The following is a 133326-nucleotide window of genomic DNA, read 5'->3' as shown; positions in this document are numbered from 1 at the left end:
GAACTTTTTCAGCCTCTTTCACCTTCTTTTGATAAAAAAGCGATAAAACTTCAAGTATAAATAAACATTAGATTTTAGGTACCAAAACAAATTTTCGGTATCACGTTAAAAAAAAAGTGTTCCACTTTGCCCGGCTCTCCTCTACGGAAGACCTTTGGAAAGTTGTAGACATGTGTATAGCTGAATACTTCCTTAGGAGGTGATTGAGATATGTATATATGGGTATGACTGTTGGCAGATAGAAGGAAATCATGGAAAGATGCGGATAAGTTTACGAATTTGTGTGTTCAGTAAAATTATAAATCAAAAACCCCGCCTTCCCTTAAAGCTGCTGCCGTGAACTAGGCCACAAAAGGACGGGGAAACGAGGTAGCGTGGAGCGGAGATGATCAGAGAGCCGGTGCTGTGGTCCTGCCCGGACTTGGGTGAGCTTTCGCCTGACGCCAGTAGCCCCCATCAGTGCTTCTAGAAGAGGCAGGAGGGATGCTTCGCGGCTGATCGGCCTGGGGCTGCGAAGGTCCAGGTTGAGCGGATTGAAGCCTCGGATCTCGAGAGACCCGAGCAGTCCCCGGGGATGGCGGGCTAGCAGAAGTGAGCTCCTGTCTCCGAAACGCGGGACCGGGGGGGGGGGGGGGGGCGAAAACAAACAAACAGCGGCACCGGGGGCAAACAACACTTTCAGGACCTGCGTCCATGATAAAAACGGAAGTCTGAAGTAGAGTTACTAGCAGGCCCGGATTTACCTTTTCAGCGCTCCTAGGCAAATCTGACAATCGCGCCCCTCTCAGAACGGACGACCGTACCGGGGGGGGGGGGGGGGGGTCCGGGGGTCCTCCCCCGGAAAATTTTTAAAATCGGACATTTGATTAACGCAATATAAGGCTACTTTATTTAGGTTATTTCAGAAAAAAAATTGGTGGTTCAAAAGCCTATTGTGCTACCATATTTTTCAAAGGTATAGGGAATTTAAAAAAAGCAAAATTAAACTAAGCAAGGCGAGAAAAAGTTGAAAAAAGTAAAAGGAAAATTTTACTCACTATTTTATAATGCTTTTCTCCTGCGGGGCGATTATTGAAATGATATCGACTGTATGTCAGCGCTTTGTCGTGTCGCGCCATCGACTAAGCCATTGCTTAGTCGATGGCGCGACACGACAAAGCGCTGACATACAGTCGATATCATTTCAATAATCGCCCCGCTGGCTTTATTTCTGGCAAAACTGTCAATCAGATCATCGTAGTCAATCAGTTCGGTGATCCGCCGCTCGATAGTCAATATTGCTAACGCTGTTAATCTTTCATTTCCCATTGTTGCCCGGAGGTAATTCTTAACACGCCGCAAGGTGGAAAATGAGCGTTCTCCGGAACAGTTGGTCACAGGGGTGGAAAGCATTATACAAAGAGCTATATTTACATTTGGGTGAATTTCTGTAACATCCCTCTCACGAAGAAATTTACAAAGTCCAACAAAACTGGACGATTTCCTAATTTTTTTATCACCCTTTTGCTCCCACAGGAATTCCTCACATTGACCCAGATAAGCTTTGAGGTGCAAGCACTCATCAACCAATGACAATTCAAGATCATTTGGGTATTGCATCACAAGTTCAGTCGCTTTTTTTGAAATTTCCATACTGTCTTTCATGTCAATGTCCTCAAAAAATCCAAAAATTGAATGAAGATGGTCATACTTTTCAGCGCGTTTGCTAAACTCAGTTCTTGGGGAGTCTAAAATGATTTTGAATGTATTAATTCGAAAATCATCTCGCCCTTTAAAGGAAGTTTCAGACTCCCGAGAGCGTCTTTTTTCGTCACTTTTGTAAGTGGAAACGCCGGATTTTTCTTTTGCCAAGCCTTCTAGGCGGTCAAATTCACTGTCTTGGCGCAAATGACACGAAATTAGTAAGAGATTGGTATTGACGTTTAATTTCACCAATACCTATCGATGTTCTCACTTTGGAGTCTTTTGCTAGTTTTATGAAAAGTTTTCAAAGTACCTCCCCAAAAATTTACCATGAAAGCTATTTCTAGGGAATTCATTCTTTTTATCAATGACAGAGAATGTATTGATACAGAGTTCAGGAGAGAACATATACATGAAGATACATTTCATATTACAATAGCGATACATGAAGATAATAATAGAGAAGCTACATTCTGGAGCTGCTGTCCTGGTGTTCCCTTGCCCTGCTACGGGAGCGGGCGATCAGGTGCTTCAGTTGGCGCCTTACCCAGGCGGGGAGGAGAGACCAAAAAAAGTCCTGAAAAGATTCCTGGTATCATTTGTTTGCAGTTAGTCGTCAGCAATTTCCTTCAGAGATTTATAGACTCCAGCCCAGTCTTTCTCCAAAGTTACACATGCGTCATGACGAGCTTCCCATCGAGTTTTTGAGAGACTGTGGAGGACTCTAGAACAGTTCTTTACAGGTATTTGCCAACGGGCGGGAGAACAAGAAAAAAAGTTGTAGAGTAATTGTAAAAAGGCGAAAAACACCGTTGCTATGGTACACGAATTACTAGCACAAGAGCCTACAAGATTAAGAGAGTGGCCTGCGCAGGGCACGTATTCTGCATGGGGACTTAAACTCTTAATACGCGCTTGAACTCCTGAGTTAACTCCAGACAATTTGATGCATTATCGTATGATTGCCCTCTACAATTTGAGACGTCCAAGTCTAAGTCTTCAAAAATATTTATCGTGGCATCTATGATTTCTTCGGCTTTGTGACCGATATTCGGTACAAAACGCAGAAATCTTTCTACGGGCTCTCCATTTTTGGTGACGTACCGAAGGATAAACGTGAGCTGATCTGCTGAACAGCCCCAAACGAAAACAAACGCGCACACACACATACAACACAACAACAACAAGAGGATACATTTTTTCTTCTTCGAAAACGAAAACAAAAGAAGCAAGAATAAAAAGAAATGGAAAACAGATTTTCTCTTCGTACACGACGCTTCGTCTCTTGAACTCGCAATGCACTATTACCCTTACGCATACCCGCAAATTTCTAAGACACCAAATCGATATATCGACTGAATCGGTACATCGATATATCGAATAGGTACATCAATAGGTACATAGGGACAGAAAAAAAAATGCTTACGTGTTTCTCACTACCAAGTGAAGCGCCAACAGCGCCAGTGAGCGCTCTATGCAAGCGCCAACAGAAAAAAAGAAAAAAAAAAAAAACTATTGAAATAAGCTTAGGTTTAATATTTTAGTTTCGTATTAAGTACGACGAGTGCATTTATTACATCCAAGGGACCAAAAATTCAACATTAAAGGCCCCAAATTAAGACATAATTGAACTCATTCTTATGCCATATGAAAAATATGGAAAAACTACGTCAATATTACAATACAGAAGATCTCTCAGAATCAGGTGCCTTCCCGCAAACTCCCGCCAAACTCGCCGCACGGGATTGGTTTCCATCCCCATTAGATCCGGACAATTTTTGTAGGTCTCCCACGTTTTTGCTTAGATGATTTATCCAATGAGGGGTGTAGGGATCCGAGAGAACAGAAGAGGTCGAACACAATCGTGTAACTTCGGAAGTTAATATTATTGAAACTAGATACACTGCATTCATACATTACTCCCTGCAGTCGTTGTCTGATACCGATCACGGCAAAATTAAAATACTTTCATCCATAGAAAGTAGATATTAATTCCCACTGAATGTTCATCTGTTTCTTCTGATATGCCATCGTCAAATAGATCTCTTCCAAATTATTTTTTGATCATCTGCCTAGACCTCAAGGAAATATGAAGGTTTTCACTTAGACCTCCCACTCCTTTTCTTCGGGCAGTCTAAGCCAAAAAATTAACCCTGTTAGTATCACACCCTATCCTATCAGTCTTAGCTGGCTAGCAATCGACAACCTCATTTCTCAGTTACTTTTTCCCACCTGAGGACGAGAGTTGCTGTTTCAAAACGTCTTCGGTTCCTTATTAATTTATTTTTTTCTGCCTTTGCAGCCTTTCCCTAGGTTAGGTTGTTATCTTATAACATGGTTTGCTGAATGGTTGTTGATTATACTTCTGCATTACAAGGTCTTTTTCTTGACCAGGAGTGGCTACCCCCACTCTTGATTACAAACCGTAGAGAAGCAGGAACACATCTTACCTGCTACTGCCAGTACATGTGCAACAGATATTTTTTTCTGCGTTTCGCTTGATAAGATGCCCATTACTCTGAATGCAAAATTGATTGCATTTGATGCTTTGGTATGGCCCTGAAACACATAGAAGAAAAACAAAACGTTTCAGTCAAAATACATATGAAGTTAAGATCCTTACTGCAAAATTAATTCAACTCATGGAACAGATAGGATGTTGAGTTCCACACAGAATATGTCATCATACACAGACTGCAATAGGAGATCTGTCGATTTCATCAATACAAACCATTACGTAGCCTAAATGGAAATGACGGATCTTCATACACACTGGAACGGTTGCTGATGGATTTTAGCTGAAACTGTACAGACCGGAGAGAGGAGTAGTAGTAGCGTGTGAAATCTGTCGCTAGCGCGTGGTGAAATCTAGTCGCTTATCTATCCTTCAGGAGACAATATCGATTTGGCAATGGTCCAAGTTCCATCGGTAAGGTGAATTTATCCTATACAACTCTTGGAAGACCTGCCTTCATAAGAGTCAGAGCCGAATTCAGGACTTCCCCCGAGCCCTGATTTACAATTGAATCTGCAAATCCAAGCAACGAAGATAAAACGATAGGCAGCATATGTATTTCTTCAAATCGAACTGAAGGTATCACACGCATGTGCCAGATATATGAGCATGTGAATGAGATGTCAGCACATGGCACTTGACTAGCCTTTCAACAGCAGTGGCATTGTGTTTCGCTTGTCGTCTGCACCTGAAACACTTCTGCCAAGAGCTCCGAAAAGAACATGAATGGCAGCAGCATGCGTGTAGTAAAACTCATGGGTTCGGACTTAGGTGAGGTGCACGCGCAGCCAATGTGAACAAGAATTTCAGCGCAAGACTGGCGGCAGATACATTCTGCTGAACCGAATGAAAATCTAACTTTTTGATGAGGCAGAGACTTCTCCATGTCCGCCCTAACAAAGACATCCCAGAAACAGAAACGAATCATCATAAAATTGAAAGCCATGTGTGGTTATGGCCTCCTCAGCTACCCATGAAGGAAGACGAAATATGCCCAACCAAGAAGTGCCAAACATGATTATAGCAGTAGTTTAATCTCGCTTACCTTTTCAACGGTCAACAGATGGAAGTTCCTCAATGGGACAAACTTTTTTCTTATCGGAGCCATAATTATCAATTGAATTTAAGGTGAGGAGGCGATGGCCAGGCGATGGCGACGTGTAAACCTATGTCTTTGGCCTCTTAGGGCGGCCTCTTAGGGAGGAACTTGGCTCAGCTACCCATGAAGGAAGACGATAGATGCCCAACCAATAAGTGCCAAACATGATTACAGCAGTAGTTTAATCTCGCTTACCTTTTCTATAGTTTTTTGATGCAAACTCCGAATCGCCATGAATTTCTTCGTTTTGGGGTTTGGATGGTTTGGAGCCATAATTAATTACACGATAGTTTTCCGTTCTCCTACGAAACGAGCGGGAATGATCAAAGCTGGAGAGGTAGTGCTGTGCCAGTGGCAACAATATGGTGGATGGTGGTCCTCCATGGTGATCTACAGCCATTGGTCCGTACTGATCACGCGGTTTGGAATGCTGCCACTCGATTGGTTGACTCTGGTGAGTCTGAGTATCGAAGCAATGTTCACCGATCATCATATTGAGGTTATGTTATGTTGTAAGCAGGTTCAGTCTTGAAATTCCGCCTCACGCTCGAACGTTCTCTCGCCGAGTGCTTAGAATTTCAAGATTCCATACCCTGCCTCCTTCTTTTAATTTTTTTCTTTTTAATGCTCCATATGCTTACCTCTTTGTTCCTTTCTAATTAAATCTGTCCTCCTTCTTTTTGTATTTCCTCTCCTTTTTTTCTGCAGCATCCTTTCCTTTCATCTTGCGATCATCACTCTAATCTGCACCCTCGCTCTTTCTTCTCTCATCTTTATCTTCTGGCAGTGCGCATTGTACTGCTGTTAAAGTTTCGACCGTTATACACGGGTACAGGGGCGTAGCTAGGAAATTTTTCTGGGGGGGGGGGGGGCATGGGACCACCTCTCGTGGTGAAGAGAGCGGGGGGTGGGTGAGGAATGGAGGATCCCGTTTTTCTGGGGGGGGGGGGGGGCCCTCCCAGGACCCCCCTAGCTACGCCTATGCACGGGTAGCAAACCAGGAATAGCTGAGAAGCTATAAATCGGAGACTGAAGGTCAATTCAGTATACGACTTGTGTGTCGTTATGTGTAAAAGGACCTGTCAGTTAGATAACTGCAGTGTGTCTTGTCATACAGGAGCAAGCATCGACTCCTGATTTTTCAGATTGGTATGGAAGTGTGCGGAATGCTGCGGCTTCATGATAACTCCATCTTTGTATTTCGTGCATGATATGTTGGCCACCAATCCTTCCTGGCAGCAGAAAATCACATGATGGTTTCCGCCTGATCACTTCGGGGTGTCAGCAACCTTCTAGTCCGAGCTTCATAGTCGTGTACATATCGCTTCCTTCGAAGGTTAATATGGCACCCACCTAGCAGGCATGCTGTTAGAATAAAAATAATGAGAGCTGATAGCCCGAATATTAGAGGCCAAGACATGTATGTGCCCATAATAGGTACCACATTGGTGAGACGTTGCTTGCTGATCGCTTCCAGCTGAGAGATCTCATACTGGAGGCCATCTGCTAATATCCCGGTGTAGTTTGTTACATTCACCACACCGATAGGATAGGAGACTGTTAGTGTCCGCAGCTCGAAATGAGATGTGCGGCTATTGATCTCATGGTCACCCAGGTGGATATAGCTGAAATTGCTGTATGGAATATATCCAGATCTCTGCGTTGTAGTCACCCTTTTTGCCGCAAGCTGCCCGAATCTACGATAAACACGAATATCATCGCATCCATTATAGATTACTCCCGACCGAATCATCTGGAATTTGCAGTCATGGGTCTGGTGCTGAACAGTAGTGATACAGGAGGGTGAGTGAGTGCCTCTTAAAATCTCATTGAGGCAGAGAGCTGGTGCATCAATAGCAGAGTCACGTATACTACAAATGTACACCCCTCATTTGTGGCGACACTTCTCTATCGCTGGTGTAGCTACATGTTGGTCGTTATTGTTTTTAGCGAAATAGAATAATTCTGGTAGTAGATACTTGAAATAATGATCCGAATCCCAATAACCCATATTAGTGACTCTATACATCGGAGACACATCATCTGCCTTGATGACAGGGATTGCTACCAGGAACATTAATGTTCTAGTGTTCTTAATTGCCCTAGTCAAAAATGTCGGGGATGCCCTGTATATCATTCCAATATCCTTATGGTATACAGAGTCCTTAAACATCGGTAACTTAAGAATTTCTGATCTGATGTACTCAGGAGTCAATATGAAACTGGTAAGCTCACCATCCATTCCTTTTGTTATTGAGTCTTGAGCCACTTCGTTGTAATGCATGAGATGGAGTTTTGTATTCAACTCAGTAGCTGATGAGACTCCGCTACACCCTAATTTTTGAAGTGCTAACTCGACATTCTCAGATCCATGCCAGATTTTTTGGATAATATTGCTGGACAGCTTCTTGTATTGGCTATCCGATTCATCTAGTGCCATAAGCGACTGGTCTAACTTAGATAAGTGAGTATCAACTTCTTGTAGATGTTCCTTGATCTCAGACATCGTCAGGTAATGGTATAGTTACTTATTCTTGGCAGGTACAGCCTGCTGTGCAAGCTACGGTACAGAACCGTTTGCCCCTGATTTCACGATCAGGAAATCTCTTTGGCATTACCTAGTGTACTGCTGGTAAAGTTACCACTTGCACACACGGGTAGCAAACCAGAAATAGCTAAGAAGCTAGTAGGTAGTAGTAAATCCACTTGTTCGTTAGTTTTTCACACTCAGAGTCCAAAGCGTCGTCTATCGTTTCTTTCTTTTTCCAAACGTTAGAAACAACACATGTATTTATGTGCAATTGACTAGTTTCTTGCCCTATAATTTTTTTTAGAGAAACCCTGCCAATCACGGACACCGTTTATCCACGCAGAATTAAAATGTTGTGATTCTCGATCTGCGAACAGCCAACAAGTTTCGCAGCAAGCAAAGTCTCTGCTAGGGGGAGTAGCAAAGCCGTTCTCTTTTCATTTTAAGTTCGGCTTTTATTGCTTTTCTATAAAACTTTTCGGAAAAGGAACGATTATTCTGCATTGGGTCTTTCGGAAAAGGCCCTTTAGGCTTACAAGAACCATTATTTAAAATGAGTTTTTTTTTAAAGTATTGCATAGTCTAATGTTTTATTTAAACATTTACCACGATCTGTTTGATAATTAATGTCACTAGTACCAACGCCAATCAATTCAGAGTCATATTCGACGCTTGAGCGTGAGGGAGATGGAGGAGGGGTCGCAGGTGAAGGAGACACATTGCTCTGCCTTAGGTTTACTTCCCTTTCCTCTTTAGTGCCTTCTAACTTTTCCAAAAAAAATTAATGGATGTATACCTACTTCCTTTGTTCGTTCCAGTTGAAATTTCCCTCCAGGCGCCTCCCGCTTCAAATTGTTCTTGTATTCTGAATCCTCGGGGGATTGGGTACTTTTGTACCTCTGTCACTAATTTCTCATCTTCAATAGGCGTGAACGTTTCACCTTCCATAATAATATCCCAACACGAGACAATAAAAAAAGTAGCAATCCGCACCGGATGAGGTCTTGACAGGGACTGACGGAAATCGACTTTGCTTCTGCCGCGCGACTTTATAGCGTGACTGCAGATTCCGAGGTGTTGCGGATTTTATCGCCTGGCGGCTGGCGCCAGTCGCCCGACGAAAATATCCGGCACCCGAACCGAGCTACGTTCGGAACGCTTGTCGGCGGTCCCGCGACACTTGCCGCGCGATATCATCGCACGCGAAAAAGACGCGGCTCGACAGCCACCGGAACCGAAGCCTATAGACTGCCAGGTGCTCGGTGAATTGGTGGCCCTATAAAGGGTAGTTTTCAAAGAGCGGCGAGCGTCCGATGGTGAGACAGATTCTTCAGGCGGGCAGAGCCGGCGACCTGGCGGAGTCTCTTCAGGCAAGCAGAGCGGGCGACCAGTGCAGGGTGTGATCAGTTGGACGATCAGGCGTAGATTGATTCTAGCGGTGCGCGCCTGCTGATCTATACCTGTCGCCAGGTGAGTCGCCGCCCAATTAGCGCGCGGGCAGGTGTTAGTCCGCGCTGGTAGCCGCAAGTGGCGGAGGAGACGCCACAGGATTCCCTCGCTTCCAGACGGAGTCGGTAGAGGGGGTCTTATCTGAAATAGAATTTCAAAGTGAGAGGAAATGTTCAAACAATGTAGGGGGCGTTTCTTTGACGAAATTGAGGTAATCCTCTTTCCGACCTTAGAGCACTTGTATTCTAAGACATCAATGATGTTCATGAGGCCAACCACTTCGGGCGTCTTCATTTTCTTTGGGTTCTTCTTTGGTGATACAGGCGCTCTTTTCGGATACCTCGAGCACCCTTTCAGAGAACCGAGCAATCCATTGCCCCGCTCTGTGCACGAGGAAAAGAATTCTGAAAATTTAAGGAGGCAACTTTACTTAAATTAGGGTACAACAGGTGAAAATTGAAAATATGATAAGCGCCGTTCCAATCCTCTTTCCGACCTTGTGAATAGCACTTGTACTCTAAGACATCAATGATGTTCATGAGGCCAACCACTTCGAGCGTCTTCATTTTCTTTGGGTACCTCTCTGGTAACACAGGCGCTTTTTTCTGCCACCTCCAGCACTCTTTCAGAAAACCTAGCGATCCATTGCCCGGCTCTGTGCACGAGGAAAAGAATTTGAAAAATTAAGAAGACAACTTTACTTAAATTAAAAGAAAGTTTAGACATTGACAATGACAGATAAATAAAGAAGGATAATCCTTATCCTTCTTTATACTTACGTATATAATTTACTTACTTCGATCGAGTGTGGACACTACATCCAAAATCGCCGATTTTAACTTGGCCACTTTCCCCAATTAACAGATTCTCGAGCTTCAGATCCCGATGAATGACATTCAGGTCATGACAATATTGAAGCGCAGCTGTTATGTCTGCCATGTATTTGGCGGATCCTCTTTCCGACCTTGTGAATAGCACTTGTACTCTAAGACATCAATGATGTTCATGAGGCCAACCACTTCGAGCGTCTTCATTTTCTTTGGGTACCTCTCTGGTAACACAGGCGCTTTTTTCTGCCACCTCCAGCACTCTTTCAGAAAACCTAGCGATCCATTGCCCGGCTCTGTGCACGAGGAAAAGAATTTGAAAAATTAAGAAGACAACTTTACTTAAATTAAAAGAAAGTTTAGACATTGACAATGACAGATAAATAAAGAAGGATAATCCTTATCCTTCTTTATACTTACGTATATAATTTACTTACTTCGATCGAGTGTGGACACTACATCCAAAATCGCCGATTTTAACTTGGCCACTTTCCCCAATTAACAGATTCTCGAGCTTCAGATCCCGATGAATGACATTCAGGTCATGACAATATTGAAGCGCAGCTGTTATGTCTGCCATGTATTTGGCGGATCCTCTTTCCGACCTTGTGAATAGCACTTGTACTCTAAGACATCAATGATGTTCATGAGGCCAACCACTTCGAGCGTCTTCATTTTCTTTGGGTACCTCTCTGGTAACACAGGCGCTTTTTTCTGCCACCTCCAGCACTCTTTCAGAAAACCTAGCGATCCATTGCCCGGCTCTGTGCACGAGGAAAAGAATTTGAAAAATTAAGAAGACAACTTTACTTAAATTAGGGTATACAACAGGTGAAAATTGAACATATGATAAGCGCCGCGCCGTTTCAATCCTCTGTCCGACCTTGTGAATAGCACTTGTACTCTAAGACATCAATGATGTTCATGAGGCCAACCACTTCGGGCGTCTTCATTTTCTTTGGGTACTTACGGTAACACAAGCGCTCTTCTCGTCTACCTCCAAAACACGCTCGGAGAACCGAGCAATCCATTGCCCGGCTCTGTGCACGAGGAAAAGAATTCTGAAAAATTAAGAAGACAACTTTACTTAAATTAGGGTACAACAGGTGAAAATTGAATATATGAGAAGCGCCGTTCCAATCCTCTTTCCGACCTTGTGAACAGCACTTGTACACCGAAAAAAATAAAATGCTGTTTTAGCATCTAGGATGTCAAAAATGTGTCTGGTGATCCCAAGATGCTGCCTTTACTGCCCCCGCAGTTAATTTTACATCCTGTGAATGCAAATTCAACTGCGGGGGCAGTAAAAGCAGCATCTTGGGATCACCAGACACATTTTTGACATCCTAGATGCTAAAACAGCATATTATTTTTTTCGGTGTACTCTAAGACATCAATGATGTTCATGAGGCCAACCACTTCGGGCGTCTTCATTTTCTTTGGGTACTTACGGTAACACAAGCGCTCTTCTCGGCTACCTCCAAAACACGCTCAGAAAACCTAGCGATCCATTGCCCGGCTCTGTGCACGAGGAAAAGAATTTGAAAAATTAAGAAGACAACTTTACTTAAATTAGGGTACAACAGGTGAAAATTGAAAATATGATAAGCGCCGTTCCAATCCCCTTTCCGACCTTGTGAATAGCACTTGTACTCTAAGACATCAATGATGTTCATGAGGCCAACCACTTCGGGCGTCTTCATTTTCTTTGGGTACTTACGGTAACACAAGCGCTCTTCTCGGCTACCTCCAAAACACGCTCAGAAAACCTAGCGATCCATTGCCCGGCTCTGTGCACGAGGAAAAGAATTTGAAAAATTAAGAAGACAACTTTACTTAAATTAGGGTACAACAGGTGAAAATTGAATATATGATAAGCGCCGTTCCAATCCTCTTTCCGACCTTGTGAACAGCACTTGTACTCTAAGACATCAATGATGTTCATGAGGCCAACCACTTCGGGCGTCTTCATTTTCTTTGGGTACTTACGGTAACACAAGCGCTCTTCTCGGCTACCTCCAAAACACGCTCAGAAAACCTAGCGATCCATTGCCCGGCTCTGTGCACGAGGAAAAGAATTTGAAAAATTAAGAAGACAACTTTACTTAAATTAGGGTACAACAGGTGAAAATTGAAAATATGATAAGCGCCGTTCCAATCCCTTTCCGACCTTGTGAACAGCACTTGTACTCTAAGACATCAATGATGTTCATGAGGCCAACCACTTCGGGCGTCTTCATTTTCTTTGGGTACTTACGGTAACACAAGCGCTCTTCTCGGCTACCTCCAAAACACGCTCAGAAAACCTAGCGATCCATTGCCCGGCTCTGTGCACGAGGAAAAGAATTTGAAAAATTAAGAAGACAACTTTACTTAAATTAGGGTACAACAGGTGAAAATTGAATATATGATAAGCGCCGTTCCAATCCTCTTTCCGACCTTGTGAACAGCACTTGTACTCTAAGACATCAATGATGTTCATGAGGCCAACCACTTCGGGCGTCTTCATTTTCTTTGGGTACTTACGGTAACACAAGCGCTCTTCTCGGCTACCTCCAAAACACGCTCAGAAAACCTAGCGATCCATTGCCCGGCTCTGTGCACGAGGAAAAGAATTTGAAAAATTAAGAAGGCAACTTTACTTAAATTAGGGTACAACAGGTGAAAATTGAAAATATGATAAGCGCCATTCCAATCCCCTTTCCGACCTTGTGAATAGCACTTGTACTCTAAGACATCAATGATGTTCATGAGGCCAACCACTTCGGGCGTCTTCATTTTCTTTGGGTACAGCTTTGGTGATACAGGCGCTCTTTTCGGCTACCTCGAGCACCCTTTCAGAGAACCGAGCAATCCATTGCCCGGCTCTGTGCACGAGGAAAAGAATTTGGAAAAATTAAGAAGGCAACTGTACTTAAAGTAGGGTACAACAGGTGAAAATTGAAAATATGGAACTCGCATGCACCGATTCGAAAGCTCTGCGCATTTTTTACTTCGGAAGAAAACCCAACTGACATTGTTAGTTACATAATTTCCTATTTCTTCGACATTCCATGACAATGTCAAGCCATAATATACACCTACAGAAACTTTAGGACAGTACAACCAAGTTTTTTGCTTTAATATTTCAGGCATGGCAATGCACTTTGCCTACAGGCAAAGAAACATGACAGAATAGGTAACTTTGATACTTACACTCATTGGGAAATGTAGCTTGACGTCTTGAAGTAAAGTAGAACCGTCTTGGTGGAAACGAAAATTCAATTAAAATGTAAAAACTGGTAACTGGCAAAACCGCAGAATAAAAAAGTAAAAAGCGGCTAGAGAAAATTGGAAAAAAAGCGTGATGTAGCCTGTAGCGTGGTCATGAATAACGAATTGCATCTTTTACCAACGGTTGGAACTCATCAAGCGCAACGCTCAACTAACCGTCGGCTGCCGAAATAAACAAACTAACCCAAAACTGACCGAAATTACTTTTTGAAAACAGCTAGAAGAATAAAATAAAAATTAAAGTTATTTACAATGATTGTTATTGTTATATTTTCGTGAAATACGTCGTTGATGCGTGAATTGTAATTGAAACCAATGCTTCTAAGATGAAAAGTTGAGTGAATTCCGAGGAATAGACACCCACTGTTCATTCCTCCCTGCGAAAGTGGTTTGCTTTTTATTTATGTGAAGTATATCATCTCCACAAAATGGAACGTGCTCTACAAATTAATAGCCGAATGCTTGTTTTCCTCCCACGGATAATCCATTCTTAACAATCTGAAGTTATAAATTGATTCACACAAACACAACAAAAGACAAAACGACTTGGTAAGATATCAGAAAATGGCAGAAAATGCTCGCTCATGTCGTAAACAAGACTGCCAACATAAACTAACAGTAGGAACAAAGATAAACTACCCGTAAAGTATGGAACAAAAATATTTCTGAACAACACTTGCTAAAATGGATGAAAAATTAAGCTTCTCAATGCTGTAGATTCGCAAATTTTTAACCAACTCTCCATATTCTAACACAAAAATGGTAATATCATTAGAAAATGATTCAAAGGCGGCAGAGGCAAAACATTTCTAGTAATTTTGGAAACATAATTAGCCATAAAATGTTGCCCAAAAGTTTATGATGAAACAAACAAAAAATTGCCTAAACTTGATAGAAATAAAATTACACTTAAAGAAATGCGACAAAAAAAAATTTTCAGGAAACAAGTTTCAGGCACCGAAGTGCAGAAAAATAATAATAACTAAACAAAAAGCACTGGTTATTTAATGTTATGATGAAACAAGAGAAGGGAAATAATGGGCAATGAACCGAGTTCTTCAAGTTCACAGACGTTCTGGGCTGCTTATGTTGTTATTGTTGTTCTTGACCACTTGTTCTAGCAGCTGCAATTTACGTTGGCGATATTCCTCTCTTCTCCGGTCTCGTTCTTCTTCCCGGGCCTTTTTCTCTGCAGCTTTTTGCTTCTCAAGAGCCAATTTCTCTTTATAAAATATCTTTGATGTCATTGGTTTGGTGGAGTCATTCTTACCTTTACCCTTCTTCCTTTTCTCTTGCGGCTCTTCCGGTGATGGGTAAATGTCCTGCTTCCGTGTATAACTCTCGCGTCGAGAGTTCACCTCGTGGGCGGGCGGGTTGAAGTGTTCTAAGTAGTGTTCGGTTACACCTTTTACAATATCTTTATTACTATTGCATTCTAGGAGTAATTTTGCTAGCATCTGGTCATAATGTAAAATTAACCGCTCATAGAATTGCATCGGTGTTTCGTTAGGTTTCTGGGACATCACGCCTAACTCCTCAGCCAGAGTGGCTGAATCTCGTTTGTCGTCATAGGCAAGAATCAATTTCTCCCTCAAGGCGGGCCAGGTTTGATAATTGCCTAGTCCTATCTGGTGGGCAACCGCTCCTTTTAACTTCGCTTCTACATGGAGAAGGAACGGTACTAAGTGGTTGGTGTATATAGTTACTTCGTATTCCGCGGCTAAGTAGTCTAATGCTCTCAAGAATCGCGGTAATTGTTCGATTTTTCCTTCAAAAGGGGGAACTACTTCGAAATCCTTATTGTTGAACTTTTCTATCTTTAATGTAGTCATCTTTCCGTTAATTCTCTCTATCAGCTCTTTGATTAAATTATTATTTTTTCGCACTAGGGCAGTAGTTGCTTGGTATTCTTCGATTAAATCGCGTTCTGGTTGATCGTCAACGTTCATACACTTATAATTAAAGGATATTAAAGCAGAATGGCGACATACTTAAACATCTAACCCTAGCGAGTGGATAAGGAGCTTAAATCTAAGGAGAGGGTAGAGACACAAAAATATATCCAAAAATGAAGAAGAGAAAAGGGGAATAGAAGTCTCAATATTAAAGCCTTACAAGCATACGGATATGATGATCCAGGTACGAAGCATTTTCGCGGAGGTGGTCGGTTCGGTAATTTAACTAAGGTGTTAAAACACGAGATATACACAATGTATATCTGTTAAAAATCCGGGAGACTGCGCCAATTTTGGTCTGTGCTTACACAGATAACTTTTTTTAAAAAAAAAAGTTATTTTTATTCACAAAGAGAAATATATTTGATATAAATTTCAATACAATAAACTTAAATGAAATAAAGCGAACAACACGAGGACTAATCGACTGCCAGTCCACAGTGGAAGACAGATCAAGAGTGAGGCAAGTGAGAGTTGCAAAATATGGTGATACATATTTTGCAGAAAGTGCTGATAAACAAAACGTGACTGTTGATGAGCACGTTGCGGTGATAAAATAAAAATATGAGGGTCTAAGTAGGTTATCACATATAACTCGCTCTTGATCGGGTTTTCTCTTTTGGAGTCCGGGGTTCGACCCCGGACTACTCGAGTGTTGCGGTTTCGTCCAGTGAATTCGACTCTGTCAACCCCGTTATTTTATGTCTATCGCCGTGTTTTACTGTATTCGATGTGTCTTATTCTGTTGTTATATGTCAATAATCATACAATAGTAGTAGCAAAAGGTGCTTTAGCTGCCAAATTATAGTCTGTCCCAGATACGAAGAGCCCTGGAAAATCAGAATAATTTGCACTATGTAGAAGCAAGGTATCGTTCGTTCTATTGTGCCCGACTAATCACCGAGCAAACCCCGCACCGTACAGAGGGTTGGTTATGAGCTCCGCGGCGCGTCGGCGTCTTACGCCGGGAATCCGCTCCTGGGCCTCGGGGAAAACCACCGCGGAAAGATGCAAAGGGAGTATGCGTTATGCCTCAAGGTGGCTTGCGACCCTCTGTGCGACGCATGTGAGAGGCGATGAGATGACAGGTGACGAGGGTCGAGGCACCCCAACCCGCCAAATAGTGCTAATTACTCTGATTTTCCAGGGCTCTTCGTATCTGGGACAGACTATACATTGTTCTTATGGGAGTTCAAACCTAAGTCACAGAGACGTTGATGAGGTATCAAACCTAAGTCAAACCTAAGTCAGAGACGTGTGTGAGGTATCAAACCTAAGTGTAACCTAAGTCAGAGGCGTTGATCAAACCTAAGTGAAAGCTAAGTAAGAAACGTGGGTGAGGTATCAAACCTAAGTTAAAGACGTGTGCATCACTTAAAAGTGAGCCGTGTTCATTGAAAAGGAACCAACTTTTTTCGGAGAGTAGAGGTCTGCCGGTTACAGCTGCTTGCCCGAACGCGGCAGAGCCGCATAAGAATCAATAGCACTTGGTTCCTTTTCAAGAAATTCATTACTCCGTTTGTGAATCTGGAAGGAACCAAGTTTGTACATGGTTCCTTTTCAAGAATTGATATGACTCATTCTCATTCAAGCGAGAAAAACACACTTGATTTAACACGCAGGGCAGAACCAAGTAAATTACCCGAGACGCCTCGCCAACTTGCTAGAAAATCTCGTTTTTCTCCCGTCTAAATTTCAAACTTTTTTTCTCTAGTTTCCAGCCGCCAAGTCATTCAAAATAAGTCTATATAATTGTATATATTCAGAAACTAGACGTTATGCAGCCATTAAGAGCCGGCTCGCGAGCGCGCTCTTCCAAAAGAGCGACTCGCTCGGGAGCTCGAGGCTCGGCTCTCGGAAGAGCGCTCTCGGCAAAATATCGCACTCCCAGCTCACAGCTCCGAGAGCTTTTGCGAGCTTTTAAAAGCTCTCGAGAGCGCTCTTTCGAGAGCTCACTTTCTCGGCTCGCAGCAGAGCGCTCTTCTCGAAAAACTGTGCTCCCAGCTCACAGCTCCGAGAGTTTTCGCGAGCTTTTAAAAGCTCTCGAGAGCGCTCATTCGGGAGCTTGCAGTCTCGGCTCGCGATAGAGCCCTCCGGCCGAAAAACATCGCTCCTTGCTCCCAGCTCGAAGAGCTTTAGAGAGCCAACAGAAGCTCTCGAGCGCGCTCCTTCAGGAGCTTCTTATCATGGCTCTCCAAGAGAACGCTTTCAAAAAGATATTTTGTCCAAGCTTCCAGCCCCGTTCTAGGAATTTTCTGAAAGTTCCCGAAGTGGCTCTCCTGAGATCCCATGTACTCGCTTATTGAAACAGCGATTCGCCTAATCTACATCTACATATTTTTTTATCTACATCTACGTATATTAAAACAGTTCCCGATTCCGATTTGTGCTCCGGTTTTACGTTGCGTCTGGCGAAACGCGCTGGTTTGACATCACGCGTGACGAAACTACCGGACCGATTTTCATCGGGTTTGTTTTATTCAAAAGTTAAAGATCTGTAGATGTGCAGGCTTTTTTTGTTTTTTCAATTCCTTCAATTTTTCTAACTTTAATCGACCGTCAAAGTTGACTCCTCCAGAAAAGTAATGAAAACCTAGCGCTTTGGTTTGACATCACGCGTGACAAAACTACCGGACCGATTTTCATCGGGTTTGTTTCATTCGAAAGAAGAAGATTTGTAGATGTGCAGGCTTTTTTTAATTTTCCGTTTTCTTCAATTTTTCTAATTTTAATTGATCGTCAAAGTTGACTCCTCAAGAAAAGTCATGAAAATCAGCGCATTGTTATGACAGAACGTGTGACAAAACTGCTCGACCGATTTTCTTCGGGTTTGTTTTATTTAAAAAAAGAAGATCTGTAGATGTGCTGGTTATGTTTGATTTTTGGCTTTTTTCAACTTTAACTTTTACAATCTAAAGTTAAGTCGACTACTCCCGAAAAGTTGGAAAACTGAAGCGCATTGGTTTGACGGAACGTGTGACAAAACTACTGGACCGATTTTTTTCGGATTTGTTTCATTAGAGAGAGGAAGATCTCCAGATGATCCCATTGATTTTTGTTTTTTGTTTTTTCCCAAATCTTTCGTTTCCCCACGAGTTAAAAAGTCATCACCGCTTCGTTCATTCGTTTCATGCAGCAGTGGCGTACGAGCGAGCGGTGTCGTTATGAGCTACATTTCTGTATAAAAAAATTGGAAATTGGTAGTCATGGAAGGTTTTACGAAACGAAAACAAATGGCATCCTCGGTCGGTCAACGAAAAAAAAAATATTCGGTAATAAAATATACTTTTGTATGTACAAGGCAGCCCTTTAAAGATAGGTTCATACAACCCTGTATAGACGGAATCTAGACTTTATGAGCTACAACAATATGTAAATTATTTGATGATCGATGGAGATTGACGATCACAAGAAGAGTGAGAACACCGTGACCTATTTTAATCGGCGAATTTTTTTTCATTTTGAAAATGTACTTTTTTTTCTGGTGAGTTTTGCAGAAAAAGTTTTGAAAATAAGTTTATATAAGTATATATATTCTAAAAGTCAGTGGTGTCAGTCCCCCCCTAGCCACCGTACGAGATACCCCCCCAAATCGGAACTTTCAGCCCTCCTCCCAAATCGGAACTTTCACCCCCTCCCCCCCAAATCGGAACTTTCACCCCCTCCCCCCCCCAAATCGGAACTTTCACCCCCCCAACTTGGAGGGTCCGAGGGTCCAAATTAAGCGGGGGGTTCGGGGGTCCTCCCCCGGAAAATTTTGAAAATTTAACCCTTTAAAATGCAATTTTAAGCTATTTCTTGCACGGAAAAATGAATAATTACAAACAAAAAATTTCACATTTTTTAATGTATATTTCATCAAATTTCGCGTAAATGAAACCATCAAAAAGGCCACGTAACGATTTTTTTAAAAGTTTCAGCAAATTACAAAAGTTTTGATCAATATATCTTATATAACAGCATTACAAAAATATTGTCACCCCCCCTAAACTGCTCCATTCACCCCCCTAAACGGCTCCATTCACCCCCCCCCCCTAAACGGCTCCATTCACCCCCCTAAACCGCTCCATTCACCCCCCCCTAAACGGCTCCATTCACCCCCCCTAAACGGCTCGATCCACCCCCAAACATTCTAACCCCCTAATAGGCTCTTTTTAACCCCTAAAAACTGGTCATTCTAGCCCCCTAACAGACTCAGTTTACCCAGAATAGCTCATTCTTAGATGGCCAAATGAGAAATTCGCCATTTTGAAGTGGAATGCATAAGCCCAAGACATCCTCCAGGACTTATTTTGGATCGGAAAACACAATTTGACTAATTTTTGGGGTTCATCAGGTCACATAAGGCGCCTAAAACTTAGTTGGAATTTTACGATTTTTACATGAGTTGAATAGGATTTTTAGATGGCCGCCATTTTGAAAATGTTGATGACTAAGTTTTGAAATTTTAGGTGAACCCTCTTCAAGCTTACACTAATGCCTGTGCGAAATTTGGTGGTTATCCGATCAAATGAGACGTGAAGAGGTTTTGAGCAGCTAGATTGGGGTTTTGCATAGAGTACATAGAGTCGTAATGTAATTGGGAGAGCTGGCGCCACTTTTAAGCATTTTCCATGTCCCGAATTCCGAGACTCCTGTGTGACGCCGGGTCACTTTTTCGATACATAATCGATTGTTTGCGATACACGGGTACCGGCCATCCGATGACAACAACAACAACAACAGAGGAGATAGGAATTACCACGTATTCCACACCGCCATTTTGGATCGAAAATGTATCGAAAAAGCGACCCGAACTCGGCGCACACCGGGCTCGGAATTCGTCGAGCAGAACATGGCGCCAGCTCTCCCATTTACATTACGACTCTATGTACTCTATGGGGTTTTGACACACTGTGCGACGGGCCTGTAGAGATTGCTCTTTTATGAAATTTCATGACGCACAATTCTAAATCCAGTGCCTTCAACCAGTCCTGAAAAAAGGGCCGGATGCCACAACGACGAATTGTTTGCAAGATAATAGAACGTTGTTGGCGTTTCCATATTCCTTTTCGCCCAATCGATTAACCGGGAAATTCGTCTTGATACTTATGACTGCAATAATTTACATGCCGCTGGAAATGATCGGAAAATTGTTTATCGTACTTGGCAAAAATCTCGCTGAGTTCTAGAAAGTTACCTATATTGCTTGCCTCCTGATTCTCACGGTGACCTCAGAAAGCTATTCCTTGACGAGCTAAGCATAGTGCAATATCGACCAACATTTCCAAGTACCGCCTATTTTGTTAAATTTCCTCCACATTTCGGTTTCTGACCTGCTCTACAACGTTAACGAATCGAGCAGTTAACTTATATGTGACGTATTTTTCACAACATAATACACACTAACACAATAACACTAAACACTAACATAACAACACTAAATACTCTGCCGTGTTAAGGGAAACGCCGTTTGAACCTTCAGGCGTTGCCAAATTTCTTCTAGGAAATCACGATTTTTCGGGAAAATTTGTAAATATTTTTCCTCCAATTTTTCAGATAATATGGTTTGCAATTTCTCCTGAAGTTTCCAAAAATTTAAAGGAAAACTATTTATAGCTTTCCTTAAAAATGAACATTTCATCGAAGGCGATTTGGCAACTCTCGAATGTTCATACGGCGTTTTTCCTTAGCACGGTAGTACTGAATGCGCACACCGAACAATCGGCACACATAGTGTGGAGGCGGAGGGGGTGAGGGTGAAATAGCGAGGGTTTGCAGATTTTCACTTCCATTAATTAGAGTTATATTTTAAGACAAAATAATTACAGTCCAAACGATGTTTCGCACTGACCACAACACAACCATCCAGCCATTTAAATGTAGTTAGTATAGGTTTTACTTCTCTTGATGCGAATGTAGTCTAGGCCCCTCACAGTGTGGATTGTCGCTATTTTGTTGCCGAATTATTTAAGAGACCCCAACGGGACGGCTTTAGGTGAAAAAAAACCAACCTGCAAGTGAAGCTCCAGGGGTAGTAGGAGAGGAGACGGTATTGTATTCGGGTGCAATAAGCGACTGATTTTTCGATCAGTTACTTTGTTTTAGTACTTAATTTGTTATTTCGAAGTTTTTTAATGAATTTGAACATTATCTCGGAAGGAAAACATTAATGCATGATGCGTAAATGTATGTATAAGATCTATTAATATTTCACCTTTTAAGTAATTTTTTTCTTATTAAATTGATCTGAAGACCCTTGCAAAAATAAGAGAAAATAAATATATTATGACAACTTTTTTACTTGAAAATTTCACAGTAAATTTTTAAACCCCAGTCAATGAAACCTATCCGTCACAAGGAGAAAATTTGTATTTTTGTATTTGGAAATTACCTCAGTTAATCCGTCCTTAAATATCTGGGTTCCTTTTGAGGACTCGTTTTGCAGAAATGTTAGAAAATTTCTCATTTGCCTTTCACTTTTGAATCTCAACTCGTTTTTCTATGTAGTTTTTCCTTATCCAATTTTAACCAAATGAAAATTTTTCCACCATAAAAATACAAAATGAATTTGTAAAAGATTCATTTTATCTTCTCCTAGAACTCAGAATACAGATGACCGGTTTCATTTCAAACTTGATTGTATCTAATGTCCTTACACAAATTATTTGTCAAGTATCAATTCCAATAAAGGCAATGATGATATGACTCAATGTGCATTTTCGATTTTATACTTTGAAGTATGATCCTTGTCATCACTTAAGAATTTTTCACTCTTTCCTAAAATTGTAAAATACTTGGAACTAACTACCTACATAATGTGTATGAGTAACTATAATGAATCTTGAAACAATGAACCATGGTAGAAAAAAAAACTTAATCGCTCATTAAAACTTAGACAGCCACTATTCAGAGGCTCGAGCAATTCAAATGGAAGTTTCTCAGAATTTTGGTAAAATTAGGATTGCATGAACGTGTTCAGATTTCATTGCAAATAATGAGCTCTGGTAATGCCTATCAGGAAGTGGAAGTTTCCTTGTTCACTCATTTCCTCAAATTTTTCTATCATCGTTCAAAATAAATGGGAATGGTCCTCCTTATTTTAGATTGTCACGAGCTTGTTGATCGTTCTCTGATATTGAAACTTCCAATGAAAAACTTTTCGTGCCTTCTTTTTTTTCTTTTCTTTACTTTACTTTGTTTTTTACTTGTTACTTTGGTTAATTTTAATGTGTACATTTAACGTTTTGATACTCATTGTTTTGATTTTTATAAGTGAATACATTTTTATTGTTTTACTCGTGTGTTTTCTTTTACCATGAAATGATCCATATTTTTTGTAGAAAAAATATATAAATAATGAAACCACTCCAACTTCACCGGTCCACCCAGTCAGTGTTCCAACTGCGTAGGGCGCCACGCTTAGTAACTATAAATTACACTCAAATCTGAGGCTCCAGGATTTAAAAAGTACTGATTGTGAGTTTCAAGATTCCTTCAATACAATTCCAGGAAAAGAGCTATTCAAGGAATTTTTAAACTAATTTCAACACCAGAAAATGCAAAGTTCAATACAAATTCTGATTTATACTGTTTTCTACCGCTAAAAGCCATACCCTCGCAAGTGTCTAGAATACATTTGTATCTCCTACACTGGAAAAAAAAACCACATTGGATTTAGAGTCCAGACTCTTAAAAACATCGACAAGAAAAAATACTCTTGATTCAATCAGATATAAGCTTCAATCAAGAACCAAGCCTCTTAATTTGAGCGGATTTCCTTTTGATTTAAGCTTAAATCTGATTGAATCAAGAGGTCCTTTTTCTTGTCAATGTTTTCAAGAGTCTGGACTCTAGATCCAATGTGTTTTTTTTTCCCCCTCCCTCTAAACGCATTAACCGATACGTTACAGATGTTTCAAGCATATCACCCTTATTTTTGAAGAAACGAATTAACGTGTTGAATGTAGATATGTACCTTCCAAACGGAATAGATAGTTCTTTGATTTTCCTTCATTTTCTTAACAGAATGATCATACTTACCTGGCCCAAAAATTCTCGCGTCATTATCCCTGCCAAGCTCAAAGAAAAAGGCCATTACATTGTGGCACTTACGATGGAGAAGAAATATGTGCAACTGTAATTTTTCTGCTCAGAGAAAGAGCCATGAAAGTGTGGCGGTAGCCAACCACATTCCAGAGGGAAAGCAGTGCGTCTTGCGCTGATCCCTCATTGGCTGATGGTCGGCCACCGCGCGCCACAGCAGCCAATGAGGAATGAGCGCCAGACGCATTACTACTCCTACTGGATGGTGATAGAACCAATCACCATCCAGTAGGAATAATGGTGAGTCTTGCGCTCATCCCTTATTGGTCATGGTGGATTAGGTTCAGTTACACGATCAAATTGAGCCATTCAACTGCCAGTTTGAAACTGGAGCTCTGATTGGTGGAAAAAGACCTGAGGTGAAGATGCGACCAATGAGAGGCCCAATTTGATGGCTCAATTTGATCGTGTAACTGGACCTTTAGGAAAGTACGTCGATAGAGATAAAATTACTGGGTTTTCGGTTATACATACTCACTGAAAAAAATGAGTTAGCGTCAGATGACTAAAAATGGTTTCTATACACTAACTCAAATTGTGTGATTTGGACACACATGATTTTTGGTTTCTGTACACTAACCACTATTAGTGCTGGAAACTAATTCCGCTACTCTAATTCGCATTCGGTAGGGTTGGGTCAACCTAACCTCAAAACTGAGAGAGGAGAAAACGGCTTAGCGAATGATAACTGGACAATACTTTCAGGAAAAGAAGATTTCTTAAAAGATGAGAGGTAAAAATCAACTGACCGGTTCCAAATGAACGACAGAGGAAAGGAATATCCCATAGGTATGTGCAAGTAGACAGAATTATCCTTTAGAGAGACACACACTCACACATGAAACGGTAGCGAATGTTCACACTGAATAAACATATCTCGTCCGAACACTTGAGATATTCTTTTGAAATTACGGGAGAACACGAACTATAGAAGTAAGCAGTAAGTTCACAGATTTTCGTAAAATATAAACTGAACGCGGAACGCTTTAATCGCAATTTAATACAGAAGATTGACGACTCCAACGAATATCATGCTTGTTTACGTTTTGAATCGAACAGACGATTTCTAACCTTAACAGGTTTATTTATGTTGCTTTCGAACGTTTTCAAGAAAGAGAGGACACTATAAATCATACCGGGAGTATTTACATTGTCAAACGAGCCCGAAATTTCACATTTTAATTGATTTTCACGAGCTGACGCGATTGAGGCTGTTGTACCGACGCCACTTTTTCGAAACTAAATAAATGTAACGGACAATGTGGCAGTTAGTGTTGAGGGCGAATTAGTTTGACCCGAAGGTGAATTTGTCTTACCACAGCGCTAATTTTACAGCTAGTGCTGTTTTCCAATTCTGGTTCGCGCTCTAGTAAAGTCAAGTCAGCGTATGAAGCGAATTGATTGGTGCTTCAGTACAATAAATTAGTTCTGAAGCCTAATTTTGATTCTACTTGGCGAGAACTTACCAAATTAGTTCTCAACGCTAACTACTTTTTTTTCAGTGTGAAAGATGAACAAATATTGAGCTCTCGTCCGATTTTCTCTTCAATAATACAAAAACTCAGGCCATTCTTTAAAAAAAAAGCTGTGTGCAAGAGCGAATGTTTATTGTTTTGTGTTCTTTTTGCACTCATGGAGGTCATTGTCATGGCCAAAATTGCTATTATGACCATGGTAAGGTAACCTATCATATATTAAATTATTATAATAATTATTATATTCCCCCTCTCAGTTTTGTACTATGGTATACTCATTAGAGTTAAAAAAAAAAAATTATGTTTGACCCTAATTATAAATATTGGAACTCCTTCGCTTTGTTTTCCCCGCGAAATAATGGTGTGGACCCAGCACCATTTCTCCACCTTGTTACGATACAGTTCGGGCCACTTCTTAGTGTTTTTCCCCCCTCATTTGTAATTATTAATTAAACATAGTCTCTCACCCCGTTTTTTTAAAGCACGCACTGAGCTTACGTATTATTAAAGAGAAATTCGGCTAAAAGCTCAATATTTGTTTCTTTGATAGGCAGGGATAGTATCGTCATAAAAGGGCCGCTTTTGATTAACTCCTCTACCTTGAGTTTGCTTGCCCGCGAAAATTTGACAGTGAATTTGGTCAAAGTTTTTAACTTACTGCCAACTTCCGTTACACAATAACGAAATTTCCACCTGGCAACAGTGCGCGCCTACAACATCTGGTTTTCATGCTGTCAGCAATGACGACTTGATCCAAAATTCTCTTGGGAAAGTGGATTGATGCATTCATTGGACTACATTTTGCAATTAGGAACTATAAATTCTAGCCCGGCTTAAAATCAACGTGTGTGCCATTAGATTGCCTATGCACACAAGTTTTTTTTCGTATGAACCAGAATTTATAGTTCCAAATTGCAAAATTCAGTCCAATTGAGCAATTGAAATTAAAGTTTGACTTCAGCAGAGCGTTTTTCACCTTTGGTTTGCAACCCTGCCGATCCGATTGAAATAGTCGACCAAACCCACTCGTAGAAAACCGCCTACCCAGTAGCAGTGATCGCGATAAATAGCGATTTTATCGGTTGATTATCGCGATTATATCGGTGGCAATTCATCGCAATATTATCGAATAAAAAATTGCGATTTATGGCGATTAAATCGCTATGCATCGCAATTTTTTGTTCAATAAATTCGCGATCAATTTTCGTCGATAAAATTGAGATTAAATCGCCGTATATCGCGATTTTTGTTGCCATAATATCGCAATAAATTGCCGGGCGATAAAATTGCAATTTTATTGCAATAAGATCGAGGATAATCTCTCAGATGTTGATGATCTTAGCGATTCCATCGCCGACAAAATCGCAACAAATCGCGATTTTTCCGTGGAAAAATGCTTCTTGGGAAGGAGCTCTTAGGATCCAAAAATGGCGGACTTGGTAAGTAAATTCGACTTCATTTGCTGTTTGAATCGCTGATTTCGAATTTGATGTCAAATTATAAAAATTTGAACACTCTGATCAATCAAATGTGGTTTTTCTCAAATTCTTAAGGAAATCAATACATCAGGCAAGTTAATAGGTGGATAAAAATTGTTGAAAAAGCGGTAGTACTCAAATTAGTACCTGTGTTATACACTCAAATCTGTCAAAGAATAAAATAGTGATGATACTGCTTTCCTTGGAGCGTGCGGTCGGCGTGAAACGCGTATTGGCGCCTACAAGACTGCAGGAATACTTCACGCATTGCGCCAAAAAGTATAGTTCTCCTGAAACCGCATGTTTGCGCCTACGAGACCGTAGGAATACTTCACGCATTGCGCGTAAACTACGGAGCGGCGGGCGCGCGTTGTCACAGTAAGGTTATTTTGAAGGTGAGAGCCAGATGCACATAGTTTGACTGCACCGTTCTAACGATTCATTTGACAATTTATTAAATTACTCAAAAACCGGTCGCAAATTTTATTTTTTGATTACAGTATAGCAATTGTGAAACTGCAGAAATGCGCACCCCTGTTTGCGGTGTTGCAAACTTCCTGTCTTACTTTGTTTTCTAAGTGAAAAACTACTAAACGTCATGTTTTAAACATTTTTTTGATTTTTCCTCTCTTTATAAACAATAGGTATTCTGAAAAAGCTTTAAGCCATGATGTTGGACCGGTCTCGGTCTCCTTTTAAATAATAATATGGGATCAGAGATTTCGAAAAACCTCAACCAAGGTCTTTATTCTTGCGGTTTCACCGTCACATACAAGAAGGCCTGAGAAATGCAGGTCTGAACGGTTTGCTCAACAACAAGCATCAAAAGTGCGACAAGTTCAAGGTATGTATATACAATATAGGTCTAGAAAACCGGGAACATTCAGGAAATTTTACCAGACCAAGGAAATCAGGGTATATCACCAAAAATACGGACCTTCTTTTGCGCGAGTACTTTAAGATTGTTTTCCTTAATAATCTCGTGTAATACGATTAATGAATTCTTGAATTTCCTGTTGCGTGATACCTCACGCGTTCCGGAGAGTACGTATAGTTGTATCATTGCGCCTTAGCAATGCGATGGAAGATTGATATTAAATCAGCCTCCACGCTGCGGCCCTGTCAGTGTTCCTTTACCGCTGTTGCAGTTTTGACCGCGAGGACTAAAGTGTGCTTAATGTAGGCTTATATTACGCGAATTCGATCAATTTTTAGAAGGATTAAAAATAAACAAGCGCAGGAAGAAATATAACTAAATAATATGAACTCAATTTAACAATCAACTTAAAGGGCATCGAAAAAGTACTGCATTCTTTCTGCTTTTGAGGAACTGAATGTTTAGTTCATGTACTGAGGAAGGGCTGCAAAAGTGCTTAATACTTGCTGGCCAGTTTTGGTTGACGCCTATCAATGCGACGCAAGGTTGCTGATTTGGAAAGTTGGCAGTTTCGAAAACGCCTTCAAATGTTGCGTGATACCTCACGCGTTCCGGAGAGTACGTATAGTTGTATCATTGCGCCTTAGCAATGCGATGGAAGATTGATATTAAATCAGCCTCCACGCTGCGGCCCTGTCAGTATTCCTTTACCGCTGTTGCAGTTTTGACCGCAATGCTTAAGTGTGCTCAAGGTAGGCTTGTATTTAGTGAAAAGATATTATTTTAGAAGGATTTAAAATAAACAAGCGCAGGAAGAAATATAACTAAATAATATGAACTCAATTTAACAATCAACTTAAAGGGCATCGAAAAAGTACTGCATTCTTTCTGCTTTTGAGGAACTGAATGTTTAGTTCATGTACTGAGGAAGGGCTGCAAAAGTGCTTATACTTGCTGGCCTGTTTTGTTGACGCCTATCAATGCGACGCAAGGTTGCTGATTTGGAAAGTTGGCAGTTTCGAAAACGCCTTCAAATGTTGCGTGATACCTCACGCGTTCCGGAGAGTGCGTTAGTTGTATCATTGCGCCTTAGCAATGCGATGGAAGATTGATATTGAATCAGCCTCCGAGCTGCGGCCCTGTCAGTATTCCTTTACCGCTGTTGCAGTTTTGACCGCGAGGACTTAAAGTGTTCAATCTAGGCTTATATTACGCAATTCGATCAATTTTTTGAAGGATGAAAAATAAACAAGCGCAGGAAGAGATATACCTTCCTCAGTACACGAACTAAACATTCAGTTCCTCAAAAGCAGAAAGAATACAGTACTTTTTCGATGCCCTTTAAGTTGATTCTGAAATTGAGTTCATATTATTTAGTTATATATTTCTTCCTGCGCTTGTTTATTTTTAATCCTTCTAAATATTGATCGAATTGCGTAATATAAGCCTACATTAAACACTTTTAGTCCTCGCTGTCAAAACTGCAAAAGTGGTAAAGGAATACAGACAGGGCCGCAGCGTTGAGGCTGATTTAATATCAATCTTCCATCGCATAGCTAAGGCGCAGTGATACAACTATACGTACTCTCCGGAACGCGTGAGGTATCACGCAACATTTGAAGGCGTTTTCGAAACTGCCAACTTTCCAAATCAGCAACCTTGCGTCGCATTGATAGGCGTCAACCAAAACTGGCCAGCAAGTATTAAGCACTTTTGCAGCCCTTCCTCAGTACATGAACTAAACATTCAGTTCCTCAAAAGCAGAAAGAATGCAGTACTTTTTCGATGCCCTTTAAGTTGATTGGTAAATTGAGTTCATATTATTTAGTTATATTTCTTCCTGCGCTTGTTTACTTTAAATCCTTCTAAAATAATATCTTTTCACTATATACAAGTCTACCTTAAGCACACTTAAGCATTGCGGTCAAAACTGCAACAGCGGTAAAGGAATACTGACAGGGCCGCAGCGTGGAGGCTGATTTAATATCAATCTTCCATCGCATTGCTAAGGCGCAATGATACAACTATACGTACTCTCCGGAACGCGTGAGGTATCACGCAACATTTGAGGGCGTTTTCGAAACTGGCAACTTTTCAAATCAGCAACCTTGCGTCGCATTGATAGGCGTCAACCAAAACTGGCCAGCAAGTATTAAGCACTTTTGCAGCCCTTCCTCAGTACATGAACTAAAAATTCAGTTCCTCAAAAGCAGAAAGAATGCAGTACTTTTTCGATGCCTTTGAAGTTGATTGTTAAATTGAGGAATATTTAAACACCATGGCTATCAAACCCTCCCGGACTGAAAGTCGAAGTTTTCATCTTATGGAATGGTATACTTTTCTACCGCTGCGTTCAAGTCTCCAAGGTTTCTTGTGTGTGTTATGGCTTATTTATTAAAGTTTATACATGGAAAGTTTCTCACTAAGGCTATCGAAACCTCCTAGACTGAACGGAGAAGGAGTTGTCACCTCATGGAATGTATACTTTTCTCAAGCTACGTTAAAGTCTCCAAGCTTTCTCGAGTGTCTCCCGACTTATTAATTGAGGGTGGATAAGGACAATGTTTTACCATGATATGAAAGTCTCATGGACTGGACGAACAGGGAGTTTTCACGTCATGAAATGGTTTACTTTTCTACCGCTGCGTTCAAGTCTCCAAGCTTTCTTCGTGAAGTTCCCTGCATTTTCGTATTCTTTTCTCGTCCGCTTTTCCATTTCTTTTCTCACTCCATACCTCATTCTCCGACCTTTCTCCCGATTCTTATGTCCATTTTATCTGCATAATCTTTATTACCATTTATAATGACGACACAGCCTATCTGACGACTAGCGACGTCTAGACAGCCTAGAAATATGAGCTAATCGGGAATGGGCTTTCTATGGCCCAACTCTTCCAGCGGTGAAAGTCTGTACTACGTATATCGGTTTTCGACGTTCAAGACTTCCTGTTATACTTAGTTTTTTAAATGGAATACTTCTCAACGCGGCAATTCTTAAAAACCACCTCAAATTTTCTTCTCTGTGTGAAGAAAATTCTACGAAAATTTCAAGGAATGATGTCGATTTGTTTTCCTTTAAAAAAGGAAATAGGTGGGGTGGTTTTCAAAAACTGCAAACGAGATACGTGGTTTTAGGCTTTCGCCATCGATATGCTCGGATACCATTTGAGGGTGATTCCTCCCGGATCTTGGGCGGTGTTGAATTGGCGTAAGATATATCGCACCGATTTAGTAAAAAAATTAATGACTTTTAATCGATAACGACGATAGCCCCTCACTGAGAAAAAACTATGGCTTATAAACCTATTAGAGGTAAATATGGAACACCACTAATAGTAGTACCTCTACATATAATAATAGCACATATACCTTAGTTATGGTCTCTGTACCTTAATTAGGTACAGAGACCTTAGTATGGTTCACAGACCGAGAATCATTAGTTTATTTACGACTATTATAGGTGTTCCATATTTACCACTAATAGGTTTATAAACCATAGCTTTTTCTCAGTGCTGCGCATGCGTTTAGAAAACCATTCATGAAGAAAAAAATTACGGAACTCGAGGAGATGAGAACAGGATTTGGGCACAAAATAAGTATTACATTCTACCGCAATCGATTTCTGCATTGATTGTTTTGATTTGTCTCTGGCAAAATCCTATTAGAGGCGTCGTCAGCTAAGTTGACGGTTGTTTACTTTCGGTTTGCAGGCGTATTCGCGTCACTACTATCCACATGAAAACATCTGGCTCTGTCAGGAGCATGAAAACAAGCCTAGATAAGTTTCATAATACTTTCAAACCTTGTAACTTAATTTTTAGCCACACAGAAATCACAAACACAAAAATGTCGCAATAAGTAGTTTTTTTACGATACGATCATGAGACTAATGTTTTCAATGTGGATAGTAGCGAACGCCGCTTTGTTCAGAGGCCCAAATTCGTCGTTGGCGCTTGCAAACCGAAAGTAAACAACCGTCAACTTAGCTGACGACACCTCTACTGTCATCATTTCTCAGAATTTTGCGTTTTTTTTCTTGTCGCGAATGATTCCTTAGACCATTCCGCATTGGCCACCGCAATTTTTAGCTGAAAATTTAAAAAGTCTGCAGCTAAGATTTTTTTGTTATTTATTCGACGCGATACGTTGCACGCCACACAGTGGATCGAATCAACTAGAGAGGTCGGACATAAAAGTTTTAACTATAACTGCAAATTTTGATGTTTATTTCGTCACAATTTAAATTTTAAGGGATGCCTCTAGGAGCAAATTTCACGAGGAAACCAATGGATTCACTATTAAAACCTCAAATTTTTGTATTAATGGAGTTATGATCTCTTAACCTTTCCAGATTTTGTCCGACCTCTCCTTTTGACTCCATCCACTTTGCGCCAGTTCGACTTCTCGCTCGGAACCTGGGTCGAGTTACCTTATACATACTGCCATGAGTGAAGAGGAGTTAATAATTGAGGAAACTATTTCAAATAATTTGAGAATTCCTTCTTCAGCTGTTTAAATCATCAGAATTTTTAGAAAGGAGCGAGAAATTCCGAAGGGAACTGCCTATTCCTCGTAGAATCATACTGAAAACCTCGAGTTTTAATTTACGCTGTCGTGAGTGGCCGCTTATATGCTGGAAAAACTGAAGCGCCTTCAATATTTTGATATGCAACTTAACTATCCTTAAAGTAGGAATAGTGGCCTTGGTACAGGCGTTGCTATTGATATCGTGTCTGAATTTACTGACGATGAGATACGCTTGCGTTGTACTCACTGATTCTGCGGTCCATTCCTTTAGTTCAATTCAAAGCACCATCAACATGTGCAAATAGACAACTGAGCTGTTAAGGTGATTCGATGGGCGCCATATTTTGCGTCAGAACGACTTGCGATATATCGCTTCGATTGGCTCCATTTTTTTAGCTACTCGTCATTTTTCTCGAATTTTGAGATCGCAATTCTGTTGTCAGGAGACTAAAGAATTCACTTACCAATTTTGACAAACAAATTAAACGTAATAAACGCGTGGTTTTTGTAGAGGAAAAATATCGCATTCGAGTGCAGTTTCGATATCAGTATCGAATGCGATATTTTTCCTCTTAAAAATAACGCGTTTATGTCGTTTAATTTGTTTGTCAAAATTGGTAAGTGAATTCTTTAGTCTCCTGACAACAGAATTGCGATCTCAAAATTCGATAAAAATGACGAGTGGCTGAAAAAATGGAACCAACCGATGCGATATATCGCATGTCGTTCTGACTTAAAATATAGCGTCCATCGAATCACCTTAACTTGTATTGCCCTAGTTTCCATTTTTTTCCTCATCTTCATCGTTTTGTCGACTTCAAAAAATCCGTAGGCCTCTTAGAATATGTTGATTTTACCCAGGGATCATCAATGAAGTGCGCATTGAATAAAAAAACATCAAGTACAATTAGAAAAAAAAATTATATTCGATATTTTAATTTACATCTTAAGATAATTTCTTTAAAAATTATAATACATAAATTAATTATCTGGACATGTAGTTGGGCTTAGTACGGTTTTTAAAGCTGGCGAATGGATCTTACTAACATGGTAATTTTTTAATATCAGCAGAGCCAGCATATTTTCTTTCTCATTATTATTATTTCGTTTTGAACCTAAATTTCATAGAACAATTACCGTATACATAATTCTTGCTGGTACACAACAATAAACTAACAAGAAGTCAAAAACCCACTCGCATGCGTCGTATAATGGGAAAATACGATACCTTTTTAGCCGACACATTTGAACTTCTAATGGGAATTGTTTTAATCGGCGCACCAATGCAACCTCCCGGCCTAATATATTGAGCACCACAAATTAACTAAAATATACATTGTTCTAATATTAGCGAATGTACAATTCATACAATAACCTAAATAAATAAATAATTTGAGTTCCTTACAGGCCAATAGGACCAGGTACATCACTGAGTCGAGAACATCGAGTAAAATTAACATATTTCATTTTATTTTTTTATATATTTTTGCGCAAAGTGGGCTTTCGTATTATTTTTAAGATCTACCGATCAAATATTTTACCAAAGGTTTTAATTCGAAAAAATCGCATGGAGCATGAGCATGAACATACACCTCACAAAATTGAGTGTTCATGATTTAATTTAGATGTACCTCCTCAGCTTGACAATGATTATTTAATGCAACGTCCATTCAGACCGTAAACGTCATTGAATTTTCTCTCAACAAAATCGTAATGCACTTAGCCCTTTTGACGTGTAAGGTGTCCTCATTCACACTCACAATCTAATAACTTATCAAAATTTAGAAAAAAGAGAGACACGTCTCATCTGAAGAAAAGTAACAAAATCTTGAGTTCGGAGGTTCTTATTTCATCGAAACTCGTACGATTAGATGCTTCGGTAACCTGTGGCGTGGCGTGAATTGCGATTTATCGATTGTTATGCCGTTTAAACCTATGGTAAAGAATCGATTATTAAGGTGTTCGGTGCGAACACCCTGTTTATCGATCCTGCTCTATGGGTTTAAATGGAATGACAATCGATATATCGCAATTCACGCCACGCCACTGTCGGTAACCCGCGAGGGCGCCAAGTTTCATCAATTTGTTAATAATTAATCGTATCTTTAAATAAGTATGGCATCAGGTATAACTCATTCACTTTCTAGTCGGGCCAATGAGTTTAACTTTCGGCTGGTTTTCCCTCTTATGATTCACCTCGATCATCGGATGCCGTGATAGCGTGCTTTGCAATATATCGATTGATCTGCCATCTGAACTCATGGAAAAGAATCGATGAACAGGTTGGTCTCAACGAACACCAGACCAGAATAATCGATTCTTTACTATGTCTTCAAATGGAGGAAATATCGATAAGCGATCATTCTCGCCTCGCCACTGTGTCACAGCTTGGCAGTGACACGCTGACACACCTCTTCATACTTTAAAATCACGCTCACTGGTGGACAAGAAAATACAGTCAAAATCAAGGTTTTACTTTGGGCGTTTTTTGTCGATGTGCTTAGCCATGAAATTTTGAAATTTTCGTCATCCTCAGCCTCAAATCTAACATCATGATAAAGAAGGGAAGTAAAAACAGGGACATCGATAAGGGCTGTTTCTAGACCCACGCTGAATCCCCTTAACTCTACAATTTTATATATATATATGAGTCGCTTTTATAGCGCTCTTTGGCGCTGTGCGACGCCTAATCGCCACAAAGCTCGGTCTTCCCACAGGTCATCACGGAGTTGACAATCTCTTATCTCATTTAACACCCCCTGTCGCCAACCTCTCACTGGGCGTCCCCTACGTCTTATTTAATTTCTTTACTATACGGAATTCATCACAATTCGGTCGCTTTTTACATCTGTTGCTGGCCTAAAAATGGGTCTGAAAGGTCGATTTTGATAAAATGCCGGTTTGCGTTGGAATGCCGGAAAATCAGCATTTTTCGCCGGTGCTGGCCTCAGACTCTCGGCGAGTATTAACTTGTAAAGAGAACGAATATAACCAATCATGATGTATTCCATAAAATGAAGACCTTTCAATAAGAAAAAAATCGTATAGTTCAGGAAATGTTTCCAGGGCGGGTCCTATATCTATACCCTTCCTTTCCAAAAATGACTCAATTGGGCCTTTAAATATAAAGTCTCCTCATTGTCTAAGATTTGAGGGCCAAAAATACCGGGCCCGGTATGACCATAATATAAGTTTTTCTCTTGTTGGAATACATTTTCAAATGGTATCTGAATTCTTATAGATCCTGAATCGAGACTTCTTGAATGAGAGTGCAGTGAACGTTATCTCGCAGAGAGCATCAGTGGCGTGGCGTCCTTTGCGATGTATCGATTGTTATGCCATTTAAACATATGGAAAAGGATCGATAAACAGGGTGTTCGCAGCGAACACCTTGATAATCGATTCTTTATCACAGGTTTAAATGGCAGAACAATCGATACATCGCAATCCACGCCAAACCACTGGAGAGCATGGAACGTTCACGTTCAAGAATGGTGTCGGGAACCTAGTGGGGCGATGTAGGTCATTTGTTGACTAGCAGTTGGTCTTCGGTGTGCTTTGACCTCGAGCAATTCAATTTTCAGCTGTTATCCGTTGTTACGGCATCGTTGCCTATGCCGCCGTGCTAAGGAAAAACGCCGTATGAACACTCGAGAGTTGCCAAATTTCCCTCGATAAAACATGGATTTTTGACCACATTCGTGCATATTATTCCTTGAAATTTCCAGATATTTTAGATAAAATTGCGTACAAAATTGTCTGAAAATTTCGAAAAATAATATGCGCAATTTTCCCAGTAAATTCGGTTTTTATCGGAGGAAACTTGGCAACATCGGAAGGCTCATACGGCGTTCTTCCTTAGCACGGCAGTATGGTTCGAAGCTGAATCGCAGAAGCCGCAAATCTGTTTTTACTTGTAGAGTACCTACCATTATTGGAGGTGGTCATGGTACCATGATGGTACCAGTACCATGGTCACTGAGTCTCATGGAGACCCTGAGGCAAAAAAAAATTCAAATTTCAAAAACCTATCGAGTTGACGAAATGATAACTTCAACTCTGCATTTAATACGCCTCACTCCCTTACTTTTTGAGATGATTCACTTTGATACGGATGAGAAATGTTGATAATAGAAAACCTGATATTTGTATGTAAGTCTTTCCAAAGTGAAGTCTCCAAGTGATAATTTCGTTGTTACCTGAATTATTTTTCTCTTACCTTTTCAACTTTTCAACTTTTCTTTATGGCCCCTTATTCATCAAATGGCATTGTTATTTATCTAAGTTGATTGCAGATTTTTAAAAGTGAAGATATAGAAATCCTCAAAACAGTACATTGAATTACTTAATTAAATACTTAAAATCAAAGTAACATTAACATACGTACTACATATTTACATACTTAATTTGAAACATATTTGACTTGACGATCAGTTCTTAAACAAATATTTAATCACACGGTAGGTCTTATCATGATGTGAGTGGAATCAAAGACTTGAGTGTAAGTTAAAAACAATAAAAACCTGACTCACCATATTTTAGTTCACGACAAAAATAAGGTGATCTGACGGCTTTGGTTTCTTGGAGTATAATGTTACCCAACTGGAATATAAATTATTCGGTATAAGTACGAAATAAGATTCTTCCTCATACGCGAAATATTTGAAATAATTTGTGATCTCCTAAATTTTCAATTTGGACAGCAAAACAAACCTATGTGACGCATACAGTGCCATAGTACCATGCCTTTTTTATTTAGTGAGAACATTTAAAGAATGGAAATTAAAAATTTCGTGCGTGCTATGAGAAGATTGTGCAATTATTATCTCTCTTTTTATGAGGACTCCAGTTGACCGCGGGACAAAAATTATTGTCTTGAAATCAAAATTCAAATTTAGAAATCCTTAGATGGGAAGTTCATGAGACGTTCTGGTACTTCCTCGGTGAGAAACAGCGTGCACAATCTCAGCAACACTTGCTACCGCTGAGGATATTTTGAGTTCCCAATCTTTATTTGCTCCCAGGTGTATTCTGATGGGATTCAAAGGTGCAGAGAAAGATCTACAGACTTAAGTCAATCCACTACTATCAGAGGGTAGTTGAGTAAATGATTTTGTTACAGGAAAATATAGGGGTATTAAAATCTCATGTCACTGCACCACATCAATGCATTCTGTGAATAAAATTCTGACCTCAAAGTTTTACCAACGAAAAATCAACTGAAAAGAACTCATTGATAACATGATTTTTTTCTTTCCTTCTTTTTGATCTTAACATTTTTTAAACTTTGAAAGTTCAAAAGAATGTATTATCCTAAAATGTATTCAGCGACATCAAGCCTGCATAGAAGCTACCATAACTGTCCAATGGTACCCGTTTTTTCACCTGTAAGTTTCTTAATTATATGGAAAAAGTATTTATTCCTTGACACAGAATGGTATGAAACAGTGCGATTAAAGAACCCAATTGTTAGGGCTCATTTTCGTCCCGTATTTCGCCATAGAATTATACTTAATTCTTTTTTTTTTTTTCCTAGACTCTTAGACTTCTTTTCTTTAGTTTTCTTTTCGTCGGTCTCTTTTTTTCTTTAGTTCCTCGACTCTTCTTTTCTTTAACAAAAAGTAAGAGGCGGTCATTGAGCAAGGGATACCCGAATAGCTCATTCTCTCATCTCACTAAAAGCGACGATTTTTCCCGCGGTACGATATGAAATGAGAATATTGAGTATTCTATCAGTGTCAGCGAAACAAGTGTTTTGTACTTAAATAGGTTCTTAAAATCAGTGGCTGATTATTTCATTCTAGTGCTGCTCAAATTTTCCAGATTCCTAATTTCACAAAGAAGTTGGTCGACATAAGTTTTCAACTGATATAGCATTCCAAAAGAATAATGCGCAGTGATTTTCCCTCCGAAGAAATTAATGATCTGCAGAATTTATGCAACTTTTTAAGGAATCACCTAAACACACCCCCCTCGTTTTTCAGCTGATCCCTTCGTAACAATTATCCTTCCATAACGCAGCGGTACATCTCGCCTACATGGCGGGAGTCACAAGATGAGAAGACCGAGAAAAAGAGAGAACGAGATGGAGAGAGACCTTTCAGACCCGAAACTTAATATTTTGCAAATGGGCTCCTCTACAGATTTACATTCTATTCCGAAGGCAGGAGGTCAGTTGCTTTAGTCTTTTTACTCTTAACGCACCTTCCCTTGTAGCAGATCTCTGTCTCCAGGGAGATCTCAGTCGTGGTCGCCGTGGGGACGGCCCTCCTCGTGATGGGTTCGGTGGGCCGGCTCCTCTCGGCTTCCGGCTCGATGGTCGTGGCGTACGTCGTCACTTCCTCCTCCGGATGCCGCGTAGTCTCTGCCTCCAGTTCCGTCGTCGTCGTCGCCACCGAGACGTTCTTCGGCGCGACCGGGGTCGTCGTGGCGACAAGCATCTCGCTGACCTGTCGATCGTCGGCCACCTCCGTCGACTCTTGGTCCCTGTGGCTCTCGGCCTCGTCGACCTCGCTCTCCCCGTTGATGATCTGCCGGATCATGTCCCCGATGTCCTTCTGGAAGACCTGAGGGCTGATGTCTTCGGGAGTGACTTCCGGGGTGTCTTCCGGGGCCGAATCTTGCGCGGTTACTTCCGGTGTCTCCGGCTGCGGTGATGATTCTTCGGGTTTCTGTTCCTCCGGGATCGGGTTGGTTTGAGCGGGGTCTGCGACTAGAGATACTTGGTCCACGGAGACTTGTTTGACGTACTGTTCCTTCCCGGCTTCCGGCTGGGGCTTTTCGATGTTCTTCAGCGCGTTTCCGGAGAGTTTAGCGAAGCTCTGAGACTCGGCGGTTTCGAACACGTCTTGCGGCTTCTTTACGCGGACTCGCACCCAGGCGCCTCGCCTGCGTCCAACTACAGCCTGAAACACATAGAGAAAAAATTGATTTTAGTTTACCAGTTACCATCTTCTTGTTTTTGGTTCTTCCGAAAAATCATCTTTGATATTATCTCTCAACCCAACTTTTTGGTGCTTTTATAAAAGCCTGTACAAAATTTTTATGGACATCATAGAAATAAATGTAAAAGATAATAAATCTAAATTCGTCAAAGCATTTATATTATGATGACTTCAGCTTGGATCATAAGACCCATCCGAGCATGCAGTCTCTGTGTCAAATAGCAAGAACCGTGTCGCTCTGCAAAAGACACTGTGTATGACGTCATCCATGTTACTTTCAGAGGTTGAAGTCTCCGTTAATATTGGACAGAAGTCGAACATACACTTAAATTCCATTTATCACCACTATTCTGTGAGCGTAAATCACCAAAACTAAATTTTATGACTACCTAAACCGATCGATTTTGCATGTGATTCTTACTGTTTAACATAGGAGTGGAAATATGTTTCATTACCTTTTTACCAGCGGCTGATTCAGTATTCCTCTGTTGCTCGGCGTCTGAGTCCCTGTTCGTTTCAAAGTTCTGCTGATTGTCAAAACCGTCACCTCTCTGCCTTCCTTCACTCTGCGAGCTTGTTTCCCTGTTCTGTTGACCATCCTCCTCTCCTCTTTGACGTCCCTCGCTTTGCAAGCTGTTTCCATCATAGCTAGTTGCATCCCGGTCTCGGGCTTCAGCCAACTTCTTAGCCGCAATCCTCTCCTTGTGCGCATTAGCCCTCCTCAACTGATTCTGTTGAGCTGCAACATTTACTTCGTCATTCTGAACAGCACCTTGCCTGAGCCTCTGTCTGTAGAGCGCCTTCCTGTCCAGCCCTCTGGTTGTCGCGCTGCTCTCCGTGTCGGCTCTCGTGTAAGACCGCGACGCAGCAGTGGACTCGGTGGGCGCGAATGTCTCTGGGTTCACCTCGACTCCTTCGCTTTGTTGAATCGTAACGCCGTTGTTCCAGTAACCATCATTCTTCACCTTGTTGTAGCTGGGGTTCCTCCTGTGGGATTCGATGTTGTGGAAGGTTATGGATTTGTCATCATACGGACTCGCAATCTCGTTGGCTCCTGCTGAGGGGGCAAAACTATTGACGTACGTGCCCCAGTCTAGACTTTCCGTCGAAGCAGTTTCGGTAGTTGAGGTGGTTGATGGAGCCTCGGTGGTCAATGTGCCGGGCCTTCTCGATCTGGTTCGGCCACTCAAAGCTCTTGAGGCTGTTGGTGGTGCTCTGGTTGCTTTCACTCGAGTCCTGGTTGCAGCGGTTGAAACCTCCTCAGAGCTTGAAGTGGTGGTTGAAGTAGATGCTGGTCGTAGGGGTCTCCTTCGATTGAATCTGTTGTACTTGTCCACCCTTGATGGGGTACTCTCCGAGGAGGCGGTTTCTTCGGTAACTGCAGCTTCTGTGGGTCTGTAAACAGGGTAGTTTTGGCTAGTTCGATCGGCTTGTTCTTGCGTGCGGAAGTTCTTGGGGTAATTTTGTTCTTCAGGAGTCTCGGTTGTCGACGTTCTACCCTGGTACCTCTGTCGAGCACGCACTTTTCCTCTAAGTTTCTTCGTTGTTGTCTCCTCGGTCGTCACGGTTGTTTGTGGGGAAGTGCTACTGTCAGCTTGTTCTTGTGCGAGGAATGCGTTCATTCTCTGATGTGCTTGAAGAATGCTTGTCTGGTCCGGAATGGTGTACTCCTTGCGCTCTTGCGTCTTTTCGAAGAACTTGTTCTTGGTTTTCGTAAACTTTTCAGGTTTCTCTGTCTCCGGCTCATTTATCTCTACGTAAGATGCAACTGTCGTGTCTGGCTGAGGTTGCTCGTAACGAGTCTCGGTCGGTCTGTAGCTGTTCTGATCAATTTGGTTTTGACTTACATATTGCTGTTCGTTGACCGTGTTAATCTGGTCGTTTTGCTGGTAGGTTGGCTCACCATTGACGGACTGTTGGACCGGTGCTTGCTCCGGAACTCTCTCTGATTTTACGTATTGATCTTTTCCGGATACTTCCGAGTGGTACTGGGATGGTGACAGGATGTTCTGGTAATTTTGGCTGCTGATTTCTACTGCGGGGGTGGCTTCATTCTGACCTTCAGATTTTTGGGGCTGGAATGTGTACTGGTCTTCCGCCGGCTTTTGCTCTTGATTATACGTTGGTTGATCCTGGCCGAACTGCTGAGAGCCCTGACTGAAGTACTGTTGATCTTGAGGACTTTGCTGGCCGTTGGATTGCTCTGCGTAGACTTGGCCACCTTCTGCCGTGGGTTGGTTAGGAACATCAAACTGTTGGGATGGTTGTTGACGTTGTTGTTGTTGGAAATATTGGTCGAGAGTTATTTGCGAGTTCTGTTCACTGGGTGGCTGTTTCTCCGCGTTTCCTTGTTCACCCGCAGGGACTATAGTCTGTTCAATGAACTGATCTTGCGTTCCGAAGTGGGTTTTCGGCTGTGTGACCTCTGGTTGTGGAACGTATTGAGCCTCTGTTGAAATTTCCTGAGGGATCTCAGTCGTTGTTGTAGTTGTTGACTGTGACTTGGGGAATCCTCTATGTAATGGCTTCCTTTGACGAGTGCCTGAAGATGGGCGTCTTTGGGGTTGATAGTTGGAGGACGGTGGGGTCGTGGTTCGATAACGAGTTCGCCTCTGAGTAGTTGTTTCTGTGACTTGTTGCTGTTCCTCTGTGTAGAATTGGGGTGTAGTCTGCAGAGAATTCACTTGAGACGGACTGATTGAATTTATTTCAGAAGGCAGAGTGTAGAGCGGCTGAGAGGGTGTGGACTGCTCAAATATGCCTTGTTGTTCGAATGGTTTCTCGTGCAGAGCCGCTCTCAAGATAGTCGCGTTTGACACGACAACTGACCCAATGTGTGGTGCAGGGAATGGGATCTTGGAGTAACCGCTAGGTGGTTGGAAATTCAATGGAGCCACGAAGAAGGGGAGTTTGTCGACCTTCCTTTCGATGCGGTTGGTGTCCAAGGAAGATAAGTACGGAAGCTCAAACTTGACGTAACCTGCAGGTGGCTCTAGACTGGATGGCCCAACAAATATTTGAGGAGTATCCTTGCCGACATTGTCCAAAACCGGAATAGTCTTAGAGTTCTTCAACAAGTTCAAAACCTCCCCAACCTTTGACTTAGCAACGTTTTCCATGTAGACTGAAAGGGGTGGCTGGTGAGGTGGTGGTAAAGTAGCAGGCACTCGCCCACTTGTGAATTGAGGTTGGGAGTTGAATGGCTGATTCTGGAAATCCTCTTGTGGCAAAGGTGGGGATGGTCGGAAAATGTCTTGTTGTGGTGGCTGGAAGAAAGTGGTTGATGGAGGCCGGCTCTCAAATTGGGGCTGTGATTGAGGGATCTGGGGTTGCGGTGCTGGGTCGAAACTTGGCTGAGCAAAAGCGGGTTGCTCTGGGAATTGAGGGAAGAACTGTTCGTTTGCTGCGAACTGGGCCAATGTCATTCCTGGCAATTGTTGTGCGTTGGCTGGTGCTTCGTTCGTGGCCGGTTGTTGACTCGGAGATGTCTCAGGGAATGAGGATTTTGTGGGTGTTACCTCGTTTATCGATTGTGAGACCTCTTGTTGCCTAAAGTTCGTCTCAGCGCTTTTAGGAGTGGTGGTGCTGGGTTGGTTGAACTTTTGTTGAGGCTCTGGGAAGGACTGAGACTGAACGAAACCCTGCTGGGGTTGCGCGGGGAAACTCTGTGGAGGCTCAGCGAAGAACCCTGGCTGTGGTGCAGTTGGGAAGTTTGGTTGTGAGTTTTGAGGTCCAAATTCGAACTGGAAATTGGATTGAGCTTTTTCTGGGAGAGCAAACTGTTGTGTTAAAGCGGCAAAATCTACGGTAGACTTGGGTGGTTGTTTTTGGGAGTCTTGTTGGACATTTTGCTGGTCTTTAGGCGCCTCTTGCGGGAATTTGGGCTGTGCAAAGGTTTGAGGTATGAACTGATTTTGGAATACCGGTGGTTTTTCTGTTGGTTTCTCTTGCGGTTTGTTGAACCTATGTTTAACACTGAAGTCATCAATGAATTGTGGTACGGGTGGGAATTCTTGCTGGTTAAATTGAGGGAATGGCGGGAAGCCAGAGAATTGTGGAGGAATCTGCGGTTGTGGGAAGAAGTTTGGCTGACTTGGGGGAGGTCCATCTCTAAATTTGCTACCATCGTTAGGTTTCAGTTTGTTCGGGGTTCGTCCTCTTTGGGCAAGAGTTTCTACCGGCACGTACAGAAGTTGAATCTCCTCTTTCCCATCTTCTCCGGAATTAGATTCAGGGAAGCGGACCTTGGAGGTTCTTGTAGGTTCACTTGGCTTAGGTGGTTGTTGCACTGATGGTGCGCGTCCGGGTAAGCTTTGGTCTCCGAAAGCTTGATTTTGGAAAAATGATGGGGAAGGAAAATGTGTCTGTGGGAACAAAACTTGCTGAGGAGGTCCGAATTGATTAGGCACGGACGTCAAAGAGAACCCGTTAGGATCCTGGCTCAAAAACGAGTTGAACTGATTATTCACGGCTTCGTTTTTGAAAGTTTGCTGCGATGGCTGCGGCCTCGGTGGGAACGACTGGGGGGTTGAGAATTGGAAGAAATTTTGATTTGGCGACTTTGATGGCGATGGAGGAGGCGCCTTGAATTGCGGGTTGAAGAATCCATTCCCGGTCAGTTGTGGGGATGGGTTACGCAAAACTCGCGATTGTTGAGACACTTGCTGAGGGGGCACCGGTGGGGTCAATAAACTTCCAATCTGATCGATTGACGTCGATGCTGATGTCTTCAGATCTCTGCCGTGCTCAGCCTGTCTTACTTGTGGGTTCTTTGGGATTGGGATCCAGTCGTCCGATTTTCTTTCCGCCAGTGGGCGGCTCCATTGTTCCGCTGACAGAATGGCAGGTGAGCCCAATACTGTCAAAAGAAGAACCTGCCCCGCGAGTGACGGCAGTTTCTGCCTCATCTGAAACAAAGGAAAAAACGACAACATTAATACGGTTTGCTAATGATCATCACTTACGATTTATCAAGATCAAAATAAACAATCTTAAATTCGATTTATCCCGAACACCTCTCATCGTTGACGATAAAATTCCAATTTGATGTCAGTTGCTAGATATGATGTTTAAGGAACATTTTTGTGGGAGCTTGCGAGTATTCTGCTACGCAATATTTCAATAATATCGAAAATCCTCTTTCCGTTTGTTTTTTTTTTTTTTTTTTTTTTTTTTTTTTTTTTTTTTTTATTGAAGCAGCGAAACGCGCTTATTAGTGTGCAATTTTTTAATTTTTAAGATGCAACTCAAAATTGCCTATAAGAAATAATATTGGAGACTTTGCCAGAAAATTGACGAAATATTCAAGGAAAATTACATCGGTAAAAATTCGATATAAAAAATCGATTAAAATAGGATCTTTGTTTATGTACACTGTGCAATTAGGAACTCTGAGTTTGTGTACCAAAATATTCTCAATATGTGTATCACAAGCATTTTACTCTACGACTTAATAGTTTTCGGACTATTTTAAGGGAGATTTGGCATCTGCAATACCAGTATTCACGTGGTTTGCGGTTACGGTTTTATTTATGGTCGGTGGTAGAAGTAAATTAATGCTCTGTGGTGAACAACATTCAAATAAAGTTCCCATCCTGACCGTCACGCTGCGTGGAGTGGACGAAGACGAAATCAATTGTTAGCTTTCGTTTTTCGCACAATTTCACCGGTCAGTTTAGGCGTTCTCGAATTATTCCGGTCACAAGCTGAGAATGAGCCCTCGTATCCACCTCTTCAACCCGCGCTCTTCCTCGCAATAATTAACATGAACATACACCGGAAATTAATCAGTATTGGAAACTTAAACAAAATAATGAAATGTTTAATTATGTCTATAGCGGTCTCCCATAACCACTGGATGTTAACAGAAAAGATCGCGAAGGAAAATTTTCAGAATAGTGCTTGCACATTAATATTTGAAATAATTTGAAACCTACGCACCGTCGATAGTTACTTTGCATTTAATGTTTAAGTGAAAAGATTAGCACTTGAACATAAGTGACGTGAACATGAAAGAGAATCTTCGTCTACTCGAATGGAAAGTTCAGTTATCGATATCAGAGCACAACAGAGTTTTTACAAACATTTTGGGTCATAAATGCTGAACCAAACCGGAGTTATGAAGTTTTGAAGTTTGCAGTCCAACTTAACAGTTTAACGCATCAGATGGACTCGAACATAGTGGACTACATTTTGCAGTTAGGAACTACAATTTCTGCCTCTTCCGTAAAAACACTGAGGTGGCATAAGGAAACTAATAGTACATACGTTGTTTCTGAACTGAGCTAGAAATAATTGTAGTTCCCAATTGTAAAATATCTCTCCATCGATCATGATGGCGCGTGCCCTCGCTTTTCGTGGTTTGGATAAATATTGCAAATAAGTAAAATGATATTTAAGAAATAAGTGTAGTTCTAATCATACCCTCACGCCTCCACCTATTCCATTTGCAACAATTAGGTACATACAGCATACATGATTTTTCGCTCAATTTAACACGTGGTTCGGGGCATGAATTTAACACGGTTAAACAATCCGAAACCCCCAGAACAATGTCCCTTACCCACGCTCTATATTTGAGGAGGAGTTGTCACTTTGCCCGGAGACCCCAAGTAATTTCATTCTGTAAACCAAAGCAAAAAGGGAAAGCTTTTTTTCCAGACTGGCAGCCGCGGTCGAGGAGTATCAGTTTGATTGTTAGGTCGCAAAGCTCGGAGGTGTCAAGTCTGAACGGTAGTTACTGAAGATTCTCACTGTTTCAGAGCAAGACCACACACAAGAAGATGCCGAATATTTTCGATCGTCAATTAAGTTCGTGGGTAGATTGCTTCTTCAAGAGAGTTGCTCAATCTAGAGCACCTATATAGGGAGAGTATGGACAACTCGAAATATGCAGCTCTTAGGGCCCAAAAGGGTAGGTAACCTTTGAAAACGAAAAATGTCACTGTCAATCTTTAGACTCCAATATCAAACGAAAATAGACAAGACAATTCATAGGTAAGCATTCCTCCGCAAAAATGAGTAACTTCATGCAAAAACCAAGTCAAATACGTGCTTTACCAACGACAGTTCCCAACAATTGTGATTATAAATCACTCTGGATAATTTGAATTCATGGATTGCCTACCCTTTTGGGGTCTAAGAGCTCCATCACCTAACCTCATAATTTTCGACATGTCCACAGTCTCCCTATACAGGTACTCTACTCAATCCTACAAGCAACATGAACGGCTGGCTTTGTAATTTTGTGTACAATTTATTGGGGATTATATCCATGTTAATACCTACATGTGCTTTGAGTAGTAGCTATAGTAAACAAGCGGGAGGGGGGCTGGGCTTGCCATTTGTAACCAGACTGCATGAATGAGGAAATTGAGAAATGAAATTGTGAGAGGTAAAACCCAATACTTAGCGCATGACTTAGTTCATGGTCAGTAACACGTAAAAAAATGCTGAAACGTTTTCCTGGGCCTTTCTTCCCACCGAGCGTTACGTGTTTTACAAACAGCCCCGAAAAAAATAAGCGAATAGGAATCAGATGTAGAGTTTCCTTCTGAGGATACAGGACTCCGATTTTATGTTGCAGTGCTATCTGCCGGTACCACTTTACTGAGAATCTACATCTAATATGTTTTGTCTTCATTTGATAGCTTTCAGATTCGTGATGATGAAGTGGCAACCTTGGCCAAGTTTATCTATCCAGGCGAGAGTTAGGGCGTGTTCCATTGTCATTGTTATTGGTATTGTCAGTGCAGACGGATGGCCACTTACTCTGCAGACAGGAGGAGGGTCCCAGACTGAATGAATGATCGACTAGGGTTTCTTGTTATTCGTAACACTTAGTCATAAAAAAAAATGCACGATTCATATGTAACTAAATCCGAAAAATTTTCCGTGGTTTCGAATTGGGAGTTGGGGACAAGTAGTCGGGCTCAAATACTTGTACTGCATTACACCAAAAGGAACACACTTTTTTTGATCGATAAAGAAACAACATAATATGTGACATCAAATTCCCCGTGCATATAATTACTTCTATGCATGAGTCAAAAATAGTATAGTTTCTGACTGCGAAATTAAGTTAAGATGTACGTGAGATTGAATTTGAATATCCATGTCGATGATCGTACGTTATTTTGTGAATTTAGGAGGTTAAATTTGGTACATAATGTTTAACAAACTAGTAAGTAATATTTAAGCAATTTTTGGATTGAACATAGTTGATTTTTTTTCTCGACCCTATGTAATAATAGTGCTAAATATTAGGTAAGATTTATGATCAACAAGATAAGACAGATTGTAACATTTTTATGATTTCATGAAACCAAGAGTTTTTTGAACTTTTACAAAAACTAAGTATCTATCAGGCTTAAAAATTCATTTTTGCGCTCAGGGACTCTGTTGCTGTGTTCAGTCTTGCAACAACCTCCAGGTTAAGACAAATCCATTGTATTTTCCAATAATTTGGACGAGAATTCGATGAGTTTTACCACGCACGATGTGAATGGACTCAATGTAGGCTCCGCTTGATTTTGGTCAAGGTTTTGACGACTGCCATACTACTGGTGATCGGTTCAATTCAGCCCCGATATGGACCATCGAAAACTCAAACGCACGACTTTTATACTAATTAGTTCACTATCGTCTTCGAAGATGGCATGCAAGGTTCTTTTTTATCCTCCGGTCCCCATTTCGACCCCAGAGATCTCCATATGCAGCATTCCTTCAAACTTAGTGTAAATGAATTTGAAAGCTTTTTCGTAAATATCGGTGCAAGGTCTCTCGTGAGTTGATTTATTAAGATACTCGAATCCGAGAAGAAGAAAAAAATGAGAAAATACGTGATTGATAAGCGCTCAGTGTCGGGGGTTTGAAGGCCAACTAATACCTACATGTGCTTTCCAGCGTCGCAACGCTGAGATCTTACAACTTTCTTACAATTAGTGGAAATAACTTGACACATCATAAAAGGAAATTTGTTCGACAAATGGACCTACTTTAAAAATATGAAAACAAGAATAGGGTTTATTCCTTCATTCGACTTAATATCAGAGGTAAAGTTCATTACCTGTTTTTGCATTTCAAAGATTTTTCCTAGGCTCTAAATTTTTGACAGAAGTAGGTAAGTGTGAGCTAAGCTTGAAACTCTTCCGTCTTATGTCTTTTTCAAATGTGACTGTTCTTGTTTGCTGCTTAATTTAGTTGAGACGTTTATACCGGGTGATCTCTCTAACTGCTGAACGCAGCCGGGTCAATTCTGTCGTTAGTAACAGGATGGTAAAACAGCGTTGCAGGGTCCACACTATTCTGCAGGGAAATTTGGGACTAAAATTCCAGAAATCAGCATTTAAGTGGAAAAAAATTAGCTATAATGGTGATTAGTGCAAGATTGAGGGGAAAAAAGTTCGGTTCAGACAGATGCATTAGAGTACTAAACTGGAGTCATGCCGCACAAGGAATCGAGTCGATCAGAGAGGTCGGTCGTGATAAATTTTTGACTAAAACTGAAAATTTTCATTTTTAATTTGTCACATTTTAAACTTTATGGGGTGCTACTCGAAGAAAATTTCACGAGAAAACCAATGAAACCACTTTCAGAACTTCAAAGTCGTATACAAACGGATTTATAAGCGTTTAATGTTTCCAAATTTTGTCCGACGCTCCTATTGACTCGATCCACCGTGCGCCGAGAGATCCACTCTACATCGTTTCGAGTCTCTTTAGACCTCATCAGTAAATCAAAGTCGTCAATGTAAATTGTGTGAGCCCAGTACTATTCTATCATCCTATTACTTACAGTGTTGGGCCAAATTTAAAGAGTTTTCTCCCCTTTTTTTGTTACTTAGTTGGTATGTGAGAAACAAAGACAACAAGAGCAAAACAAAACGGGGAAACAAAAAAAAATCCCAACGGTCTGAATCGATTGATTCGTCCTGAGGCTCACAATTTTATAATTCTGAATGTTGTTTGAACAGATCAATTCACTTAGTCTTCTGATTTTAATGTGCAATTTAACAATTTTGCAAACGCAAGATAGAGTCCATCTATTCCCGAGTGCGAAGTAATAATTGCGGTTTCTTCAAATTACAACTCGCCTTGAAGTCCACGTTACCGAAAAAGCATTACTGAGATGGATTATTGCCTGTCGTTCATTCTTTACCCTTAAGGTTGCCCCATCAATTATTCCGTTCGAATCGGCTCACCACGTTTCTGAACTCGAGTCGCTGAAACCATACTTAACATTTCGTAAGAAGTTTTCTTACCACGCTGGCGAGTCCTTGGATTGTATGGATCGTATTTTTGCAAGGTTAATTAAAAAACGGTGTAACAATCAGAAACAAGTAAACGGAGGGGTCAAGAGTCAAACCCCGGAATGTTGCTACTGTGGTCAATCCATCATTGGTGTGGGCAAGAGTAGCGTGCGCAACCCGAGCCCGAATGTTTATTGACCACTTCATCTGTTCACCCGTTCTTTCGTGGTCATCCGTTTTAGACTATTTTTACCTTAATATTGAGGTAAGTATCAACGCCTGCTGGAGTGCTGGGTGCCAAAATAATGATACGGTGATGTGCCCATAAATTATAAGATCGATTTAACCGCAAACCGCCTGTCTCCTTCAAAAATATAACCGCGGTGGTCGTGGTTTATTTGATCGCAGAGCATGAACTTAACATGACTTAACATTTGAATCCTAGAATCTAAAGTTAAAATAAGATTATTTTGGTCCAGCTTCTTTGCATGAAAATGTCGCGCCACCAAAAAAAAAAAGTGCTCGCAATAAGAGAAACGCTTATCATTCAATTTTGTGAGAGGTTGGTGAACTCAATAATAGAATTTACTCCAACATCTCTTTCTCGCTTCGTTGTAATTAACATTTAATATAGCAGCAAGAAACTCCTCCACAGTCAGAGTAAAATTTAAGGTTTTTATTATTTTTTTCTTTATCTTGTCAAAATGTTGTCGGCAATCAATAACGCAATTTTACCCCGCTACCCGGAAAGTATTGACGCGGGTCGAATATTGCGACACATTGTAACAATTATAAAATACGGTAGCCTCTTAGCACAACAAAACTTAGCAGGATGTTTCTAAAATGTCTCTGAAAACAATTAAATGTTCCACAGACGTTCCTTTAAAACGAAAAACAGCTGAATCGTTTTAAAATCGAATTTTAAAACGTTCAAGGAGAAAAGTTATTCATGCGACCTACTCAGTCTTAATATAACTGTTACGGTGCGCTCACTTTTCTACCGTTGCGTTCAAGTCTCTCCGGCTATATGTCCAATTATTGTCCAGCCCTCAACCAAAACTGATAGCGTTTTGATAATTACTTAAAATTAAATGAAAATCGACGATTTTAAAGACACTCTTCATTATGTTTCTGAAATTTTTGGAAACATTTTATTTTGAATTCCACGCAGAGACAGTATATTTTAAAGACCACACACCAACAATATAAACAATGTAATCCGGCGAGGCAAAAGTTAAGTTAGGAGGTCCACGCTACCTTTCGTCGGTTGATGATTGATGCATAACGTGTTGAGCATAAAATTCATCAAACGATGACAGATGAATGTGGCGGTAAGGTAAGCACATTGATTGCCAGGTGAGTTTTTGTAAATTAGGTCAGAATTGTTAAACCAATTAATTGCTCGACTGTTTGACTTCCGAAAGTAACTCTTTCCCTAAGGGGTGGCGGCCAATACTGCTGTGCTAAGGAAGAACGCCGTATGAAGGAGTTGCCAAATTCCCTTCGATAAAATGTTCATTTTTGAGGAAATGGACGAATATTCTCCTTTGAAATTTTCAAGACTTTTCAGAGGAATTGCGAGAAAAATAATCTGAAAAATTGGAGGAAAAATATTCATAAGTTTACCAGGAAATTCGTGTTTAATCAAAGGAAATTTGGCAACACTCAAATGTTCCTGCGGCGTTTTTCCTTAGCACGGTAGGGAAGCGCAGGGTCTTTAAAATATATTGTCTCTATAATCTCACTTTTTTAAATTTCAGAAACTTTAAAAAAAACAGGCAGCAGGTAATTTTCCCACGTTCTGTTGCATCAAAATTTTCTCCTCGGTTATTTCTCGAGCGATTTTAAGAGTCAAAGGTTCGGCAACCGCGTGGAAAATCGCCGTTCGAATTCGGTCAGGTGCAGCGATGATTAGTCGTGGTTTAATTCGCATAGCTGGCATGGACAGGATGAGCCGCTTCGGCGCTTGGCAGCTACGTGGTCTGCGTGCTGAGCTCAGATGCACAGTCAGGACCAGGGGACGGAGTAGAAAGAGATGAATGGGTGCGCTACGACTACCAGCCAACTCAGCCATCGCAAATGATGTGCGTCAACTGTGCTGCCAAACCCAGCATCCATTCCTTGACTCTCGGGTCCTGCAGGCTATTGGGACTGCAGGTCGACTGTTAAATCTTTATCGATAGATTCCCTATCGGAGCAATGCTTTGTATCGATTAAGGTCATTCGATAACAATTCAACAATCGACAATTGTTAAATCGTCATCTATGTCTATAACTGTGTCTACAATGATATATATTTATGGCTATGTCTTTGGTTACCTCTTTTGCTACGGCTACGTCTATGACTGTGTCTACAGCTATATTCATCATTTATGGCCCTATCTCTGAAATCCTCCTTCGCCGCACGGCTATGTCAATGACTGCATCTTCAATGTTTATGGCTACACAGTAATGTTCATCGTTTATGACCCTCTCTTTGGTTAAGGCTATGTCTATGGCTATGCCTAAGACTATATATATAGCTGTGTCTGTAGCTACGCCTGAAAAGCGCATCTATTATTCTAGACACAACTATATCCATGTCTATTATTTATGACTATGTCTACGGCAACCCCCGTGGTTGTCCATAGCCGTGCCCATAATTCCGTTTATTGTTCATGGCTGTGTCTCTGGCTACTTCCTTGACTTCCACTATATCCATGACTACTTCTTTAACTGTACCTATGTCTGTAACTGTCTATATCGTGGCTATCTATTATTCTGGCTTTAAGGCTTCCTCTCTGACGACAGCCACGTCTATTCTAACCTCTAATCATCCCCCGCACCTATTACCACACTGAAAAAAAAAAAAAAACAAGCAGTGAACTCCAACACAATGTGTTGATAAGGCGCGTCATTAACTCGCACATATCAACCCCTTTAGTTTTCATTTACAGAGATTTCAAAAAAGGCAAGCAGCACAACAAGAGAATTCACGATCCAACACTGCAAGGTCAACGACGCACCTTCACGAGACCGTGTATTGTGAATCTAGAAAGCTATTCGAACAAATTTAAGTTTTTTGATCTGCCTCAAGCAAAATCTTATCAGATTCTTGAAGAAAAGTGCTACGGAAAAATTTAAGCGAAGAAAGGAAAAATTCTGTCGAACTCCTAGAAGATAAAGTCGATTTAAAGGTATTTTGGGGCTAAAATACCCAAATTACCGGTATTATAAATACCGTTATATTATTGAAAAGAAATTGACTCGATATAAATGCAATTGTATTAAATATGTCTTGATTTTGTTATTTTAAACGTCTTTTCATGCAAAGAAGCTCAACCATGTCCATGCTTTATTCATTCATGAATTGAAAGTGAGCAATCCACATCCCGAAAATCTACCGATTTGCCGTAAAAAATCGCAGAAACTTGATATACCAGGTCGATGTACCCACTCTTTGAATTAACTTCACACAACAGTATGATTAGTTCTTTTCTAGATTTTGAGAAAAGAATCACGTCGGGGTCACCACTTTGTTGAGCTCAGAAAAAAGGTCAACAATATTAGGTATAGATAAATAAACACATTTTTATTAATAATACCTTTTTAAGGATAAATTATGACTGGAAGAATCATACAAGCAGGACTTCTTTTTTCATATATATTAGGTTAAGATGAAGAGAAAAAGTGGTCGCCACGGAGACCATTTAGCATAGCATATGCTTCAACAGGTACCAACTTTTGAAAAGTATAACCGAGGTTACAGATCTGTCAAAGCAACGTTTTGAACAAAACGAAGGAGTTAAATTCTCATTCCGAGAGTGCCGACCTGCTCAGCCATCCTCGAATCAGTTCGCTTGATTCTGCTTATATATGCATATTTTAAATCAGCGCGTCGCATTCTTACGCTTTTTTTAAAAAAACCAAGTAACGTAGACTCTTGGTATTCACTGCACATAAACTAGCGACCCCCAGAATGAGAAACAACTTTAAATCATAATTATTGTTGGATAAATAAACTTTTTACACGCTTTGGAAAATCTCAGAAGTTCGCGGTAGTCACTTTTCGGTAAGGAACTAAGGGACTCGGTTATTGTATCGAGCAGGGTTCGAAACGATCGCAAAGGCGGTATACTACGTATACGCGCCAAAACACATTGGATCTAGAGTCCAGACTCTTGAAAACATTGACAAGAAAAAGGACTCTTGATTCGAGCAGATTTAAGCTTAAACCAAAAGGAAATCCGCTCAAATTAAGAGGCTTAATTCTTGATTTAAGATTAAATCTGATTGTGTCAAGAGTATTTTTTCTTGTCGATGTTTTTAAGAGTCCGGACTCTAGATCCAATGTGTTTTTTTTTTCCAGTGCACCGGTTTAAAAATGACGTCATCCCGATCCCAGTTCGGCATCGCCGCCCGAGCGCAGCGAAAAGAAAATGTCGAGGTGTGCGTAGGTCAGACGAGCGCGACTCATTGTAACGAGTGATGAGTAGCCACCGCCGCGCTGCGCCACCCATCGTTGGGGGGGGGGGGGGGGGCGAGGGGACCGCTCGCGGAGGCGCGTCGGAACAATGTACCATTAATCTCTGGATGATGAAAATTCACGCATTGTGTTCGCGGCGATGCGCGGCGCGGCGCCTAATGAACAGTTTACCCACATTTAATTCAGCTTAACCCGCCGCCGTCGCGGGCTCCAGCCGCTTTCCAGGGGGCGCGCGTGCTCGTCCCGGGCGCACCGCGCGCGTCACGTCATCGTCGGCTAGAAAGCACGCGCCGGCCGGAGAGTCAGCGCTCCTCTCCCCCTGCCCCCCCCCCCCCCTTGGATCTGCTGGCTGGAAAATCTAGATCGGAGTCCAGCTCGCCGACGACGCGACGGTGGGGAAAGTGAAAATGGGTCAGCTGCGTGTGTCGCGGAATCGTCTTTTGATGGTTGAATCCTGCAGATGTGAGTACTGTACACTGAGAAAGGTATTTTGTTCTAGTATCGCTTTTGATTAATATAGGGAGCGTAACATGAACCAACCATGCTGACCCCCTTCCCTCCCCTCGTTTTATTTCACTATCGTTTTTGCTGGTTATTTGGCTTTTATTCTACGGTCATTACTTTATACTTTAATAGCCATTGTTTAGTGGAGGAGGAGGAAGAGGAGAAAAATGAGGAGAAGGAGGAGGAAAAAGAGAAAGAGGAGGAGAAGAAGGAGAAGAAGGAGAAGAAGGAGAAGAAGGAGAAGAAGGAGAAGAAGGAGAAGAAGGAGAAGAGGAGGAGAGGAGGAGAAGGAGAAGGAGAAGGAGAAGGAGGTGGAGGAAAAGAAGGAGGATGAGAAGGAGAGGAAGAAAGAGAAGGAGCACGGAGAAAAAAAGTTCGGCGTCAGTAACCGAACTTCGGTTGCCTGTGCCGCTATGATTGGTCCATATGGAACACCAATTATAGCAGTTCACTGAACTCCAGTTCTTCGGTAGAACGAGCCGAAGTTTCTCGGTTGTCAGCACGAAGTTCTCGGTCCGGGGAACCGAACTTCGGCTCATCGTGCCGAAGGCTTCTGTACACCTAACCGAAATTCTTGGATGCACGAATCGAAATCTAGTGGATCTTATCAAGGTTGCATTAAATTCAGGGGGGCTCTTATTGCTCTTAGCCAGGGGAGGGGGCCTTTTACCCAACCCCCTACAAATAAATTTAAAAAAAAAAAAAAAAAAAAAAATAGAATGGTACTACAACGCCTGAACAATGATTTGATGGATAGAAATTTTTGCCTACATCGGGGATTGAACCTAGAACCTACCTAACACTAATCGAAGACCCTACCTACTGAGCTATGCCGGACGCTTGGGAGACAGCGAAAAACTTGCATTAATGTTCGAATTGAACTGTGGACAACCAGGATATATCTAATTTACATGGATTTGTTCGTTATTTTATTTTATTCTATTATTTTACTTCATTTTACTCTCTCTATGGAACATGAAAAAATGATGAAAATTTAAAAAAAAAAACCTCAGATCAGATAGCAAGGAAAGAAACGAGGATAGAGTACATACTCAAATTATAAACGCACATTATACCGTTATCAGTTCCCAAAGTTCACACCAGATAATATCTTTTGCTCAATTTCAAGGCATTTTTTAAATGATAACAATCACTGCACTTAGCAAGGTACAAACAAGAACATAAGTTAGGTAGATAGCAAGTAGATAATATTAGGTACGAAAGGTCTACTAAGTATATAATTAAACTGAAAGTGCCCAGCATAAGGAACCATTTGTTATCACCAATAAATAAAATATGTACACTCCCTTACACAAACATAATAAATTTAAAATCATATCTACAATTGAAAGAAATCAGAGGAGAGGAGGACTCAAGCTTTCCTACACCGCATCATTCTCTACAAATGTAAAACTTGGCTATAGGTACTGATAATGTTGGAAATAAATGGATCAATTCTCCCGCAGACTTCCAATTCTCTACTCTTGACTCCTTAATAATAGCCAAACCAAAACAAAGCATGCAGGGAGACAAACATGAAGCTGTAACCGTTTCCATGAAATCTAGACATAATATTAACACTGCAACTGATAATGGGGCCATGTTAAGTTAGTGCATAAATTTACTTACAGACTTCTCATCCATGCCAATCACTGTAGCTCCGTAGTCTGCGCTACGAGTTCTATGGGTTGAAAGTGTACATCGAAGGATATTCTGCTAATGATCAAATTATAGTTTCGCAATTTAATTACAGTAAAGAGCTGGAAACTATAATAATGAACGATGCAGGCTTTGATGTTTTGCAGGAGACGAAAGAATAAGTTAAAATAAAATAAATCAAGGTCAATGATAACCTTTCAGCAAATTGGAAACACAAATTCAACTTTGAGAACTTTTCCACTTACTTTAGAGTGACTAGGACTAAGCTATACAGAGAAAACCGAGTCATTTTTGGACAAAAGTAAGGTACATGAGATGAGAGTAGAGATGACCGTCTCTGGTCAGAAATTTGAAGTTGAGTCTAAACATTTTGAAATGTACAAATGGGCAATGAACTTTCCCTCTGGCATACCTAAGTCTTGTAAAGTAATTAAACTTCAAACCTGTCTTCTACAATTTGATCTGGATGTGACTTGGTTTCGTTCCTTTCCTAGATTATAAGCAGATAAGCGAAACGATTTTGTAGGTTAGGTCGTTAAGAGAAAAAACAATTGAGTTCCGGCACTGAGAGAAGCTATGAGCTGATTTCTAAGTCGATATTCGAAGTTAACTGTATGATTAATAAAGAGTCACTTGAGAAACAATTGTCACTTTCAATTCTACAATTGAGTGAAAACAACAAATGCGCACTTTCTGAAGTCCAGCCGAGCTGGATCAAGGCATTCAAGCGGACGGATTTTACTTGAAAAATTTAGAAATGGATAAGAATATGCTTTCGTGTGTGTTTAAAGTGTACGATAAGAGGAATTCGTAAACTCACATCTCGCAATCTTCGGATCGTACGCACTACGTAGTTTTGTTCCGAACGAAACGATACACGTCGGGCAGTCGCACTGGTTCGCTGAGTCATCAAATTCCTGCGTTCAGAGACAGAGAGCGCTAGCGTCGTTCCCTGTCTGCTAAAATCTTCGGTAGCTTGATACGAATACCCAGTCGGCAAAACGAAAAACTTCGGGACGGAGAACGAAAAATGCTCAGATCAGCAGACGAAGGCCAATTTGGGACCACGGTTTGTTATGCCGAACACGCCCGCATGCGCCCCCGAATATTCAGTTCCTTACGCCGAAGTCGGGCCTACCGAACCGGTCGGCGCAAATCCCCGAACTTTTTTTCTCCGTGAGGAGGACAAGGAACAGGAGGAGGAGGAGGAGGAGGAGGAGGAGGAGGAACAGAAGGAGGAGGAGAAGGATGAGGAAGAGAAGAAGGAGAAGGAGGGGGAGGAGGAGTAGGAGACGAAGAAAGAGAAGGAGGAGGAGGAGAGAGAAAAGGAGGAGGAGGAGAGGAGAGGAGGAGAAGGAGAGGAGAAGGAGGAGGAGGAAGGAGAGGAGAGGAGGAAGGAGGAGGAGAGGATTAATAATTAGAAGAAAACGAGGAAAAATAATATTTTTCTCATTTTCAAACCGCCCGAACCCCCCTTCTATGGGATGGGTGAGACCGCGAGATGGGTCTCTGACTGTACCCTCAGATCCGTCCTCTATCCTCTCCCCAAAATATCCCTGGTTCCATCCATGATCTGAATCATTTTATAAACTAATCCTACACCACAGAAAGGTATCGATGTATTTCCATCGGTAGCATAAAGAGGTTATGCTTTTTTCGGATCTAAATCGATACAATCGACACCTGTTTCACTAGAGAACTCTTTGATGACGTAACGTTCATAGCCTGTTCCTCGATACATTCACTTTCATTCGAGGCCGGCTGACATTGATCCACGCCGCCTTGACACGCGCCCACTGAACTTGACTCCGGACCGGACGCACTTTTACTTTCGATCCCGAATTTTTGAGCGTAAAAAGAGCCGCGAACACGGCCGCGAGCAGGTGCGCGGGGCCCAGTGGCGTGGCGTGCTTTGCGATGTATCGATTGATGATGATATGCCACTCAAACCTATAGAAAAAGATCGATTATCAGGGTGTTCGCAGCGAACACCTTAGTAATCGATTCTTTACCGTAGCTTCAAATGGCGAGATATCGATAATCGATCATTCACGCCACGCCACTGGCGGGGCCCCCGCGGCCCGGCCCCGGTAACTGCCAAACGAAATTTGATCTGTGAATTTCTCCTGCTCAATTTTTTCCCCGATCCCGCGCACTTTTTTCACACTTTCATCCTCAAATCTCGCGGCTCCTTTCACCGCGCGCTCGGCGGCGCGGCGCGGCGTTACGAAAGTTCGGGTGATCGGCTCGATGAATCGCTAACCCAGACCTTGTCCGTGGTTTTATCTTACGCCAAGAAGTCACCTTCGCACCTGCGTCCGCTGTTGCCGAAATGTGTAAATTTTGTAAAATGTACCTGATAAAATAATAAGTGTTCTTAGAAAAACTTCAGATCGGAAGTGATAACCGATTCAAACCAAATTATTTCAATTACACTGGAAAAAAAACCACATTGGATCTAGAGTCCAGACTCTTAAAAACATCGACAAGGAAAAATACTCTTGATTCAATCAGATTTAAGCTTAAATCATAACCAAGCCTCTTAATTTGAGCGGATTTCCTTTTGATTTAAGCTTAAATCTAATTGAATCAAGAGTATTTTTTCTTGTCAATGTTTTCAAGAGTCTGGACTCTAAATCCAATGTGTTTTTTTCCAGTGAACTAGGCGAGAACTTGGTCCCGATCGCGAAAAAGTGTCTTCAGTTGCCCAGCTAAGATGAACCCCCGAAAGTCGAATTCTTTTGACCAATATGTCATTTGACTCCTACTTCTGGCAGTAAGACGTTTTGCGACGTTCATCCTAAGAAATTTGAGCGCTTAAAACGAATCATCCCCGACTTGAATTCAACATTTCGGATCAAATAAGTTGTTTTTAAAAAAAGGATGTAATGCATCGGAGAGAACGACTTGACGGCTCATTTGTAACAACCATTGACTTAAGTTCCCTACAAATTGCTCTAGCTCCACTCCCGTAAACAGGGGTGCAAAAACTTCTTGACCACGCGAACGGACCATTTGTGATCGGTCGCTCGTGAAAATGGGAAAGCCGTCCGAAATCGGTGGTTTTTTTTTGCAAAACTGCGGTAAAAATTACGTGTTTCTCTTCAAATCGTGGTACGAATCACGTGTTTTACGCAGAATCGCGAAAATTTTCTACGTACCTACAGAGTTACAAAAAAGTTATCTCTTTGAAATATCTATGGAGAAAGGGATTTTTAACATGGGAAGGCCTAAAAACCGTCTGCATACCTGCCGCCAAATATAATATATTCAAAAGCTCAGTAGCTTTATGACTCCACCATGTCAATCAAATTTTGAACCAGAAATTCCAATATGCATCTCTCGGCGTGGCAACGCCCAGAGCCTCGCGTATCAGGTGTGACTAACGGATCCACGTTTCAACTTGCCTTGAACTACGCGGGTAACGCCATGTACCGTCCGCGAAGTTCGAAACGGAATACACGTAACATCGGAACGGGTGCAACATCTGTCACTTTTCCTCTCATTCTCCGAAACGTCGACACCTCCAAGCTTCGCAGCCAGGTTCATTATAACCTTTTTTACCGCTGAGAATGGAATGGAGACATGAAGTCGAAAGTTGATCGGAACGATCGATATTTGACATTTTTGAAGAAAGTGACTTCCGAGAAGGCCGTTGTATCGGTGGCAACTCGGTAATGAGCGAAGCAAATGTGACAGGAAGAGCAGTAGCGTGGCTTGTTTTGCGATATATCGATATATCTGTCATGTAAACCTATGAGGAAGGATCGATAAACAAGGTGTTTGCTGAACACCTTCGAAATCGATTTTTTGGCCATAGTCTCAAATGGGGAAATATCGAAAATCGATCATTCACGTCTCGCCACTGAAGATGAGTCGCGTGCGAGAGATAATTGACACTCGATCATTGTCTCTCTGTTGATTGGACTACGTGAACGACTTGCGTGTCCTTCGCCTATGAAAGTTCCTTACTCTGGTATACGTTGAAAGTTGTGCGCGCGGTGTTGTGTGGTCCTTGGATGAGAGCACAAAAGTTTGAAGATTTCGGAAACTGTTCTTCAATGAATTTCATGTTTGGTATTTGTCGCAGGCAGCCGGCAGTCTCCGGTCATTAACAAGCGGCATGCATGTCAAATCGGCAAATTGCAATAATTTACATGAAGTTTTTATTGGTAAAAAAGCTCCATAAGCACGATTTCGACTGCACGGAGAAAAATACTAGGTGCATGGGACCCGAAGTTGAGGTCATATGGATCGAAGTTTTCGGCTCACGCATCCGAGAACCTGAGGTCGAGCTGCCGAAGTTCGGGTCAGACATCGAGGCACTTCGCTATGTACTGGAGTACTTCAGATGTCTGACTCGAACCCTTCGGTATATATCGAAGTACTTCAGATGTCTGACCCGAACTCTTCGGTGTATATCGAAGTACTTCAGATTAGGGCTGTTCAATCGGTTGTCGGTAAGCCACCGAAACAGTTCCGTTAAGAAAAAGTTACGATAAGAGCGCTCTTGTCGATAGCGATCAGAGTTTTCGGAGCCGGCGAAAATAAGCTGTTGCCACTTGTACATCTATTTTACGCGCCGCCGCGCCAGGCAATCTGATAAGCCGACACACGGGGCAACAATGCATTGAGTGCGAGCTCTCAAAAATCCGATAAGGCCGGCTGTTGTCGATATCATCGCCACTGTCGGTACTGCCGCCAGTTTCAATAAGAGACGATATCGATAGCATTCCGGCAAGAATTCGTTTGAACACCCCTACTTCAGATGTCTGACCTGAACTTCGGCAGCTGGACCTCAAGTTTTCAGATACGTGATCCGAAAACCTAAGAGATCCATATGACCTCAACTTCGGGTCCCACGCACGAAGTTTTTCTCTCCGTGTGAGAGTGCGCCTTCAGTTTTCCGCGATACTCCACGCGTTGCCACGCAGTTAGTCGTTAACTTTAGACTACCCCAGAAGATCGTGTGACGTCAGTTCAGCACTGAAAGTAAATGCAAGAATCAGGATGGTGGATCTTTTGTCGCAGTCTAAAAGAGCGTAAACTCATTTTGTGTGGACTTTATTACAATCCGCCAAAATTGCCTCCATGTTCATTGAAAATATTTTAGTATTTTAGTACCAAGTTGTAAAAGCTTCAAGTTTTGATGAAAATTTTTAAAAATTGTGGATACATCTCGAATTCCAAACTTTCTTTTTATTTAAAAATATTTCGATGCTTTTTCTGAGAGGTTTGTCCTGCTTATTTTCAAATTAAAGAGGTTTCCGAATTGTTAAAGTCGACCGCACCTATGAAAAGTTTAAAGAACGTTTATCAGACCAATTCTGCCTAACACCTCTCATCATCCCAGCTCTTACCAAACGTCTCTCTAACGCGACGTTCAAAACCAATTTCTGGCCATTAAATCGATAGCAAGCCAGAATACGGTCATTAATCCTAATGGGCCGACGCCAGCACCATTCAGATCAAACTGCGGAGTTGTCAAATCGGGCAAGATGTCTCTTCGGTTCCTACGTTTAAAACTCCCCAAAACATAAACCAATTTGACACGGTCGCTTGTTTCGCAACCAAATCCCGATGTGCGAAGCCCGATTTTACCGTGTTAATCCCGGCAGTGGTCGTATATCGGAGGTTAATCGCCGGTGGCGCGACCGGTGTCAAAAACGGGAAACCGTGGGGCAAATTTCGTGTGAACTGGGAGTCGGCGCCGGGCGGCGTCGGGTCGTAAAATCGAGGAAGGCACGTAATTACGCTTTTGAGAGGTAGCCAAAAGCCGTTGGCCGCTATGAGGAATCGAAGCCGCTTCCGGTAAGTGAGTCAACAGCTACTGGCCGGCAGCCTCATCGGCTACCGCACTCTAGGTCGCCGTGTCAACGGAGTTTTACCCAGTTTTAAAGTGGATCGGTCGGAAAAGCGTGGACAAGATTCAACGATACACCGTTGCGCACTGGATGGCTTTCTCTGACGGGAAAATGAAGAAGAAACTGAATCTCATAACGACGCGCAGGTTTATGTTTTTACTGCGCCTTCATTTTGTAGGATATACTATAAAATATCCTTCACGTGACAAACGTTGTCTATTCGCGTGAAACGAGACGCCTTGTAGGAAGTAATATGTCATTCCTGCAACGATGATTCTAGGGGATGGCCAAGTCGGTAATTTTGGGGGTTAGGTTACGGCATGAAAGGACAGCCTTTGAACTCAAATTACACTGGAAAAAAATCGCTTGGATCAAGAGTCCAGACTCTTAAGAACGTTGACAAGAAAAAATAGTGTTGATTCGATCGGACTTTTTGCTTGAATATCCGCCTAAATCAAGAGGCTGGGCTCTTAGATTCAAGGAAAAATCGAATTGAATCCTGAGTGATTTTTCTTGTTAATGTTCTTAAGAGTCTGGACTCTACATTCAAGTGACTTTTTTTCCAGTGTATTCAAAATGATTCATTGTTACAACTGTTACAACCCATCGTTTGGACAGTACGTATTTGGCTTAGTTTTGGCATGAATTTACTAATTTTTGCGAAAAGATCCACATTTATGTACATTCTTTCCCATCTTGGTATGATATTGTAATCAGGAGAATGGCTGTGGAATTTTACCATTTCGTGTAGGACGGTTGGCTGCCCTTTTAGGCCCCCGGAGAGCGATACGTTTTGACACGTCCATACCCTCCTCATAAATGTACTATATATATATAGTACTATATATATATATACACACTATATATAGAGTATCATATATGATTCTACTAGATAATCTCATGACAGCGAATGATACTTAACTTACAACTGCCACATTAATTCTGAATATTCGATTACATGACTTGAATGTGCAATTTTCAGCACGGAGAAACAATCTTCGAAAGCTGACAGTCTCCAACGGAATTTCCGCAGGTGTGTCAATTGTCTGGAAACGTGCGTCACTTTGCACAAAAGAAAAGGTCATGGCCTCGAGAAAAATAATTCAACATGAGAAAACGATTTCCAGCACTCAAGCGCATCGTGCGACTCAGGACGGAAGTATAATTCAGCGAATTTTAGTTATTCATCGGATTTTCTGTGCGATTGAGTGATGCCCAGTAGCAATTTTGCAAATCGGTAACACTGTTTTTCCTGAATTTAAATCCATTAAAAATATCGATTTTAGGTAAGACGCCACCAAGAATCAATTCTTTTACATACGTGTAAATGGAGTAAAAACAGTGTTGCCGAGTAGCAATTTTGCAAATCGGCAACACTGTTTTTCCTGAATTTGAATCCATTAAAAATATCGATTTTAGGTAAGACGTCACCAAGAATCGATTCTTTTACATACATGTAAATGGAGAAAAACAGTGTTGCCGAGTAGCAATTTTGCAAATCGGCAACACTGTTTTTCCTGAATTTAAATCCATCAAAAATATCGATTTTAGGTAAGACGCCACCAAGAATCAATTCTTTTACATACGTGTAAATGGAGTAAAAACAGTGTTGCCGAGTAGCAATTTTGAAAATCGGCAACACTGTTTTTCCTGAATTTAAATCCATTAAAAATATCGATCTCAGTTAAGACGTCACCAAGAATCGATTCTTTTACATACATGTAAATGGAGGAAAAACAGTGTTTCCAAGTTTTAAGAATTGCCACTGGTGATGCCGCGGAAAGTTCAGCACGCACCGTATTTTTTTCAGAGTGAAATACATTGTCCTCTGCGCAACTCATTGTGCGGCAAGTTGTATCATCAGTGGAAGTGAGAAATTATTCAAATTTGGATGCTGTGGGCAACAACTACGGAGTTGTTGAATGATGTTGCCAAGTCATAGGCTCCAAATAGGGAATGTTCGTAACTGGTGAGACGTGTTATGTCATATTCTGGATTTTTTATCTTCCTTCCTTTCTTTCTCTCAGACTATAATTAGAACTTTTGAATTGTCTGTCGTTTTGTAATTTCTTGCAAAATATCTCACAGTTGTACTTAATTTCTGCGCCGCGATACTTAAGCCTAAGTCCGGCGAAAAGAAGCTTGAACGCCAGGAGAGATTTCTGGGTGGGGGGAGGGTGTACGGGAGAGGTATTTTTTCATTAAAAAGAGCAGAGAAAGAGGCTATTGCCACTCTGGAAATATGCGCCTTTCAAAGTTAGAAATTTTACGAAGGTTATCTAGAGGTCCAGAAAATTTTTGCATCCAAAATTTGATGTAAATAAGCAGCAACGTTGATTGGAAAATAATTTAGGCAAATGAAATATTCACAGAGTGGTTGGTCTCTATAGAGATTTTTTTTTAAATGGACATCACTACCTGTCATAGTGTTCCATCATTATTGATGCCGTGCGCTAACTTTGATGCAGGACATAAAGTAGTTAAGTTTATCCATAACATCGAGGACTCAAACAAACGCAAACATGCCTCTGTAAATACATGCATGTATATTCTTTACAATGAAGAAGAAAAATCGTGTGAAAGCTATAGAAAACACACTAAATTTCACTTCATCATTTTTTCCTGAAGATGATCGAGGACGTGTAACATGACAATCTTCGCGCAGAAAATTTGAAATTAAAACAATTATTAAAATAGCTTTTGGATCCGGTGGGTAGAAAGTAAATGAAAGTCCAAGTTTCGAAGCTGTTCGTCCCCATTTAATACGATGAGAGCTTAGAAATCCAGAGATCACGAATGCATGAAGTATAGTAACATTGAAATCTGAAGAAAAAAAAGAAAAAAATCTCCAATTTTAATGTCATTTTACTTTCCGAATTCGTGACCAATCTTTCATCTGTAAAAAGTTAAGTGCTCTTATCGACACTGTGAAAGAAAAAAACGTCCGATTGTTGACTTTTATATTCATTTTTACGAGGAAGGCCGAAAAGTTTTTTCCCTTCAATTGTTAATTTTTTATTTATTTCTTTTTTTTTTTTGGTCTACCTCCATTCTAAAACTTCCTGCGCAGTAATACTCCCCCTACATAGGCACTCTCCTACTGATACTGACAAAAGATCTGGAATATCTTTATAGGGAGAGTATGGACAACTTGCTATATGTAGCTCTTAGGGTCCAAAAAGGCGACAACGTGAAAAGCGAAAATCACTAGAAAAAAGCCGCTGCCAACCTATACATTTGAAATATTAATCAACAGGGCCGACATGATAGCGCATTTAAACAAGCGTTTTTAAGGATTAAGACTTAGAAACTGAGAAAATATATGCAAAATCAAAGTTTTATTCATGCTTTTATAATTTTTGATCAGTATATCTACCCTCTAGTTTATATTAGTACTACTGGATCGTTTGAGTTCATGGGTTAGCTGCCCTTTTGAGCCCCAAGAGCTACACTGCCGTGCTAAGGAAAAACGCCGTATGAACCTTTAGGCGTTGCCAAATTCCGACTGATAAAACATAAATTTCCTGATGAACTTTTGAATTTTTGTCTCTCTATTTTTCTGATATTGTTCGCAATTTCGCCTACATTTCCTGAAAATTTCGAGGAAAAATATTCATAACTTTATTCAAAAACAAACATTTTATTGAAGGAAATTTTACAACCCTCGAATGTTCATATGGCGTTCTTCCTTACACTGAAAAAAATCTATGTGTATTTACTAAGAAAAGGGTAAAATTACCAAGAATTCAGGATTCTATTTGATCCCAGTTTTTTCTTGGTAAAATTACCATTTATGGACTTGGTAATTTTACCGCGAAATCTCGGTAAAATTATTGAACTTTCGCGGTAATTTTACCAGACCTTGCTAAAAACGCCAATATTTTTTATCGACTATGGTAGAACTACCGAGATAAAATGGCAAAGTTACCGAGAATTGATTGCCGATAAAAGTTGTATTCTTACCTGAAAAAACAGTAGGCACCGATTTTTAGGTAAGCTTACCAGTCTGTCTTGGTAAAATTACCAATAATTGGTAAAAAAAAAGTGAGATGGTAAAGGTACCAACGGACCTTGGTAAAAACGCCGAGAATTTGTTTTCAGTGTAGCACGGTAGTACATGACCTGATCAAACATATAACCTCCAAATTTTCGAGTCGTTCACTCTTCCTATAATAAAGGTACTCTAACAAGATCCAAAGAAAGTTTTAAGTCACTCATATTGCAGCCTCGCACAAGACGGCGCAACGTATGTAATAATAATGCGTTCGATCTGCGGGCAGTAGCCGGGATCCCCAAGCGATTGTCGTCGGTTGCAAGCGTCCCAGACCCGCGGACGCGACTGCGCTTGCGCAATGGCCCCGAGCAATTACTCGGCCACAATGTGTGTCAAGTTACATATTCGCGCAATCCGTCATCTCGATCGATCCGAAACTTTCCGCCTTCGGTGGCCCCTCTCCCCCTCCCCCCGTGTCTTTGCATTTTCTCAAATTGCTACGCAACTCCTCGTCGCGTGCATATTTAATTTCTTATTAGGCCCGCCCGACGCCATCTCACGGTGCGTGATTCAAATTAGGAACTGGTTTCGTTGGTCGGTGTCGTTCGACGAATGGGGCCGAATTCTGAGAAAGCCGTGCTGTGTGTCAGTGGGCTAGTCGACAAAATGCGGAATAAAGCTATGTGTCGTTTCGTTTCATAAGGTCCTTTGTGGAGAGGATGAGAGATGGAGAAAGAGAGAGAGAGAGAGAGAGTACGAAGGGAACAATGTCTCCAAAAAATGGCGGCCATTCTGCGTGGGAGAAGTTGTTGTTAACCTCTGATGACTGTCGTCTATCACACTTGTTACCCACTTTGTCACAGGAGAAGTCTAAATCGAAAATATTTTAGCGAACTCAATGCACAAAGTTGGTTTCAAAAGTGAGTAATAACGTTTCATCATGTGATTTGAGTAAAGACCTAAACAATACAGACAAATTGTTTTTCATTTTCTCTCATTTTGAATCAACTGCACGCCACATCCGGAATATTTTTGGTCCCCAGACAGTCTCAATCGCTAAACCGAACTAAAATGTAACTAAAATGTAAAACCCACTGTAGTGTACATATTCTCATGGGCAGAGTACCTAATACTGCTTGATATTTTCTAAATACGCAGTCTTTTAATTTAGTCGTTATTCTTGAAAACATCGACTTAATTTGTTTTAAGTTTTTCATGATATTTTTTCAATCCAGGAAAAGTGTTCATTCATTTTCAAACCCGAATCTTATATACATAGTTGGGCGTATTTATATCAAAAGGAACTATCTTCATTATAAGACATTGGCTCTGTAATGCATATATTTTTGGGAGAACTTAGTTCTTCCAAGTTACAATGGAGATAGATTCCTTTTGATTTACATGCAATCGGGGGCGCTTGCTTTTCTATCCTAGCGTTAAAGTCTCCGTAGCCGCATCGAATGCGCGGTGTAAGTGACGGCAGTGTTAATCGAAGGGTGATTCATTTTCCAGCCACAATATTTTACGACCTTTCAGCCCATCAATATATCGCGTAACATCACGATCGTCTGTAATTTTTACGATACGATGAAGACGATTTCCTACGTGCCGCTGAGGCTCGTCCACGGTGAGAACGAACGCTGAAGTTATGTTCCTTTCTCGCGATTATTCTCAAAAAAAAGTAACGTTCTAATTACGAGCTAACATTTCATTAGATCTCGCACGTGTATTCCTTTTATGAAGTGAAAAACGAGAACGCACGATAGTCCAAACCTAGTGAATTAGCCAATAGACCGACGAATGCAATTCATAGTGTAAAAAGATGAGAAAGTGCTTCTATCTAATGCCTGAGATCCACATCATTCGCTGAAAAAAATCAGTGGCGTGGCCTGAATTGCGATGTATCGATTGTTCTGCAATTTGAACCTATGGTAAAGAATCGATTATCAAAGTGTTCGCTGCGAACACCCTGTCTATCGATCCTTGTCCATAGGTTTAAATGGCATGACAATCGATGTATCGCAAAGCACGCCACGCCACTGAAAAAAATGTGCTTGGCTCAAGCATGATGATTCTTGAATTTGCCGCCAAGAATTTGTTGTATCTTGATCTAAGCTGAATTTTTCTTGATACAAGAAAAATAGTGCTTTGGTTAAACAAAAAATTAGTTTATATTACGCAGCAAAATTCTTGATTTGAGAAAAAATACTTCTTGGCGGAAAATTTCAAATTCTTTTTTTTTTTCAGTGTACTTCGCTGTCAATTAGGTCACACTGCGTTTATTCCCGGCTCATTTGGAACATATAACTTTCCTGAAAATTTTGCTGTAGATTAAGGTCACTTTCCCCCTGGACGGTCACATTTCTTCGTTTCCCGCATGAAAGAACGTAATTACATAGCAATATTGCCAAATTTCCCATTACAAATTAAATTTTTACCAGAAAAATCTCAGGCGTTCCTAATTGAAGATTCCACTGATTTGCCCTCCCCCTCATACACAAATAAGAACAAATGTCGACAAAAATTGAACATGTGCAGTCTTAAAAAAGTTGAATTGTTTGAATTAATATTGCAACCTTGGAATGCAGATGCGTTCTTTCGTCCGGGAGAAGACGATCTATGTTAAGACAGAGCGAAGTTTCGTTAAGACGAAGCATTAAAATTCGCAACGTTTCGCAATAAATTTCAGCATTTTACTTTCTACTACCCCAAATTTTTCACACGGCATGCTCCCAGTCTACGAAATTAAAGCATCGAATTTGATCACCTGATTATTCTGGCGCTCTCCGTGAATGAAACGAACCAACAAACGAATGAATGGACGGACGAACGAGCAAACAAGCGCCAACGAAATTAACAAGTGGGCAATTAGCGAGAGCATGAGAACAGCACCCGCCGACGCTCCAGTTTGAAGACAAAACCTCGTATCTTCAATATAATCTTTATGTAGATTCGTGGTTTTTCGCTGACCACGGTATGTACGAGAGGGAAGGCGTCGCGTCGGAAACGCGTGCGCAGACGAACATGTCCGGCACGCTGTTGCCGAATAAATGTGATTCATTTGACAATCACACAAATAACGAAGGAATTTCCGTAATTGTTTACGCCTTCGGCAACCATGCTGAAGAAGCACCTACAAACGCTCGAAGCGTGAAAATAAACGCGTTCCAAGATGCAGTAGCGTGCTCCTTTTAACTGCTGCCATGATGTGCGGTCGCGAATTTCTCCGACCGGTGGAAAACTCTAGTTCAGAGGGACATAATGATTTACCTGTTGAAAAACTTGAAAAAAAAAAAGGAATCCAAAGGGGACTTGTTAAATCATCTCATACATTCGTAATCACACAATGCAGTAAGAATGCCCCAAAATAGGTGTATTACCCCTCATTTGAATTCGTCAAACAACTATTTCCAACACAATTAATGACGAGAGATTCTAAGAATTTCCCGGCAGTTAAATGATCGATTCATTCGTAAAGTCTCATTTTTTAAATTCCGATAAAGCAAGCATTTATACCAAAATGGGAAACTGGTGTGCCGGTTATTCTTCAATCTTCATCTTCTAACTACCGATCTCATAAAAATAACTGTCCTATTTACGTGCTATTTCAGCTGTTCCTGTTCAGCTGCTGTTTATGTGCTTCACTCGTTATAATTCTAGTACGTAATGTCAAGTCTTGATGCAGCAGATTTCAACTACAATTTAATTTTAAAATGAAAATTCATGGTTTCTTGATGCAATAGCGATGACAGTTGGGTGTTATGTAAGTAATGTCTCTAAAATTGAATTTTCAATTACGTGCTTTTGTAAACTACAAGATGCGTAATAATAATTTTAGAGCAGGTGGTGCATTCAATTTTTGAACAAAAATGCTATTAAGGCGATTCGATGGACGCCATATTTTGTGTCAGAACGGCATGCGATATATCGCATCAATTGGTTCCATTTTTTTCAGCCACTCGTCATTTTTCACCAAATTTGAGATCGCAATTCTGTTGTCAGGAGACTAAAGCACTCACTCACCAATTTTAACATAGAAATTCAAAGTATTAAAAGCGTGGTTTTTTCAGAGAGAAAACATCGCATTCGATACTGATATTGAAACTGCACTCGAATGCGATATTTTCTCTCTGAAAAAACCATGCCTTTATTTCGTTGAATTTCTTTGTTAAAATTGGCAAGTGAGTGCTTTAGTCTCCTGACAACAGAATTGCGATCTCAAAATTGGAGAAAAATGACGAGTAGCTGAAAAAGTGGAACCAATTGATGCGATATATCGCATGCCGTTCTGACACAAAATATGACGTTCATCGAATCACCTTAAGGTTTATACATAGAAAGTTTTTCACTAAGGCTATCGAAACCTCCTAGGCTGGACGGAGAGGGAGTTGTCACTTCATGAAATGTTTACTTTTCTTAAGCTACGTTAAAGTCTCCAACCTTCCTCAAGTGTCTCTCGACTTATTAATTAAGGGTGGACAAGGACAGTGTTTTACCATGGCTATGAACGCCTCATGGACTGGACGAATGGGGAGTTTTCACGTCATGAAATGGTTTACTTTTCTACCGCTGCGTTCAAGTCTCCAAGCTCTCTTCGTGAACGCATGCCGTTCGGACACAAAACATGGCGTCCATCGAATCACCTTAAGTCCAGCTTAGCGCTTCTGATTGGTCCGTGGTGCGGTGTGGACTCATCGATGAATGTTGCGTCTCCGCGTGAAAGAGGAGTTAAATCATTTTTTTATATCTAAAGATTTATTTATTTAAAAATCTCCCCAATTTAACAAGTTAACCAAGTGAGATTAGGTTAATTTGTAAAGTTCTAAAGGGTCTTCTTGTCTTTTGATTCTATTTAAGATTTTTCACTTAAATATTAATTTCCACTATTTTAGTTTAAAAAGCTTGTTTCACATTATTTCTTTCATTTCTACATTGACAAACTCGGTCAAAATGTTTACATTTTTCCTGGGAAACGCGGCAACTGCGAGCAGTGCAAGTTTCCACCGCTGACCCAGTAGAGCTTGGCAAAGCCGAGCAATCGCTTTTTCATTCGCTCTCGGCGGTCTCGGTGGGTCCTTTCGTCTCATCTCGCGGGCGGCGGGGCCCTTTCTCCAAGGCCGGGCCCCTCTTTCCGGACTCGCTCTCGTGCCCCCTGAGCCCCGACCCCCCGACCGGGGCGAAAAAGCCCGCTCTCGCGTGGTGCCCGCCGATTTGTCCGACAATGAGTAATTGTCTGCTGCCTGCAATTAAACTCGCCGATTATTATCTGGCCGGCGCCGCAGACGCCCGTCCGCGAAAAATGCCGAAACTCGGATAACCGCCTGTCATCTCCCACGTCTGGCGTCCCGACAGGTTCCGGGTTTTCGACCACTCTCGAATTTGATGCTCGCTCTTGAAGAAAGGATTTGCGGCGCAGTCAAAGTACGTTTTAAACATTTTTAATGCGGTCGACATACCGTCACCTTCCAGGCAAAGTATCACAAGCGCCATGCGACGTTTAAAAATTTCCGCCGCCATTATATTTTTTACAGAGAAATTGTTCAACGAAGCTGTCCGAAAATTACACCGAATTTTCTTTGTGCTGCCGATAAAATTTAGTGAAATTTTCGAACAGATTCAACCAACAATTTCTCAGTAAAAAAATAAAATGGCGGCGGAAATTTTCAAACGTCGCATGGCGCTTGTGATACTTTGCCTGGAAGGTGACGATACCACCCGCGATTTTTTTGCGTAAATGTTGTCCGTTTCTTAGAAATACGTCCATTCCATTGACCTGGAGGCTCCTTTCTCGGTACACATGTTACTTCCTTGTATCACTGTTTTTCTCTCATTCTGAAGAGTTCGCCTGCAATAACTTATATAGCAATATAATCCCGAACGCTTAAAACAATATGAGCTTATTTATCAACCTTTTAGCAGATCTAACCGTTGCACCAGCTGAACAACGATTTGTTGCGAGGTGCAGCAAGCAGACCCAACCCAGAGCTGGGCGTAGCCCAAACGGAACACGAAACGTAGAGACTAGTATTTTGGGAGAATCAACTCCCCTCTAATTATCTGCCACTGACGACCTTGATACCAGTAATCATCTTTACACGGATGTGGCTTAAACGTATTTGTTCGAGTAAAAGTTATCGATTACCCACTTTCCTGCACCTTCCCGTTTCGGCTCAAATTAGCATTGCACTCAAGTCACTGGGCGTTTGAAACACGGTTGTCGAATGTTGATTAAATTTCCGTCTTTTTAATTAATTGGGCGGCATTAATCAGAATCAACCTAACTGCATTACTTGTTGCCTAATTTCTTCCTGTGTCATATTCTTAGGGAAAAACCAAGGAACATTCTATGTTGATATTTTAGGTGTTTGTATATTCTTCATAATCGAAGGAAAATTCCAAAAAAAGTTTCAAGGTGGTACGTACTCGGTGTTTGAGACCTGAAATAATAATAATAATACGCAATAGGATATCTGAAAACGCGATACGTAGGCGTAGTTAGGCTGCTTTTGTTTAAATTTACACAATCCATGTTGGAAATTACACCAGTTTTCTAAAAAGTTTCATTGCTATGTTCAACGTGCTCACAGGGCAGCAGCCACAAATCTATGATGGTCAGATTAAAGCGAAAAAAACTCGCATTAATACTTCCAAAATACTGGCACACGCGTCCTTATTTTGTCATTTCTTATTTCCCAGGAGAAAGAACCTGTACCAACTATATTTCAACGTCGCGAAATTTTGCAAGCGAAAATTTTATTTTCACTGTTGAGCATCTCCAACTAAAAATTTCACTGATTTTTCTCGTGAGCGTATACGAGAAAATCAGCAATTCTTAGGATAGAAATTGCTCTGTTAAATATGTTTGTCAAAAATTGAAATTAAGTAAATTTTGCAACCTTGGAATGGAGTTACGCTCGCTTGTCTCCGTCGTCGAGACTAGGAACTTTTTGAACTTTTTTAGGGAAGGGGGGGGGGGGCAAAAGGACACCTCTTCAAATTGGGTCGAAAGGGCACGGAAAGACAAAAGGGTTAACAGGTAAACTCCTCACTGAAAGGGTCTAAAGAGACTCTTCCAGCTCAAAAGAAAAGTACGGGAGAGACTTCTCCTGCTCCAAAAGGGAGGGACCGAGGGGGGGCCTCCCCTAAAATACCCAGATTTAAGCACTTATTTAGCAAATTCTCTCACATTGCTCGGGTGTGGGCCCGAAAAAGTCTGCAGGGGGCAGCTCTGCCGTGCTAAGGAAGAACGCCGTATGAACATTCAAGAGTTGCCAAATGTCCTTCGGTAAATTGTCTATTTTTGAGTAAAGATACGTACATTCTCCCCTGAAATTTTCAGAAACTTTAGTTGAATTGCAAACAAAATTATCTGAAAAATTTGAAGGAAAATATTCACAAGTCCACCAGGTAATTCATGATTTATCGAAGGAAATTTGGCAACGCCTCAGGGTTCATACGGCGTTTTTCCTTAACACGGCAGAGCTGCCCCCAGCTCCCCTTCAGCCCCACCCGAGTCGACGAATTCCACAGAAATTGGGCAATTAGGCAATGCGGCGCATCGCACGCGCCAACGTCCGGCCAATCGTGTCCCCTTCGAAGAGTCGCAGAGAAATTAGATTTGGAGTTGATTTTTTACGTCAGCTTTCGCTCCGGGTAATTACGGCGTTTATTTTTTCAAGTTCACGTAAAAACTCTAATTACTGACTTAAAATCGGTAATCCGAGGCTCCGTCGCGTCGCTCCTCGCTCGGCTCCTATCGAGTTCCTTTCTCCCATTAAATCGCTTGCTTTTGTTTTTTCCACCGCCCCCCCCCTCCCCCCCCCCCCCCGTTGCGCGAATCCGCCGGTCTACTCGACTGATGCGATGCCGTTCCACGGACCCATAACCTAGCTCAATCGAACGGAGAATGGCGGGAAATAAAAGCCACTTAACTGGAGTGAATCTCACATTCTTCTGTGTCGAAAAAAGTCAAGAAAAAAGTCAAGAAAAAAAAAAAAAAAAAAAAAAAAAAAAAAAAAAAAAAAAAACGAGGCTCATGAATCCGCGCGAAGGAACGTAACTCCATTTCAATGTTGCCAAATTTCCCCTCGCAAGTTACATATTAACAAGGAAAATTTTGAACGATTCTAACTGGAAATTTCACTTATTTTACCTCAGATTTCATCCAAAAATCATGGATGGAAAAAAATCATGGAAAATCATGAAACATTAATGGAAAATGCGTAGGTGCAACTTTCTAAAATAAATTAATTGCTCGCGTCGATTTGGCAACCTTCGAATGGAATTACGTTTTTTCGTGCGGGTTACGGCGAAATGTGCGTGCGAAGTTCAAGGTCATTCGATTTTTTCTCGTTGCACACCTCTGTAGAGAAAGGGGAGTGGATTATCACGCGAACAACAAATTTGGAGCATCCCCTCCCGCGCTCACAGTCAAGAAGTGAAGGGGGCCACAAAAGTACGTCACGTATATAGATAATTTTTTAAAGATCAATGAGTGGGATTATGATTTATTTTACTTCAGAATCCAGGGTTGGAATTTCTGGGTTTCAAAAATGACGTGCGCAAGGTTGAGGATAGATTATAGTGATCGCGTTTCTGTGACCATTGAGCCCGGGCATAAACGTTTAGACTTAAGTTTCATTTCATATGATTTGTAATCCATGACTCAGTCAGAATTTTACGTGACGTCGATTGAAGTCCTCGTACGAGGTGAATTTATTCCAATTCTCATAAAATTCAAATTTTTCCATCAATACAGACGAGGCAAACCCAGAGGGACCCAGAAAAATGAGAGGAGGTGAAAATAGCAAAAATAAATTCCGTAGAGATTCTTAACAGCGATGCTTATTTTTGTAATCTGAAATTACAAATGGTCGCATTTCTGCCAAACGGCGCTGCGTGATGCGCATTATAACGTGAGCCTTGTTATGCATTTATACTTATGGGTCTCAGGGATCATATCTTATGATGCATGTAGTTTCGTTTGGCAGAAATACGTCCAAATTTTGATCGGTCGGCCCTTGATCCCTGTCATCTGAGAAGATAAGCTGTCGTAAGCAGCTTTGACATGACCTTCAGGTATAAATATAGTTTATTTTCGTTTCCTCGTGTTTAAGAAAAATTAATGCGGAGATGAAGACTTGAAAAGATTCCGAGAGTGTTCCACGAATATTTTCCAGGAGTCCTCTGAGAGAGTGATGACATGATTCCGACTACGTAAACCCTAACTTATTCAAGAAAATTCTGTCCGCGGTCGTGCTTTTTTCCGATGAAGAAGTTGATCATGCTACATATTTTCAATCTTTTGTATCGAGCTTATAGCTCCTTTCCAGATGTTTGCACGTTTTGCTCATAACCCAAGGGCAATTGAACAGTTATTTTAAAACCATGATAACCGCAAGAACGTTGAGCCTCTCACATTCATCAGCATTTGTTTCATAGTTCATTTTATTTTTACACCTTTACTTGCTAGCATAATAAGCATCTCTATTAATTTAGTCTGATAATAATCTTCCAGTAGCCGTAGCCAATAATCTTCCTAGTTGATTTTAACAGCGCATTAAGAATAATTAAGTACATTGAACTTTTCAGAAACGGCTCCCAACTTTAAAGGAAGAAAAATGTATCCAGAATGCCGACAAAAATTTTTTGGCAGTGCGAGCACTAAGTCTTTTGGATTATCAAATTCATAGATAAGGAAATCTTTCCGTGTAGCATATATCTTTTCAAGTATTTATGCTCAAAAACATACGCGCGCAATAGAAGTGCACGGTATAGTAAAAACAGTATAAGCGCATTCGAAAATTGTCTCGCTCGTATTTCTCCCGATACAATAAGTGTATCCCTCATAAAAATAACGAACATAACTTTCCCTCGAAATACCTATATTCACATTAGATTCACCCCCTGTGCACTCTCCGCAAATTCAAAGAAAAAGTTTCACGAGTTTATCAGGAAATTCTTATTTTACCAGAGGAAAAGCCACGTCCAAAAAGTACACTTACTCCGTTTTTCCATGGCATACGCGAGGTCATGAACATCAACGACCCGTCATATTATTACGTGAGCTGTTGCCTGTTGTTTTTTCCAAGCCTCAGATCTCCAGAGAGCTAGGGTGCTCGACTCAAGAACATCGCAGTCTGGTTACGAGAAATCCATGCAAAGTATTTTAGTTTAGAAGATGTTCATAGCCCAGCGTACCTATCTACGCAGACGCGTTCTCGGAATTGCTTCATGCAAAGTGCGCATCTACAAATCTAATTGTCGAATTGTCTCCCCTTTTTAGGAGGGAGAAATTCGACCGTAAATTCGTCACCGACGTCTGTCAGGCGCGAAAGGAATCTCGAATGTGCCACTCCGAATAGGCCCTCGTGGTTGTTTATGTGACTTGTTCTGGTTGGAATTAAGATCCAATCACAGACAAAATTGGGCCTGAACCAATGAAACGGCAGGACGTCCTCTCACAAGTGACGAATAAAAAGGGAGAGAGTTTCAGCAGTTTATTATGGCTGTTCTGTACGTCGATCGCCTTTTAGATCAAAGATGTAATCTTCCTCCCCCTCCCGTACTGAATTCCCTTCTGGATTGTTTGATCTGAATTTATCAAAGTAACGGTATTTAAAAAAAAAAAAAAAAAAAAAAAAAAAAAAAAAAAAAAAAACTTCTCGAAGAAAAATAACGTGGTTGAGACCACCCCGAAATGTTCCGGGCATTTCGTGTGTTTCTCTAAGGATATTATCGGCTTCATTGTGTTTGTTTTTTAATATTGCCCGTTGAGAAATGTTTAGCTGGAAGAAGTATTTCGACTGAAAGTAACAAATGGTCCGATTAAACATTGTATGTTCTAAATTCCATTATATACGGGATGAAATAAATCGATTATTTGCCCTTTGGGAATATTTTTTTCAATATTCAAGTTAGGTGTTTTTAGATTTTTTAAGGAATGAAATTTAACGGAGGCGAATCTACTCTTCTTGCAGAGTGAACTCAATTCCTCTTACGGAGTGTCTTTTAATTCAAATTACATCACCCACGTAGTTATGCACCAAAGTGAGGTATAAACCTATACAATTATTTCCGATTTTCAAACAGCGAAGAAACCAAACCAAACGAGGTTGTAACCTGAAATTCTCACTCCCTTTTAGGTCGTAACGTCAAAGGCAAATTCTCTATTTTCACATTCAAAATATTTTATTTTTCGACTTTGAATCTGTGACATAGGGAAAATTACGAATACAATTCACGGCATAGCTATAACTCGGTTTTATCTTGGTTCCTTCGGTCCCATTTTATTTAAAAGATTATGATAAACTTGAAAAATTGCTTTGCAACACCTCTCCATCTCGCACCCGTATAAAATAATTGAACATTCGGCGATTATCACAAACGCAAACATCTTCAAACGAACATTCTATACAGTGTAAAGTAGTTAACGACGTACGTGTTAAGATGAGATATATAAATCAACCTTCGAGGCTCGAACGCTTGGGGTCGCATATTTAACCTCAGCCTTAAAATCAGGCACTGAAACTGGTTTGGATCAGTGTGACAGAGGGGTCGAATCTGTGATCCCTGATGTGAACGCAGAGGGATCAAATGCTTGACCTCCGGCTCCATGCCAACAAAATGGGACTACACTTATACTGCCATGCTAAGGAAAAACGCCGTATGAACCATCAAGCGTTGCCAAATGTCGATTGCGACAAGACACGAATTCCCTAGTAAACTTATGAATATTTTTCTTCCAATTTCTCAGGTAATATTGTTCGCAAATTCACCTAATGTTCCTGAAAATTTCAAGGAAAAATATCCATAACTTTCCTCAAAAAGAAATATTTTATTGAAGGAAATTTGGCAACTCTCGAATATTCATATGACGTTCTTCCTTAGCGCGGTAATATACAGACGGCGTTCGGAGAGACTCGTTTCTCATGTTCTATTTTAATGTTAGTTATTTGTATTTTTTTTTTTTTTTTTCATATGTAATTTTTATGAACGAATATGCTTATTTAGTTTTTGAATCTTGTTTTTGGATCCCTGCTGAGAGGTTCGTCTGAAATGAGCAGCTCTCTCCATCTACGGTATTATTGGGACAAGGAATTCTGATACACCGAGTGATTGAATCTAAATAAGGCTCACGTAAGAGGTCTCCCGTAATAAATACAAAGAACAAAACTAGAACGTCAATAAGGGGATACAAATTATTTATATTCAATAACAGATGTTGTGAAATATGACATTGAACACAGATATGTTCCTCTTTCATTTTATTGCTGAGATTCTTGCTCTATGCACGTATTCTAAACATTCTGAGGCTAAGTAAGTAACGCACATAATTTAAAATGTGAGAATCTAGAAAAAATAATAGTTTCTTAAAAATTATCGAATTTTCCTGCCGAAAATCATAGGGAAATACCTTAAAATTGCTCACTTTATTGTAAAATCGTAAAAATGTATATTAATAGCCTTTTTGTAAAACATTAATTTAACTTTTCATGAAGTTCTACGTGATACTTTTCCCCCGGAAAGTGCTGATTCATTTTCAAAATCTATTCTTACACACATTAATGACGTTTTTAAATAGAAAAAAAAAAGTATCTCCATTATATGACATAGGCCCTGCCATGCACTAATTCAAGTGAGTCTTAGAGCTCAGGTTACAATGGAGATAATTCCTTTTTTTATTTAAACATGCGTCCGATTTATTGAGGGCGCTTGCTTTTCTATCCCGGCGTTAAAGTCTCCAAAGCCGCACATCATACGCGGTGTAAAGTGTGACGGTATTATTAATCGAGAGATGATTTATTTTCCAGTCGCATTATTTTACGACCTTTCAGCCCATCAATATGTGTCAGGCCACGAGCATCTGAAATTTTTACGATGCGATGAAGCCAATTTCCTTCGTATTGCTGAAGCTCACCCACACTGAGAACTAACGCTGAAGCCATGTTTCTCTCTCGTGACCACTCTTGAAAAAAAGTTGCATTCCCATTACGAGTTAACGTTATGCACTAGATCATGTACGTTCATTACATTATGAGGTGAGAAATCGAGAACGCACGGTAGTCCAAGCCTACGTCAATAAACCGACACATGAAATTCATTGTATAAAAAAATGAGAGAGTGCTTTTAGCTTTGCCTGAGACCCACTTCATTACGCTGTCATTTAGGTTATGTTGCGTTTCACAAAATAACTCAAACCCCGCTGATAGTTCTTTTTTTTTTAAGGGGGCGGGGGCTTATTTTTAAAGAATATTGCAGCTTGTTATCAAAGATTACATAAAAGCTTTACTGGTTATTGATACCAGAAGCTTGAATAGTGCGACTCGGAACTTACGGCAACGCAGCGTTATTGCTTCGGACTGTAAAGTTAAGACATTTTCCCAGAAAAAAACACTATCCTCATAGGCGGATCCGAAGAGGGGCGTTGTTGGCGCACGCACCCCCTCCCCCACCCCACCAAGTTCGCCCGAAACGAGGAGGAAGAAAAAGGGGGAAAAAAAAGAAAGAAATGAAAGAGCGGAGGGAAGAAGAAGGAAGGACGCTTCTATTATTTCATACTTTTTTATGTTTATGTTAACGAAATCATGATGGATGCATGATAAGCATGATAGATGCTTTAAAATTTCGACAATCTTCTGGGGAAAGTTTCCCGACCTCTCCCCCCCCCCTCCGGCCCCCCCCCCCTTTCAATATGTCTGGATCCGCCTTTGTCCATCCCGGGAGACTAGTATACTGTAGGAAAAAACGAATGCCATTATCAGGGAATCAAGATACACAAGATACTCCCCCAGTCTAGACCATTTTTGACATACGCGGAACAAAATTAGGTAGCACTTACCTCATTCTGGTTAATAAACGGCACAACCAAAGAGTATGGTAACTTTAATCAAAATTATCACGAAAGCAACAAGATTTTTCCTTATTGTGACAATAATTTTGGTGGGAGATATCATACTGTCTGATTGTGCCGTTTTTCAACCAGAATATGGTATATGCTACCCAACTTTTTCCCCGTGTATTTTTGTGTAGTAGAGCTGTCAAAACCGCACGTGCGGAAATGCATCTCATCCCGGCCGGGGCGTCGAGAGATTCGGCGCGCGACCTTCAGTTGCAGCGAGAGGTGCGCGTGAGAGTCGTCGAGGCGCATCTCCGAGTGGACGGCATACTATGCCGGGCATAGCATAGCTAACTAGCGAGTTAACTTTCTCCGCGGCCGCAGCGATGACCGGCTCCTGGCCGCAGACCCGGGCTTGACCCGCAGTCAGCGCGGCGGCGGCGCGGCGGCCCGCGTTACGTAACGGCCGTAAGTAGCGTGTCCGTCCGCATTTTCCGTCGCGTCGTCCGCCTATTTTTACCGCCCGGTTTCAAGGACAGCTGGACGTCGGACGTCGCATCGCGTCGATGACCGCAGACTCGGCTTCGTGCCGATTTTCGTCCGTCGGAAAGTAGATCAGATCGAGCCCGCGGAGAGGGAACAAAAGGAGACGCAACGCGATACCTACGGCATGGTTAACCAGTAACGAGGTTCTCGGAGAGGGAATAAGGTGGGTGTTAACCTTGCCCTTTGTATGGACAGAGAGGTTTTCTGACTGATAGTGTAGAGGGATCAGCGAACTGATTGTTGAAATTGATACACAAAGTTCTAGACAAAGAAGACAAAAGGGGTATGGAGGGATCCTATTGGTGAAAGCGGGTGGTTGCAATGGACAAAGGAGGTATAGGTAATAGACTGACTAACGGCAACCCACGAGAGACCCGACCCTATAGTTATAGTCCATCATTTTCCCCCTTTGTCTATGGGAACCAACCATTTCAACCAATAGGATCCGATCCCTCCACACTCCACATGTTTTCTTTGATTTCCTTGATCTCTATGATTGGTCCACAACAACGCTATAAAACAATAGAATGCACTTTCAAACTTCTCCCAAGGTCGCCTCCATCATGTACATGCAGACGATGCCACTGTGCATGGAGAGTCCACTACTTTCCTAAAACGTCTACCTCAATTCTAAAAGCCTGAACCCGAAAATTCTGGTCGTACTTTTTACGTAAACAATTCGGCTGCACTGGCCACATGGCGAAAACTAATCCGAGACAAGATGATGGCAATCATGTCAAGAGTAACTTATACGTTAGTCCCGCCTCGCCAGCAGAGTAATTAAATCAAACTCGCGGAGAGAAAACCGCGAATAATAAAACTTTTTCCTTACATATGTCTTAAATATCAACCAAAAGACATTAACATATCGAGACAAAATGCATAAATTGCACGCGAATAATAGACGTATCATATTTACATTTACCACAGCGACAACTGCCCTCAGTCATGAAACTCAGTTCAGTGCATTTTGAAAGGTAGTAGTATTTCATTGCAAAAGCTCATAACACTCCTTCGCAATGCTTATCGCAAGATTCTCGTCATCAATGGATTGTATTCGATACATCGAACAGGTGAGAGTGTATATCGATACCAATCGGTTCAACATGCAAATATAGCCTCAAAAGTCAATCGAGTGACCTAAGGGAACGGGTCTCTTGTGATAGGTTTTTGATTCTTAGGAGTAGGTATAAAAAATAGATCGCATTTAGCAAAAAGAAACCAGTGTGATAACAGTGTTTTCAAAATCGTACAATTTATTTTCAACATTTAAAAGTACTAAATATATGCACAGTATTAAAATTTACACAATTTATTTCCTATGAATTTTAAAAAATTTTGGTGGGGTGCAAAAACTTTTTGCCATTCTGGGCGAATGTTTTAGATAATTGGACGTATTAATGCTTAAAGGAACTATGTGCACAGGGTTTGCGTGTAGCATAGTACTTTTTAGCATAAATATTTCCCATCATGAAGAAGCGCCATTTTAACAACACTGTTATTGCGCCAGTTCCTATTTGCTAAATGCGATCCAAATGGTCATGAAAAGTGGCATTGTTAGGAACTGGTTAGGAATTATCTCATTTTCAGCTTTTCCAATTTAAATCCTAAATTTTTGTTTCGAGGTTAAGTTCTACTGTTTTGAACCAAACGATGCATCGAACCACTATCGAATACGATCCATTTGGAGTTCGAGGAAATGAGTGAAACGAAACGAAGCGTGTCCACCGCCAGTTGCCCAGATCGGTTAAATGCTCCTTCATGTTCTCACGATTCGGACGCTCTTTTATTAATCAAATTGCGGTGGGTGCCACGGAGGATTCGGATTCGATCAACCCAACCGGAACGTCGGCAAAGCTGCTTCGTGCTCCTCAGACTGGTGGAATATTCAGAGAGTGCAAATAGCGTGACTCATTCGGGGTTTCCTCCGCAGAAATTGCAGGAGCGACACTTTTTCTGGGGAACGCGTCGGTAGACAAGGTCAGTTGCCTTTTTCGGAGGAGTATTAAACTCCCCAGTGGAATTAGTCATCGACGAGGAATCTGAGGCGTAGGAGGGTGTCTCAGTCGTCTTACAGCGTATTTATTACGACATAACGAATGCCATTAACTCGGAATGTCGTAGATTTGAAGTTGATGCAGAAAAATTAACTACTCAGGATGTCAATGCTGAAAACGAAGTATTCCCACCACAAAAAAGCAACAATAAAAATTTTAAACACTTTTTTTTTGGTAGGCCATTGTCATGTCTGCAGCAAGCAAGAGTCATTCTGCAGCTTATTGCGTATTCATTTATCGAAATTGAAAATATTTTAGGTAAAAGGAGCCATGTACTTGTACGCCGAAGTGAATACTCAAAAATGGGCAAAAATGACCCAAAAAAGTACGAGAACAGCCGATATTACCCGCCCCGATGACGTCAGTTACGGACGCTCGATGACGTCAGTTACGGATGCTCGATGATGTCAGTTACGGATGCTCGATGACGTCATCGGGGAATGAAAATAGTGAGTAAATTAAGTAAATTGATTTTTCTTCATAGATGGCGAAGAAAAAAAGTTCGAGGTTATATTTTTGTTCAATCGGTGCTATCGACCATCGATTAATCGAATCTAACATGAGGCAGACGTAGCCACTAAATCAGTCTACTGCTCTGGCTGCACCCGCCCAATTTGAAACGGTAGACCCGTCGGCGCCGCTCAGCGATGCGACGCATCCGCGATGAAAATACGGCGATCGTTACCGCTAATTGACGACAGAGCATCCGAGCTAACGAGGCCCGCGCAGCGGGGGGGGGGAGGGACGGGCGCTGAAAAGCTGAAATTGGGGAGCGCCGGGAGGGGCGGGGGCAGAGAACTTAACCTTGAGAATAAACGGGAAAGATGAAAGTGATTTTACTCGCGAGATTTATCCGCTCGTGAGTCACGATCGGACTCCGACGTCGGCACCCGCTCGTGCCCGGTTCGCACCCGCGTTTGTCCGAGCCCCCCCCCCCCCCCCCCCCCCCGCCCTTCCAAACCCCCAGCTGACGCCCCTGTCGCCAGATCGTTCCTTTGCAAGGGGTGATCCAAGGTTAAATCGCCTGTTCTAGGAGCGTGTTCTACAGGTCAAAATAAGACTTTTCTCTCTTGTGAAGTTTGTTCCAATAGTCCAAACTCCCAGAGGGGCTTTGAAGGAATAGGGGACTTCGGCGTCTGGGTGTCGCAGAGCGCCGAAAAGCGCTGTAAAAGTAGCTTTTATGTACGTATGTGTATTCCTAAAGTGCTTTTACGGGAGTCACAGTCCTCAGCCCTCCCCCTCCCCCCAGTTCTGAGACAAAAATAGAGGATCTTATTAGCGGAAGCGGGTGGTTACAATGGATAAAGGAAGGAAGTAATAGTAATAGACTTACTAATGGTGACTCACGAAAGTTCATTTAGTTAGTCTAGCATTTTCACTCTTGGTCTACGACAGCCACCCGTTTCCACCGATAGGATCGGTTCATTTTACCTTCGTCTTCTTTGTCTAACAATTTGTCCTACAATTATACAATAATCAACCCGGTATCTCTTGATGCAGAGAGTCTATTCTGCCGGGTTGAGAGAAAAAGTTCCATAAATATCTGTAGGATGCCAAAGTCTTAGTACAGGACTCACTGTTTTAGAACATTTGTAAAAAAAATTCCTCGAGCTAAATCAGACTTCCATACAAATTTTATAATATTCTCAAGGGAACATTTGAAAATTTTCCAGTGAATTCAAATTTTATCGATGGAAATTTGGCAACGCACGAAAGTTCATGCGGCGTTTTCCCCCAGTACGAGAGTATTAGCGGGTCGCGGAGTAGACCTCGAGCGGTGATGAATAGACTGCCAGAACACTAGGGTTAATAACTCAGTGCTTAGTGAATGCTAAAGTATGCGAGGTATGGGTGTACGCATGGTGGTTAGTTGGATCGGATAGCGGAAAGTTCGGATAATCTCGCTGACGGCAATTTAACAGACAGATTTGAATTGGAGGCACTGAATGATGCAAAATTTGCCGTGAAAATACTGTAAAAATTAAACCAATCATCGAACTATTCTGGATCGCTCAAAATTTTCTTATTGGAAATTAAATTTTTAAGTCATAGCTCAACTGTTCCTCCCTCCTTGTGACTTCCTTGGATAATGTATACTTCTTCAGGGGAAAAAACTCCTTTTTTAAACCATTTTCCGCGTGAAATGTGATGAGCTTATAAAAGAGGAGATTAGCATTGTGTAATGATGGAAATAAAGTGCTTATATTCCAGTCTAACTTCGCACAGTTATACGCTTACGTAGAGAAACATATGTATTAATATATTTGCAATGCTGATTGTTTAGGACCTGAATGAAAAACTGTTCATAAATTGACATCGGGAAGGTATGAGGTGAAATAATACCTCTCTGAACACAATGGAATTTAAGTATTACGGCAACTCCACAGGAGTGACTTGTGGATGTTGCGTTTGAACAGAATTCCTGTAATTGTGATTTTATCATTGAACAATGATCCAACAAACATTTTTTTCGGCGATGAACGTGTTCTATTTTAATTTATGTGGCAAAATTTTCTGATGTTAGATTTATTGGTACATGCAAACAAGACTTATACGATAACATAAAGATTTATATTCGAGAGACTTGAACGCAGCGTTAGAAAAGTAAGCGCTGTTTTGGAGAGTAAAACCAATTGGATTATATTTTTCAATAAGGAACCACCAGTTCAGGCTCATTGACAAAATCACATATCTGTGCAGATAAACTGATGGCACATGTGTTGTTTTTGAAGTAAGTCGTGAATTGTGATTCAAAATGTGGTCCAATTACAAGTCAGGTACCATCGTAAATACCAGTTGGCACTTGGCAATACCTCGGTTTTTTATTTAATCGATAAAACCACACTTAAAATGTATTTATAAAAGTTGGCTACTGCGAGTCCATGCGCGTCAATCCTCTTGACGAGTTTCCCTGTTTTACGCGTTTTTAAAGACCTTAAACAAAAAACGTGAACAAAAAGCGTCGCTAGAGACTGGAATGTTAGAACAATTTGATTATTTCTTACGCCACGAAGCGCTCAAATTGCACACTTGAAAGGTTATAGTAATATTCCTTTTTTATTTATTAAATTTAAAGTGCCCTAAAATGTAGAGTCTATAACGAATTAAATGTTATTAGGCAATTTTAGCCCGGATTTATAAAAAGTAAAAAAACTGTCTAAAGAATTGTCTGTATGGTATATGTACTACGATTAAACTTATTCGATGTATAATCCATCCAGTTGCTTGGACTTGGACGGGAAGTCTATAAAACCACTCTTGCGTCTGTAGAGTGATTATTGAATTAATAGACAAAGCTGTAGATAAAAGACACAGCGAAAAAATGGAGCGCTCCTATTGGCGGAAACAATGGATAAAAAAGTATACGAGCAATAAACTAACGAACGACAACCCACGAGAGACCCTTTCGTCCATCATACTCCCTCTTAAGTCTTAGTCCATAACAATAGAACCACTCCATTTTCCATTTGTCCTCTTTGTCTATCAATTTCAATAATCAGCCCGCTGAACGTTACTTAGCACTCGAAAACTAATGCACAAGTTTCTTCCGAAGATAGAATCTTCCGAATCTTTCGATTCAAAGGGAAAACAACCCCACCCGATTTGGCAAATTTCAGTGGCGAGGCGTGAATGATAGATTATATCGATTCTTCCCTATTCGAAGCTATGATAAAGAATCGATTGTTAAAGTGTTCGTTACAAACGCCCTGTTTATCGATCCTTTTTCATAGGTTTAATGGCAGATCGATCGATGTATCGCAAAGCACGCCACGCCTCTGGAAAATTTGGCAAGGTTGGTGTCGTGCGGCACGGCGTGCGCGTAGCACGGTGTGACCGTGGCTGCAGAATTGCAGATCAGCTGGAATTACATCGGGAATCTGGAATGGGGGTGGGGGTGGGGGAGGCTTCGGATTGATCCTTTTTAATGGGAATCAGACTCGTCGGAGCGAAGGGGGCGGGTGGTTTGTTCTCGAATTTTGTTTTCGCTCTCGCTTTCGCTGTCGTATTAAACCGAAGTCCGCAATGAAGGCGCTTCCGTGAGGTACGTATCAACCGGCTCATCCGGTAGGAATCGCTCGTGCGCTCACATCATGCGAGAAAAAGGTAGAGCTGACCAAACCAGTTGTATATTCTTTGATAGTTTTGAAAAAGGAAATATGTGCAACACCGGAGGAATCTTAATGTTTAAAGTGATTTTAATTGAAACGCGCCCAGTGAGTCGCATTTTGAGGGGAAATGATCATTCAGGGGTAGTTTTGAACTCAACGAGTTGTAATTTGCGTGTAATTTTTGAGACTTTTTTCAAAACTAAGAATTTTCTAAACTCCATTTTTTCAAATGGACTACGAGATTTGGTTCCATTCAGCTGAACTCTACTGCAATTTGTTACTGGCCAACATGGTCTACTTTTCTCACCCTACGTTAAAGTCTCCGAATCCTCTCAATGGATTAACATGGACGGATTACATGGATTACATTTTGCAATAAGCAGGAACTACTCTACCTCTGGCTTTTCCATGAAAGTACTTCTCTGCATATGGAAACCAGTTGAATATATGTTGTTTTTAAAATGAGCCAGAAAAAGTGTTTTTTTATTGCAAAATGTGGTTCAAATGTGTGCTCACCCTCCTCGCACGAACGTAACCACTCACCATTGAGAAAACCCTGTTTTTGCGCTGGCAATTTGGCACACATGAGCCCGGGCTCAATTATAATCGTCGGCGAATATTCTCACTCTCACTTCTCCGGCGATATCTTCTTTCCCAGCATTCATCCTCGGTCGGCGCAAGCTCCGGCGAACTTATCCGAGTTTCTTCGGGGCCCGGGACTCCCGCTGCCTGGTCCGGTGCGGTAACCGCGGAACGCTAAATGGGTGCAAAAAACGAGCGGAACAATAGGGGGGCGCGGATCGGAGATTAGCGAATGTGTCGGCGCGCGCAATTTTCCGAGCCTGATTGGCCCCGCCATCCATCGCCGGACGGCATAATTGCCGCGCGCGCTACAGTTGAGATTGCCGACTCCCGCGATTTTCGATTAGGGTCACTCGCGGCTTAAACAACTCTTGTTTCGGTCCGCGGAATCGTTTGGGGCACCGCTCGCGTTTGGTTTGGGTCCGGATTAACAATGCGGCAATTAGTTGCCGTTCGCTCCAGGAGAGACCTGGGAGTCGAAAAATTTGAAGCTTATCAGTATTATTGCATGGAGGAGAATTTTGAGGTGATCTCCTGCAGGGGTAAGCAAACATCAATTAGAGTCCCTTTATACTGAGAGTCAAGACTAGAGTACCTTCATAGACAGAGTATGGCCATTTGTATCTTTTTACTACAGGAAAACTGTTCCGCTTTTTGATTGGTCAACGAGTTTTTAGGCTTCATGATGCTCTTAGGGCCGTAAATAAACAAACAAGATGGCGGCTCACCGTAACATCGATGAGAAGCTAAATTTGACAAAAATTTCAATTACGCGGCAGATTAACAATTTAAACGAGCATATCTACGAATAGCACACGAAAAACACATGAAAACATTGTTAAATTGCCTTTCACCTTTATCACAGGAGGATGTAAGATGTGCATAACCTCAATCTTGCTTGCTGATAACGGCCATCTTGTTTGTTTATTTACGGCCCTAAGAGCATCGTGTCAGCCTATTCGCTCGCGACCAATGAAAAACCGGAACAGAAATGTCCATACTCTGTCTATAAAGGTACTCTAGTCAAGACAACACCCCAGAGACAAGAGACCCTCCACTGGCCTCCTAGCGACAGGTGGAAGCTTTTACTTTCGGGGTTTCAACAATTCCTTATGGACAATTATGAGCGAGCAACAGTCATCACCATATTTTCGGCTGTTGACTTACCTACATGGTCGATGATGAGCTTCGGATGACGTAATAAGCCAAACAACTTTCCCAAACGTCGGCCATTTTCGGCTTGTTTGCAAAACGAAACTGCCAACACGTTGTTGAACATCAACCATGTAGGTAAGTCAACAGTAGAATGCTGAAGTCCCGAAAGTAAAAGCTTCCACCATAGCCAAGTTACTAGTGGAGGGTCTCTTGTCTCTGCAACACCCCCTCATGAAGTCACAAACGGGAATAAAGATTACAGAAATTGAACGTTTTTCGCAATCTTTGATCGGCCTATTCTCAAATTCCTCTCTCCGTTCCTTCTCTCATTCCGTTTGTTCCTTGCCTAACCCGTAATTCCCTGGTCCATTCCAGATTATAATCTTTGCAATCGGTGAAAATGCAATCTTTATTCCCGTTTGTGACCCTGTGAAGGCCTGAAATACGGGAACCAATCAGAAATGGATTCACATTGTCTTGACTCTCAGTATAAAGGGACTCTAACATTAATAGGTATCCAGCAAATTTTGCAAAAATGTTGAACTCACTTCAAATTTTTGGCACAAACAGATCTTTTAAGCCAATAGTCACATTTTGACGTATTTTGACGCACGCAAATCAAACGCATACAAGAATTTTTGCGTACGAGGATCCTTCTGGCCTGAATATGTCCATTTTAGCTGATCATTCGCTAACATTGTGTTTAGTAGAACATTAACTGAATTCGAAAAAATCCAAACGTGGAATTATATCCTTTGGATTTGACTGACCGAATAAAATATTTCGCGTTCGAATATACGTCCAATTTCATTTCAGGGTATACAACCTATATTTTGGGGAAGAGCAGCTAAAATATGCCTGTAAGCGTAATGGATACGCTTTTTGCCAATAATTGAAAGTGGAACCAATAATTTAGCAAAATTTGTTCAACCTCTTGATGTTTGTTTACTCACGGCGTGGATTCATCTTTAGCTTCTGACATTTCGGTCGGTGAGATCGTTTATTGGAGCATTGCTGGCGTTTTGTTTGGATCCGGATTTAGTGATTTACTACAGGGCAACTATGTCTATAGGTGGAGGGACGTGGGAGCCAAAAAACTAGAAGTTGATCGGCATAATTGTAGAGAGAGGAGTTACAAGAAGCATTTTCCTCGAAAAACACCATATCAGACTTATGGCGGGTGAAGTAATCAATTCAAATTATATATTTCCTAGCGGACAGATGGGATTGGAAAGGTTTTCTTCAATCATAACTTAGCCTATGAATACTAATCTGCTTTAATTTATGAGAATCCGGAAAATGACTTTTGACCTCATACACAAAAAAAAATATTTTTAAAAATAAAATATAAAGCTTACATTAAAAAGCTAATGTGCCGCCTCGTCCGCCGCGATCCACGGCTTTGAGGACTTTGAATATTATTCAGATTAAAATAATACCTGTTGAGAGATGACAGCCCGAAAAGCAAATTCTCAATGGATACGTTTTTCGCGAGTGATAAACGTACAAAAAAGCCAACATTCGGGTGATTCAACGGGCGTGGTCCGCCCATTTCACGTTCTCCGCTCTCCAAACATTTTGTTTACGGCCAATTGGGCCTTGTAGTCACTTTGCAGCTTACAGACTATTTTTAGAACTTTATCCGACTCACATCCAGGTATGACATGACTATGTAGTGGGTGGATGCTAATAGCAATCAATCTTTTCTCTCTTCGTTCACTGAGAGGCGAAATTCGAGGGCAAAAAAGAGGAGAACAATCATTTAAAAGTCATTTAATGATATAGTTGTGAGTTTTCTTTAGAGCAATCCAAGCAACAATGACCCATAAAAAACCTTATTAAGAGAAATCCACTTTTAATTCGTTCAATTCAGAAGATCATAATCTTCCAAGCACGACATCTGTAGAACGTGAGGTTGTTTTCGCAAACAAAAAAATAAAATAAAATAAAAAAAAAAACAAAAAAACAACTATTCTCCTCAAAAGAGTATCATACGCATATCTTACATGTAATTTTAAGAGGATAATGACAAATTTTGGAAAATAGAGACTTTGAGAGATTCGTTCCTTCATACTCGTCCATTCTTAAGCCTTAGCAATTCATGTAAATTGTCCGCTGTGTTTTCTCTTGTTAGGAAGCAGAGTAAAATGTGGTAATGGATTAATTCACTGTTTTTGATCAACTTTTTTGTAATAATTGACAAACGACAAGGCGAATATACTCCTAATTTTTTTTTGTGGAAAATCGTGAAGTCCTAGGGAACTGAAGTTTTCAGGAGAAAATCAATCCTGACATTTCTTTTGAATGCGTGGAGGCAGACTCTCTCAACGAAACAAATCCCCCCTTAACACAGCCGATCCAGAAAATGGATATGTAAGAAATTATATAACTAATTCGAAAATCTAGGCATAAGAGGACCTGTTTACGTGTGTGAAGTCCTTTAAACCAGGGATAAGATTATGAAGGTCTTTAGCCGACCTTCACCTATCAAATTACAAGTTATATTCATGACTGTTTAAAGGGGGAGAAACAGCTACTATAAAATTCAATGCCAACTAGGTCAATAATCTTAAGAATCTGTACGAAAAACTACTCTAACCTGCATTAAATAATACTCCTGGAATGTGGATGAACGGTTGCCAGACTGGACTACATATCTTTCATTTTTTACCCTATATAACTCAATATTGCGAGTATTGTGCAAATTGTATTACTGGAATTGGCAACTATGAAATGAATAAAAACTGGCCAGCTTTAACAGAAGCACATCCATTTGCAAAAGGTTTCCCATGTTGAAAAGCGTCTTGCGCTAGTGCCGTTCTCATAACCTGTCATTTAAATCTATACCAAGATGAAATACATTTGCTTGGCACGTGATGAATTCAACCAGGCTTGAGTCACGGCTGATTTGAATGTGGAATTTCCGAGTAAAAGCACGCGCCGATCGAGAAAGCGGTCTCCACGTCCTTCTCAAGGCCGAATTTTAACCATCGGCATTTTTTTCTTGGCGCTGCTTTGACGTTTTAACTGCCTCTATTTAACCTTCGTTCCACGGAGGAATATCCTCGTTAATTTTACTCCAAAGTGTATGCATCAAGTTAGCAAGTATCATCGCCAAAACCAATAGGTCAACTGTCATCATGAGGCAAATTTGAAGGTTAACCATCGACAGTAACTCATACATCACAGGGCGATTGCAGTGCTGGGTTTTTAAAATACATAGTATCCAGTGGCGTGGCGTGAATGATCGATTATCGATACTTTTCCATTTGAGGCCATGGTAAAGAATGGATTATTAAGGTGTCCGCTGCGAACACCCTGTTTATCGATCCTTTTCCATAAGTTTGAATGACAGATCGCGCTATCGATATACCGCGAAGCACGTCACGCCACTGATGGTATCCCGAAGTTAAATGCCAATATACTCAGAAACGACTTTTGGAATCGAAATAAGGTTTTTTTGATGTATAAAGTTTTCCCCCACCCCACCCCCTTCAGATTTAGAGCCCCTCGCACAGTCCTAGTCAAAAAACTCGTTTTTTTTCTGAACTGAGAAGACAATTTTGAATGACAATATACGGAGGTTAGGTTACACGTTTTATTTATACATTTCTAACGTCAATAAAATTAGATTTTAAAAGGGGTTTTGGGGAGGACTTGGATTTTTGAAAGGAGGGTCTGTTGGAAAAACGACAAAAAGCAAAAAAATATTATTTTGATCCCAAAAATCGATTCCGAAAAAAACACGTCTAGTTTTTGGACACGCTGTATTTTGTCACCGGTATCCTATTTCATACAGTCGCAATTTTTTTTCCTTCCCCTAAAGACCGTCTCTTGCACCGGCCTCATTACAGTCGAGTTACTCTCGAAAAAGAATTGCTCGGATCCAACCCGGCCTCCGAAACGGGCACATCCACCTGCCTGGACACATCGCGGGTCAGATCAGTCATCGGATTCCGCGTTCGCGTTGCCCAACGCCGACGCGACGCGACTCTCGGGCACGCACGTCCCCGTCCCCAAGTGCGCGGCAGATGACGAACCGGACGTTCGGGGCTCCCGGGGCCGCGGCGGAGAACCCGTAGTTTATGCAAGAGACGAAACGGGTTTCGCGCCTCGCCCCGCGCGTCTTCGGCGCGCCGCGTTACGTCACGCCGTTGACATGTTTTCTGGGCCCGGTCCCGATGCGATGCGCCGCTCGTAACGCGGTGCGTGAATGGACCCGGTTCCACGTCGTTGCCGTCAACGGGAAGAAACACCGATTTTTTTCATCGGTGGGAAAAAGAACGGGAGGGAGGGTTTGGAGACTTTAACGCACGGTGAGGAAAGTAGGCTGTGTTGACTGCTGACAAAATGTTTTCATTGGTGGGGGGGAAAGACCGGTCGGAAGGGTTGAGAGACTTTAACGCACGGTGAGGAAAGTAGGCTGTGTTGACTGGTGACAAAATGTTTTCATTGGTGGAGGAAAGAACGGTCGGAAGGGTTGAGAGATTTTAACGCACGGTGAGGAAAGTAGGCTGTGTTGACCGGTGACAAAATGTTTTCATCGGTGCACCAAGGAACGAGTTAATTAAAGAGGTCGGACATGAAATTTTCGGCTAAAATTTCAAATTTTGTGTTTATTTCATCACAAATCCAATTTCAATGACTGTTTCTGAAAGGAAATTTCATGAAAAACCCAATGGAGCAACCTTAAACTTTCTTCCTTCATTTTTTCGATAGTATAAACTTTCGAAGTTGCTAGATTTTGTCTGACTTCTCCGATTGATTCGGTCCAGTGTGCGATGGGGAAAAGAACGGTTAGAGGGGTTTGGGGACTTTCACGCCTGGTAAGGAAAGTAGACTGTGTTGACCGGTGACAAGATGTTTTCATCGGTGGGAAAAAGGACGGTCGGAAGGTTTGGGAGACTTTAACGCACTGTGAGGAAAGTAGACTGTGCTGACCGGTGACAAAATGTTTTCATTGGTGAGAAAAAGGACGGACGAAAGGGTTGAGAGACTTTAACGCACGGTGAGGTAAGTAGACTGTGTTGACCGGTGACAAAGTATTTTCATTGGTGGGGAAAAGAACGGTCGAAAGGGTTAGGAAACTATAAGGCACGAGAAAGGAACCGAGGGAAAGATGCTTAAAGTTTGATCCCTCTGTGAGCGTCAATATTTATTGAAAATAAAAGGAAATTCATTATGTACAAGAATTACATGCGGCACGACCAAAACTACCAAGTTTCTAATTTTTCTCCTAAAATGCACCTAATTCCAAAATGATCACAATATTTTGTGACATATCACAGAATTGCATCAAACTATTTTTTTTACTGCGCGGCAAATTATACACCGATGTCAACTTCTTCATGAAGTTCGGCAACGTCAAACTCAAGACGAGCGGCCCAGAAACCGATTGGATGCAAACCGCGTCCGCGTATGGGTACGTCGCAAACAGTGTTGCGGATTTCCGTAGAATTAAATGATTCCCTCGTCACTTGAGATGCAATTAGAGGATCTAATGCACGACTTGGCAATAACGATCGAGAGTAGATCAACTCAGCGGCTGAGGACACATCAATAGGACAAGCATCCCCACGGAGCAAGTTGTAAGTATCCAAAATCGGTTTCACACGTAAATAGCCCTTTTTTCTCACAGGTCAGTCGTGATAGTGCTGTGCCCCAAAGAATCGATATCGGGTAACAACAAAAATAGACCACTAGACAGGGTTATAGAAATGAGGTATTGCGGCACTAATTTTCCATTCAAAATTCCACGCAAAAAACGTTGAACATGTCGAAAAATTTCAAAAGTAACTCATGAAGTACCAATAAACAGACGAAGTTTACACTTTTAAAAGTAATTATAAGTAAGTATTATTCAGCGAAAAAACTTTAATTAAACCTATGCGTTCGGCAAATAGTTTGAGTTTGGTTTCATATATCTTGCCCCCTTTTTCTGTTATGAGATATCTTTAATTTTTTTCAAAAGAAAGAAGGAAGAAAAAAAATTTAGCACGTGTAGGAAAATTTAACCAACCAAAATGTACGTAATCTTCATGTAATTTTTAAAAGAATAGCATTAAAATTAATGGATTTATTCAAAAGCAGCCTGTATTCATTTTATGTTGCCCAATGCACTCTCACATTTTGTTGTTTCCGCAGAAAACTAAACAACCCACAAACACAAAATTTCAAGTCAGAATTCCTTGAAATATGAGGAAAAGTTAAGCAACCTCCGATGTAATTAGGCTGATTCTGTTTGAATTCATCTAATTATGTAGTGTCATTTTGTCTTATATTTTAGGTGCTGTTCTTTTATTTCTCCGCTTAGGTGTTGAACTTTTGGATCGGTAGAATTCATAATCTTTTCCCCTCTCCTTTTTCCCCTCTTGTTATTGGCAGGAAACTGTTACCATCTCTGAGTTCTAAGTCCGTTGAATATTTTCAGGGGCACTCTCACTGTAGAAAGTTGACAAAGCATAAAATATTATGTAAACTCACACACGGGTTGAGCGACGGGACACGCGTAATTAATTCACCAGCAGGAGCGCCGCACTTACCTGCAACAAAAACGCATTAAAACATTAAAACACACATTAAATCAGCAGAGCGTGAAATTGTGAATTATAAAATTAACTGCACAGAAAAAAGAAAGAGGAAAATATCGCTACTTATTCTTTCGCTAATATATTCAACTTGGTTCTTCCTCTAACGGAAGGACGTGAAGATTTTCGACAAGACATTAGAGAAAGGCATTAGTGCAGATTTTTTGCGTAGCGGAAAAAATTTGTTTAACAAATTGAAATTCTTATCGCTGTATCCTGAGGCTGAAGCGAGACGTATATCTCTGATGATGCAACGAGGTACCATATAATGCGGCCGTTTCGATGCTTTTAAATTGAATTGCATTATTACTCCGCTAACACTAAGTTATTTTGCTGGGCCAGTTACATTTCTTACGTAAAAACACTTTCACGGCTCCATTTAGAAGTTTTTAGGAAACCTCTTTTTTGATACGTACTTGTAAGAGGTTTCAGCAAAAAATGGAAATTTTATTGAGTTGTTCTGTGCTATAATCACTCAGGTTTTCATTATTTTATTTCATAACCGTGCTGTAATTGGAAGAAAAAGAAGTGAACTTTTCAATAGGGAATTCTCAACAGTTCACTGGTAAAATACGACGCACAATTCGTAAGGGTGGAAAATGGGGATATACGTTTTGGGCGCATTTTTATTTAACTTCGCTCAAGTTCTTTACACCCGTAGCTTCAATGCAATTTCATGTTCTCCGATCTCAACCGCTGTGGACATCAATATCTGAAATAAGGCGAGCAACGTTGTCATTCTTAAGAATTGAAATCATTATTCAACTAGATTTCGGTCACTCAGTCAAAAATATCCTTTTCTCCTCGCTAAAAAGACATCATTTTCCTCGCCCAAAACTATACTTTCCCTGGAAAATTGTTAGCTTTTGTTCTTCGTGTTTGAAACGATAAAATGACATCGGATACCTACGAGAGAGGGGGTTGTGGAACTGCCTGACAAACTCTTTTAAGACGAGTGGGCGGGAAAGAGGGGATAAAAAAGTTAGTGAAAAATCTGGACTTTTATGAATGGCCTCTAACGTGAGAGTGCACTGACTTGCCCGAGGATTTTAACCTCTGGTTTACCGGTCAAAATTCATCACTGGACGTGTGACCTCGCGAGTCGGTGAAAATGCCCGGCGGGCCCGAGAAGCTTATCTCATGCCACGCAATTTCGAAACAACGTAATTTCGAACATGACGTCCGAAAGAAGCGATGAAATTGCAGATCCCGAAGCTCCAGGAAGAGGTCGGCGAGGAGCTTATGGTATTCGGCCTGTCATCGGCGTCGTTTCGGCCGACGAGTTCATCCTCCTCGCTCGCGCTTAATCCGCCACCCGTAAGAGCTCTCGACTCCGGCCCGGGCGAAAGTTCAAGCTCTCCACGCGGCGAATCTTTTGAGGAATGTCAAGAGACCCGGCCGTGTAAACGAGCGATTTCCAGCCGGTGAAAGACAGAATTTGAAGAGGGAGACGTGCGCGAAACGTTGCCTGATCGGACGAAAACTTGATTTTATCGACTGGCAAACAGGTGTAATGGTACAAAAATGATGGTTAAAATTATTGAAGGGCTTATTTGAAGTGAAGCGCAACGGCCAAAAGTCAAATGTCGAGAAAACGCAAAAAAACTGCAAACAGGTGTAGTACAAAAATGATGGTCAAAATAATTGAAGGGCTTATTTGAAGCGAAGCGTAACGGCCGAAAGTCAAATTTCGAGAAAACGTGTCAAAAACTTCACGGGAAAAAATGAATTGCTAATTTGACCATTAAATTGTTGAAAATGTGTCCGACATGTTTCAAATGTACATTTTACAATGGTGGAAAGCTAATTCAACCACGGGGGTGATTAAATTAACCTTTTTTTACTGTAAAATCTACATTGAAACATGTCGGACACTTTTTTTCACTACACAATATTGATAAATCAGCAATATCATTCTTTTTCATGTCAATTTCTTTGAAAATTTTATATTTTTCAATTCAAGAAAGTAAGTGTTCAACATATCATCTACAAGACCGCGGTCACAAGAGGAGAGTCGGAGATATTAATTGGACAAAAAGTAAACATTTTTAACATTTTGGTAAGTACGCCTCTCTTCCACGAAACAGCTCAGTATTGCAGTTCTTAGCAGTATCTTGACGGGCAAATATCAAGCTCTGTTCAATGGCAATATTAAAAATCATAGTTTGTGCCCTTATTCTTGGGTTTCATTTAGAGGTAGCACCCTGCGCTGGTCTCGGAGAGGGGGTTCGGAATTTTTTTTAAATAAAGACAAAGAAAAGTTTGAAGATAATTTAAGTAAACTTTCAGTAAAATTGCATGATAGTTGCATGCGCCCAGCGTCCACCCTCGGAAGAGTATATTCAATCGAAATCTCAAATTCTTTGGCGGTTACACCCCCCTATCAGATCGTAGTGGGCGAAATTGGGGTGATTTAACGTTTCTGCGGTTGCGAATGCGATAGTTTGGATTAGATAGTGGTTGCAGTATAGAGACATCTGAGAATACGAAGCATCAGAAATCTGGCAACTTCATTACACACCTGATGAAGAAGCATTTTACAAGGCAATCGCTAATGGAGGCGCCCAATTCATGGTTTTATGATGAAAGGAGGGAAAGTGTCGTTGCAAGCACGTTGTGCCCAGGGAGCGAAGGAATGCAAGGTGGGTGGTTTATTTTGTGAGGCCTAAGGAATGGTCGTAAAGTTACCTGAAATATGATCCGAAGAGGAATGAAGAAAGTGAACTTCAACGGGTTTTTTTGGTCAGAAATCAGAGACAAGTGTTGTAGAGGTATGGGCATAAAAAGAAAAATGTAGTGATATACCAACGAACTTTTTTTTAGTCGGAAATAAGAGATATTTAACATTGAAAGTTTGACGGATTAAGAGAGAGAAATGCGGTGATTCACCACTTATCGTGAAATTACTATATTTTGTCGAGAGTATATTTCTTGGGACTTTTGAGTGTAGTTTTTTTTTTTTTTTTATTTGATGTTTCTCTTACATAATTTATCAATTTTATACTAGATAAATTAACCTAGATTACAATTCGATTTTATACCATCTTTGATCTGCATCACAGCATTTTATATGAATTATAAAACCTTTCTTTTTTTTCGAGTGAGGCTGGAATTTCACGAAATCGAGTTTCATTGCAAAAATCCAAGAAGTTTTTCAAGCATAAGACTCGAGAGCATAAGAGACTGTGAGACAACAATAAATAAGACAATACTTCAAATGCGTTTTCATATGAAAGCATTTCGATGATGAAAAGCAGAAATGCATACCTCGGTTTGCGGCGTGGTGGCAGACTTCTTGCCATGCTTTTATTATCAACATGAAAACTATTCAACGCCATTTTGTTCTTAAAAATTTCGGTGATTTTTCCCTTCTTTGTTAAGAATTTGGAACTATAATTAATGTGCGGTCTCCTCTATTTTTTTTTTTTAAAAAAAAGAGAAAAAAGAAAAAAAAATGAGCGAAGATTTTGAAACTTCACAACAGAGATACGCATTTTTGCAGTTTCTTTGTCAATTAATAGCATTCCCTCTTTGGAATCTTCCGAATGAATGAGAGAATGAGAACCGGTAAGTCCAAACGCGCATGTGAAAACCACGTCGAAATAAAATAGAAGATCGTGTGAGGAAGGCTTCTGATCGAAAAAACAAGATTGCACCAGTGCTACTGCCATTATTTAACACAGATGCTGTAAATCTAATAATACATCTAATGATTCGAAACTTTGACCTTGGTGTCTCAAATTAACCGCACGTCATTGCAGGGGAAAGAGTTGAATTATAAAAAGCAACATCTTCTTACAACGGGCGTGGTGTGGCGTGTTAGCCTCACTCATGCTTGAGGACCTCCGAAATTCTAGAATGCTTTATTTGTATTATAGACGCTCTTCAGTAAAGATTGAATAGTTATGATAATGGATATTTATTTTTACAAATATTAATATCTTGAGTCACATTTGTAGAGGAATGGGAGTTATATCAGCATGCGGAGTCCATCGAGAATTCCGAAAAATGTCTCTAAAATGCCTATAAAATGCCTCTAAAATGCCTCTAAAATGAAGGCATAATTAATCAGAGGTAATAAGATATTGAAAAAGTTTCATCACGATTAATAATTTTCAATTATATTTGAGGGGACCTTGTGTGATAAAAGTAGCATCATAGGACCATGGAATCAAATGCGAGGTAATTGATCATTAGTCATTATCCCTACTCCCAACATGAATGTCACTCCTCACAAAAATCTTCTTATTTCAAACCGAGCTAATTAGGAATTTACATTTTAATGCATGTATCTTTTCGCCACGAAATTCTCAGAAACCTGGGATTTTCAGCCAGTAAACTGAAGGCGCACAGGTTCACCTTGTGCATAATGATTAAAAAACCCAATTGAAATAGTCGGCATTGCTAGACAAAGAGCAACCACAATAAAGAACGAGCTATCCGGTCTTTGAAAAAAAAAAGAATGATGATAACTTTTGGTCAAGTGCCCTTTGAGCATCGGTTAATTTAAATGCAATCTAGCTCAAGGTGCCACCGGGAATTCGTGAACACCTGCCATTCGGGAGAGCCGTAATTACTCGAAACGAAACTGACTCTATCGTGATACTGTGGGAACCGCGGGAGAAACAAAGGGTAAGAAATGCTGCGCAGGAGGCACCGGCAAGAGATGGTAATGATGATGACAATGCGGATGACAATTCAGATGATCTAATGATTGCAACAATTAGGAATGAGAGAGCGAGAGTCAAATGAAAAATGCGATGTGTGTGGTCGGAAGCAAAGACTGTGCGGTTGTACGGGGATGCTTGCCAAATTTCTCGGAAATCTGCTGATTTCTCATGCTTGAACTTTGATAAAAGTTACGAATAAATATTTTCAAATTCAATGAAATAATTTATAAGCTTACGACTTGACCAAAAAAACCGGTCTGCACTTTCTCGATGAGAGTTGGTTCAGACAGAGGATATATATCTTTAAAATTACAAGGAATAGCGTTTTAAAATATTTGCCATCTGCACTTATACCATACGCACTGGACAAATGTAACCCCCCCCCCCCAATTTTTCTCTCAAAATGTCTTGCAACTCAACAAATTCGGTACGTCTTAAAAAGCTGAACTGGAAAAATTTTCTGCAATATTTCCGGTAAAATTAGGCGGGCTTTATTCCGCAAATTACGAAAAAAATACGACTCTCTAATTGATCCTTTGACTTTTGAACAGAAATCCCTCAAAATCCTCCAATCTGAACATGATAGTCTTTGAGGCTTCCATTAGAAAATTAACTTCAAAAATGGAACATTCATCCGGTGTACTTGAAATTTTTAAAGATTCTTTTCGAGACCCTTTCTTTATTTTCATTCATGCATCCCTTTCCCTGGCACTCGGGGGTATGAAACGTTCAAGTTTTAATTTTCATCAAGAAATATTCTCCAGAATTTCATGTAGCTCATGGGAAATTTTTCAAAGTACAGAAAGCAAAAAATGGTAAAAACATTTTTTCTATTGGATTTACCTCACTCACCTCATTTTTTGCAAGCGGTACCAAACAAAGTATGGAATTTTTGCCCGTTTAACTTTTAATCAACGTAAGATTACATTTTTTACTACAATATTTAAAAATTTTAATGATCATCTATACAGTAGTATTCCATAGCATTAACAATACCATATTACTACTATGCGTTTTCAGTGTACAGATCGAGTTTAAGTGAAAACATCCACCTTTCGTGGCTCATTAACGATGATCGACTTCCTTGACCTGAATGGGTTTTTATCGGTATATTCGGATCTTTCCTAGTGAACTCGAGCCAGATACCATTAATATATTTGACTACGTCGCTTTTAACAATAACGTAACGTAACAATACACTACGCAATGCAACCTTTTGCTTTCTTTGGGCACGAACGGAATCAGAATCATCCCACTATAAATGGCATCCATTAATTTAATAACTCAGAAAAATGACAAAAGCCCACTCCATCCTTCAACCCTCTTCTCTTGAGCTCCCGCCCGCCCCCCCCCCCCCTAAGAACCCCTCCTCCGTTGCTGTACTACCATGCTAGGGAAGAACGCCGTATGGGCATCAAAACCTTGCCCCTTGCCCCTTGCCTAATTCCTAATAACAAACATCCCATTTCTTTAATAACTTGAGCTTGTTTTTCTTTGACTTTGTCTCAGAATTTTATTCTTAATTTGATTTAGTGTCCCTGATAATTTCGAAGAAAATTCTTCGTGACTTCCCTCGGTAACAAATATTTTGTCGAAAATTTTATAATAACCCTCGAAGGTTTATACGGTGTTTTTCCACAGTAAGGATTAGATTATTGCTGTCACTACATAGAAATATCATCAGTTTATACGTACGCACATCAATCCTCGTTAGGAACTCATTCATGAATCCAAACTCACAACCACATTTCAGTGTAGCATCTAATTTCTGCTTTCCAAGAGGCTTCCTAAATTACTAGAAGATATGCCTTTATGTAACCACAATGCCTTGTATTTTGTATTTTTTTTTTTTTTTTTTTTTAAGTCACTTTTAGATCCATAAAGGAAAAAGGTCAAATTACCCCTAATTCGACAAAATGTCCTTATTAAACATGCCAATAGCCCTTAAAGAAACCGAGACACCGTGTATCTCTATAGCAGTGTTTCAAAATATCCACGCCTGTTTTATTTTTTTGAAGAAAGATCCAACTTAATAGCTTGAACTGCATGCAGACTATTCTGCTGACAGAGAAGAGAAATCAATACGGAAGCTTTCAAGAAATCACGTTGACTATTTTTCCAAAGAAAAATTAAAGTATGACGGGAAGTCTGCAACGTCGCAAATCGAGATACGTAGTATGACTCTTCGGCCATCTTATTGTAATCGTAATCTCCCCAGAGTTCACGGTCCCTTTCGGCGTGAACAGTCACACATTCATAGCTGCGATCTAAATTTTTTCCTACCAGGATTCGCCGGCGAGTGACCATTTCATTTCGCAAATTCATCGAGTATGAGTTTCATTTTTTTCGCTTCCTCAAAGGAAATTTCTCTTTTGCATAACCGCGGCGGAGCCGGTGTTTTTCAGTTGTGTCGCGCCAGGAAAACGCATGCGTCTCGATCTCGAGCGCGGAGTCGATGCGTCAAATGCGCGCCGATCCTTGCGTAATCGAGCACATCCGCGCTGACCGGGCCTCCGCGAGTGTAACTGACCAGCGTGCCAATTTTCCGAATCCACATGTCGGATGCCGATAAGAATCTACTTTTTCCGCATTCGAATCGTGCGAATAACCCTGCGGAATCTGGTGACACTGCAAGTAGCGTGACTAAAACCATTTGACTTCATTTTGCAAGAGGAACCACTATTTCTGGCTCGAGCATTCTAGCCCTTAACTGACTAGGGCAATGAATACCACATGCGCTGTTCCTGAATTAAGCCAAAAACGGTTGTTTCCGTAATTACAAAATATGAGCTAGTGTTTTAAATTCTGTTTGTATCACTTTGAGGTCCTCTGAATAATGAGTAATCGACGCTTTTTTTCTGCTACATGAAAATTTGGAGTTTTTCCGAGAATAGTGAGCTTCATGCTACAAGTCCTACTTCCTACTATGGGGAGGATTCCGCATAAGTATACACTGGAAAAAAAAAAACAGATTGGATCTAGAGTCCAGACTCTTAAAAACATTGACAAGAAAAAATACTCTTGATTCAATCGGATTTTTGCTTGGATCAAAACGAAATCCGCTTAAACTAAGAGGCTTGGTTCTTGATTTAAAGCTAGATTCTGATTGAATCAAGAGTACTTTTTCTTGTCGATGTTTTTAAGAGTCTGAACTCTAGATCCAATGTGTTTTTTTTCTAGTGTAGGTTTATGCGGAGTATAGAGTAAGTATCGGCTATCATTGATTATTTGAATGGACGATGGTTCTCAAACGTGTCTTTCGTAACGTAAATATAGAGACATAGAGTTAGTCATCCGTTTAATTCATTGACGACTTTTCAACTCCCTTGCGTCTTAAAATTTTGCTCTTGCGTTCCTGAGAAAAATTTTGAGTAAAGGTGAATGAGAATCCTTATTTTTATCAGTTGGTCAAGGAAAAGTTTGACGATAGACACGATAGACTCCAATAACTATGGCAATGTATATTTGTTGAAAAACCTATTGAAAATCAAAACAAAAGTGTCTACCGAACAAACCCTCCTCTATCGGAGAAAACGGGTCATAGGGACAAGAAATCATCAAGTTAAATGCTGTAGTACATCCAAATGACACCAAAAAAACATATATTTATAAATCAAAATACTGAAAGTGATAGTGATATGAGAGACGTGGCATGTAACCTTGGAGACTTGAACGCAGCGTAAAGAAAGTGAGCAGAAAAGTAAGCGCATCTTGCCAGCGGCGAAACCATTGCACGTTTGAATTTTTCCCCTAAACTTTAGTTTCATATTATTTCAAGTGATATTTTGGGATATCTGGGTATCTTAACAGTATGACGTATCAATTATGAGAAGTAAGCCGCAAGGGCTCAAGTTCAGTTCAGGAAACATTTCGATCCGCGAGAGTTTTTATTTATGATTCCTCAGTGATGACTAAACACGTAAAAATATGAGGAAAGGTCAACATTTGTGAAAGTATTGGCGTGGCATATAGATTCCATGATCGATTATGGGGGAACATTTAAAATTTTTCAAGAGTCACGCCTCATCTGCATAATGTCAGGAGCTCGGCACACCCTCGGCGCGTAATTCAATTAACAATAATAACATCGATTAATACCCGTCCGTTCTCACGAAACAAATCAATGAAATAAACAGGTGACTGATCAAATTAGAAAATAATTCATTAATCATACTACCATCGATTGCTAAGATGACGGATCGCCCAATCATTAAACCAAAACAATATCCCAGGAAGTTTGCATTCTATTTTTAAAAAAACAATATCACGGGAAGTTTGCAACGTCACAACCAAAAATACGCAGTTCGGGAGTTTCGTCATCGATATTCTTTTAAGATCTTCAAAAGGTGTCCTGAAGTAAGTTTCAAAAAATATGCACGCGTAGGGTCAAAACGCAATTTTTTAACGAATATTTGAGATTTTTTCAACTCGGAAATTCACCAATTAAAAAATATCGCTCATTAATTATCACAAACAATATCCCAGGAAGTTTGCATTCTTTTTTTAAAAAAACAGTATCACAGGAAGTTTGCAACGTCACAACCCGAAATACGCAGTTCGGGAGTTTCACCATCGATATTCTTTTAAGATCCTCAAAAGATGTCTTGAAGTAAGTTTCAAAAAATATGCACGCGTAGGGTCAAAACGCAATTTTTTAACGAATATTTGAGATTTTTTCAACTCGGAAATCCACCAATTGAAAAATATCGCTCATTGATTAAAATTATCCATACTGCGTTTGAAATAAATTTCTCAAAGGAAAAAAAAGAGAAAAAACAACGGCCGAATGCACCAGATTCAGACATTGAATAGAAGATCTTCAAAAGGAGTACTCAGGTAAGTTTATAAAACAAGCACGTAGGGTCAAAATGTAATTTTTACCAATGTTTATGATTTTTTCTGCATTTTTTTAACTTGGATATCCATCAATTAAAACATATCTTTCATTGATTAAATCATCATCACTGCATTTGAAAGAAGTTTCTCAAGAGGGGGGGGGGGGGGAGCACCGCCCGAATTCACTAGATTCAGACATTGAATAGTAGTTGCGTCAACGGAATGTCCGGATCGGCGCGTGGCTCCGACTTTACATTCAGCTCACGCCACCCACGCCGACTCCGATCACGTGGGATTTGACTCCCCCCCCCCTCACCCTCCCCCGCACCGTCTGGGCCTCGCCAAACGGAGTCACTGACACTTTCCATCAAACTCCGATACACTATTACGAAACGAAGGCGCGATGAGCCATTGTCGAGTAATGGATTAATTAACAATCGATTCGTCGCGGGGGATTCGAGCGGAGGCGCGGCGAGGGGTGGGGGGAGGGGGACCACCTGTGGATCTGACCCGCGGATGACGGACCGAAAGCTCGCAGTCATCGCACCGAATCCGTTGACCGGAACCGTTGTCAACGCACTCTCCAATGCTTCGCTATATGTAATCAGGGTGGCAAAATTTCATGAAAAATAAAATCTTGAAATTTCACGTGAAATATTTCATGAAATATCAGAAATTTATGACATACAGGGTTATTTAAAAATCACGCACCACTGGCAATGATTTTAGTTCTAATTATAATATGTATCAACTTGCGGTTTCAGACGTTTTTCCTCATATCGAGGAGGAGAATTGTTTAGGTACTTTCTAGTTTTTTATCCCCTCGGCAGGAGGGGGGCGGGGGGCAACTCGAAATTTTCACCCCCCTCATGGCCAATGGTGCGTGACTTTTGAATAACCCTGTATATTGAAGAATACCGGTTCATTCCCATGTTTTCCAAAATGTAAAATGTGTGACTTTCTTCTATTTTTGTGTGTTTGAGTGCGGGTTGGGGTTGCAAACTCTAGTCTGAAAAATATGAAATATTTCGCTTAGCCTCGTGAAATTTCATGAAATATTTCACTGAAATTTCCAATCTTTCATTTCTTTCTTACGTTTCATGCCATCCTGCGTATGTTCGGTGTCGCGGAGTCCTGGCTTACGAATTGAAATTTCGAAAGGATTTGCGTGTAAAATATGAATCATAAGGTATCTGAGATATTCTCAGAATAACCTCCTTGGTGGCATCGACTGTTTTTGGGCATTTAAAAATAGGGAACACGTTTTTAACATCTACGAGTTTATAAACCCTCAAAGCTCTAATTTTTAAGTAAAGGGTAAAATTACGTCAAAAAAGTTGATGGAAGAAAATTGACACTCAAATGTTGTTAAATTTTAAAAATCACTCACATTGTTGCTGAACACGATTTTTTTCTTCAATTTTAGAAGGTTTTTTTTAAAAAAAATATTGTCACTACTACAACAACATTATGCCTCATATCTATTTAAGGGAATTAAATTAAATTAAACTAAAATTACGAAAATATCTAAAAACAAAGTAACGTTAGTTAATTCAAATTATCCAGGCGAGCAGAAATTTTTGAATTCTTTATCTTTTGTTATTGGGAATTAGGGTAAATAAACACATTGCACAAACAGAAAATATGTGACTTAAAAGGCTAAAATTTTACCTCAAATTCGATAAAAGATAATGAATGAATTAAAGTATGGTTATCTTTACTGTAGTAAAGATACCCATACAATACCTCGGTGGTTCATTCGTTACCTGCTATCACGATGGTGTTGTTCAACTTAGAATTCTTACCTAAAATTTATGTTGCAAAATGTTTGATTAAAGTGACAATAACTGACCCCAAAAAAATAAAAAAACAAGGCTCAAAGGAGGCAACTGCCCCCTTCCTGCCCTACCCAAATGATTCACGCAGAAAAATATGAAAACTGAACGACTTTGCGGTGTGAATCTAGTGCAAAGCACGACTTTGGTAGAATTGGCAAGGGTTTCAAGGCTGGCGACAACATTGGCATTCGCCGATTTGCCGAGTCCAATCAACTCGGACGTGCGGGCTGCGCCTGGTCCAAATATTTATACGGAGCCGTGAGCCATGACCGTGGCGGTGACGCGACGGCCGCGCCGCCCGGGTTATTGTCACCCATAGTTATTCCGCTTGTGTCTTATGGTCATTCGACTCATCGGGGATATTTTTGCAGGTCTAAATTCCGCAAGTGTCTTGGAAGTTCTTCGTGGAGTACGACAATAAGAATTCCTCTTGCCACATCCAAAAATTTTAAAATCTATCTAATCAAAAAAACCTATTTTTCGGGAACCACACTGAAAAAAAATTCTCGGCGTTTTTACCAAGGTTCGTTGGTACCTTTACCATCTCACTTTTTTTTACCACTTATTGGTAATTTTACCACAACAGACTGGTAAGCATACCTAAAAACCAGTATTTTTACTATTTTTTTCAGGTAAGAATACCACTTTTATCGGTAATCAATTCCCGGTAACTTTGCCATTTTATCTCGGTAATTCTACCACAGTCGATAAAAAATATTGGCGATTTTACCACGGTCCAGTAAAATTACCTAGAAAGTTCAATAATTTTACCGAGATTCTCGGTAAAATTACCAATTCCATAAATGGTAATTTTACCAAGAAAAAACTGGGATCAAATAGAACCCTGAATTCTTGGTAATTTTACCCTTTTCTTAGTAAATATACCGAGACTTTTTTTTCAGTGCATCCGTATTTAAGTGTGCCTTGGTGATTTTTGATGATGAAATGGAACATTTTGCACACTGAAACAAAAAAAGCTCCGGCCGAAGAAGCCGTACTAACGGGCTATACAGACATACCATCCGCGTTCCGAACTCGGAGACCGAAAGTTCCGGATGTAGTACCCGGAACAGTCGAGGCTACGGCTCCAGCACCCGAAACTTTGATCCTCTGAGCCCGGAACGAACGGTACGTCTATGAGGCCTGTAAATTTTTTTCAGTGCGAAGAAAGAAGGGTGCAACAATGGGTTGCGTTGAACAGAAAAGTCCCAAGTCACATTTTGGAAACAGGACGGGTTTGGAGTAGTTTAGAGTGTGTTAAAAAATCAAAAATATTAAACGTTGTTGGAACAAATTAAACAAGACACAAAAGTAAAAACGTGCGCCCATTAAATGCTTAGTTGAGAGAAAATATTTTGATGTGCAAATAGGTATTGAATTCCGTCTCTAATGTCGAATCCTATAAAAATTTGAGTAATAATAATGTTTATGATGTTCATCAGTTTGCATGTTGAAATCATTGGTTTCACAAATGTGTCAACAGATTTTAACAAAATTTCCCTTTCTTTTGTCTCAATTTGAGGAGAAAAAACAAAAGTATAAATGGCTCGATATTAATGGAAATTTTATCAACTTCCAAAATTATTATTCTTCAATCTAACTACCTTAAAAACTTTTAAATGATTGATAGGGTTTCCTAAAGCTTGACTGGAGGGCAATTATACTCTGAATGCAATTTTCCCTCAATTTTTTGTATAAATTAAGCTGATCCGGACTGAAATTCGGAAAACTACGCGAAACTTTGGTTCAGCCGACTCGACGGTGGACGTGTTGTCGGTTACGCAAGGGAGGTTAGTTCGTCGACCCGTCCGCTGAAACGGGTCTGTTATGTCCGCTAATTGGATACGTGCGCTCCCGGGTTATGTGAGGTCAGGTCATTTTGAGAACTCGCGGTGGCAATTACGCCGGCGAATTTACATTTCCTAATTTTCTTTTTCACCACGGAGAGTTACGGGAGGAGTCCTAATGGTACAACGACGCTTAAAAGATGTTTTCAAAATATTTTTGGAAACAAGTAAATGTTTCCGACGTTTTTTTAAACGAGGAAAAACATCGCAAAAGCGACTTTTGCAACATTATGAGGGGATGAGAGTTTTAGTCATGTATCGACGTACGGTGCGACGAGCTGGTAGGAGAGGTCGGACATAATTTTTTGGAGAAAATGTTAAATTTTGATGTTTATGCTTCCGAGGCGTTTTTTGAAATGATGGGGAAAAACATCGAAAAAGCGACTTTTGCAACATTATGAGGAGATGAGAGTTTTAGTCATGTATCGACGTTCAGTGCAACGAGCTGGTAGGAGAGGTCGGACATAATTTTTTGGAAAAAATGTTAAGTTTTGATGCTTATTTCGTCACAGAAAGGAAAACTTCGCGAAAACCCCGATACTTAACTTTGAACCACTTTTGAACTTTTTTGTCTCATATTTTCGGAATTGTAAGCTTTTAAATTTTCCAGATTTTGTCCGACTTTATCTTATTGGCTCGGTCCAGTATGCTACGTAAAAACTGAAAAAATGCGTATCTCAGTTGCGATGTTTCAAAATCTCCGCTAATTTTTTCTTTTTTTAACGGAGACCGAGCCAACATCATGGCTTGAAGTTTTCACAGAATATTTTTTTTGAAAAAAGAAGAAAAATCACCAGAATTTTAAAAAAAATAACGTATAGTACTTTTTTATGCAGAAAATAAGGTATGACAGGAAGTCTGTAACGCCGCAAACTAAGGTACGCATTCGCGCAGTTTCACTACCGATATGCGTTTTTCTTGATCTTGTCGCTGTTACGATGCGCTTACTTTTCTACGCATGCGTTCAAGTCACTGGGGTGAAAATAAAATTGACGACTTTGGGACGTTCGAGGGGATAGGTTATGTTGACATGTCTGCGTTTTCAAAATATTTCAAGGTCATTTACTATTCATTTTAAGGAGAAGCTCAGCATGGTAAAAATCAATGAAAGATATTTAAAGTTTTAAAGTCATTTATTAGTATTTCCTAAAAATTTGCCTCTTAAGGATCAAGTTAAAACGTTTTCGAAACAAGCTTGCTTCTTGCTGTGGTATTAGGGTTAGTCTCCTGTACGAGCAGAGAATGTAAATCAGGAAGAAGCCATAGCGTTCAAAGGCAAAACTTGAACATTTCCTAATTGTATGTATGTCGTCGCGGGATTAACCGTGTAATAGGGGTGAGGGCGTCAGCCCATTCTGCCACCCTGCTTGAACAAAGAACACACGTCAGGAAAATACCATAGCGTTCGGAGGAAAATTTTTTTTATTCATAACAGAGATGAACTGATAATTAGATGAGTGACACCTCGTTCTGGGCGTGGAAGATTAAATCTTGTTCCGGTCTGTACCTGGGACCAATTAGGCCTAGTTGGCGTGGCTGACAATAAAACTATAGAGCTTAGGGCTTTAAGACAAAACGTAAAAAACTCGACGGAATTTTTGCCAAGTTGACGAATGACTCGCTCAAGAGCGTAATAGGTAGACACCTAAGAAATTTCATCGAAATACCAGAGGCGTGAGTCATTGCCTAAAGCCACTACTGTTGCGCAGTTCATTTTTTCTCTCTTTTTTCAGCTAATGAAAGCATGTTTGGTTTTTAATTCTTTGACGTGATGTGTGGGAGATTTACTCGAGTTCCATTAAAATCTAATTTGTTGAAGTGCACACGCGGCTTTCTTTTCCGACCAGTTTTTTACGATTAGATCCTCTTCGGGATCATTTGAACTCGCATTCCAAGCTACGGCACGCCACTGTACACTTTTTTCGTTTTCTTTTTTTTCCGCGGAGAAAAAATGTTGATATAAATTTTTGTTTTCAATTTTTGGTTATTTCTTATGGAGCTACTGTTTCAAATTAATAATTACCGTGGCGAGCATCACTGAACAAACAAATACATAGTAACCAGGTTCCTTGGTTTTTAAGTGCTTTGAGAATTGTCTTAACAATTACTACCTAATTAATTTAGAAATGTTTAATTTTCAATTTAATTTACTTATAGAGTTGACTATATCCTTCAAAATCATTGAATGGATTTTTTTATTTTGGAAGTTGTTACTTTTTTTAAACCGAAGGGTGTCCCTTCCTCAGTTGAGCAAATTATTTTTGTTCCCTAGTTCTTATTCCATCATCTTTAACGATTCTTTTCGGGAGATTAACTTTCAGGTTAGTCCTGCTATTTCAAAATCCCATTAAAAGTGAACGTTCGTCCTCCGGTAAAACTCTCACACGTGGCATGTGAGTGGATTTTAAACTTGAACAATAACGCCCTCGTGCCTCTCACATTATATTTGCGTAAAAACCCACGCTTTAATTTGTTCGCGAATTTCAGCTCCATCCCAGGAAATTATTCTTTCGCGCACATCATGATAAATAATTCAGATTAAAACCATCATTATCAGTTCAGAATCATCACCATTTCGTAACATTTGGAATTAAAAGCACGGCTTCTGCCGATGTAAGTGTGTATGCTGCATTGCTGCCGTGCTAAGGAAAAATTCCGTATGAACATTCGAGAGTTGCCGAATTTCCTTCCATAAAATGTTTATTTCTCTGGAAAATTAAACATATTTTTCCTTAACATTTTTAGATGTTTTAGATAAGATTGTGAACAAAATTGTCTGAAAAATTCGAGGAAGAATTTTCAGAATTTTCCCGGTGAATTCGGTTTATATTGAAGGAGATATGGCAATGTCTGAAGGCTCATACGGTGTTTTTCCTTGGCATGGCAGTATGCGAGACGGTTAATACGAAAGATGTGCGCGAGTTATGTAAATGTGGAAGTGGATACCTATATTTTCCAAAAATTTTCCTCCTAGTCGCAGAATCATTCCCGAGTTTTTATATAAGCTTGTTTTTGAACAAATGCTTATTTGCTCGAACGAATTCTTCAAGGCTCACTATTTGAAAGCCGTCGTCAAGAACCTCAATTTATTGGCACCAACTTGGCGGCACCCGTTTTTAAAAACTCCTATGTATCGTCTGGGAGAGTATTTTAATACCTACGAGCGTATGCAAGCACTGAATTGAGATCAATTTTCTAATGTCCTTGATGGAAAAGTTATCCTGGAATTTGATCCAAGATCACGAAGCGTTCGAATATAAGATCCGTTTTTTTCCAAGTTTGAAAAAGGGAGTTCCCCCTGTTATTCCTCTCCCGATGCTAGCGCAAACTAATCATGACTCTTTGAGGCTATGAAAAGCTTGAAAATCGGCCACGAATCAGACCTTGAACGATCAAATGCTTCGAAGCGACATTATGACATATTTGCGCTTCCAGCAGCAACCGGACTAGCGGCCATTCAATCCTCGAAACGCGCCATTTATTGAGTCGGCCCCCGGAGACTCCAATCAGTCAGATTTCGTGTTTCGAAACACCCCTTCGTCGATGACGTGGCCGCCGGGCCAATACGGTTTGATCGGCCAATACGGCCACCCGATAACCTTTCCGAAGGCGACCTTGGCCGCGGCCACTTAACCAGCTTCGCCGAGAGGAATTCCGTTGGGAAGTCCGACAAAAGCCGGGAAAGTAATTGCACACACAGTGCCGCGCACAGTGGCGCTAACAACAGGGAGAGGTCGGAGTCTACCCAGCGTTTGACTGGACGCCCTCTCCAAAATCACTCAATCACTAAATCTGTTTTTATTTTCTTTTGTTTTTTTTTTTTTTAAAAAAAAAAAAAAATTACTACGGAAAAATTACCGCAGGGCACGGGATGTTAGCAACTTTTTCTTTCCTTCCTGAAAACTGCAAAATATATTTCAGGAAATTTAATCGATCCCCTAAACAGTCTTGATCGGAAGATTGTAAGTAAAGCGAATGTTCCCGGAGAATGATGCATACTTTAGTGGTAGTGTAAAATCGTCATGTCATATAAATCGCGAATATTTATTCTAATATTTGATCATCCGATTTACTGCATGTATTTAACGGTTTGCAGTCCGGTGAAACTTAAGGCATCAATTTTTATGGGTTGTGGATACTGGTATTAGAGAGGAATCATTTACGCAGTCCTAAAACCAAATCTTAAAGGTATTGGTGAGACAGAAGAACCTGCGACGCTTCTATCTGCGATTCAAGTTATATTAGTAATTACTTACGTAACTCTTCAGAAAGGGTAGGAGTCAGGACTGCATGGATTCCCAGTTGATGAGATGCTTTGACGAGTGGCCAACGTATACTCCCTCGGAACCAGCTAATGCGAAATGGAACGATAATCTATCCCTGTATGGATAAATGTCCCTTTTTCTCGATTTCTAATGATTTACGCCATCAGGATTTCAGGACTCCTCATATTTTTAGTTCGAGTTCCAAACTATACAATTTGCCCTACAAGAATTGGTCCGTCAAAAGTTGAAAATCGTATTTTGGGATCTCAAGCGCAATCTATCGGGGTAAAAATGCAGTTGGTCCGGCTGTTTGATGTCCGTCCCCGTGCCGCGCAGCGGAGCCATTCGTCAGACCCTTCTTCCTCGAATTCGACTCGCCGCGTTCCATCCCCTGTGCCGAGGGACAACGACATCTGAACATTTGAACGTTGCCGAATTTATTTCGATAATGTGACCATTGTGACCTGGGCCTTGAGATCCTCAAGAATGAATGTATGACAGGGCCCATGTCACAACGCAGATAATTACTTTCGATTTCAACAAGTCCAAAAAATGTAAAACGGCACCCACCCCAGGAGCCGCAAGGACGACATTTGAACGGGGTTAAACAGAAAGGAACCAAGCCACATCGGGATCGAACCGAGAAAAAGAGGTTTAAAGTTTGGCTCCTGCATAAGACTCAATGTAAAAGATAAACTTCAAGTTCAATTTCTGCAAAATTTGCTTCAACAAAAACTTTGAATTTTTGGCAATAGATAATAGAGCAGTGGTTGAGTTCAAAACCACTCGAAACTAAATTTTTTCCAAAATGTGGGTTGGTTCCTTTCTGCTTAACTCGGTCCATTTAACCCCGCAAGCTCAAAGCTGCGACTCCTGTAAACTCGCGAGAACATCACATGCTCGGCCACGGTCCACATGCGAAGTGTTTGCATTAATAGAAAGAAATTAACATCATTCCTAGGCGGTTTTTTTTTTTAGAATTTGCCTCGCGCAGGGAGGGAAAATCACAGAAGTTTTCAAGAATTTACGTCGAGTAGTTCTTAATTCCAAAAATAAAGTATGAGAGTAAATCTGCAACGTCGCAAACCGAGATACGTGGTTTGAGAGTCTCGACGTCGATTCGCTAAGATGCTAGCGGGCTGATTATTGAAATTGATAGACAAAGATGACATGGGAGTGATCCTATTGGTTGAAACGGGTGGCTCTTATAGACTAAGGGGGAAAATGTTGTACTATCAGTCGGGTCTCTTGTCGATTGCCGTCAGTTGGTCTATTACTTACCTCCTTCGTCCATTGCAACCACCGCTTCCACCAATAGGATCCCACCATATCCTTTTTGTCTTCATTGTATATAGCTTTGTCTATCAATTTCGATAGCCGGCCCGCTCATTGCTAGTTGCCTAGGACAAATCTAAAATTTTGAAGTTTCCACCTCATGACCGACTTCTTCCATCGATTGATTCCACTGTCCGCCGGGGTTCGGGATACGGTAGGGGGGTGGGTGCGGGGGGGGGGTGGATTTATGAACGGCTCCGAGTAATGGGACTTAAACCGGGTGCGATCGATGGCTGTTCGCGGGGTGACGCAATCCTGAAATCGGAGCGCGGGTGTTGGCGCTTGGCCCTCGGCGACCGCTAGGGCTGGCCAGTAGCGTGGCGTGCTTTGCGATGTATCGATTGATCTGCCATTGAAACCTATGGAAAAGGATCGATTAACAGGGTGTTCGCGACGAACACCTTAATAATCGATCCTTTACCATAGCTACAAATGGGGAAATACCGATAGTCGATCGTCCGCGCCTCGCCACTGTGGCTGAGTCAAAGGAACGTTTGTAGTTGCCGCTTTTTGCACTGCATTCTACATGTGGATGGACGCTGGCACGCGACTTAAGTGGAGCGGAAAGCCTGGATTTGTGATAAAAGCTTTTAACGCGAGTGTTTCTGACAGTACCTTTTTAAAGGGAGAAATATTGCCATCTAAATCCTTTTGTGATATACCTACACAAAAAAATATCGTAATGTCGTACAAATTTTGCAAAATTCCTGGTTTCACCTTCAGTTTTTGGCGGAAAAAAACGTATTCATTATGCTTAGAGGCACGAATCATCAGTTTCTCTCAAAGAATCTATTCGGTAAACTCTAAAATAAAGCTAAACGTGTGCGAACGTGTGAAGTGTTGTCGAATCGGCTAAGTTTCGCGTTTTTTCGCCAACGTGTGTTTAAATATTCCTCCAGTAAAAATGCTCAAAATTTTGTTGAGTCGCGAATTCGGAGGTGTCTGAAATTAAACGTATTTCATTTTTGAGATGGAAGTAATAAGAAAACTGAGCACGAAAATTCTACATTTAACAATTATTCGAGGAGATCTGACAAATGGACTGCATTTTGCAATTTGGAGCTATAAATTCTGGCTCACTTGGAAAAACACTTATGTGCATAGGGAAACCAATGGCACATGCGTTGTTTTTAAACCGGGGCGGAAGTTATAGTTCCTAATTGCAAAATGTAGTGCAAATGTGAATAACTTCCCTCAAAAATACATGTTGTATCAAGAGAAATTTGGCAACTCTCGCATGTTCCTACGGAGTTTTTCCATAGCACGGCAGAAAAGTAGTGCCAAACCTCTGCACTGAAAAAAAATTCTCGGCGTTTTTACCAGGGTCCGTTGGTACCTTTACCATCTCACTTTTTTACCAATTATTGGTAATTTTACCAAGACAGACTGGTAAACTTACCTAAAACCCGGTATTTTTACTGTTTTTCAGGTAAGAATACCACTTTTATTGGTAATCAATTCCTGGTAACTTTGCCATTTTATCTCGGTAATTCTATACCACAGTCGATAAAAAATATTGGCGATTTTAGCAAGGTCCAGTAAAATTACCGAGAAAGTTCAATAATTTTACCGAGATTCTTGGTAAAATTACCAATTCCATGAAAGGTAATTTTACCAAGAAAAAACTGGGATCAAATAGATCCCTGAATTCTTGGTAATTTTACCCTTTTCTTAGTAGATACACCGAGATTTTTTTTTCAGTGCGAACCTCTAAATAACATTCGCTTTAAGGTAATTTTCAAACTGAACGATTGAGCTATAAACTTGGCACCCTGGAAGAAAGCCGAACAGCGGCGGCGGCGACGGAAGGAAAATACCAAAGGGTCAAGGCTCCGAGGCGAAGGGATTAGAAGTGGGTGCCGTTGAGGCCCCCGGGACAGGATCCAGATCCGAGTCGTTGGCACTGAGCGTCGCGATCGTAAATTCGCGTGGCGGGGGCGCCCGCGTGCGGCGGTTAAAAACTTTTAAAAGTTAATTAATAGAAAAGCTGCGGGTTTTTCGACGCATTGCACTGCACGCCACACTCCACGGCGACGCGACGGCGCACAGTAGACCGAGTCAATAGGAGCACTGGAAAAAAAACACATTGGATCTGGTGTCCAGACTCTTGAAAACATTGACAAGAAAAAATACTCTTGATTCAATCAGATTTTTGCTTAAATCAAAAGGTAATCCGTTCAAATTCAGAGGCTTGGTTCTTGATTTAAACAAAAATTCGATAGAATCGAGAGTATATTTTCTTGTCGATGTTTTTCAGAGTCTGGACTCTAGATACAATGTGGTTTTTTTTTTTTTTAGTGAGAGGTCGGACAAAAGGAGGTATACATTTTCCGCACAAAATCTGGGATTTTGAAATTTCCACACAAATATCATGATCGACGTTTCCGCTCAATACACGGATAAACAAAAGCACGAGTTTGTGGTGTGATATGGACTTTACCAATTAATTGTGGTAGTACACGAATTGATCGTGGTCGTACCCCAATAAATTAGGTTAGTAACCCAAATGTTGCGGTACTATCCTAACTCGAGTTGCGGTTCTACCACGATTAATTACAAATGTCCGTATCATCCGACAAATTGTGGTAGTGCCTACCAGAATTTTAGGAGATAACCCCTAACACTTAGTTTTCCGTGTATATTTCCCACCCAAGTTACATCTGACAAGTTTTTAACCAGAGTTACAAAAGGCTCATTTTTTTAAACACGGTTATCACACCCATCTGGTAACTTTTTTCTTCCCATCTCTCTAAAGCATCTAAAGCTTACGTTGGTAAGTGGTATCTTCTACAAAAAATGTAGCGATCCCCGGTGGACAATGGGTTCGTAAAATGTTTCCCCATAATTCTTCATAATTTGTTATTTTGTATGTGGATTAAGAGAAACATGATCCAATTGTCTGCGCGGTGTTGTCAAATTGTCCCAAATAAAAAGTTTTCCTGACTGATTTTGTTCGGAAATGTCAGTCCGCAGGGTTTTAAGTGGATGCGTCAAAATCGTAAATTTTGTGCGGCAACGTCAACCCACCAGATAGACTTCGGAAACTTTAAAAGCTCATAACTCCGTTCATTCAAAATTTTGAGGTTTCAAAAGTGGTTCTACTGGTCTCCTCGTAAAATCTTCTTCTCGAAACACCCTTTAATATTTAAAATGTGATGGAATAAATATCCAAATTTTCGGTTTTAGTAAAAAATTTCATGTCCGAGCTTTCTGATTGACTCGATCCACTGTACGACGCAGTGCCGCGGCCGGTCGGTATCGACAGTTGAATCAGTCTTGCCTACTTGACTTTTGGAGCGGAATGCGTCCGACACTCTCGTTTGTTCCCGCCCGGGCTCACACTCTCCCTCATCATTTCATCAGGAGAGTTCGGACGCTTAGAACTTGACGCTGATTGGTCTAGACAAGGGACGTAAATATGTGATTAAATCATCAGGCGAAAGTGTCACCCCAAAAGCTTCCGTTTTCTTTCCGGAGCGAAGACTCGTGAAGAAGGAAGCTTCAATTATTACATTCGTTTGAGTTGAAAGCTGGTTTTAATAATAATGATAGGCACTGCAAAGCAGAGCTTGCATTTTTATCCCATATCAATGCCAAAATGGAAAACCCAGCCATCTTCATTGCAGTGTTTCAAAATTTCCGCCACCATCTTAGTTTTCCGTGGCGAAAGAAGCCTACTTTACAGCTTGATATTAATGCAAAGTATACTGCCAATACAGAAAAAAACTCAATGAATTTATATCAAGAAATTACGTTCAGTATTTTTGTTAAAAAAAAATAATAAATAAATAAATAAAAATAAAGTACGGCGGGAGCCTTGCAACGTCGCAAACAGAGATACGTGGTTTCGCATTTGCCATCTATATATATTTCAATGCTGAGCAAAGTAAAATGTTCCATGTCATATCACTAAAGCCCATTTTGAACTCAAAGTGAGACTTTTACTGAAGGCTTTTGCTATCACAGGGTTCCATTTTAGCCATATGTCAGTAATATCCCTATAGGCAGTTAGGCATGGGCGGAACTGTTAAGGGTGGCCTGGCCCTCCCTCCCGGAATCTACTGGACCCTTCCGAAAAAATGTAAGAGATTTTTCTAAATAAGTGTGTGACATATATTTCACCTTTGAAATTTTAATTAAATCAATTTGTTGATAAGAAAAGCTCAAAATTGCTCTTGAGACACCTAAATTTTACCTAATTTTCCCAGAACTCCTCTATGAGGCTAAGGAAATTTCCTGATCTTCTCTTTGAAACTGGGGGACTCCACAAATCTCCCCTATTAGGGTATTTTTTAATGCTCCCTGGGCCTCCCTTGACGAGGTGTCCTTCTGTTCCCTCCTTATTCCCCCAAGTCCCCAGACCCATGTCCCTTGACCCTCCGAAAAAGGGCAAAAATCTCTTTTGGGCAGGTTCTTGACCATAAGATCGTAACTCAAATCATACAGTAAAGCAAAATAATCAATTTAGGTTGGAAAAGGTCTCAGTTTTCGATGCTATAGGCACTCTTGAATGCTCTCAAGAACATTTGATAAAGGTTACAAGTTGAAATTTCAGTCATCAATGTTAAGCGATTACAAACAAAATCTTTCTACACTCCTGTATTCTTTTTTCCCCCTTTTTTCCTTCCTTACGGATTCGAAGAATTTATGATACGCAACTTTCGTGAGCCTAAAGTAGTGAAGTATCATAAGTTTTCTTTTTTTCTTTTGGTACACGCGTCTCTTTTTACCCCATATGATTAGCTTTTCTACGAAATATGAGTTGCCTTCAGTGCGTTTTCTTTAGGTACAGCTTCTTCGAGAAAGAGCGTTGCCAATTTATTGGGTTGTCGTCAAGTCTCTCTGTTGTGATACCCACTTCCAGCTCACACCAGAGATCGGCAACGCTAAGAAAGGACGCAAGTACGTGCCATGCACATCCGGCTGACCAATCAAACGCCTCACCCACGCGCAACGCTTTCTGGCGAAGACGATCAAAACTAATTAGTGAACTCTCCCTCGCTAACTTGAATCCCATTTTCCGCCTTTTTTAACCTGAGCCATTAAATAGGTCGGAGACGCGCCAGTTTGATAAGTCCTCGCGATGAGGAAAATGCGCGCAAGTTATAATTAAAACTTGGGTTTCGCGAGGATTCGGAGTGTTGGGATTTAAAATTAATTGCACTGCCCTGACAATCCTACTCGGAACTTCTTTTTTCTACCTCAACCTCTCTTATTTCTCCTCCCACCCACCTACCGAAACAGTCGAACCGATCTAGCTAGATTATTCACGATCCGACTAAATATATCAGGAATTATTCTCTAAATTTTTCCTGAAATTGCACGAGTAGAAGAAAAATCGATTGTGAAAAGTTTCGTTTCAGAAAATCTAGATGCAATTAAATAGGTACCTCAGAACTTTAAAATGTGAAAATTAATTTAAATAATAATTTTCAAATTGGCTGTGACAACTTTGACTTATTAATGTTTCTTTTCTAGGGGTCCCATAAAAAAACTTTCTTATCAGATTATTCCACGGTTATCTCAATCTCGAAATTTAAGGAGATCGTCACAGTGATGAACTTTCCGCTCTCTTTTTCTCTTCGTAATAAAAGTCTTGACAGGCACAAAATAAAACTCTTTTTGTGTCCCTGCAATTTTATTGGGGAGGGGGGTCATTTAATTATGAAATATAATAGGTTTCAATCTCCAAACGACTTCCTCGGTGAGAGATTCCCTGGTGCTGCATCTCCAAGAGAGAGGGGAGGAGGATGCTTTCAGGATACTTTAAAAAAATCCAATAATAAATTGCGTATATCTCGGAAAAATTTCAACTTCTGTGAAAAATAATTTTTCATAAAAATGAAAAAAAAAATAAAAAAAAGTTTTAAAATTTGACATGAATGAAAAATAATAAACCTATCACCAAAATGGTATATGTGACATACATTATTGTAATTAAAACGTATAAATTAAAATCCTATCCTATTTATATATATTTTAAAATTAAAATCCTATTCGTTGGAAATTAATTATACATTTCTTTTTTAATAAAGTCTATACCTAATTTTTCAATTATTTTTATATTCCACATCAATAAAGGCGAGTGAGAATTTTACTTACTTTGATTAATTTGTATTCCTTGCTCGTAAATACCACAGGCTGCTTTGTGCTGCTTAAAAACTTAACTTTTAACCACACAAAACCACACCCTGCGCGGTCAGCACACCGACGGACGATTCACTCCGACACGCACTTCATTTGAGTACAAACGCAAAGCGTCGAGCACTGCGACGGACACTTAAAATAAAAATAACGTTAAAAAAAATATCCTTAAAAACGAAAAAAATCCTGTAAAAATCGACTCAGTCGCGGCACATGGCGAGACTCGTCCGGGGAGACTCGTCGTGACAGCTCGATAATTCGGATCGGACTGGGCCCCGCTGCGGAGACTCGAACGCCGGGGAAAGAAAGTAAACTAGTGGCGGTGCCCCCCGCGCCGCGCCGAGTTGGTGGATGGTGGAGCTTGGTGGACGCTGCCCCGGTGGACGCTGGCTTGTTGGGGCTCCGGAGCCGCCGTAGAAAGCAAAAGTTCGGATTTATCGCCCGGGCCACCGGTGACAATTCCGATTCCGACCGGGCCCTGCCCAACTAGATTCGGACTTTCTACCGTGGGACCCGGGGTTTTTTCTCGCACTCGCTTGATTGATCCCGTCCGTGGCGTAATAGACCGACTTGTCACTGAGTTCGTTGCGGGCTTCCGGTGCGTTTGGCGGTTGGATTTCGGACGGACTTCGTTCTCGATTTCACGTGTGACTTGGTCTTCGTGCTAATTAACAAAAGTTTAAAAAAAAAAAAAAAAAAAAAAAAAAAAAAAAAAAAAAAAAGGCACAGAAGGAGGAGGCTAACGTGTATTTGTCTTGACCAAACACTTAAGATTAAAGTACCAGAAGTGTCTGACTACTAATTATTTGATTAAAAATTCTAAAAAAAGTGGAAATCCAGCAACTCTCAACCTACAAATATGGCAATGACAAGTGGATCGCATTTAGCAAAAAGGAATCGGCACGATTACAGTGTTTTCAAAATCGTGCAACTTCTTAGTATTAAACTTTACAATTTAATTTTCCTTTAAAATTTACAATTTTTTTGACAATTATGAAGGAGCATCATTTTTACAAAACTGTGATCGCGCTGGTTCTTTTTTGCTAAATGCGATCCAAATATGACAACCGTGACAATGATGATCATGACATGTTTTCATGATTGTGCAACATTTCCTCGTTTTTCATTTTAAATTAATGCTCATATTTCTTGTATTTTTCATTTTTAATTCTTTTATTCTTTGTATTTTTTCATTATGATTTGATTAATTTTTCCTTTTTTTATTATTTGAGCTTTTTTGTATTTTTTTTTTTTTCATTTCCAAAATTCTTGAAATTTTACATCATACATTTCTTCCCCGTCATCATTTGTGCAGGAAATTCGGTCACAAAATTTGATCGAAGAGTACTTTGAAGTGATTCCAGAAGAACGTCACTAGTTAAAATCGCAAATCGAAGATAACGTATGCAAAAAAGTGCTAGATCCACACTATTTTGCGGGGGAAACAATGCCAAAAAATGTTCAAAACTTTCAATTAGGATCAACTGGGACGTAATCTTGGAGCTATTTCAACGGAGCTTTTTTTCAGCTTTTCCTTTATTAAAGGAAAAAATTTAAAAAATTCAAGTGCAAATTCTCGATTTCAACAATTTCTAGGGAATTGTTCCACAGTACAAATATCACTATTAGTTAATCGATCGACCGTTAAAGCGTTTCCCAAGGTGCTTCGGAACCATTTTCCAGAAATATTTACTTTGTCTATACTTCGACAAGAGTAAAGTTTTGACCGTTCAAGTAAGGAAAACTCGGCACTGGCATTTTCCTCCACGAGATGTATTTTATATGGCAAGATATTCATCTTACATCCATAACCAACCGGTCATTAGTTCGAATGAGCTGTGAAAACGCTAGCAGCAAGAACAAACACCATGAAATTTTCAATTTTCCCCAACGCCTTTCCACTTGACCTCTCGTTTTCATCGTTAGAGGCAAATAATTGTTTTTCAAAAAATCTCAACAAGGCCTCTGTGGATGGAGCAACATCAATCATAGTACATACCTTTATTGAACGACGTGGCGCACATAGGGGAAAGGTCGGATAAGGAGTGGAAACTTTAAGAAGTTGTAGGTATCTTCGTTCGTACAAAACGTAGAAGTTTGAAAATAGCTCCATTAGTTTTTTCATAAATTTCCCTTCCAAAAGCATCATTTAAAATTTCTAACGTGATGAAAATATGACGGGCAAAATTTGCGATCTCCGTCCGAAAGAGCCTCGCCAAAAAGTGGTGTTTTTTCGCCCCTTTTTTTATACCCGAGTTGGTCAACCGGACAGTGCTCAAACGAAAGCTTATGGTAAGGCAAACTTCCATGCAAAGTTTCAACTTGAAGTGACCCCTGGTTTAGGCTGTACAGCGTTGCCAATTTTCCAGTTTCATGTGCTAAAATCAAGGATATTGGACTATTAGTCCGGTGCATAAGTAGACTAGTACACCCAAGTTGGTCAACGGGACAGGGCTCAAACGAAAGCTTATGGTAAGGCAAACTTCTGGGAAAAGTTTTAACTTGAAGTGAAACTTCGTTTAGGCTGTACTGCGTTGCCAATTTTCCATTTTCATGCGCTAAACTCACGAAATACTGAATCGTCATGGTTCAACAGACTATTATACCCGAGTTGGTCAACGAGACAAGGCTCAAACGAAAGCTTATGGTAAGGCAAACTTCTGGGAAAAGTCTCAACTTGAAGTGAAACCTCGTTTAGGCTGTACAGCGTTGCCAATTCTCCATTTTTATGCGCTAAACTCACGAAATACTGAATCATCATGGTTCAACAGACTAGTATACCCGAGTTGGTCAACGAGACAAGGCTCAAACGAAAGCTTATGGTAAGGCAAACTTCCGGGAAAAGTTTCAACTTGAAGTGAAACCTCGTTTAGGCTGTACAGCGTTGCCAATTTTCCATTTTTATGTGCCAAAATGAAGAAATTCGGGACTAATAGTCCAATGCATCATAATTAAACAAACTAGTTAATCGGTCTACGAGCTGAATACTACCCTGAGATCGAATAGAAGCGCAACTAGAGGCCATCGTAAACTTTTCGAAGCAGTGTTGCCAATTTATTATTAATTTTTTTAACATAAAATTAGGGGTTTTCCGAGATTTTTGGGGGAAAACGTACCTTCATGGGCTATAACTTTGATGAGTATGGGCTAAACATTACGACTCGATAGTAAATGAACGCTACAGACGGAGAAAATTGAATTCCGAACGCAATGATTCAGTATTTCGTGAGTTTAGCGCATACAAATGGAAAATTGGCGACGCTGTACAGCCTAAACGAGGTTTCACTTCAAGTTGAAACTTTTCCCAGAAGTTTGCCTTACCATAAGCTTTCGTTTGAGCCTTGTCTCGTTGACCAACTCGGGTATAATAGTCTGTTGAACCATGACGATTCAGTATTTCGTGAGTTTAGCGCATAAAAATGGAGAATTGGCAACGCTGTACAGCCTAAACGAGGTTTCACTTCAAGTTGAGACTTTTCCCAGAAGTTTGCCTTACCATAAGCTTTCGTTTGAGCCCTGTCCCGTTGACCAACTTGGGTGTACTAGTCTACTTATGCACCGGACTAATAGTCCGATATCCTTGATTTTAGCACATGAAACTGGAAAATTGGCAACGCTGTACAGCCTAAACCAGGGGTCACTTCAAGTTGAAACTTTGCATGGAAGTTTGCCTTACCATAGGCTTTCATTTGAGCACTGTCCGGTTGACCAACTCGGGTATAAAAAAAAGGGGCGAAACTTGGCGAGGCTCTTTGTCGTCCAGCTTCTCGCAATGGCCCGTTCTACTGTACGGCGTGTCGATGGAAAACCATTTTGCACCTGTAGGTTCTCTTGCTCATTTCTGCTCCATGAATGCAAAAAATATTGCCTATCGAGCGCGTGTACGCATATTCATCATTCTTCGAGAATTTTGAATATGACCTCATAAATATCCTTCAGCTCTTGCTCTGACACATGAAAAATCGGTCACTTTTTAGCTTGAGCTATTTTTTATTTTATCTTTACGGCCGATCGAAGAGCATTACGCCCACTCACAGGCGACTAGAAAATGTATATTTGGCTACTTTACTAGCGCACTAGAAAAAAAAAAAACACATTGGATCTAGAGTCCAGACTCTTGAAAACATTGACGAGAAAAAGGACTCTTGATTCAATCAGATTTAAGCTTAAATCAAAGGGAAATCTGCTCAAATTAGGAGGCTTGATTCTTGATTGAAGCTTAAATCTGATTGAATCAAGAGTATTTTTTCTTGTCGATGTTTTTAAAAGTCTGGACTCTAGATCCAATGTGTTATTTTTCCAGTGCGGGTATCGATGGTCCTAAAATTTAGCAGTACCAATATTCAATACCAATATATTCTCTGTAACAGCATTCCAATGTAAAATGTACGCGAAAAATAGGAAGCTAATGTCCATTGTCCATGGTCGAAGAAACCCTGCCTCCGCTTTCGACGTAGCCCATTGGGTTCCAAATGTTCCCAAGCTTCACTTACCAATGTTCATGCGCCGTCCTTCCTTAGCACGGCAGAGTATGACATCTCTTCACCCATCCTGCCGTGCTAAGGAAAAACGCCGTATGAGCCTACAGACGTTGCCAAATTTCCTCCGATAAAAACCGAATGTGCTGAGAAAATTGTGAGTATTATTTGTCGAAATTTTCAGACAATTTTGTTCACAATTTAATCTAAAATATCTGAAAATTTCAAGGAAAAATATGCATGAATTTTGTGAAAATTACAGGTTTTATAAAGGAAAATTTGGCAACTCCGGGATGTTCATACGGCGTTTTTCCCTAGGAGGGCAGCATTGACCATCATCTAAAAATTATTCCTCTCAACTGGGCGCTGGAAAATACCGCTTCATCCGCACACGACTCGGTACCCCTTTACCCACGCTATCACTTTTCAATTAACTGCACATCCCAGCGTTACTGACTGGAGTAAATTCCCTTTCAACAACCCGACCCCATGCCGGCACACCATCCAGACTCCAGCTGTTCTCGAATGAGGATTTGCGGGTATATACGACGCTTCTTCGCATTGTTTCGATTCACCCGCGCCGCATGAGACGATACTGCTGACCTACGAAAGAACACCGTATGAGCCACCCGACATTGCCGAAATTCCTTCAACAAAATTCGATTTTTTGGGAAATCTTGTGAATATTTGTTCCCGAGTTTTTCAGTTAATTTTGTCAGCAATTTAATCTAAAGCATCCGAAAATTTCAAAGGGAAATATTCATAATTTCCTCGAAAATGAAATTTTTAACGAAGACCAATTTGACAGTATCCGAATGTTCATACTGCGTTAATCCTTAGTCCGCTGAAATTAAGGGGGCATTTGTTTTGCACGTCCTCCACGCGGTAATGTAGCGTTTTCGAGCGGTTATTTTAAAAGCATCATCGCGTCGTGTCGACCATTTGCGTGATTTACTTCGCTCTTCTTCCTTCTTCTTAATTCTTTCTTGCTCCTTTTCGTTGTGTAACGCGATCACGCGCGGGAATGTTGAAACGGTTGAAATCTCGAATGTTATCCAAACTTTTGCCGACCGCCTTATTTACTGCTGCCACCTCAACGCAGCATATTTGGACGTATTTCTATCAAACGGAACTATGTGCATTTAAACATGAGCCCTGAGAACCATAAGAATATATGCATTACAGGGCTCACGTCACAATGAACATAGTTCCGTTTGATAGAAATACGTCCATTTGTACAAAAGGGATCACGTCCACTTTTACGGGAACCCTGAATTGAGTAAGGATACAAGCGCTTAAGAGGTCACGCAGGGACGTGAATGTTATCCTTCGACGGATGTTGTCTCGTATGGTAATAGGTAACAGGATACCGTTCACCATGGTCAGTTACGGCATGCAACCAATCAGACTTTGATAGGTCTACGTTTTTCTCACAATGAATGACTTTCTTTACTTGCTGCCCCCCCCCCCCCCCCCCGCAATGCTATGGTTTTATTTATAGGGGTGCCCTCACGCATTTCAGAGCCAACCACCTGGTTTCTCCCTGTAGAGTAGATAATAATAAAAGCAAAAGAAAAAATACAAGGTATTTTACTCTGTATCAGGCAAAGCCGCATCGGTGTGTATTTAGGTTTATTCAATTTTTCCGCATGCAGAGAATTTTTTCACAAGAAATCGCATGATTTTCGCTTGAGCCTCCAATTTTATCTCCCTCTTATCTTTGTCTCTCAAAACATTAGATTTCCTTGAGAAGTCTCAAATGCCTTTCGAAAAATTCTCCGTAAGACTAAAAAATGTGTAATGAATCAGTCACATGTGTCACAGAGGCAATGGCGAAGGGTGAATGGTCGATTATCGATATTTGCCCCCATGAATCGATTATCAAGGTGTTCGTTGCGAACACCCTGTTTATTGGTCGCTCTTTTGTCGAAGCGAGCCTTAGAGAGCGCGAAGCGCCCTCTGGGGGTCGGGGGCGTAGCGGCCAGGGGGCGCAGCCCCCAAGTAATCTACTATCGGAGCATGGGTCTAAAGTGCGTTGAGAGAACGGCACGCCATGAGAAATTGTTGGCACCGGTTCAATTGCGATTTGTGAAGTGATAGTAAAGCTTGGTTTAACGAACTCTTCGTGCGTTGTCCGTGGACGAGCACGCAATTCGTCGTCTACCTGATATAAGGGCGTAACTACACTCTGCAATGAGCCCTGTTCTTCACACAATTCAATGATTTTCCGGGCTCATCTTAATGTGTAGTTACGCCCTTATGTCAGGCAAGCGACGAATTTTCTCGCGAGTTCCGAGGAGTCTTATAACTTTTGAGCTTGCGGGGTTAAATGTCGCATAGAGAAAAAAAGGAGGTGTTTGCATTTTGTTTGAATTTTTTCGATGACGTCGGTCGGTACAGCGACTTTTACCATCGATTTTCTTAGAAATGGTGTAATTTATGGAAGAAAGTCATTCTATAAAAAGTGCTTGAAATTATATCATGAGTTGATTGAAGCAAAAAAATCGGACATTATGGTCCGTTTTTCGTACTTCCAATTTCGGATTTCGCTGGCCAGGTTGTACCGAACTACGTCACAGGGTAAACAAACCTCAAGCTGCAAACACCTCCCCTTTTTTTCTCTCTGTAAATGTCGTCCTCGCGGCACCAGGGGTTAATGCCGTTTTATATTTTTTGGACCTGTTGAATAGTTATCTGCGTTGTGACGTAGGCACTGTCTTACAATTATTTTTATGGATCTCGAGACCACGGTCTCAATGGTCACACTATCGCAATAAATTCGGCAACATTCAAACGTTCAGATGTCATTGTCCCTCGGCACAGAAGAGAAAAGGGGATGGACGCGGCGAGTCAAATTCGAAGAAGAAGGGTCTGACGAATGGCTGCGCGGCGCGGCGACGGACATCAAACAGTCGGACGAACTGCATTTTAACCCCGATAGAGTGCGCTTGAGATCCCAAAATACGATTTTCAACTTTTGACGGGCCAATCTTGTGGGGCGAATTGTACAGTTTGGAAATCGAACTAAAAATATGAGGAGTCATGAAACCCTGATGACGTAAATCTTTAGAAATCGAGAAAAAGGGATATTTAATCATACAGGAATCTATTATCGTTCGATTTCGCGTCAGCTGGTTCCGAAGGCGAATACCTTGGGCACCCGTGAAACCCATTCTTGAAGTGGGAATCTAAACAATCCGAAAGCCAACGGGCTTTTAGCCGTACGTAATTGGTTTCAATGATCACTTGAACTTGAAGCAGAAATTACCATCATAGTTTCTGTACCTCTGATTACTACCCTCGTTAACGATAGTGTGGGACGGGTTCCACTACTTATCGAAGTCTTGACGACCTGTGAGACAGTTACTAACCCAGCTTTGAGGACTGTGATAATGATTTCCCATTCCTACAATTTCTTCTCCCCATTGAATGCCTGAGAACTTATCTTACTGCAGACCGCTGCAAACATACTTTAAAACGAACCAGCAAATATCAGATTAAATGTTTGCGGTCTATTAGAAATTGGGATTTTTTAATTTAATATTTTGACACTACCACAACAAAATAACCTGTGTCGCACAATCAAAATTCTCCATCAAAATGTCTAGGTCAAGTGCAGTGATTGGTCCAAGTCATCTAATAAGTTAATCACAATTCTTAACCTTGATATTTTGATGGCTATAGCTTTGATAGTGTGACACAAGCTACTGCGTCATTCCTCACGAGCACCTGCTTTACTTACAATTTTCCGATCAAGACTTTTTAGGAGGGATGGAGAAAAGAAAAAGGTGCTCTTTTCCCGTGCCCTGAGGTGATTATTGCTGAGTGATTTTAAGAAATATTGACCTTATCGAGAAGGTAAATATTATGGAGGGCATTTCGGAGATCTATAACACTGTTTAACAGCACAGATACTTTAATGTATGTCTTTTATCTAGTGGTTATAAATGCCTTTACATTTTGGAAACTGATGTGGGAGAAGGGAAAACAGTGCGGAAACCCTTTTTTATTATGTATACCCTTCGGATTAATTTAGACGGTTAAGCGAAGTATTAAGCCGCTGTAGCATGAAAAAAACCGAGTGAACGTGACCGAAGGCTGCGAGCAACTATTATTGCTCCCAAGCCGCGCACATTGCCTATCGAAGTATTGAAGGCGTACTCGTTAGAACGCGTTAGAAACAGTGTGAGTTGGGTTCTAATCCACTAATTAGCTCCTGGTCGAATCTCTTTTTCCGTCCCAAAACGTGGTTGATCAGACTTTAGAGTACAATTAGAGTTCTATCATGAACGGACCTCAAGTCATTATTACAAAGGTTCAACTCGATGTGTAAGTTTTGAAAATGTTAGGTCCCTTTGTCACATTCAATGACTATTGCGGGGTGAGGAAGGGGAGTAAGACGGTCGATGGTCCATCAGCAATACTGCCGTGCTACGGAAAATTGCCGTACAACCATCCAGCGTTGCCAAATTTCCCAGTTCAAAACATGTATTTTTGAAGAAAATAGTGCCTATTCCTCCTTGAAATTTTCACATATTTTAGATTAAATTGCGGACAGAATTGTCTGAAAAATTTGGATAAATATGTTTTATAAATAAATTTTCCCAGTGTATTAGTTTTTTATTTAAGGAAATGTGGCAATGTCTGAAGGTTCATAATGCGTTCTTCCTCAGCACGGCAGCATACGGGGATTAAACGCCGATACTTTGATAAAAACTAAACTCCCGCCTTGGGGTCCTGATAAGGTCAGCATTACTATCTTTCAATTATTCAAGGCATTTCGACGGTGGCCGAGGCGAATCTGATGCACTTTCTCATCCGCCCAACATGGAAGCAGTCAAAAATTTCTATCGCGAAACGAATGGTGATGCTCCTCTGATTCGGCCTTGCAGAGCCGTATACGGTCACTACTGGTGGCAGGGATTCTTCATTGCCAACTCAAGTTTGCATTTTGATTATTATTTATTACCCACACTCGGACAATGGGAGGATGACTGCCTATCCTCTGAAGATTGGTTATCTAAGCTCATATCGAGAGGAAAGTACGATGCACATCTAGAGTGCCGTCATTTTTCTTCGCGCCGGGAAGGAAGGATCTTCATTCGGATCGGTCACCCATGTCGATTCGGAAGTCGTAAATAATGTCTCAAATTTCACCTCGGAAGTTTTCAGGTTCGGATCTTACCACTCGTCGAAAGATGTTCGAATGATATTCCGTCTCCGCTATTTTCCATCCACAACTCTTATTTTGAGATTTAAATGCACGCACTGGAAAAAAAACACATTGGATCTAGAGTCCAGACTCTTTAAAACATCGACAAGAAAAAGTATACTCTTGACTCAATCAGAATCTAGCTTAAATCAAGAACCAAGCCTCTTAATTTAAGCGGGTTTCGTTTTGATTCAAGCAAAAATCCGATGGAATCAAGAGTATTTCTTCTTGTAAATGTTTTCAAGAGCAGTCTGGACTCTAGATCCAATGTGATTTTTTTCCCAGTTCGGGAAAGAATAGTCCAGTTATGCGGCAGTTCCAACAACTTGAAATCAAAATTAAAGTGATTGGTTGCAGAGGCGATTTTACAAGTTGGCAACACTGATGTGCCTGGACGATAGTACCTTTCTGCATTGATAAATGTTCCTTTTACTAGATTTTAAAATATGTACGCCTTCAGCAGTTCTCAATTCCTTCACATTATTAATAGTTTGGGTTCCAAATAAACCAATTCGCCATCAAGAAATGACCCATCATAAGTTAAAATCGTATTTAGGAAACGTCAGCGCAACCTATCGGGGTAAAAATGAAGATCGTAGAATTGTTTAAGAGTTCATAGCTTCTCCTTTCGAGCCTTTTCCCTCGAATTAGACCCACTGTTCGGTCTCGACGCGGTGTAACAGCGCGCTTTCCTTTCTTTGCTACTGTGCTGCTTTCTTTCTTCTGTGCTGAATGCTGAACAACAAAGTTTAAACATTAGAAATTTGCCACGTTGATCTCGATAAAATATTCATTTGTAAAGATGTTCATAAATATTTTCTTTGAAATTGCCTGAAGTCTTTTATTAAATTGCGAATTAAATTCTGTGGATAAAAAATCATCACGAATTTATCTGAAAACCGCAGACAAGCTCTGAATTTTTGCACGATTCGCGAGAGGATTTCCTCCGAGTGTGTGTTGAGTATATGTTTAGGTATGCAGACTCATCCAGCAGATCGCACTAGACTGAAAGTGCAAGACTGTATGAGGCAGGATCGATATAGTAATTTTATTGTAACGTCGCAAAGTTTTTATTGAAAATTTGTTAATTTTTTAAGAGCGGCTGCGAGTTGCTTTTCCATGATTGTTTTCCATTCTTTTTTCAGATATTTTTTGCGATTAACTAAATGAAAACTCCCAGAAATCACGGCACAAGGGTTTCCAAAGTCGCTCAAAATGAAGTCTAGTTATGTGAGGGTGTACACGATATATTATCAGTTTTCAATATCTTAAATCATCGTTTCCTGGACGAAGAAACGTAACTCCGTCCCGACGTCGCCAATTTGACGAAAACAATTTATTTTTTTAACAATGTACCTATGAAATTTTTGTCCAAAAATTTTCTGATTTTTGCATGACATCAGGGGAAAAATCAGTGAAATTTTCAGTCAGAAATGCGCAGGGTTCTCTTGATAAAAACGTAATTCGCAAGGGGAAATTTGGCAATATTTAAATGTAGCTACGCTTTTTCGTGAGGGAAACGACGAAATCGTAATAAATAAATTGTCAAATGAATCTTTACAACGTTGCAATCCAATTATGTGCCTCTGGCTCTCACCTTCAAAATATAATGTGGCAACCCGCGCGCGCCGCGTAGTGTGCGCGCAATGCGTGAAATGTTCCTACGGTCTCGTAGGCGCTAACATGCGTTTCAGACAGACTATATTGTTATTGGCGCAATGCGTGAAGTATTCCTGCAGTCTTGTAGGCGCCAATACGCGTTTCACGCAAACCGCGCGCTCCAAGGAAAGCAGTATCGTCACTATTTCATTCTTTGGCAGGTTTGAGTAAATAACACAGGTACCAATTTGAGTACTACCGCTTTTTCAACAATTTTTATCCACCTATTAACTTGCCTGATGTATTGATTTCCTCAATAATTTGAGAAAAACCACATTTCGTCGTCTACCTGACATAAGGGCGTAACTACACTCTGCAATGGACCCTGTCTTCCACACAATTCAGTGCTTTCCCGGGCTCATCTCAATGTGTAGTTAAGCTCTTACGTTAGCCGAGCGACACAATATGCAGAGCCATTATTCTCTGTAAGATTCGATCCGTTTTTCTCCCGTCGTCATCGATAAATTTACTACGAAAATTAAGACGACTAGAGAATAGCAATATGACAATATTTCCGCGTTCTTTAAAATCTGGCCGATTGAAAAATTCCGCTTTGCCTTAACGGTGAGGAAAATAAAAACTGTCAGTGCATCTCACATGAATCATATGCACCGCTTCGTCAGGAGTGCCTGTGAGACGCGAATCATTCATACTGTCGCACATTATTTAGTGCCCGACAACATCCGTTAATTTAATATACTGATGTAATTCTCTCCCCTGTCCGATGTTACGGGCATTTTTCAAATTACTTACCCAACGCGCCAAGTGGGTGATAATAATCAATTGACTCATGAATGGGACAATTATTTTACATTTTCTCCACGCTGACGGCTGCTCAAACCGAGATACCTAATCGAATATAGTTACGTCTAGACGAGAGAGCTCGCGGATCAATCTTTAGTAAAAAGAAATAATAATAATTAATTTTTCTATTTTTTTATTTTTATTTTATTTATTAGAGATATCTATCCCAAATCCCGAATTTCGGAACAATTGCAATTCCTCACAATTTTCGGAATTTCCGGAGTATCCAGCTATTTTCGGAATTTTACCGAAGTTTCTGGGGTTTCCGTCAGTTTGAACGATAAATTGAATACATTTAATGACTGTTTGATCGAATTCGACGATCTTTGCAACTAAATCCGGACGTATCTCGGAATTTTTTCCCGGAAACTCTTGACAATATCGGAATTTTTCTCGGAACTTTTTAAAATCGGTAATAATTCCGGGAACCCCGGAATCTTTGGCAAAATAGAATGGCAGCACTGTAAATATCCAAAAGCCGCAGGCGAAAGGCATCTATTTCTATAGGCCGAATTGCCCGAATTGCCAGATTTTGCAAATAACACTGGCTTTTACACTGAAATATAATGACAGAATCATTGCACTTCATCGATACGATCTGCTGTATGGATAAAAATCTGCACATAATACTGAAAACACGAGGACAATGGATTTGTTAGTAATCCCATTCATCGAACCAGTACGATTTTCACTCAACGCGATTCCCGTTGAATACGTATCGATGTCGACTTCGATTCTCACTCTGCAATTCCGAATTCGATTTTGGAATTGCAACACCATGAAGATCGTCAGTGATAACAATTCGACATAATGCAGTCGAGCATCGACTCCTAATTTCATTGTTCTTTTCCCGCGCGTTCATCATGTTTCTCGATACATTTTTCGATTGTCCTGTGTCTAAAAGGTCGAGCAATCGAAATTCGACGGTCGAGTAACGATATCGCGTACCACTCGAGATCCGCCACTGTTTTGGTTCCACTCGACAAGTACTTGCATTCGCTCCAAAAAGAGACTCGAGAAAACACTCGTCACACACCCGCACAGCTGCTGCACTTCGCGGTTTGCGCCGCTGCCAGTTTTGGCAGACAAATCTCAATTTTTCAAGGCAATCCGGGAGAACATGCGGAAGAGCGGCAACCCTGGCCGCGGTCCGCACGGCAGTAAGCGCCACTCTCGTGGTCGTGGTCACGCACGCTCTCGTGCTGACTTAAAAACGTCGTATGGACCTGCAAATGTTGCCAAATTTCTCAGGATAAAATATTAATTTTAGACGAAAGTATCGAATTTTTCTCGGTGAAATTTTCAGTGAATTTTATCAGCAATTCCATCCGAGGGATTTCAAAAACTTCGAGGGGAGAATATTCGAAAGTTTGCTTTTGAATCAATATTGTATCGGAGGAAATTTGGCAACATTCGAAAGTTCATACGGCGTTTTTGTTCAGCACGGCAGCGCAGAATTTCAGATGCGAGCATGCTGTCGTGCTAAGGGAGAACGCCGTATGAGCCTTCAGACGTTGCCAAATTTCCTTCGATAAGAAACCGAAATTACTGAGAAAATTGTGAGTATTTTTTTTCCGAAATTTTTAGACAATTTTGTAAGGAATTTAATCTAAAATATCTGAAAATTTCGAGGAAAATATGCATTAATTTCGTCAAAAATACATGTTTTATCGAGGGAAATTTGACAACTTTCGAATGTTCATACGGCGTTCTTCCTTAGCACGGTAAAATGGGCTGCCGTCGTGAATTTCCTGGCGCTTCCTCCTCAAGAAGAGCTGTCTTTTTATATGCGTGCTATGTTGAGGGAATTCACATACGAGGCCCCCAGGGGGAGGGTGGGGGAAGGGGGGGTTGAAGCGCGCGTCGGAAGATACAATACACTGCCTAGTATGGAACATTTAATTGGACATCG

General features: G+C 40.7%; 1 protein-coding gene across 1 annotated transcript; it reads right to left on the bottom strand.

Annotated features, from left to right (window-relative positions):
• Positions 1-32675: 32675 nt before the first annotated feature.
• LOC109036810 (uncharacterized) lies at positions 32676-119878 on the bottom strand. Its single transcript, XM_019051186.2, has 3 exons — positions 119220-119878; positions 39173-43624; positions 32676-38678 (listed from the first exon to the last, which is right to left on the bottom strand). Exons 2-3 carry the CDS (start codon positions 43622-43624, stop codon positions 37926-37928), a joined length of 5205 nt encoding a protein of 1734 aa, XP_018906731.2. The 5' UTR covers positions 119220-119878; the 3' UTR covers positions 32676-37925.
• Between the last annotated feature and the right edge of the window lie 13448 nt (positions 119879-133326).

Source organism: Bemisia tabaci, chromosome 6 (assembly GCF_918797505.1).
Source record: "Bemisia tabaci chromosome 6, PGI_BMITA_v3".
NCBI lineage: Eukaryota > Metazoa > Arthropoda > Insecta > Hemiptera > Aleyrodidae > Bemisia > Bemisia tabaci.
The sequence above is the reverse complement of the archived record's forward strand: the minus strand, read 5'-3'. Positions and strand labels throughout refer to the sequence as shown.

What these genes read in the sequence shown, in the direction of transcription:
- LOC109036810 (XM_019051186.2), bottom strand. Translation starts at nt 43,624, where the DNA reads ATGAGGCAGAAACTGCCGTCACTCGCGGGGCAGGTTCTTCTTTTGACA. An exon ending in AATCAGCCGCTGGTAAAAAG is followed by an intron (nt 38,679 to 39,172) that starts GTAATGAAACAT and finishes TATGTGTTTCAG; the next exon opens with GCTGTAGTTGGACGCAGGCG.